Here is a 144,179-nt window from a genome sequence, read left to right on the forward strand (position 1 = left end):
CCATTCACCACCTTTCTTGCCTTCACGATCTCTTGTAAGCATGTTCAACTTCTACTAGATTCTTTTAAGATTTCATACTTGAGTAAAATTAAATGGTAGTTGTTTCTCGTTATCTGGCTTTTTCTCTATCATAGTGGTCTCTTATTCTTTCCAAGAGAATTTTCTTTATTTTTTGGCTTGTTTTAGTCATGGATTCCATTGTATTTAAATGTTGAATCAGCATTACATACCCTTTGGTTGTTGCATGATATATTTTATATATTGTTTAATTTGATCTGGTAATTTTTGAGGGTTTTTATATCTGTGTTAACATGACTCATTGGTCCATAGCGTAGCTTATTAATATCAGTTACAGAGAGTTGATTAACAATATTGTGTACAGCTATGTCCTTTCTGATGCTCTGTCTTCTGAAGTTGTTTTTTTTTTTTTCTGATACTGAGATACAAAAGATACTCAACTTTTTTTTTAATTGTAGTTCTAAGAGATGTACTTTGTATATCTTTGTGTCTGTTGTTAGTACATATGTAATAAAACTTTTTATGTGTTCTTATAATCTTTAGGTCTTTGTTATTATTTTAATCTGTAAGTATCATTTCATACTTTTTAAAAAGTTATTTATTTTATGTGAATAAGCATTTTACCTACATGGATGTTTGTGTACGTGTGTGTCTAGTGCCTAACTAGGAGAAGATGTCAGCTTCCCTGGGACTGAACTTTTAGACAGTTATGAGACACCATGGGTGTGTAGGGAATTGAATCTGGGTATTCTGGAAGAGCAGTCAGTGCTCTTAAACACTTTGCCATTTTTCTACCTCGTCATCCAGTCATTTTTAATGCTTCTTTTTATATCTGAAAAATCTGATAAATTTCCTTGCTCTCACAGCTATTCTAACTAGAATTCCTTTAGACCCTCTACCTTCTTTTGACTAGTATTAGCGTGAAAAGTATTTTCCATTCCTTTACTTTTGATTTATGATTCATATTTGTTTTTGAAGTGGGTTTCTTAGAAACTATATATTGTTGGATTTTGGAGCTTGTTTTCCTCTCTGTGTTGTTGTTTCTTGCCAGGTGCAGAGGTTCTTTTGGATTTCAGAGTGAGGTCATTCAGTGCACAGTGCAGGGGAATGCATAGTAGCAAGAGCATGATTGCAGTTGGGTTGTTGAATTAGTATTCAGGAAGGAGGTAACAGACAGGAAGTGGGGCTGGGCTATCAAACCTCAATTACACTTCCCATAAGGTACTTCCCCCTGGTGTGGAAGTTCCTTCTGTCTATGTATTGCTTTTATTGGTTAATGAATAAACAACTGCTTTGAGCCTATGGCAGGAAAGAACAGAACTAGGCAGGGAAAGTTAGGCTGTATGCTGGGAAAAAGAAGGGCAGGGTCAGAGAGAAGCCATGGAGCCACCACTGGAGACAGATGTGCTGAAACTTTGCTGTAGGGTCCAACCTCATAGTGATGCACATATTAGTGAAAATGGGTTAAATTAATATGTAAAAGTTATCCAATAAGAAGCTAGAGTGAATGGGCCAAGCAGTGATTCAATTAATACAGTTTCTTCTGTGTGATTACTTCAGCTCTAAGCTAGCCAAGCAGCAGGGAACCAACAAGTGACATCCTCCAACATGCCCCAGCAGGGTTTTATAGTTTGAGGCTTCTACAGCCTTCCAAAACAGTACTGCCACCTAAACACAAATGGTCAAACAAGCCTATGGAGCAATCAACTTTCAAACTACAACAGAAGGCACTTAGATGTCTTGGAAGCCCACTGCAAAATTCAAGATGCTAGGTTAGATGCGATGGCAGGATCAGATGTCACTGGTCACATGGTATCTACAATCAGGAAGAAAGACTGTTGCAATGCATGTTTTCTTTTTCATCTACTGTGGTGGTTTCATTTATTTGAAGGTTTGGCTCCCAATTGGCAGACTGTTTAGAAAGGATTAGGAGGTATTGTCCTGTTGGAGGAGGTGTGTCACTAGTGGTAGATTTTGAAGTTTCTCAAGTTCACTTCAGGCCCAGTTTTGCTCTCTCCTTCTCTCTCTCCCTCTCTGACTTCTGAATGCAGATCCGAATCTAAGCTCTCAGTTCCTGCTTCTATGCCATGCCTGCCTGCCTGCCACCACAATCGCCTATATGATGGTCATGGACTAACCCTCAGAAACTGTTAGCAGGTCCTCAATTAAATGCTTTGTTTTAAAAATTGCCTTGGTCAGAGTCTTTTCACAGGAACAGAGCAATAACTAAGATACATGCTCTGACAACTTTTGCATTTGAATGTTATGTTTAGACAATAGCATTAAGATATTAAATGATATATCTGGATTTATTACAATGATATTTCTTTTCCCATCTCTTGCATTTGTTATTTTTATCTTTCACACCATTTTTGTCTTTTGTGTTCTTAATTTAGTATTTATTTGGCTTCATTTTTTTCTCCTTAGGACATGCCAATTTTATATGTCTGCATTTACTTATGTTAATTTTTAAAATAGTTCTCACAGAGTTTGAAATATATATTTATAATTCATTCATGTTTGTTCTCAAATAATATTGCTTCACTGGCATTGCAAGTACTCCAGAATAAGATATTCTTGATTCCTTCACCCTGGCCTGAATAATGATGGCTATTGTTCAGCCAGGTAATCAAATGCTCTATCACTAAGCTGCACCTTACTCCTCTTCCTTCTATTACGTAGATTTTCCCTTCTCTGTTGAATTTCTTTATATCTTCAGTGTATACACTGTATGGGTTTTTATGTCTTGTTTTGTTTTGATTTTGTTTCTCTGCTTTTTATCCTTTTTGGTGTCTGCTGAGCATTGCAAGTATCTGATTTATCGGAGCATTATGTTTTGGGAAAGTCTTTGCCATATTAGCACAAATAGTGCTTTTGTGCTATTTTTGTGTGTTTTCCATGTATTCCCACTACTTTTACTTTTAGTTTGTAGTTTTCTCACAGTTCTTTGTCTTTCTGTTCATTTGCCTTCAATCTTTACCCTCTGTACTTTCAGAGTTGGAAGTGACTGTGACCACATTCTCAGGTTCACAGTTCTTCCTCAGCTGTATCATGCACCCTGTCCAGCCCATCAGATCCATTGCTCATTTTTGTCTCAAGTGTTTGCTCTATAGTGACCATCTCTCTGCTCATAATGTCTAGCCACTTCTGCACTGTCTAATTTTTCCACTAAAATTGCTAGTTTATTAATCCTATGTATTTTTAAATTTTTAAATCTGAATTGCTATATTCCTGCTCTGGTACCTGCACAGAGTCATATATATATATATATATATATATATATATATATATATATATATGTGTGTGTGTGTGTGTGTGTGTGTGTGTGTGTGTGTGCATGTATGTATATATCCATAGCTGGTCAAAACACAGAGAACAACTGATAAGGGTGCCCAGCACCGTGGATAAATCTACAACAGCAACTCACCAAGTGCAGTTGGAAGAGAACTAGATTTGAGTCACTGTCTTTATTTTGTTTAGACAACAATTAGAGTATTCAGTTTCTTTATCTGTAAAACCTGAATTAGCAGGGGTATGCTGAGGTCTACTCCTCAACATGACAATGGTTAAATTTTAGGAAATTTGAGACTTAGCTATAAAAGATTATTACTTAAAAAGTATGAATTGTATAAAACTTTGATTATATCATTAAAGGTAAAATACATTCCAAACTTGTGAATTCCAAATTACCTCACAAAGCTTCATTACCTATGTCTTTTAGTTTAGTTCAGTGACAATTACAGGTTAGAATAATAATACCAAATTCATACAAATTGGCAACTGTACTTAATTTAAACTTTTGGTGATTTCTGTAATTAGAAAATAGTGGTGACTATCCTTATCACAGATAAAATCTAGAAGTTTGTGTTCTTAATTATTATATTGTAAATAGCACAAAATTAGGATACTTACCTAGATTTTAAAAGTAATGATATCATTCAGCAAAATTAGCCTTCATTCATTGATGAGTGAGTGAATTTTACTACATACCTATGTTGTAAATTTTTATCCTAATCATTAACTTTAAAGAAGCTATCAGCTTTCCTTCATATCAGAACTCAACTAGTTCCTTAGTTGCAATGAAGGGCTTACTATGGATACATGACAAAGGTCAACGAGCACCTACTGTGAGAGTTTGCTGCGCTGCATAATCAACAAACATGTATTATGCTTTTTATTTATGTTTAACTGTGAGACACTACCTAGAACTTTGGACATATTAGTTACATATGGCTGTGCGGTGAAGGAGAAATGGGAAGGAAGATTATGACTTATCAGTAAAAGCTTTCCGACTATGTGTTTCCATGTAGGTTCTGAAGTAGGAATGTAAGCTGTGATAGTTTAAGACTGGAAGCTAAGATGACAGGAATCTGCTGACGTAATTTTGTCTTTCTTTGTTTAACTGACTTGCTTATTATCTTTAGTTTGAATATACTGGCTTTTGTCCATAGATCCTTGGACTTCAGAGGCATTCTGAAAAATCAGAATTTCCTGGGGTTGGAAGTCCTGGCTTCTTTTCCTGGAGCATACAGCCCAGCTGTGCCTACTCACTGGTCTTTGGGAAGCTCTGGAAATGAGGGATTTAGAATTGTTTTCAAATTCTGCTCTGCTACTTCCTCGTGGTATCACCTGGAACCACTTACTTGATCTCTTCCATTATTCTACTTATAAGAGGGAACAATGATCAAGGAGAAACAGAGCTGCAGTGTGTAGGATAACAGGTCATTTCCGGCAGTATTGAAAAGTGGGGGGACCCCTATGTTACATTGCCCTTTTTGTCTTTTTTTTTTTTTTGCTTTATACCTGTCACTACTTAAACAGTTTTATCTAAAAAGTTGATTTTCTCCTCATTTTTGTTCTGTGAATATAATTGTCCATATAGAAATAATAATTTCTTAAAACCATTTTCTTTATGTTTATTCTGTGAAAAAAAAACATAGCTTCTTCTTCTTTTAGGAAAAATAATGAACTATATTTTCAATTTAATGTTATCAATAGGAAGGTTTTAATTAACAAAAGACAAAATTTTCTTTTTTAAAAAACTAAATTCTATTTTTATTTTAAACCTGATGGAAGCTTTTTATGTCTCATATGGTTATTATGTGCTGGGCTTTTAAATCTGGAGTCAAATCTGTATAAAACATATTAAAGATACATTCAATCTTAAATTGTATTAAGTCATTTAGCCATCTGTTTTAGAGAGAGATACCAAGTGCTTAAAATTAAACTTGACAAATATTTCATAAAAAGTTAAGTGTGAAAAAGAGTGGTATTTAAAACGACTCAGAGGGCTTTCATTGATGCACTTTTTCCTTTAGCCACAAGATGGAGCCTTTGCATTCTGAATCTCCACCGAGAAGTCAAAATGTAAAATGGTCGACAAAAGACTTTAAAGTATTCCGTATCATTTCCTCCAAACACTCTCCACTATACCTTCTGGATTAGAAAGAATAAAGTTGACATGCAGGCAAGAGTGCATTTCTTTTTGAATTCCAAATGACAATTTATGTGTGTTTTGTAGCTGGGTCCCTTGCTCAGCTATTTCGTGCATCACTGAGAAAAGTCCCTCCCAACAACCAACATCTGCATTCCATTACATAATTCTCAAGACAGAAATGACACCCGATCTAGGGCTTGTGAAATACTAGTCACAATGAATGGTTCTCTCAATCCAGCTAGGTTCAAAACACAGAAGGCGAGAAAAGAGTTGAAAACAGGCATGGCACATGCATCTCTCAGCTGCCTCGGCTTGGCCTGTGAATTGCTTCTTAGTCTTCTGCTGTTTATTCTGAAAGACCTGTGTGGCTTGTGCACATTGTGTTTCATGAGATTTTAAGATTGGGGAGATAGATACCTTTCATTCAACTTCTTAGGCAAAGAAAGTATTCCTTATCTGCCGTCCCTTGATCATCTAACTGTTGGTGCATCTACAACCCCACCACACTCCACCACTTTGGTCAAAGGCTGTGGCAATGAAAAAGATCAACTGTCTTGAGATTTACTCTAATTTGGCTTTCAAGTAAGCAAGTTAATGTAGAACATTGCATTTGGAAAATAATCAGCCAGTACCTGCCACTGGGGCTTAGAATCTAACCCAACATTTGTTTTGGGTGTGGAGCTTTCAAGAAATTACTTAACACCGGGGAAACAAAAGTCCAGCATTTTTGTGTCTCCTCCTGACTTACAATTCAAGCTTGCCTTATGTGGGAGTTCCTTGCTCTATCTGACCAGCCTCTTACCCAAGGCTGCCTTCCCTACACCAGAAGACATGCTGTTTATGTGAAAATAAACTTCATTTACATTCAAGCAGAATCATGATCTCATGGTTTGAATTTTTTAATATTTATTTATTTATTTATACTAAATTTACAACCTCATGCAAATCTCAATTTCTTTTAAGCCTTTGTGTAGTCCTGGGATGGGGTTGAAAGGAAGTGAATCTGGGGTCCTGTCATTAGCATGGAGGCAGCTAGCTGACACCATCTCAAAGGGCTCACTTCTATAAGTAGCTCCTTGTCTAAAACAGCTACTTAGCGCCTCCCAAGGTCTCCAGAACAATTTCGTTTGACCTTTTGTTAAAGACGGCCTCCACTAAGCAACTGATTTTCCCGTTCCCAAGGGTGGAAGGTTGAGACAGGTTTTACTGCGTTGTATATTAAAATCGTGTAAACTCACCTGGGTCACAGGCAGCACGTGGAATCCTTAGTTATCTAAAAGTAGAGAACACAGCTACAATTCTTTAGCTCAAGGATTGAGTTACCTGGCTATTGTTATATCAACTCGAGGCATTTCCTGAACAGATGATTTAACAGTGAGGGATCCCCTGTGACTGGTACAATCAGCACAGAGGCCTCTGTGACACAGTGTGGGTGGGGATGCTAATCAAAGATACTTTGAGGTGGTTCGCATCTATGTGAGGTTAGTAATGCTAAGAGTGTCACCTTCTCTGGGTAACCCTATCAATGATAGGGATGGTTTCATGTCAAATTCCTTGAATGGACAAAGGGGATTTTCTGGTGCTCATTATGAGCCCACAATAATTCACTTGACTTTCACCACTTGGCTATGCCCATTGTCCTATGAGAGTCAAGAAGGAGCTACCATGCTGTGAAATGTATTTTGATGGGCAGCATAATGTTTATGAGAAAATAGACAAATCTTCTCACGATCATCTGCAGTGTTTTGGTTTGAGAGTGAGAGCACCATTCTGAGGGCTGCACCACTTTCATCAGGGTTTGGTGAAGACAAATGTGTCATACTAGAAACTTGCCTTTTCTTTTGTTGCCTAAAATAGTCTGCTTTGTGGTTTCTACATTTAAAAAGCTGCTCCTCGTATGTTCAAATGAGGAGGAGATGCATCTAGACCAGTGGTTCTCAACCTTTTTAATGCTGAGACCCGTTAATACAGTTCCTTACTTTGTGGTGACCCCCAACCATACAATTATTGTATTGCTACTCCATAAATGTAATTTTGCTTCTGTTATGTATTGTAATGTAAAGACTCTGCAGGATATCTGATATGTGATTCCCCCACCCCCAAGGGAGTCACAACCCACAGGTTTTGAACTTCTGAGCTAGGTAGTTCTACTCACCATTTACTAATTTAAGTAATTAACCAATTTTGGTCATTTACTTCTAAATATCGTGTCTGGCTAGAGTTATGTGTGACTAAGGGAGGTACAATCAACACCTGAGGAAGGTCTTCCCTCGCCAGGGATAGAGCAGAAGACAAAACAAAACAAAAAAACGGACCTCTGTTTTGAAGGCTTAAAGTTTTGCTGAACAAGTCAGTCCATACCTTGAATCAATTTATTATTCTGTCAAGTAAGATGATGCTAGGATCCAGCTTGAAGGGGAACAAGTTTGCCCAGCTGTATGGGTCAGTGGGTGAGGGAAATGGCAGACCACTGTGGCATCTATATCCAGAGAAGAGTGGCATGGTGGCCTGTCACTTGACTGAGGCATCTTTCAAATTCTGCTCAAAAATCTACCCACTGGTAGCTTTGAAATAATGAATTGTAGCCATTGACATCAATCCCAACAGGAGATGTCTCCTAACATCTGACTAAGTTTGTCAGAGGATAATTATTTACATTCTGATGAGTCCAGGCGGTCTGCTAATTAATTCTTTAGTGGGCCGCTTGCCATTCTTGTTGTTCCTAAATGGTGCATACTAAAGGGGGTGCATAAATGGCATTGGCACAGGGCCTATCATAATGATTATACACGGTGGAAGCTGGGTGCCAAGTGTTACTTGATTCTGTTTCCCTGAGGTCAAGGAGGGAAAGCCCATGCTGTGCCTTGTATTTACAATTTGCAGCAAAGAGTATGTGGAATGTGCTTCTCCACGACATAGTTCAGAACAGTTTTATTTTTGTCTATCGGAAAAATTAATGGGACTAGGTACCAGTATTACACACCTGTAAGTTGGAGTTAGGAACATTGGGCTGAGAACATTTATTAACATTTTTATCAGTAAACATAATCGCAATGCTAAAATTATCTCTGACATTCTAGGCAAGGACATAGGAAATAAAAAATGGACTAAGAAGGTCACACATTTTACTAATAATTAGAACACATGAGAAGTCAGGTCCACATGTTTTAAGCACATCTTGCTTAACATGTGACAATGGGAAAAGAAGGAATTGGAATCCCTGTCATACAGGACTAGTTAAAATCTGCTTATTCGAGGCACTGCAAAATCTACATAATAGTAAGTTAATCTTTAGTACAGATTAAATATGTTTTGTAATCTCTGCTATATAACTCAGATTTGGAAGTTTAGCATGCAATTTCACTTTCTATATACTGCCTTCCAACAGGATTCTGATATATTATTTTATGCTAAAGTGAATTGAGGATGCCAGTTATACGTAATATTTCATTTAGGACAGATACCCAATTAAGTTGACCTTGTCATTAAGAGAATTTTGGGTTTCACTGCTGAATTTAAAGCTTTGATAATCATTTTAATGGTGCTTCAAAATTACCAGAAATCCCTAGCAATCGGGATCACACATTCTCACATCTCCTCAGGCAAATAGAGAACAAGGCAGGCCACCTAGTCATGGTCCAGAGGTTTTTTTCCTTCTGTATCACAGAAGTATTTATGGCAGACATGATACCTCTAGGCTTCATGAGTAAGGATGATAAACTGAGAAGTGACAGCCAAGGAGAGAGGAAAAACACGCAGGCAAGCTTAAGGCCTCTGCCAGGGCATCCGCTAGCATCAGCTGCCCCATGGACCAGCAGAGTGAGAAACGGGGAGGCAGGAGCAGTAAGTATACAGACTCATTCAACCACAAGGCAGGCTTTAACATTTTCCTGGAATCTGAAGACCACTAAAGAACTCCTAGATCTCCCGGTTACAATTTTCTACAACTTGAGCCATATTTATATTTCACTAAGTTACTCATTATCTTCTCTTTCACTAGGATATCCCAGATGAGGTCCTGAACAGTGGGGTTCATGCTGAACCTGTTCTCCACAGGTCATATGCAATTCAGTATTCATTTTCTATGGCTTCTGCTGCATTCTGCTGAGTTGAAAAGTCCTCTCTAAAGGGATTTTGAGGTATGGCTGATTCCTAAGTATCCCCACGGCCTACAGAATGGATGGCTTTCTATGAATAAAACTGTAGTAGACTAAACATAGACCTGGCTTTTCTAAATCTCCTTCCATCATAACTCAAGAAAAATTTAACAGGCTACTTGAGGTTTCATCAACATTTAAACAAAAATCCATGTTTGAATAACCTGAAAAAGAATCAAGATGCAAAGCTGTTCATGGTATTTGTGAATGATCTGTGATGAGGGGACTGTCAAAAAAATCTCCACCCTTCCCACAGGGCAGGGAACCCTGACTGCTCTTTGGACTGGAGAAGGAGGGGGAGAGAAGTGGGGAGAGGAGGAGAGGAGTGGGGGGAGAGGAGGGTAATGGGAGGTGAGGAGGAGGCGGAAATTTTTTCAATTAAAAAAATCAAGTACAAAGGTAAATCTTTTGGTTTTGATAAATGATTAATTAAACTACTTGTATATGTGTATGCATATGAACATAAAAAAAATCTCCGTCAAGGTGGCATGGCTTTTTTGTTGCCACCTAGACAGCAGAACCTTTTTAAAATACTCTTCTAAACATTCTTTTAAATATGCAACTTTCATAGTATTTGCCTTCCCAATTCAAATGAAACTCTGCCTTAATGAGAACTTCTAACACTTATGTTCTTCCTGAGAGACAGATCAACAAGGTGCCAAGTGTGTGCACACACCATTTTTCCTTTCTTAACTGGCTTATTTCAGGCACTCATGTTCTTAAGGAAGCATCCTTCACCCATAGTAACCAGCAAAATCTTCTTCCAGTATACTGTGTGAAGAACTTATAACTCAGTTGTTACCAATTAGTGAGATAGTCATCGTTTTCTTCCTTAAATAATGACTTCTTCAATACCAGTGGTCTTCAGAAATCTTTTTATCCTAGGCTGCTCCGGCAGTATCTCCTCTGAGCATACATTGACACTGAAGACTATTTTGACAGGTTCTGTTCTTTAGGTCCTTATGTTGTGGGTTCAGGGTATTTAGTCCGTAGTCATTGGGTTCCATGTTTTTGGTCCTGTGGCAAAGAAGATCATGGTGATGGCAGTGATCGGAAGAAGAGGCTGTTCATCTTCTGCCAGGCAGGAAATGAAGAGAAGAGGAATACAGGAAGAGACTGTTTCAAGATACAGCCCCAAAGACCCCTTCAGTGACCTACTTTCCCAACTACATTCTACAGCTGACTTTCCAACAACTTCATGGTAGCCACCATATTATGAATTCATCAATGGATTGATCCATTGATTAAGTCAGAGTTCATAAGACCTAACTGTGTCTGGAAGCACCCTCACAGATACAGAGGTATGCTTTACAAACTTCCTCAGGGTGTCTCAATCCTGTTGTGCTTACAATCAAGATTATTCATTACTAACATAGTTAAAATAATAACACATTATATAAAATAGCATATTTTAGAGGAAAGACCCTGAGGTTCTTACAACAACTTTTTACCAAATGTTGCCTCAGAGATGTTCTAGCAGAGAGCATTGATGGAATTATTACTGTTATAAGAATATTAAAATTATTTTATCTCTAGTCTTAGAACATATGCAATTCAGTATTCATTTTCTATGGCTTTACTTAGCAGTCCTAAAGATAATGCTGAAAGCCACTTGAATCCCCTGAGGACATCTGGTTTAAATGCTAAATGTCCTTCATAGGTGACATGTTTTGAATGCATGGTTCCTTGCTGGTGGCACTATCTTCCTCCTTTTCAGAGATGGAGTCTACCTGCAAGGAGAAGCTTGTTGACCTATTTTTTGGCCCTGCATCTGCCCTATATCCCTATTTTTGCCATATAGTCACAATAAAGTCATTTGTAAATTAAAGCAAAGGATTTGCAAGTGGTTTTAATTCATAAATAACTTCATTGTGACTATATGGGTAAAATGGGGATACAGAGGCAGATGCATTTTCCTAAGGCTCATTAGCTAGGCATAAGGCAGATGCAGGGCCAGAAAATAGGTCAATAAGCCTCAGTCTTATGCAATAATTACTCAGTACCGTTAGCACGTGTAATATGCACAGTTAAAGCATACATTCTCTTTTGTGTATAATTTAGTCAAAGTTAATAGTTACACTGTTATGTATAAATCATATATGAAACAGATTATTCTCCATGTAACATTTCACTAAGAAATATACATTCACTAGGAATAATATGGATTTGTGTTTCCACTTTGTATTTATAGATATTACACAGACCATAGACCAACTTTTAAGTTAATGTTAATTGATGTCTAATATATGTCTATACCTTGGACATAAACTATATCCTCTCTCATCATCAAATAACATTTCAAAAATCTTACTTTTTGCCTCCTAGAAATTAAATTAAATTCTGCAGATAATATTTTTCAATAGTTAATTTCTTGAGAATTTGGCAAAAACCATAGTCTTTATCCCTGGGAAAAGTCACATATTTACACTCTAGGTTAAGCCACTCTAGGTTAAGCCTTTGTTCTTGGGATCATTACAGTATTAAAAGAAATCTTCTTTCGTACGTCTCAGTTCCTGGGATATTGCCTTGAGTAAGAGCTCTTACAAAGTGACATCTGTAAGGGATTCTGAACTGGGTTGGTGGCATCCTGCCTGAGATAAGAGACACTCCCATCTCTTTAGGGAGAGAAAAGACAGCCCTTAGTGAATTGGAAAGTAGGCAAACCCCATTAGATACCATGAAACCTATTCCTCAAACCACGGCAAAAAACAAAAACAAAAACAAACAAACATCCAAAACCACAGAGAAACCCTGTCTCGAAAAACCAAAAAACAAACAAAGAAACAAACAAACACCCCAAAACCATGGAGATAGATCTGTTTAAGATACCTAGTACTTCTTACTTCATGTGATTGAGGCAAAGTTTAATTTTCTCAGTTTATGAGTAAAAATATCTATCCTTGTTACCAAGACAGTTCAAAACTTAGATATTACTTCATTGATACGTGGTGAATAGTTTTCTGTTTTATTGACTTAAAAGTTTGTAGACAATACTGGAATTATTTGAGTCTTTATTATAAATTTCTTAATTTTTGTTTGATTTAGTCCTTTTAGTCAAATAACTCTATATAGTATTTTGTCCCACCCTGACACTGAGTGCTCCCTCATGTTCTCTCTACTGTTTATTCTGTTTATTTAATATTCATACATGCATATGATGTATTTGGATCAAATTAGTGCCCCATTCCCTTCCATCTAATTCTTTTCCTATGTCCCCCACCATTTTCCATCCAAACTCATGCTACCCCCACCGCATAATTTTACTGGGTCTGTCTAGTGCTGCCTATATGTGCATGGATGTGGCACCATCTAACGAAGTATGGGTAGCCTTTCATGGGCTACGACCCTGAAGAAAACTGACTCTCCCCTAGTTGCCAATGGATCCTCAGGTAGAGGTGAGACTTCATGAGCCCCTCCTTTATCTGTGCTGGGATTTTGGCGTGCTTTATCATGTGCTAATCTTAAGCATGAAGTCACAGTCACTGTGAGCTCGGGTTCAGCAAATACTGTTTTGCTACAACTATCTACTTCCTCTGGCTCTTGAAATCTTTCCACTATAATGACACCTGAGGGATGTGCTATGAATGTTTCATTTAGTGATGAGCATTGTGTAGCCACAGACTCTTATTTCCTATACATTGTCCAGTCATTGGTCTCTGTGTTAATCACCATCTGCTGAAGAAAGAAGCTTCTTGGGTGAGAATGGAGAGGTGTGAATATCTATGGGTATAAAGAAAAGAACTTAGGGGGGCAGTTTATTCCTAAATCCATTTAACGATACTAATACTAAGTTTTCCCCTGGAGGCTATACCTTACTCAACCATTGTTTTGTGGTTTAGTTAATAATACCTGAGTTCTGCCTTGTAGCGTGGGCCTTAAATCTAATTAGAAAGTAATTGGTTATTTCCACAACATTCATGCCATGATTGTACCAGTGGACATATCTTAGCACGATAGTCATTATTGTAGCTCTCAGGGTTCACATATGGGTGAAACCGTTTACTATTTTTCCCCAGATAACATTTTGCATAGAATCTTCCAGCACTATAATATAGTTAAAGATTAAGATTCCAGGTTGGTACAAGCTTGGCTTCTTCTAAATGTTCCATAATTAAAGTATGTGGTGTCTTAAGCAATAAGGTCTTATCATCAATTCTGAAGGGTAATCATGAGTATGTAAACAGCCTGTAATGTTTTGGGCTGGGGATTTATGATAGATCATTGACCAAATCTCTAAAGAAGTAGCCATATCTGACATTGGCCTTTTTATTTGATATCCCATGGTGTCTGGGTAGACACTGCCTCCTCATTATCAGGTAGAACTAAACAAACATATATATATATATATGTGTGTGTGTGTGTGTGTGTGTGTGTGTGTGTGTGTGTGTGTATTTTAGGAAATTTGATACTGGTAGGGTTTTATACAACATTCACAAAGGTCTTTACTGTTAAATATCCTTCTATATTCCTTCTTCTCATCCCCTACTCTATTTATCCCCTTTATAAATCTGCCCAATAAGGCTACCTTTAGCTACCCTATTTAATATTACCACCTTCCTCAAAGATTCCGTATCCTGTTGCCCTGTATTATTTATCATGGTGAACCATCAATAGCAGCCTGTTTATGCTTTTTATGCATATTTTCTGACTTCCCCTATAAATTATAATTTTTTGATAAAGAGTGATCTATTGTTTGCTGATATACTGGGTTCTTAGACTAATGCGCATTAAAAGCAATTGATGGATACAAAATTCATAAATAAATGATGAAAACTGTTTTCACTCCTTTTCTAGCAAGCATCTATATAGGAACTTTGACCTACAGGTCATATTAATGGTCACTCGGATGCGAAAGTGAATGAAAATGATATAATCTCTCGTCTGAAACTGCTCTCTGTATATATAGGTAGGTGATCCTAAAAGTAAATAAATAGAGTACAGCCATGTAAGTGTCATAAACCACTGAGATTGTGCAGGAAAGGAGGTTGGTGGTAGTACAGGAAGGCTTTGTGTAGGGTTGACATTAAGCAATAAGGATCAGAAGGGATAGTAAAAATGGGAGGAGAAAGCAGGTTTCCCTTCACAAGTGTGTGGATGATGGGGTTAGCACGGAAGGGGGTATTGCAGGATCTGTGTTTCCAGGCACATGGATGCAAATGGGAAAAAAAAGTGGTTGTCAGTCCTTTCTGTGCAAACACCTCTGCAGATCATTCTTGGCTAGCAGCATCAGATTCAGGGCACAATATTTCTCTCTTTGTGGTCTTCTTTGCATCTCTGCCAGGATGGATGATGCTTTTGCTCAGGGAGAGCCACCTCGTCCTCTGATTGTTTTATGCCAAGTTGGTGACGTGCCTGTGATTGTTTCCCAGCATTCCACAGTTGAAGTTTGCTTGTGTAGCCTTATGGTGTTTTTTTATGCCTGCCCTGCTTGCAGGCTGCATATGTTGTACCACTTTACACTTGGAGAGCTTCCAAAATGTGGGAGAGAGGCTAAGACCACAGTGGGGTAGACAGGCAAGAAATTCTGGACTCCACAATCAAAGAGTTGAAAACGCCATGAGAAGTCAGCTTTCGCTTTTGGATTCTTGCTAGTATTGCAGAAAAGTTTGCCTGGGAATACTAGTTTCCTGATATGTACAACTAAATGGGTTGGCATTAATTCTAAGTAACAAGCGACCTATTAAAAAGTGGACACAGAAAGTACAGCATGATAATGCTGGTTACCATTTTTGATAGTTTATTTGTATAAATGACAGATACTTTGCTTGAAACTGGAGTAAGTTAAACAATCTTAATTTTCTGGACTTACGTAGATAAACAAACTGTTGAGAAATTAAGACATTGCTCTTTTGTAACACATGATGTTAGGAAGAAATTTGTCTTTGCAAAGTCTATTGCTGAAATGGACTGTTTTCATTGACAATGACCTTCAAAATGATGCACATAGGACTCGGTTGAAGGGAAACCCTTGTAAAGGAATCACACTAGGGACTTACACAGTTCAACTCTTAAGAGTCACTTGCAGTGAATTAAAAATATAGGGCTATAGTGATGGGGGAATTATTGGAGAATGATGAAAAAGGAAATGCTCCATAGATATAGTAGGTGTTTTGACATATTGTGAAAATCCAAGACATGGTCTATTTTTTGGTTTTTCGAGACAGGGTTTCTCTGTAGCTTTGGTGCCTGTCCTGGAACTAGCTCTTGTAGACCAGGCTGGCCTCGAACTCACAGAGATCTGCCTGCCTCTGCCTCCCGAGTGCTGGGATTAAAGGCGTGTGCCACCACCGCCCGGCGACATGGTCTATTTTAATTGGATGGATTAAACACCTACCTGAGAATGGTACATGGCTTACGCTCAAAATTCTAAATGTGGGTAGTGACAACCAATAGTGCTATTGCTGTGTGATGTTTGCAGAAATTGAGGTGAAATAAACAGAGCATGAAGTAGAAGATGAGACCATTTCATTTTATTTGCTTTGTGCATGGAGAAGAGACAGCAAGGATATCTCTAAGTAGGAACAAAAGTAAACACATGCGTAGTTATGTAAAGACCAAGGAGAGAGCATATATGATCATATTGGAAGAGTCAGACTCAAAGCTTTGATAAAGCCCAGAATGTATTTGAAATCTTGAGTCCTGAGATGACAATCTGAGTTTTGTTCTTTTGGAAACAGAGAGTGACAGAACTCTAAACAGAGTGACACTATGGGGAAGTAATGCTTAGCCCAGAAATCACTGGACCCTGAGGACATGATCAAGATCTAAGACTAGAGAAGAGATTGAAATATACATAAAGGTCACCTAGGATCATAGATCCATAGTCAAGAATAAAGTAAAGAGTCTAGAGTAAATCTCTTAATACTTGAATTCAGCTCTCGCCACTAGGTGTGAGTTGTGACTTTGGGTAAATCAGTGAACTTCTTAGTGTGTTATTTCCTGTAGAGTCTGATTACTAACACTCCTCAAGACCACAGAGAAATGAATGTGAACAGGTTTTTTTTTTCAGTGTATATACACTCACAAACATACCCAAATGGCCCATGGCGTGCAAGGAGAGGGCAGAGAACAACTTACAGGAGCTGATCCTCTCCTTCCACCAAATGAGGCCGGGGGATCAAACTCAGGTTTCCAGACTTGTTTTTTAATGAGTGTTAACTATTTTCATTATTAAAGAAAAATGTCAGCTTGATTCTCCGAAGAGAACACCGGTAAGATTTCCTCACCAGCTCTAAAATAGTTATGATGAACACACCCATATTGTGGAAGTGTGGTCACTTTCATTTAAAGCCTTACTACGATGCTGTTCATTATTGAGCAGGCATTGGTGACTATCAATTGACGAAGTCATGGCCCAAGAGGCCAGGACACACACTAATTGTGAAAGCTTCTAATTTGGATAGACTTACTTGTTAAAGGTGGCAAAGTCAGTCCCTTTAGTCTCTGTGCTGAAGTAAGACACATTATTTGGGTTTCTTGTAGAATGACGACAACCCAAGGCATGAAGTATCAGCCTTTGTTTGGGGAAACTGGATACATTTCTGCTATTGCCAAAACAAACCCATTTGGACAAATAAAAGTTGACTTGGAAATTTTGGAATGAAAATTACAAACCAAACAGGATGTAACCTGATTAGGGAGGAAATGATTCATTGGATTAACGCAAGGGGCCAGTTCTATTTGTGAAAGACTTAAACAATTACTCGGTTTTTATCTCAATCTCAGTGTTGCTGGGACTGCTCAGCTCTTTTCTATGGGAGGTAAAAAATTAGAAACCAGTGTAGAAATAGCACAAATTTCCTGTGTGTGTGTGTGTGTGTGTGTGTGTGCGCATGCGTGCAAGCACACGTGCATGTATGTGCATGCATATATTCATACTAATTCTTATACTAGCTAGCTACCTTACTTAAAACTGTGGGCTTACAAATGATTTGTAAACTCTCGTGTTATTTTGGCAGAGGATAACCCTCCTGTCCATGAATAGAAGGTAATGGGAGCAAAGGTACCGGATGGAAGTTGCCAGAAAGTAGAGGGATAAAGTTAGAGATCCCTCTCCTTTTCCTGTTCTCGTGAAAGACAGGGTATGGAGTGGTAAGTGCTTATAGGATTTGCAGCCACATGATGGGGAGCAGCAGAGCTGTCACCTGCTTCACTATGCAGGGTGCCCAGCTTAACCCATCTTTCTTTGGCAACTGTGCCCCAGTGAGAAAAGCTAGCAGTCCATATGTTGAGTAGGCACCATGCCATTTTGACAGGCGTGAGTGTCGGCAAGGAAGGGACCATGTATGAGCATCAAATGTGTTTGTTGTGGGAAGGATTCTAGGCCAGGAATATTAAAATAACTGTCTGTCCTTCGCTCTAGCACATATGGTTAAGGAGATATGCTATGATGACTCACATTAACATTGGAAAAAAATATATATAGAATTTGCAGCCATGCTAAGTAAGTTTGTGGTGTTGATAAATTGGACTTGGAATCTTCACAAAGGAAGGCTGTAGAGAGACACACATAGTAATAATGGTTCCTTTCCTATGTATCAAGCAGAATTTATTAAATTCAAACATTATTACATTGCTTCTGGACTGATGGACAGGGTGAAGGACCCTATTAGACTTTTCTGAGAGGTCCTCAGGTATTTCCTAGCACAGTTTGAACAGTAAATGTGATAGGTTGGGCTCATTTAATATTTCAATTCTAAAGAAATTAAATTGATGTTAGCAATGTTAGTTCAACTATTTTCCTGCTACAGGGACCATTTGTTTAAAAATCATTAAAGGGCTTTAAATGACATTGTCCTGACATTTTGTATGATTAAATTAAGGGAATTAGTATAAAGTCATTTCATTGCTCCTTAGCTTTCTAAGTGAATACCATAACTCCCTATATGGGAAAAAGGAGTCACTGAGCCATCTTTTATAGTATTGGTGATTTGTGTATATGGGTCTGTTGGCTGTATAAACGTTTATTTATGAAATTTCTTCATTTCACAATGACCTGTCTCTTCATGTATTTCAAAAGACTTAGCTCCTTGGAAAGGCAGCCGTATGTAGAGTATAGGATACTCCATGGAAAAATCTAAAGACACCCATATAAGATTTGATAATAGTCCATAAGGTGTTTAAATGTAAACTCGCATGCACACATACACATCTCCCCCTCCAAACCCACACAAGCTTGGCATTTGTCACTTTTGTAAGTCTGGAGAGGCACATCTAACTTGTATCTAGCGTTAGGAAGTCGGCCTCCCAGGGAGCTGCCCTAGTAAGAATCTCAGTGTGTGTCAGAGAGGCATCTCATTAAAGAGTGTTTCTTAAAGATAAACAACCAGTGTAACATCTTATATAATTTTCTTACACACATCATATTTATTATTTATTGACTCACTAGATTATGACCTGTCGGGAAGGATTGTTTACCTAGTTTTATTATTGTTGATTGTTATTACTACTGTCTCAGAAAAATATATGTAGAACATTGCCTGGCACATATTCATAACTGAACAAATATTTCCTTGTATAAATTAATGGATGAACCAGTCTTTTCTATGAGATAGCTAAGAGACAGGTGCCTGGAGTCTATTCAGTCATGGTTCTTACAACAGAAATCACCTTGATCCCCATCAGCTACTCCAATCTCAAATACAAGAGATTCATTTTAATATAGGCAATTGAATCACTCTTATATAAAGTGTGAGCGAAACTTTAGGAAACTTTAATATTGATACTGATCTGTCACATACACACTAAGTTAAAATGAGTGTGCTTGCTTTGCAAACACAGCCTCATGGCAAACCTCCCAGCTTCCTCTTCCAACCAGATGGCCTCCCCTAAGCCCAACCCTACATAGAATTCTCAAGATGGAGTTGGCCCTGCCTCAGATCCGAATCAGGGTTTTGGGATGGGATGAGGAATGAGCACTTTGCACTAGCTTTGCAGGTGGGTCTTATGTAACACGAAGGTCTGAGAACCACAGAGATTGGAGCTGCCTGCTCTTCCATGAATTATTGACTTCTCACAAAAAAGTCTTGTGACACTCACAATCTTTGCAATAGTCAATAAAAGCCCCATAGTTTTGTGACGGCCCAAAGTTGGGTAAAGACTGATTTCATCACCATCTTCATGAGACTCAGTAAATAAAAGAGAAGTTTTACCACAATCTTGGACTGAACAATGAAGAAGGAACTGGGTGCTATTTTGGTTTTGTATTTCCAGCTCAACAAAAACAATAGAATAACATGTACTGCATCCACTTTCCCCTCCCCTTCCTGCTATGCTTTTAGGCACAGCCTCCACACCCACATGTTGGAGATTAGGGACAATGATTTCTTCAAGCAAAGAATTTCTGAAAAGATAACCCTACTGGGCATGCCATTTATAAAAGTTTCTTGGTCTTAGGTGATCTCTGAGAGGAGTTGAGGACAGGTATTTGACTGCTCCAACGTCCCCTTGACTGATGGCTTAAGAAAGCAGCAGTGTCTCAGCCACACTAGTGTTTGATGGAGTTCCTGACCGTAGACATCAAAATCTGGTTCATCAAGCAATGGTGTCAGACCAGAATCAGTGCTTAAGGGAGCCACCCTTGATCTGCTGGGTCCAACGATGAGTTCTTATCTTTGCTATGCAGAAAGTATCCGTGTAACAAGTGTTCTTTGGAGAAAAGTAGTAATTTTCTTGCTGAAATGACAGAGCTATAATCATTACTCTTTCTTTGGAGAAACTGCCGTTGACATGGTCCTGAAGTAAAAGATGAACTCTCATGATGGGTACAGAATGAATTCTTTGGTAAGAGGGAACTCAGATGGGAAGTGCTTTTGAGTAATGCAGCCTTCTCAAAAGAACATGAGCACCCAGGTCCCTCCTCCACAGTTCACTGGCTAAATGATCTGAGACAAGTCATTTCACTCATTTGAAACTAACATCTACTCTTGGGTCTTGTAACAAGCTTTAGAAAGAGCTTCTTACTTTGAGAAGTGATAACTGTATAAAGGTGTATTTCATCGTGGGTAAGTCTTTAAAGCTTTTTATAAACCTTGATGCCTGTTAAATATTTAAATGAAATAAATGTAGGCCTAAAGGAGGGAAGGGGGAGAAAGAAATCCAGACAGTTTTAGACACACCCAAAATGGGAGTGACATGAAGGCAGAGGGAACTCTTTGGGAGAAGGAGGAAGGCAGTGAGACAAGAGGGAGAGGGATAGAGAAGAGCAGATGATGGACAGATATGAACAGGGCACCATGATATGTGTGTATGAGAACATCCTAATGAAACTCATTAATCTTTACTCTACCTAAAACAATCGAAAACCACAAGATTTTTTTATTTTATTTTTTTAAAAACACAAGATTTTGTTCTGTATGTATGGGGTGGAATGGCTGATTTCTCAACAGCTTGATACAACAGTGTTTGTGCAGTACCTGTTACAATACAGAAAATGCCTGTTATTATGGAGGATAATTCAAAGATTAGATAATCTGGATTCCTACTAATTTAGTATCAAAATGGATAGCAAGGTGAGGGGGACTTTAATCATTCAGGTGATGATATGGGAAGTTCTTCTGTATATGTGTTGCTTTTGTTGGTTAATGAATAAAAAAACTGCTTTGAGCCTATAGCAGGGTAGAACAGAGCTGGGGAGGGGACCAAACTGAATGCTTGGAGAAAGAAGGCAGAGTCAGAGAGACACCACGGAGCAGCCAGAGGGGAAAGACACAAGCTGCCAGCTGGAACCTTGCCGGTAGGCCACGAGCCTCATGGTAAAATATAAAATAATGGAGATGGTTAATTCTAGATATAAGAGCTAGCCAAAAAGAAACTAGAACTAATAGGTCAAGAGGTGATTTAATTAATACAGTTTCTATGTGATTTTTTTCGGGTCTGAGCAGTCGGGAATGAATGAGTGGGCCCCCACAGCAATGTGAATCTTACTGGATCAAAATGAGGCACATTTTCATATTTCATTAGCTTACATGTGCCAAGCTCTTCTTATGCAATGAGTGCAATTTTAGTTCTTATACATTTATCATGAAAATAATCTTACAAAATAAGTTCTGCAATTAACTGTTTTACACATAAGGAAATAGAGACCCTTGGTTTGGTTAGCACTCAGTAGACCAAAAAAAAAAAAAAAAAAAAAAAAAAAAAAAAAAAAAAAAAAAAAACAGTGAGATGGTCAGAGGGGACAGGAAGGATTTGAGTTGAGAGCTCGTGACTCCAGTAATGTGGATGCTGCCACCACACTAAGTCAATGAATGCTAGGTTCTGATCTTTGGGTCTATTCGAAGCTCTGAAGGTAAGTCTTGGGACTGCCGAAAGCATTTCGAAAAGGAAGGAGTATACTCTGTCTGACATCAGAGAAGCACCCAAGCCCTGTAGAGAAAATGCTGCTCCCTTAAATTTGTAAGAAAAAAAATCTAGATTCATTCAGAACAGTGAACAATAACCACTGGCAGTTGAAATAAATACGACTCTGCGTTTTGCATGTGCTATTTGACTTTAAAATCTCGTAACTTGATGCAAATTGAATCACTCTTTATGTGAGTAATTTGTAATTAGTTAATAAGAATTATTTGATAATATTTATGCATAATTAGTTCTATTAAGGAAAAGCACAGAGGCCTGCAAAAAGCATAGATTATGTGTTCACTGAAGGAAGATAAAAATGACTTGCTCACTTAAAAATCCACATAGTTTGTCATCTAGAAATCCTTGATAGACATACCAGTTTCTATTTCCTCTTTTAATCTTCCTACCAGGACCTCAATTTTGTACAATTTCCAATGAAGAGAGCTAAGATGAATGAGTCCCCAGTTCCATGTGTGGGCTCGGCATCACCCGATTGTACTCTGTTGATTGGTGTAAGGGCAGACACGTGACTTGAGCAGGTTCAATTGGACCAAAAGAAAACTCTGTATCCCTTACTTCACGTGGTAGCTTTATCACTGGTTTCTGCTGGTTGTAATATCTACAGTGTGTATCCACACACATAATAGTGTCTTGAATGAAGCACATACTTACTGTGTGGTAGGAATTACAAAGCAAAGCGAATGATTTAAACTTCATGTTGCTTTCTTACAGCAACCACAGGAAGGAAGCATTCTTCCATCATTTCACAAACAGAAGTTGAGAGAATTCAAGTAATATTCTCAGTTCTCACAGCTCTGGGCTTATTGAACCAAGATTTTCACTAAAAACCCTCTTTCTGAAGGTTCCTCCACTCTTTTCTGTTATTCAAAATAAAATTATTTTCTTGATTGCAGTTTAACTTATTTTAGCTTCATTTTATTTCTTGTCAAAGTGTTTAAAACATTGTTAAATAAAATAGGTCAAAGGTTATAAATTTGAAACTATAAAACAAATCTGGTTTGCACCATATTTACTTTCGATAGTGTTTATATTTGTCCTAAGTAATTAGTAATGTTTAAAATTAGGACATTTCACATAAAAATAAAGGTTCACTATCCAAGTACTTAGAAGTAGAAGCAGGAGTTAGTAGTTTGAGGGCAACCTGAGCTACATAGGAAGTTCAAGGCAGGTCTGGACTACATGAAGCTATCTCAAAATAAAAGAAAAGTAAAATGATAAAATAGAAACCCAAAGCAAAAACAAGAAAAATAGGACATGGTAGCCTCAACTAAGTTTCTGGAAGCTATTGTGAATCCAACTATGCTCAACCGTGGAGAAAGAGGACGGGGAGAGTGCCTAGTGCCTGCAGTGCTTGCTACCGAAGCACAGGGGATGTGATTTGGGAGTGATTTTCAAGCTAAGCATGAAAGAATACACCTGTGTCCCCAATGCTGGAAAGTTGCAGACAGGCAATTCCCTGGCCGTCCAGTCTCATTGAATCAGTGAGCCCCAGGTGGGGTTAGAGAGTCTGTTAAGAACAAACAAGCAAATAATAAATAAGGTGGAGAGTGGAAGAGGAAAGAAGTTGGATGTTGTCAACCTTTGGCCTCCACATGCAGGTGCACTCATGAGCATGCTCGTGTACACACACAAACAGGCACATGTATATTCTACACACATGAACAGCAAAGCACTAATAGAAGTAGCTAAGTAGGAGCTGTGTCCTGTAGCAGCAAATATGACCCTGTTCCTCGGTGTGAGTATGGTCTGTCTCTGGGACTTTCCCATACACCCAAACCTGCAGATTCCTAAGTCCTTTATGTAAAAGTACCCACACTCTCCCACATCCTTTAAATCATCTCCAGCTTTTTTTGATGTTTTTTATTTATTTATTTTTTTATTCTTTTTTAATTAAAGTTTCCACCTGCTCCCCGTTTCCCATTTCCCTCCCCCTCCTCCCACATATTGCCCCCTCCCCCCACTTCCCTCCCCTATCCCCACTCCTCTTCTCCCCCCCCCCATTCCATTCCCCCTCCCTCTCGATACTGAAGAGCAGTCCAAATTCCCTGCCCTGCAGGAAGACCAAGGTCCTCCCACTTCTATCTAGGTCCAGGAAGGTGAGCATCCAAACAGGCTAAGCTCCCACAAAGCCAGTTCATGTATTAGGATCGAAACCTAGTGCCATTGTCCTTGGCTTCTCATCAGCCTTCATTGTCCGCCATGTTCAGAGAGTCCAGTTTCAACCCATGCTTATTCAGTCCTAGTCCAGCTGGCCTTGGTGGGTTCCCAATAGATCAGCTTTCTTATAGTACAAAGACTATGCAAACAGTTATAGCATTGCTTTGATCAGGGAATGACGACAAGAGAAAAAGTCTGTATATTCTGAAAACAGACAATTTTTTTCCTGAATATTTTCAACCTGCAGCTGGTTGAACATACAGATGTGAACCCTGTGAGCCCTCTGTGACTTAAATATCCCCATTTACTTCAGTCGTCAACCTTTTCTTTGACCGTTTTGGGTTATAATTTTGCTGTGGGTAGTAAAAGTAATTTTTAATATGGCTTATTTTACTTGGAGGAAAATAATAGAATTAGCATTCCACTTACTTTACCTGTTATAAACTCAACACCATTGCTAGCAAAAAATCAATTATTCTTCTTAAAATTGAACTAAAGTATTATCAGTAAATGTGGGTCTCAGAAAAGATTCTCTAGGGGGAGTACAGTGGTTTGGGATGTAGCTTATGATTTTAAAAAGGGTGGGGGGTGTTGTGGGTTGAGATGAATCCTGTCGTTTTTTCTGGCTAAACCATCAATGGTAGATACACTCCCCTAAAACACTGCATTTCTTTGACGTCAGATCAAGGGTTCAAGTCATTAGGTCCCTCGTTCAGTAAGCTAATGTTTAAGATCTTAGCACATGAATCATTCATGGAGGGAGGAAAGAGCCTGCGGAATGTCTTCCTCTGTGGCAGGCATATGGATGAGATGTGGTGTTGGAGGCTGTCCAAAACTCAGATTTCCAGAGAGCTTGGCAGGAACCTAGGGAGAGGGATTAAGAAGTAGGAGGCTGTTTTCAAGTTGAAAGCATCTGTGCCAGGAGAATAAACCCCCTCCACCCTCTGCCTCTAACGTGCCAAGGCTCTGCCATGGTCCCTTCTAGAAACCCAGGTGGGCCTCCTTTTCAGAAACACAAAATGCAGAAGTTCACATGCACAAAGAGAGACACAGGACTTTGTAGAAACCTGTCCATCACGGAATGGACAGTTATCCACCTCATCAGTAGCTGGACTTTTTTTTTTCTGCGACGTTTTGCAATAGCTGGAGTTAAGAAGAATAAGACGAGAGCGCGAACATAGAGTTGTTGCTGAGTGTTCGCAGCAGCCTCCTCCACAAACGCAGGCTGAAGCGACGCCAGAGCAAAATAAACAGTGTGCTGCCTCATCCGCACCAGATCCCAGCTACCAGCCCCCCCCCCCCCCACCACCATCAGGAGACGGATGGATACCCACTGAGGGGTCCAGCACAGAGTCCGGACACAGCTTCTTTCGAAATGAAACCCACCTGGGATTTGGAAAATAGGTTCTACTCGGATGCGAAGAGAGAAGTCACCTCTCCGAACAGCACCAGTTTGGCACTTTTGTTCCCTTCATTTTGGGGGAAGAACGTCAAATGAATAACAGATGTGGAAGGGAAAATCACAGCAGAGCTTCAGCAAGTGGAAAAATCCCCAGTACTGGAGAGCCTTCCCCGCAAGGCTGAACTTGTGTGCAGTCTTTGCGGCTGTGTTGCTCCTTTTGTTTGGGCTTTTGTTTGCCATAAGAAGCGACTACTATGCCAGTGCTTGCATATCTTGGCATCTAGAAAAATAAAGCAAAAAGGAAATTTCGGAAGAAAGTTATCTCTCGGTTAATAGCTACTACTGTAACATCCTCTGGAAAGAGCTCTTCCAGGGGAAGAGAAGTAACAGTGTTTACTTACGTTCAGTAAAAGGCCCTCCTGTCCCCATTAAACCCTTGAATTCTGCTTTACTAGGACGTTTATAGCCTGTTTTCTTAGAGTCAAAACAGTTATCTAGGAGTGTGGTGTGTGTGAGTGTGTGTGTGTGTGTTTGTGTGAAATGGTAAAGCTTTTAATGTCTAAGAGTTGAATGGAAACTCAAACTTCTGTTTTCAGATATGGTCACATGATGGAGAACACTTATTTTCTGAGGAGTAGGAACTTTGAAACAGACAGGGAGCAAGAGGTAGGTTAGGATGACTAATACTAATAATGACTACTACTCTTAGTCCAGCTGATGTTTATAATTTCTATGACTGTGTTGCTGAGTTACGCTTGCCAGAGAGTCAGCCATGACCTGTGTGTAATTTATTACATTTCAACTCTGATATTTTAGCTCAGACATAAACTGTCAATACTTGAAGACCAGAAATATTCTGGAGATCCACATGCTTGTTTAATTTTGAAGCTGCAGGGGGAAAGACTCATCAATGGACAAATAGTGTTCACTATCAAGCGATAAATATGGATGCTTTAAAAGGTACAGTCTATCTGTGGCCACAGGCACGCAGGTAATCGGGGGCTAACATGTAGCATGGAGGAGTCACCATACTTTTCAGATTCTGAGCCACTAGGCTCATGAACAGCTTACCATGGACTTGCTTTGATCCATAATTTACTTTGTGCCAAGTAGAGTTTTGAAAAAGAACTTAACGATAGTGTCTGCTTTTTCTTTCTCTTTAGCTTTTGCTGGTAGACAAGGCTTAGGCTGGTCTGTTGAATGAAAAGGTCATATGTATAGTCTCTAGCTTGATAACAGGCAGCTAGCCATTGAATGTATAAATTAGCCTTCGTAAGACCAAACTCATCAGATCTTAACTTGATCTGCTGACTTACAAACTCATAAAAATCTTACAACCTCAAGCCATTAAATTTGGGACTAGTTTTATCATGTATTTATTATTCTGCAGCAGGGAAAATATTTTAGTCCAAAGAAGACATTTATAATTAAGTCATAAAGAAAAATAGATGTCTATAGATATGTTCATTGTAATTGGTACATAAGGAATCTTTTAAGAGCGTATGTAGTGAAAAACAGCAATTTGATAATATCTGAATTGTAGTTATAGCTTTAAAATATATACTTAGTTAGAACATATACCTATGAAAGATTTACTCCTTTAGCATCCCTTATCAGATAGCGTGTTAGACTTGTAACATTGCATATCTTCAGTATGCATGCCATGTTTTCTCTGGTTGTTTTACAAATATCTTTACATTGTTAATAATTATTCCTTCCATGTGCATTTCTTCATTTTATGCGTGAGTTCTCAGCAACTGGATTAATGTCAAAACTGGAAAGTTTTCAAAATCCTTGGGATAAAACCAACAAGAAAGTAAGCTGAAAAATCTGTAGAGGTAAAATAAGGTTTTTTTTATATAACAAAATATGTCTATCAGAGAACTGTTGTGGTATGGATCTACCCTGATGAGATAGTACCGGCCTTATTGAAATAGCAGCCTTCCTCATAATTTTTACTCTGATAATGTACCACAAATTAACAGAGCCTTTTAAAAAGATGAACATGATGTAAAATGAGCCATATCTAAGTCTTCTTGCAAATGCAAATTTCCAGTCATGAGTTGCTTTAGAAGTGACTGGATAGTCTTGAGCTATATTGACTTAAATAAGTATCTTTAAAGTGAGGAAAATTTAGATCTTCTTGATTCTGGGAAACTGTGTTCTCATTCTGTTACAGCTGGCCTGGTTGCAAAGACCACAGACTTGTCAATTTGGGAAAGATTTTTTTGCTCCATCCAGTCCAACTCCATACAATTACACAGCTCCACTGAAAGTGAGCATGCAGTTTTTGAATAGTAATTCAAAATTTATAGAGGTAGTCTATTTATTCTTATTCATCAGAAGATTTTCCTTTTGTGTTCATTCATAATGTGGCTCTCCTGAATATTTACTCTACTTCCATATAAGCTGAGTCTGTTTTTCTTTTTCTTTTCCAAAAGTTAAAGTGATTTTGACAGCTATCACCCTCTGTATCTTTATTTTTTATCATGAAGTGATGTTTCCAAAATCTTCACAGTCAATGTTGCTCTGTTTCAAAATATCATACTTAAAACAATCTAAAGCAAAGATTCTGTCAGCGGTTCTCAAATTTCCTAATCCTGAGACCCTTTAATACAGCTTCTCATGTTGTGGTGACTCCCAAACGTTAAATTATTCTTTTTGTTTCTTTATAAATGTAATTTTGCTACTGTTAGGAATTATAAATATCTGTGTTTTCTGAAGGTCTTTTCTTTCTTGACCAAGGAAGGGGAAATAGTTCTTTGTCTATCCACTATGGGGAAATACATTATGAGATTGATGAGTTCATGAGGGTAGCCAATTACCGACTCTGTTCTGTAGCATCCCAAGTGCTGGGATTAAAGGAATGTGCCAACCCACCCCCAAGCCCTATCAAAATTTAGATCTATGTGTCCAAGTGCTTAGTTGAACTAGGCAATTACAAACCACCATGTTAATAATGAACATTTATGATATTCAGTGATAAGTATAAGTCTGTTCCTTCTGAACTATTCCCTAGCTCAATGAATGGCAAACCACTCAGTTACTGAATTGTCGTATTTTTCATTGTTATCTATTTTATTTTCTTCCTTCCCCTTCCACAACTAATTGCCACGCTTTGTAAATTCAACTTCCTAAACAACTTCCCATTTTTCTTTTCTTGTAGTAACAGAAACCTGAGTCACTCTTACCATCTCCTAAAATCGTTCCATCGGCCTTCATAATCTTTATATAAAGTAGAAGGTTCTGTCTGAGATGTAAATCAAATTATGTCAATCTTCGTGAAGACAATTGACTGAAATTTTATTGCTGCTGAGTTCACAAAGATTCCCATGCTTGTCACTGGGTTTTTTGTTCTTTCTTTTCTTTTCTTTTTTTTTTTTTTTTTTTTTGGCAACCTATGGCCTTGGGGAGGCACATCATCCTTTGGGTAGGATAATGCCAATGAAGCTCTATGTATGCATATATGTATATATGAATGGATGGATGTATCCACTGTTTTGTGTTAATGCCACGTGGATACATCACATGTGGTTCATTTGTTATTCTGTCATTCAGTTATCTCTTCAATTCTCTAGAAAATTTGAGTGTGTTTTGTTCTACCTTCCATTTATTAATTTATTCACTCATAAGCTTAGGTTATCCTGAAAGGCTCATCCATGTTGAGAGAGAGAGAGAGAGAGAGAGAGAGAGAGAGAGAGAGAGAGAGAGAGAGAGAGAGAGAGAAAGAGAACAGACCAAAACCTCCCAATACATAAAACCCTCAAATTCAGTCTTTTTTTTTTTTTTTTTCATTCTCAATAACTTCTTGCCCTGGCAGTTCTGTCCAAAGTTTCTACATTGCCACATAACATTACCATCTATAAATTTATATTTTAGAACAACACAATTGAGCTACAATGTAAATTATTCTTTCTCCCTTTTACATATTGGAGTTTTAAGAGATTTTCTACATTTTAAAATTTCCACTCAGTTTTATGCTCCATTTATGTCCTGTGTTCTCACTAACAATATAATGTCCCATTCTGCTTCCTTGCTGAATGTCATAGCAAAAATTTAGTGTGACTGAACATTTTCATATTCTTTGATTCTACTCTATCCCTGTTTTTTTTGTTTATTTATTTATTTATTTTTTGCCTACTCTTAATGCTTTCTTCTTTTTCTAAAACAAACCAACCATATAAAAACAATAAAAGGGGAGCTAGCTAGTTCCAGGACAGGAATCAAAAAGCTACAGAGAAACCCTGTCTCGAAAATCAAAAAAAAAAAAAAAAAAGAAACAAAAATAAAAAATAACTTATTTCCGCTTATCTCCCCTTGGTTTTACAGTCGTTACTGTTCCTCATCTTTTCATAGATTTTCAGACAACCTGCAACTGCTAGGGGGTCTTGATTGGCTTGTACATTGAGTTCTAGGACTTGGACATGGTCAAGGGGTTTCTTCATGTAGGGTACCTGTTTCTTCTTTAGTTTCACTGTTTCTTCTTTTCAATACTCTAATCTCTTCATATATATTTGTCCTGTGAGCTCAACATATTTGGTAAAGCTGTTACTGACTAAGGTAATGCAAAAAAAAAAAAAACTGTGAAAATAAAAACTCAAACACAAGTCAGTTTTCTATATGAATTGTGTTTCAATGTTGACTATAAAATGTTTATATGGCCAGTTCAGCCAATGCATTAGTCAGGGTTCTCTAGAGGAACAAAACCTATAATATGTATGCATACATACATACATATGAAATTTATTGATGGCTTACAGAATGTGGATTGGGTGGTCCAGCAATTGCTGTCTCCTGACTAAAAGGCCAAGAGTCCCTTAATTGTTTAGTCTACGAGGCTGTCTCTCTCAGCAGCTCCAATCTGGTCCTGGAGTCCTAGGGAATTTTTAGAGAGCTGCTGGTCTTCAGTTTACATTGAAATTCTGAGGAAGTGGGATTTAATACCAGTGAAGGAATGCCTCAGCAAAAGGATGGATCAATTTGCCAGTGAAAGTAGGGGCAAGCAAACAAAGAGCAAATGTTCTTTTATGTGGGTTACTACCAGGAGGTGTGGCCTGAATATATGATGGGTCTTCTCACCTCAAATGACTCATTCAAGAAAATTCCACACAGGTGCACTCAGATAGCTTGGTTTTAGTTGATTGCAGATATTGTTGACAGCCAAGATTAGCCATCACAGTAAGTAAAGTTATTATTGCTATCAGTAGTTTTTCATGGGAGGTTTTAAGTTTTTTCTCTATTGTATATTCTACATTTTGTCTAGCAGAAGAAACAACACATACATACATAATTATGAACATACATACATATATGTACATAACGAATAGTTATTGAATTCATTTTAAAGGAATTTAAGTGTAAAGTAGAATAAAAGTCACTTGAGATTTTAACCAGAGTTCATAACTTCAGAGAACAAGTAAATAAATTCAGTGGTAGAAGGAATTCAGGAACTGATACATGATTGTACAAATTAGTAAGGACTGCAGTGAAACCAAAAATGTGGGCTCTGCTTGGAGATGCTCAAATTCATTTGTGCAGATGAACATTTATGCCAAGGAGAATATGTCTGAGGGTAATATCGACTCCCCTTGTTTTCAAAACTAGTTTTAATAATAGGTTAATTAGAAGTGACTTTTGTCAAGAACCAGTCAAAACTGCAGCAGAATCTCAATTTTATAGAAAGTTTTAACAGGTCTTGGTCCAAATGGGGAATTAGTGAGATTTGTCTCTTCAATCAATTCTTGACTAAAGCAAATATAGCCCAAGGGAAAGGAGGCTCCAAAGAAAAAGGGAGAAGGCAGGCAGGCAAGCAAGCTTGCTGTGTGTCTCTTTTTTTTTTTTTTTTCTGCTCTGGAATGGTGAGCATAAAGAGTGTAAGTAGAGGAGAAATAAAAAAAATACCTCTGCCTCCCAGCCCTGCTGGATCCTTGTGCGCCTTAGCAGGAGGGAGTCCAAGCTTCCCTAGAGGGATTTTCAAAGCCTTCTTTAAGAGAATCCACTAAAAGAGTTGGTTTTTTTTTTTTTTCAGCTCAAAAGTAGACTTCATCATCCTCTAACACAGTGAGGAGAAATCAATTCAGAAAAGGAACACTGGACACACATTATGACAGTGCTATTGTCTGCCTGGCCCTTTGTATTTTGACGGACTCTGCTAGTTAATCTAAATAGTCTTTCTAAGTGGAGCTTCTTCCATCTAAGAAGCCTGATCACTTGAGGGAAGGTTTGATCTGAGTTCAGTCAAAGTCTATTTGGAAACCCCTCCTTTTTTACCATCATGCAGCTATCTAGAAAACAACATAGAGTATAATAAGCTCTGCCATATCTAAAAGTATAATATTGAAACATCCTCATCATAGGAATAACCACTATGGATATGATTTTTTTTCAGATTCATGACCACATTATTAATTTTTATACTGTTTCTCACAAATCAAAATGTACATAGATATTTTAACTATCTTGTGTCCATGAATCTAGTTCTTTCTTCTAGTATTTTCAGTGCATTTGCTTGATCTATCTAACCCTACCTTACTTTCATCACATCCCAGCCTCAGACAATAGATTACCCTCTGCTTTAGTCAACCATTCCTTGCCTGTGTGCTTTATTTACCATAATGAAAAGGGATATAGCACCCAAACCGTGGGACTCCTCTATTTTCCCTTTTCCACATTTCTTAGAGAATTCTCCATTTATATTATATGGGTCAATCAGTGTTTTGTACAAAAATCAGTCTGGGAAGTGTTACCACAATGCAGGCCCAGATTCATTTTCTAGGGGCATTTCCTGCTCAGAGACAAACTGGGAAGAATAGAAGCATGTAAGTTCAGTACCAAGTGCAACTGAGAGTTTACCCTGGAGAGTGGCTCATATTGGAAGCCATGTTTTATTTGCTGTTTTGCCATGCTTAATTCATGGCTTGCCTGTTATCATTATCTAAGCAGATTTAGCTTTGATTTTTCTTTATTATTTCCTGTTTTTCTCTGATGATTTAAGAACTGCTTCCAAAGCCTTATTTATATTTCTAAATTAACGGTTTGTGCTGGGGAGTAGGACCGAGCAATGCAAAGAAGAAAGGAAGCGCTCAAAAATGAGTCCACAAATGAATTTCTGAGTAATGTTTGCAGACAAAATTGTGCTGTGATTTTCTTTGCTCCTAGTTTCTCATCTGTAGATAACAATGCTGTATGCGTGTCTTTATGGTCTTTACTTTGTCTTTTATAGGCCCTGATAAGCAATTTGAAGCCTGAAAGTAAAGATCAACGTTTTGCATTTCCAAGGTAATATTAGGACTTCGTGGTTGTTTGCACAGCTCCACTTAAAGATCACAATCTCGAACACATTGATGAATAAAAATGTCTTCTTTGTACCCAAGGAGCCAAAGTAAACCTGTAAACACTGAACTGTAGAGTAAAACCAGAGGACACTGCACAATCCTGGCCTTTGTGTAAAAGTGTGTATGAGCATAAATTCATTCCTCTAAGGTAGGATGCTGTGCAAAGTAGTTTCACAGACACATGAAGAGAGACAGTTTATTGTAGAGATCTGCATGGTACCCAGCATCTTTGGTGTTCAAACATAGTAGAAATAATCATGTCTCTTAAAGATTCCTTAATCCTCAGAACCTGTCAATATGTCAAATCTTATGGAAATAAAGGCCTTGTGAATGTTAAAGACAAGGAGGTTGAGGTGAGAGATTATTTAAGTGACTTAAATAAAATATGAGTCCTTAAAGTCAAAGCTGAGGCCAGAGAGACATGACTCGAGACTCCACACACTTGTCATTGAATTTGAAGAAGAAAGAAGGTGGCCATGAGCCATGTCATGTGCTGACCTCCTAACACTGGAGAACCTCAGTTGATAGGAACAAGAACACACACATCTATACGCTTTCCTGACAGGAACTGAATTCAGCCCACAGCCCCAGTGAGTGAGAAATGGACCCTTCCCTAGGATCCTTGTGGTACAATTAATAAAAACCCAGAGACAGATAGATATTGGGGTTCAACCTGAAGGTAAGAAAAGCAAAATAGTCAGCCATTGGCTCTTTCCTATACCTCAGTCCAAACTGGTGATCCTGCCTGCAGGAATCCTCAGTATTAGACTGACTGAGAGTTGTCACCCTCCCTGTCTTATATTCCTCTCCAGTGCTGGAATTAAAGGCATGCACTTAGGTCACCACTCTAGGAAAGAAATACAACCTGAGGCTACCTAGAAAGTGAAAGAACTCTAACAAATTAAATTATTGTTGACTGTGATGTATTTTGTGGCAATAGAAAATAGATACATTAAAATGAATAATATTAAGAAGTTACTTGTATGAGTATGATGTTAAAATGCTATATTAGAGATTTATATATTCATATAATAAAATACTAAATCCCCAAATTAGATCTAGCTTGTAGTATTCTCTATTTAATTTAGGAAGCCTCATAACATATGTGTTCTCTGATGGTTTTCAATTTAGATGCCAGGACATCCAAGGATAGTGTTTTCGTGAAGGACAAGATAACTGCTTTATGCAGCTCTAAAGATTTTCCTTTGAATTGTTCTACTTTTTCATCTTCCCTATAATATACTTATTAAAATTAATAAATAATGCTCTTGATGCTTTCCTTGGCCACACATCATTTTTAAATCCATTTGTATTCGACAAATTAGAGAAAATAATCTGTTACCTATTTTATCTTTGTAACTATTAAGTTTTGTACCTAATTTACCTTTTATCATGACTAAGGAAAACTTTATCTATGATTATCTAGTTTTCAACTCCATCAAAGACCCAAGAAGGGTGAAACGTTGCCTAATGGCAGGGACATCTGGCGGCCTGGACAGTCACTCTAGGTTCTTCTGTGACATTGGGACATCCATTGTTGGCCTACAGGCCTAGTATTGTTGACAGATTTTTCTGAGAAGCAGGGATTTTTGAAGGACTGTCCTACCCTGTCTTAGAAAAATTTCACAGGTGTTTTTTATTGTTGTTTTATTTTGTTTGTTTTCATTCTGCTTATTCAGTTTGGACAGTATATCATGATCAGTTGAAGCAAGAGCAGTTTCTTTGCCCAAATGGCTAGCTTTTTCCATAAAGAAAACAAACAAAGTTTTTTCAATGTCCATCATCTTCTTTGAAGGAGATTGGTGCTACCAGGAGCAGATGTGTCTCATTTTAATGAAAAGTCTTAGGTTATTAAACATATTAAATGCCATATTCTGTAGGTCATTGAACTGTTTGAAGACCATCTATCCAAATATATCTGTTTAACACTGATAACATACCTACTATGAATATAAGTTTGATTATTATCGATAACTATTCATCTGTATTTTTAATTATATATTACATTTTAATATGAGTTGTATAAGCATAATACCCCAAGCAAGAGTAGAAATATAATATAATATAGTAAAAGTAACTTTAAATTTATGTTAATAAACCAAAATCCATATCAATATAAAATGTTTTGAGATTAATAGTTGCTTTTTGGATTACAGTAAATTCAATAACCTACCCTTCTATTCTTTCATTTCTATATAATATACCCCTTTTTCTTTTAGAAAGAGATCTTTGAATTTAACTCCTTTGTTTATCTTTTTGTACTATGACCAATCAATAACAATTTGTAACCAACCCTCCTTAAATGATAATAAACATCCATAACATATCTCTTGCATATATGGACATCATTCTCTAGATTTCTTTCTGTTGTTTGAGGACACAGGTAATTTTTGGAGAAACTTTGAGAAAAATCAGGATAATTTATAGGTCTTGCCTGGAATACTCTATGAGGCTGGATACTCTCAGTCAGCATCCTTGAAGATCCTAGATGCTGGATTACCTAGGCCATCCAGCTTCATTTATGTCTGGTCCATTTGCTCTGAAAAATACATAAACTTTTAAAGACAACATACATATCTGCATTAATGCAAGTATATACTATGCATTGTATATAAGTTAACCAAAGATAATTTTTTAAATGTGTTTTAGCAGGTAAAATACACATTAAATGTTGTGTAGTTCTTCTTGGTTTATTTCTTTATGTCTAGTCTGGATTTCGGGGGGTCTTTCTCAATCAAATTAGATTTTTCTTAGCCCAGAATGAAGCCACAGCCTCTTATTTCTTGTTGAAATAAAAGCATAAGCTCTCTTCCAAAGCAATACCCATTTTTTGACTTAACATTATAAAGTCAAAATATTTTTGAACTATACTTCTTGGTCTAATCTAGCAGCCTCACAATCCAGTGTGTTCTAGCAGCCAAAATATTTAAAGAGAACACAATAAGATACAGGATCTAGACTCTCTTGTGTATTTTTCATCTTTACATGGTTTTCTTCTTTTATTATTACTTTCTCCTTTTTTAGGACTTTATTATTTTAAGGTATATTTTTTATATATCCTTTCTCTTCTCTTTTCCAAGCCTATGTTTATTTTTAAACACACTGTGACACATTTAGAGGGTTTTTTTCCACCTGAATCTGCCTTTACGGCATATTTGTAAGCTTTTCTATGTATATGAGCAACACCCCAAATCTGCCACATTGAGCACATTGGTGGGGCTCATGCTAGTGGGGCTCAAGTCCACAGGAAATGGCTGGGAGATGTCTCTCTCTATACTATAGCCCATGTGAGACATGAGACTTGGGAGGCATGTTTGGTTTCATTTTAGAACCTTTTAAAAAGCTTTCTCAGGTTTTATGTGCAAATTCTTGCTGAAAATTTGGGTATCATCTATAGACAGATGTTTCTTTCTGCCCACTAGTTCCCAAATAACCAACATGGAGTCTTAAATGCTTGGACAAAAGCTCAGGCTTTTTACTAGCTAACTCTTACACTTAAATTAAGCCATATTTCTTATCCATGCTTTGTCATGTGGCTCGATACCTTCTCCTAGTACAGCATGCCTATCTTGCTTCTCTCTGTGTCTGCTTGCAATTCCTCTTTTTGCCCTTTTTCTTCCCATCATTCTCAGTTTGGCTCTTCCATTTAACTTTATTCTGTTCATCTGTTGGCCAGTCAGATTTTTTTTTTATTAAACCAATCGCAACAGCAAATATTCACACAGTATAAAGGATTATTCTACACAAAAGATCCAAACAAGTCACTTAAATTCATCCACTGACCTTCTTCCAGACAAGTAGTGTAAGAGGAGGGCCCACTTGTTCATCTCGACTGCCTGGCTAGCTTAGCCCCAAAATAAGGACACAGAAACTGTATTAATTAAATCACTGCTTGACCCATTAGTTCTAGCTTCTTTTTGGCTAACTCTTACATTAATTTAACCCATTTCTAGTAATCTGTGTATAGCCACGTGGCAGTGGCTTACCAGGTAAAATTCGCAGCATCTGTCTCTGGCAGCACTATGGCATCTCTCTCTTGTCCGACAAACAAAATGGTCAAAATAAAGAATCAAGACAGTCAACAAGCAGGCCCTCCTCCTACAATGTAGGAATTGGTTCCATGGAAGACAGCCTCAACCCTGGAAGACTTGGGTCAATCATGGGATGATGACATCTAGTCAATGTGAGGAAGAACCTACTAGGCCTAAGATCCATCTGGTCAAGTGACCCTTCTGTGCCATCTACATTAACCTCCTGTCAAAGTGACTAAAAAGATCTTGAATTCTGAACTCACTACAGGAATAAATGTCTATCAGTTTGAATGAGTATCAAGATCTAGATTATAGAGATTTACTGAAAATGCTTTGGGTATAGGGGAAATGCCTTATGTGGAAACAAAAACTGACCAGAAATTCTAGAGTTCCCAGGGTAGTTCAGGAATTATAAGGAGGGAGGAAAAAAAATGTGTCTTTGGAAATCTCTTCACCATCTTGCTCAAGAGACTAAAATTGCAACTTCCTGGAGGGGAAGTAGGCACTAAATTATTCCTCTGTTGATAAGAGTTCTTAGAGTTCTCTGAAAAACTAACTAAATATATGTATTTGACTAATAATAAGTAAGGCTACTGTTGATATCTCTGACATGAAGAACTAGGAATTTCTGTAAGGCCAGAGAGCATTGACTATGATTGTGGGCCCTAAAGGTTGCACTAAGTGCTTAGGGTCAGAGAAAGGGAGAGCAGGACCCATATCTGAGTACAGCAGCTGCAAAAGTCCAAGGGATAAACCAAGGAAACTCCAATCAGCCACCAAATGAGGAAGAACTGCAAAGTCAGCAAACCAATGAAGCCTCGGCGAATTAGGGCAGAGGGACAGAAATCTGACGGAAAGCCAGGCTGTCCTGACAGGCAATGATTCAGGCAGAACACATGGACTCTGACCTGACGAACATTATGGGAGACTATTGTCAAAAATATGCTGGTAAACGTCTACTTTCTGAGCATATTTATCTGTAGCAGTCTTCTTTGGTAGACACACTGGAGGAACAGCCCTCCCAAGGGTATTCACAGGAGCATTCTAGAGAGAGAAGAAGGCCTGCAAAGGGGAGAGCAGATATCGGGTGTTAAAAAGTGAGAAAGGGGTTTTAAAACCAACCAACATTTTCTGATCTGAAGTATACCCAGAAGTAATGGAGGATTGGGGTTCTCTGAAGTGCAAAATATATATTAGGAAATATTAACAAATCTCTAACGTGAAGATAAATGGAACACCAGAGGAAAGTACTCATTTGGCTCAAACATGTCCAAAAAGTTGAAATGTAGATACACAGGACCCCTGAATTTGTAAACGATTTCTCAGGGCTCTTTTTTTTTTTTTTTTGACTGGGCTTGTCCTACTTCAATATGTTGATTTTCATTTTATCTTCTAAATTTTATATTGGTATATTTTGTTATTATCTCATAGAAGCCTATTCTTTCCTAATGAGAGACAAAAAGGGAGTGGTACTGATCAGAAAGGAGGTGAGAAGAACTGGGAGAAGTAGCAGGAGGGGAAATGGTATTCAAATTATATTGTATGAGAAAAGATTCTATGTTTAACAAAAGGGGAAATGAAAAAAAAAACAAGTAGAAAAGTGATCTAGGGAAAAGCTAAAGCTGAGGGAGGCTATGAATGCTTTGCCTCCCATATATTTTCTTACTATAATTGTGTGTGCCTCTATTTTGTTTGCTATGGGGATGCAATGTTGAATTTGCTATTGACTTCTCATTCTTTACAAACTAAGATCTCCCTGCAGGATCTATTGATCATTTACATGGGGGATTTGTGTTTTATATACCAATTCTTTATAATAAACAAGGGACTGAGAAATGACCAATTGTAAAGTGCTTGCCTGACGTATGAGGTCCTGAATTTAATTCCCAACACTGAAAATCTTTAAAAGAGTAAAGCGGTGGATGCATACTGACAAAGCACATCCAGTTTCAGAAAGTATACTTTCTAAATGATTGTAGCATGCAAGAAGAACATGACAAAAACCACCCATGAAGCTTCTGTGAATGTATATGAAGCTCGCAGTGCTATGACAATCTACATACACAATAATAAAAATATAAGGATCTTTGTGCATGTGTTAGTACACATGTGTTTGCATGCATGCATGTACATATATTTTGCACATTGTCTTCCATGGCACAGGATGGTGCCAAAATAACTTAAATCCTTAGGAAGATTTAATATTTAATGTCTATTTATAAAACCTACATTTCTGAATTCAGTAGTTAAAACAATAACATATAGACACAATGTTGAAGCTGGACTCAACCAAATCCACCTCACATTTTTCAATAACAATTGATCATAGTCTCCGAATAGGAAAAGACTGACTGATAGTTCTGTTTAGCTTGACATTTCTCTAGGACCAGGACTAGATACAATATACCCCATAAGTTCTCTGTTTTGGATGTCGCCACTGAGTTAAAAATCCCACATATTTTCAAGTCTTTCCTCTCTCTCACTCAATATGCCGAGTTAATGATGGGAAGAATAAGATGGAAACTTAGAGAACTTTGTCTTGATTTTAGCCTCACTTTTTAACACTTTTGAGAACAATTGAACAATTCCCTTAATGACTTTAGGCTCCAATTTAGCCAACAAATGGACTGATAGGAATACATAATTTCAGAGTTCTTTTCAGCTTTGACCACTGTTCTTCTGCATGGAGATCTTATCTATCTCTTGCAGTTCTCTCTTTGTCTACCTCTTCCTGTGCTGTCTACCCCTTCCCCGTGACCTCGTTTTGACTTCTTTTATGGACATCTTTCATTTATTAAGCCTTTATTTTTAGTAACTGAGAAGTTCATACTCTTTGTTTTGAACATGGTCACTCTCCTCCTCCATCTCCTCTAGATCTATACCCATCTAACTTTGTGTCATTTCAGTTTTAAAAACATATGTAGTCTAGTACATATCCATATACTCTTGGGTGTTGAGCCATCTACCAGAGCATGTTCAACTTATCAGGAGCCATACCCTTAAGGAAAACTAACTCTTATTCTCCTAGCTGCTATCAGCTATGAACAGTTCCTCAGCTAGGTTTGGGACTTGATGTACCTACCCTCCTTCATGGTGGGATTTGGTCTGGCTTGAGCATGCATGGGTCTTACATATGCTATCACAACTACCTTGGAGTTCATATTTGTAGCTGTTCTGATGCATAAAGAAAATATTTGCTCACCTGTCGTCATCCAACATCTCAAGCTTACCCTCTTTCCATCTTCTCTTTTTCATTTACACTTGAGTCATGAGAATAATGGTGTGATCGGTATATCCATTTAGGACTGAGCACTCTGAAGTCTATTATCTGCACCCTCACTCACTGTGGGCCTCTGCACTCATTGCCATCTCTTGCAGAATCTTCTCTGATGAGGTCTGAGGGATGCACTAGTCTTACCTATCTTTCCAGATATGTTTCCAGAACAGACATAGTTATGGTGATATCATTTTCTTGCTCACAAACCTGAAATGTCTCACTTTTTCCTTAGAATCAAACTAAGTGGTGTGGGTAGAGTGAAAACAGTCCCATTATCTCCTCTGTCACTCAGCCACAGTTCTGGAGATGCCATGAGCATCTTGCCTTCCTTGCACTATTTCTTTCATTTCTAGTCTGTGCTCCATGACTCAAAATGCTTCCTGTAATTGGAGTTTGTTTACTTTCTGTTTTTACCCCCTTCTTCCTTCTAACTTCTATTTCTTCCTGGGAAATAAATAACCCAGTGTACTGGATGCATTTGACAAAGTTGCCTTCACATTAAATCCTCATTACATTGGTTTATTATTTTTGTTATTTTTCAGGCCATAGCACTAACTTGTGTTTCTTCTTTTCTGTAGTGTATAGAATAACAAGCTTCTTATATTGTTTGCAGGCTTTAAAAACAAAATTTAAATTTTGTTTCATTGCATTTCACATTTTACAAGTTTAAGTTGTATTTTGAAAGTTTATTCTGAAAAACATTCAGCACTAGAGAATTCCTGTTGAGTTTCTTCATGCCCTTAAGTACTGACACTTTTGAATGTTTCCTTATGTATCTTCTGTCCAGAGGTTGATAATTTTATTAATTAATTAGTTAATTAATTAATTAGGTGCCTGTCCTGGAAATACCTCTTGTAGACCAGGCTGGTCTTGAACTCAGAGAAGTCTACCTGTCTCTGCCTCCCGAGTGCTGGGATTAAAAGCATGCACCACCATTGCCCAGCCAGAGGTTGAGAATTTTAATGTGTATCAAATTCTCTAGTCATTTTTATTTGGTAATAATTGATTAGATGAATTGATATCTAATACTTTAATTTGATTAAAAGTGCTGACTTAGGTTATTGCCTTCAATGTTTTGATACTTTTCTACTTAGCGCATTTAAAAATGAGCATGACTCCATTTAGAAAGGCATTGTAATCGTCTTTGTCTTGTTAATGGTTTTCAGCTTTAATTCTACCTTGGCTGACATGAATATTGTCACTTCTGTTGTCTTTTTTGTTTGTGTTTTACAGATATATCTCGACTGATCATTTATTTATAACCCATTCCAAATCATACTGTTTTAAGTTTGTCTCTTGTAAACAGCATATTGTTGAATGTTGTTTTTTACTCCAACCTAAGTCTTTGCCTTTTAATTGGGGAGTTCAACACATTTACATACATTGTCATAACTGATATGTTTGGTCCTACTTCTGTCAACTTGTTTTATAGATTCTATTTTCCGTGTTTCTTTGCCACTTTTTATGTTTTCGCTCTTGATATTTGGACCATATTTTGTTTGCTTTTGTCTTTTGAAGGGATTTAAAAGAGAGAACTTCTGTTTTGAATCCTACCAATTATATCTTTATCTTACACACACTTAAACCAATGTATTTAGAGTTATATTTAAGAACAAAATAATACCTTTGCTTTCGTCTTCATGTGCCAGATTTTTGATGTTCCTTCCACCCCATGCCAACTACTTGTTCATGATTTTCCTTTTTTTCTCTCTTTCATTTTCATTACTAGTGTTTAATGAGGAATTGAAAAGGGTCTGCTTCTGGCCTGTCATTAATTCTTTCTTCCTGATAACTCCTTTCTCATATGTAACACAACAGGACATTAAAGTAAAAGTCACTCATATTCTAGTTAATGCAATGTGGCACTAGTGTCCTAACTAGTTTTCAATATATCAGCCTTTTTCTCACTGTTTCATTGCTTTTCATGTTCATTTAACTCTCTTTTAAATATCAATGCCTCAGAAAGACTTTCCTGAACTAACTGAACACAATCACATCTCCATACCCATATTGTTCTTGTTCTCAGTTCTCTGTCTTTGTTTGTGGATTTTGTTGTGTTAAACATTTATTCATGTTGTTGGTTGTTTTTACTCTTTTGGTTCTTTGCTCTTTGAGGACCCACCACCTCGATCCCCCCCAAAAAATATGGAGCCTTATTCCTACTTATGAATGCCCAGCCTTAGCTTGGTGCATTTCTAGCCAGCTTTTCTTGACTTAAATTTTCCCATATATCTTTTGCCTCTGGGCTTTTATCTTTTCCTGTTTCTGTATATTATTCTTTCTTGCTTGCTGCATTGTGTAGCTGCGTGACTGACCCTTAATGTCCTTCACCTTTTCTTGCTCTTCGATCCCCCACTTTTCAGATCTCTCCTCCCCTTTTATTCTCTGTGCCTGCCAGCCCTACCTATCCTTTCTCCTGCCTTGCTATTGGCCATTCAGCTTTTAATTAGCCCAGTCTGGTATTTTAGACAGGCAAAATAGCATAGCTTCACAGAGTTAAACAAATGTAACATAAAAGAATGCAACACATCTTTGCATCATGTTTCAAATGTTCCACCTCATAAACAAATGTAACATATCTTCAAACTAATATTCTACAACACACTGGGCTATTTGCTTGTTTGATTTCTATGAATTTTATTAGACTATAGGACCGCAAGTGTTAGAATGATGTCTGCTTTATAAATGAATTCCAAGCCTAGGATAGTGAATTCTTGGCTATAATTGTTGAACTACATGAATGAGTCAAGAACTAAGCACAGTCACATGAAAGAATTAGGCAATTAAAAATAAATAAAAATAAGATAAACCACAGCAGCTCATGTTCCCCTCTACCACACTATCTAAACAGGGTGCTCTATGCCATCCTCACCTCGGTGTATTTCTTGGAATATATATAGTTCACAAGCACAATTTAGAATTGTGTTTGATAGCTGTGACATCACGATACACATCATTACTTCTAGGCATAGGCTGCTTATCTCATTGTCCTCTGTTGCTGCGCATGTTTTCTGGAGCTACCCTAGGGGAACTAAGACATTTGTTCAACAATGACGTCTCTTTCTTTGCCATGCAGCAAGTTGATACTCTTATAGCAGAATTCTCATTTTTTGGCATACTACTCTGATGTTAAGTTCAGTGAGAACATGGTTTTTTTTTTGTTTGTTTGTTTTGTTTTGGTTTGGTTTCATGGTAAGTTTATTATGGGCATAGCAGCAATGTTATGGTCAACCGACATAGTTCAGACCCACTAAGAAGGGAGATTCCTGCATTAAAACAACAACAACCAGCTTTCATGTTATTCAACATTGCTGGGAAACAGATACCATGCCAGCTTTCCCACCTGCTACATCTATCTGTGGGCTAACTACAGTTATCACCATCTTCATTTATTTATAGGAAGGTCAACTACAGTTTTCTCCCTGTGTACAAGTTTGGTTTAGACACGATGGTTAGATTGAAGGACAAAAGCTTAATTATTAAAAGTGTATAAGAGGTGATGGTAATGTAAAGTGAGATGTTTGAGTGAGCTGTTCTAGATTTTTCTTGAAACACACTTTACAAAATTATTCTTATTATGTACCTGCAAGCATTGTGTGTGTGTGTGTCTAAGGTCAGAGGTCACCTTTGCTACATTGGCTCTCCTTTGTTTACATTTACGTGGGTTTTGGGAGTTGAACTCAGGTCAACAGGCTTGCACAGCAAGCACTTTTATTCCTTAATTTTCTTACTAATCTGAAACCATTAATTAATTCCCACCAAACAAGCATGTTATTCACAATATTTAAGTAAAATGAGGCTGGGGAGTTTATCAGTGGGTAAGAGAGCTTGCTGTGGGAGCAAAAGCACTTTCACTAAAATCCCCAGGACTCAGCCGGGCGGTGGTGGCGCACGCCTTTAATCCCAGCACTTGGGAGGCAGAGGCAGGCGGATCTCTGTGAGTTTGAGACCAGCCTGGTCTACAAGAGCTAGTTCCAGGAAAGGCTCCAAAGCTACAGAGAAACCCTGTCTCGAAAAACCAAAAAAAAAAAAAAAAAAAAAACCTAACTAAATAAATAAATAAAAAAAATTAAATCCCCAGGACCCACACAAAATCATGGCATAGCTGTGTGTGTCTGGAACCCCAGCATTATGGAGCTGAGACAGGAAGATTCTAGATGACTTGGCAGCCAACCACCTGAAACAATGATCTTCAGGTTCAGAAAAAAAAAAAAAAAAAAAAAAACCTCAAAAAGTAAGGCAGAGGGCAATAGAAGATGACATTCAGAATCCTCCTCTGGTCTTTATTAAAGGAGAGGGGGAAACAATCTCTTTGATTTATAACAGTAAATGGAATCCATGAATGATTAAATAAAGTTGACTGGTAGGCAGCGTACGGAAAGATTCCAGTCTTTTCCTATAGGTCACTGTGCGCTGCTGTCTTTGGCATCTGCAGTGTCTCCCTTCATATCTGCATCCTACCGTCCACTGAACAGTTTCTAATATTCCTGGATCAGGGGCTTGTACAATGAGAGTCGACCATGGACATTGTGAGGGGTACCTAGTGGTTTCCAATACCTCTGAACACATTCTGTGTCTGCTTCCTCCTGGCAAAGTCACCTGTTTTCTCTTAGAAGATAGAATGTTTTGGGTACAGGTTCTTACTATGTAGTTCTGGCTAACCTTAAATTCACAGAGATCTGCCTGCCTCTGTTCAACTGAATTCTACAATTAGGGGTGTGAGCCTCTGCTCTGGGCTAGCATAGACAAGTGATTATAGGAATTTGTACTTCTTTAGTGAATCTGTGAAGAGAGAACCCTGCACTCATTTCCATCTCTCTACCTGGAATTGGGCAAATGAAAGTTCTTCTAGATAGCTATGCTAAGCAGCCATTGGCAGTAGTTGCCACTTAGATACAGAACAACCATCCTTTATTTAATCATTTATCTTTACAGGGCCTGGGTTTGAACTCAGGAACTACCATACCACTGAGCTACGGTGTCATTGCCACGTCAGAGTACCACTTTCGAGCAGACTGACCCTGTAAAGTGCTGAAGGAAAACATATTGTGAAAGCTGAGACTTTTGTAGACATTCAGGACACTTTTAGCATCTTTCTCTCTTGAATAACACTTTCTCCCCCATTTCACTGACATAGGGATGCATTTAACAGTGTGATGTGCCGTATTCTCATAGGGGAATGCAGAGAAGACAAAGGAAGACCAAAATGGATTCATTTGGTCTTTTTTGTAGAATAAGCCAGTTTAGTGGTCAAATTATGTTACTGTAAAGTTAGTATACATTGTCATCCATATTGAGGCGAATTTATGGAGAAATTTCTTTCAAGTGGGATGGTATAAATCCAGAAAAATTATGACAATCTGGTCAAGTTCATTTTCAAGGGCAGATGGGGGAGCAGAGACCCAGAGAGAACCATAAGTCACATGATCAGTCCTTACCAGAACCAGCACCAGATCTGACCTTTTGTCTCCCCATATGACAGATGGGGATTCTGAAGTCCTCTGCTGCTTACGGACCCTTTCCAGAGGACACATCACTCAAAACAACTATAAAATGCTGGAGCACTTACCCACTGCGGGGCTTATCTTCTAATCTAAACTCTTGGTTCTCAGAGTGAGGGACATTTAGACCCTAGTGTCGGGTGTTATCTGCCACACTCAATGCTTGTTTTTTCTGGGAGGGAATTAGGTCGTATGAAATCACACAGATCAGTTTTCATCCTTTGCTTCAACTTTGAGTTTTGTTGACCTGCTATTTCTTCCTTTCGAAATGAAAAACGTCCAAAGCGTGATGATTAATGCTACCAAGTCTGTTTATGTGATGTTTCTTGTGTCATAGACTTGAAGGTATTTCCATATATTTTGTGATTCATGCAGTCTAGAAGCAGAAAGGTGAAATCTCATGATTAATGACTAAGCTTGCCATTTTCATTCTTTGCTATACTCAGTCTTTTTTGTTTTCCTTTCATTTCAAATGTTTTGATAGTTGACTTAATGACTTAAAAGGTTCTAAGTGAGAATTTGGGGTTTTAAGATGCTCCTAGGAAATTTTCTTGTTAATTCCCTTAAAGAAGGTCCTGCCTCTGATAAAAAAAAAAAAATCTTTTCTTATTTCCCAAAAGGAATGTTGCACTATAAAAGAGAGAGAGAAAGAGAGAGAGAGAGAGAGAAAGAGAGAGAGAGAGAGAGAGAGAGAGAGAGAGAGAGAGAGAGAGAGAGAGAGAGAGAGAGAGAGAGAGAGAGAGAGAGAGAGAAATGTTCTTTTCTGTTTGGGAGCAGATAAAAATGCAAGACACTTTAAAGGTAGGTTATATAGCTCTCCAAGAATAGTCTAGAGCAAGCCATGGTGCTGTGTGCTATTTGAGAATAAGAGACTTTTAAAGGAATATTCTAGGTTTTCAAGATGTCATGAAGCTCACCCTGACTTAGCTTCTCTCTCCATTGCACTTGTCCCCACTGCCTATGTGGGCCGAGAGAGGGATGTCTCATGTTTGGACACAGGTTTTTGCTTTCCGAATTCTGACAATGAACAAATGCTATATCTTCACTTAGGCCACTTAATTCTGTAAATTACTTTGTCATTATTGAGGAAGAAAAACATTAACTTCACTAGGTCGAGGAGTATTCCTTTCCTTGGCAAAATCTTGAAAGTAATGTACTTCCATCAGAAAAAATTTTATTATCTGTAAAACAATAAATAAATATTTAAGAAAAAAACAAAAGTCTCACAAGTTTCTGTGTTAATTTGGAAGCTGAATTAAAGATTTTAAATTAGTAACTTTATAACATGCTAACAGTTATGTAATTCTATAAAAGCAGTAGGGAAGTGAAATGGTAGATATATTACTTAGCTTGATTTAATAATCCTACTTTGCAACCATTTTTAAAAACATTACAGTGTACCTCACACTTCGTAAGATTATGACATCAATCAAACTGTGTATTAATAGATAAAATTTTGTATCTTCTTAGTACATATACGCATATACATTCTTACTGTATGTATTTTCTTACATTGATATATGTACATATACATCATATTATATAAAATCTATTAATGTATATATAAATGTAGGTGTGTATGTATGTGTATGTGTGGTAGGAAGATAAAGATTTTAACAAATATGGTAGCAGAAATAGTTTATTGTTTCCTTGAGAACTTGCCTTAGGGCATAAGGGCATACATAATTTAGTTTGGTTTGTGTGGGCTGCTTTGATGTCCAACCAATATTGGTACCAACTTCTCAATCTGGCAAGCCATGTTTCAGACCATTGAACACTGGTTATTAGATAGATTAGCAGAAAAATATTCTGTTATTATGAAAACCTAGCCAAATCAAACTGAAGTTGGACAAATACAGAAACTAAGTCCCTTGAACATTACAAAGAACCATAGAAAACACCCTGATCATATTACTTTTGTCTGTCCAAATAACTACAAGGTGTAGTTCAGAACCCAGGCCATAAACCAAGTGGTGCAAAACTGCTTTAAATAACTGGATCTTTCTGTAGTGTGTTAGACCTTCAAGAACCCAAGTTTTGTCAAGATATCTGTGTAAACATGCGTGCAAGAAGAACAACAAACAAATAAAAGGAAGCAATAATATCCCACCTGCTTATTTTTAAGCAACACAGTTGTAAACCTTTTATGCTAGTGGGATGAGACATTTCAATTTGAGTCTAAAACAATATGTTAGATAACAAGAAGCAAGAAAATGAAACTGACTTTCTGACCATGTGCTATGCACTTGCTTGGCTGAGTCACCAGCCTCCTCCCCATGAATCAGAAGTTAATTTAAAATAAAAGCTTCCAGTCAACCCCACTTTAGGGTGATGAATCCAGAAAGAAAGTGCTGGGGAAAGGCTGGTGAGTTCTTAAAGGATTATTTATATCATGTGATTCCTGTATCATCAATAATAGAGCATGCTGACATTAAATGATAAAATGAAGTAGGTATTGTTCAGGAGCACGGGAGCCACACACACTGTTTGTGATTATCCATAATTTATAGCAGGAAAATTCAGACACTATTTAAAAAATGATTTTTTTTCAAGACCACGATAAGATTTTTCTACATGTAAAATATGATTGGATAAACCGTGTTGTGGAATGTTTGGGGGAATCACCGGTCCTAATAACAAGCTACAAATATCTTCTTAAGAAGTCTGAATAGAGTTATTTTGACTCTTGGTGGACCAAGTCCATTTTTGTTTGGGGCATGTAGGAGCAACTACAACATTAAGATAGAAGATTGGAGAAAGAATTGAGGGAAATTTTCCTTAAAGGTGAAAGGACTGAAATTATGTCAAATAAAAATCAAGAAATAAAAGTATCAGATTCACATAAGATGTGGCAAAATTTCAATGTCATATGACAAACAACTTCCTGGGATAAATTCTAATTCTTCATATAACACCAAGAGGCCAAAACTCAAAGCCAGCTTTAAGAAGTTTGTCTTGGGCTTCATTCAACCCAATAAAATGATACCTAACCAAGATGTCAACGTTTCCCTTTTGCCCGTGTGCTGAATAGACTCCTTGAAAGTGGAAATGTGTACCTTGGGGAATGCAATCTCACATACTTAACTATGTGTGAGTTTCTTTCTTGAATTATGGCTCACCTTGTTTGATCAGGTATCCTTGCCAAATTGTGTTAAAGCAAAGAAGCGGCTTCACTGGGGACATCAAGATATTTTGAAAGAGCCAGGGCTAATCTTCCTTGATGTTTTCAAAGCAGATAGCAAGGAACCCAGAGAGCTTGTCAACACTTCCTCTCCCTCTGACTACCCGTATAGCAAGTACTGTTAATAGTGATTTAAATGCTTTAGTTGTCAGTCATTGCCCTTTCTTTGTAAATGTTACCCATTTCATAAATAAATCAAAACGGGCAGACCTGCGGTTTTCAGAAACTTGAATGCTTTTGTTAAAATTGTATGAAGCAAATTCACAAACACATGATTTATATTATCTCAGTGCACCACTGGAGATGATAGAATATACTATTTAAATTAACTTCCCTCCCAACAAATGAAATCAATTCTCTCCTTAGGTTACTTTTCAGCTGCCTTTTGTCTTGTTGCGGAATCTTTTCTATTTCTCTCACTCATTCATCCATTGTGCCCTTTCCTTGATCTGATAGCATTAAACATATAATTAAGTCATAAAGGAGGGAACTGATGAGTACAGCAGATGGTAATTGCTTCCTACATTGGAATGAAATGATATGCATTGCTACAATTTACAGCTCTCGCCTCATATTTTATTCAGGAACCTTTTATCTCTTTTCCTGCAGAATTATTCTGCAATAAATTTAGACATCTTATCAATAGCTTGGTGATAGGAGCAGAAACAGAGAAAAACTGAACTTTGTGCATCTTAATGTTTAAAATAATTTTCTGCAATAATTGAATTATCTGGCAGTGAGCATTCACATAGAGAACCTCAATATTATTGTCCTTTTCTTTGGGTCAAAGTCTATGATGAAAGGGAAAGAGTGACCCTTTAAATAGACAAATTATTGTCTGAAAAAGTTTCAAACTAAATGAGAAGTCATTGGTTTGGCTTTTTTTTTTTCCTTAAAAAAGTACACAGGGGTGTTGTCTTGCCAAGTGCATAACAAAGAGTGTAAAGTTGCAGCAGGGATCTCTAGACAACTCACCGCAGCCTTTTGGAGAAATTTGGGGCATTCTGGTCTGGCTGTGTTTACATCTGTGGAGTTACATCCCACGGGATCCACATTACGAAGTGCTGAGCACCAGCAAACCCACTCCTGAAGGTCATTCTGCTGTCTCCTAGGACCTGAGGGTAATTGCTACACTTCAGGTCAGTTCAGTAAAAACAGTAAAAGCCTTCCTTGGCATGGTCATGTGATTTGAGACATCGTTAAAGAATGTGAGTTTGAATGAGTTCAGGTCTATAGGAGATAAGTAGCCTGTCTCAGTAGTGCATGGAAACTGGATCCTTGGGCTGATTCATCTGTATCCGAAGCAAAGTTGTTAGAGGTTTGGAAGTTTTAAGTATGTATTAGTCCGTGCAAAATACAGCTCTACCGCAAGTTGATTTTTCTGTATTTTTTTCTATATCCTTCAATGCATTTTATACACCCAAGCCATGTGCACCTGTCTCCAACATGCCAGTTCTCTTCAGAACATGGCCATACACTCAACACTAATGGTAAGAGGAAAACAATCATTTGTCCAGTGTCTCAGATGTTGCTTGTTGCGGCACACCACCGCTGTCTGTGCTCTATGCGCCACCGCACAGTTTGTGAACTGGGCAAGGAGCTGGAGATTAAAAAAAAAAAAAAAGAGGGATAATTGGATGATGGGATAATAGATTGGTACTTGTTGGTGCTTGTGAGTTATTGTTTTGAGACAAATATATTGGTATCGATTCTTATATATTGATACAAAGTTAAATTATATTAACTATTGTATGCATGCATGCTTCTACCTCACTCATGGTTCCAACCACCACCTATATGATTAAAACTATGATTTTGAAAAGGAAAAGGAAAAAAAAACAAATTTCATCTAGATGTTCTGGCTTGCCTTGCCATTGAATGCAGGAGTCTGGAATCTAAGGAGAAGTCTGGGCATGAGAAAGATTTGGGTGTGAGTATGTGGAATGTAGTATATATATCAATACATACATTTTTATGTATTGATATATATATATATTGTATTGCTATTGTATATTTACCATATTGCAATGTATATTTGTACATTGTTTATATTTGGAGGTCATTATCCTCATTTTTTGTACAGTTGTTTATTGTCTTAGTCTTTAAGTTAAATTGGTATTAAGAATTATATAGATCAATAGTATTCTAAGTTTGTCATTTATAATTAGACTAATCAGGTTCTTTAGATACATAGAGATTATACTCAGTATAGATAGATAATCTTCAACCTTTTCAAAGAGCTGTAAAAAATGGCCTTTAATCTAACTCAGAGTTTCGTGGTAGTGAGGCACAATTGCTCCTGCCAACATCGATCTATTTCCGAGAGAATGTTCAGCACCAAAGCCACTCCACCTGGAGCCTTTCTTCTTGGCAAAACTGGCCTTTGGGCAAAGAAATGCCCATACCTCAACCACTGACAGAGATACAGAGTATCCGTAAATGGAAAAAACAGGACTGTCATAGCCTGCTAAGACAGGGTAAGATAGTTTTGATAAGTTTCTTGCCTATGTCAGTTATGTTAGGCCTTAGTCAAAGTTGGTTGCTTCAATGTGGCAAACGTGACCTTGGGTGATTGCCCAGGTAGCTAGTTGTCTCTATGATTTGTTACATGTTTTGGAAGTTGTTTAATTGCACTTCCTAATTACTCAGGTAACATTATTTCCCTTCTCAAATCTTCGATGGGGTTAAAGACTATATAAATGTAGTTACTTTCCACTCATGACTTGGCCAAGTTATTTATTATATAAGACTTAAGCTAGTTAGAATAGGATATTTGTACTTATTGTATATAATTTCATAGTAGGTTTAGAACTCTCTTACTTAAACAAAAGGGGGAGGTGTTGCGGGAGCTCCTTCCACTCCTTCAGCCAATAGCTGCTGAGATACCAGCCCATTGGGGTGTGGTCTCTCTTCCTTTAAAACAGAGGCCACTTCCCTCTACTCTCTCTCTGGTTTCCGGCTCCGCTTCTGGCGACTAGGCTCCTTTCCTGATTTTGTAGAGGGCTGTTGTCTGGGACGGTGATCTGTAAGTTTTCCCCTTTAAATAAATAACCATTCTATTAATCATAATTCCAAACTGGTGTGGGATTGTTTGTGACTTACGCCTTCAGAAACACGCAAAGACTCACAGAAACACAGGTCATCCTAGATGCCAGAGTCCTTGAAACAGTAATGCCCCAAGATTGCCCCTTTGTTGTGTCCACGGGCAGCTTATATAGGGATAGCCACGCCCCAGCCAAATGCACCAGAAACCATTCCCCTGCCATCAGGAACTCCTGAGGGTCTCATGGTCAGAGCAGCTGTAGGCACTCAGATCAGGGGAAAACAAGTTGTTTGCAAGAAATTCAGGATCTGGGGGTTCATAGCTCCCAACATCTTGTAATGTCCCCAGCAGAATAGTGAAAGATTCCATTTTTTCATGTCCTCTAGTCCTTCTCTAGTTCATCTGCCTCCCACTATCCTAGAAGCATCACTCCCAAGAGGGTGAATTATTTCCTTATACCAGAAATAAACTAATTTTGAATAATATGCTAGAATCCATCTCTCTGAAACATATACATAAAACGGGAGAGCTTGCTTAATTTTTACCATATTTTGTATTTTAGGTGTGGTACAATTTAGTGTATTTATATTCACCATCTTATCAAAGAAATACTTACTGCACACCAACTATATTCTCAAGAAGAGATATGCTTCATGGAGAAGTAAAAAATAAACACAATATCTAGTTCCACAGTTCATCTTAGACAGAAAATTGAAAGGGGGATAGTAAAGAGATGAAAGTCTAAAGAGACATGTCTAAGTTACTCTAAGTACTTCCAGAACTTGTGATCTTGGAGTTAGGTTACAGAGAGAAATAGAATTAACCAGGCAATTTCAGGAAGGCTTTTATGTACGGTAACAACACTTCTGAAAGTAGGTAGTTGGTTGTGAGCAAGAGAAGAAATGAATGAGGTTAGGGAACTAGTCAGCCACTGTGGTAGCAGTTTGAATGCTTTGGGGGAAATAATTTCAGTTCAGAATTCTAGAAATCGTTTTGTATCTACTGTGCCCGCTATGACAGAACAAGGACTTTGAAAGTTTCAACGCATCTATTAAGATTCAAGCAGTGTATCAGAAACTTTTAAATATACATTAGTCTTGTTATGTACAAGGACTTTATAAAATACATATGACTGGGGAGGTCAGATGCCCTGGCAAAGTACCTGCAGGTAGAGGGTAGCAAAACCAGTTGTAGTCAAACTCTTCTGGTCTGTTTTCTCAATCCATGTGTCTTCCATTTCATCCACTCAGGAGTAGGCTCCCTTTTCACAAGATACCAAGGCCAGTGTGTGGTGAGCTCCATTTATACCTGAATCCATTAAGGGACTCAAAAGGACTGTATCTTGCACACATATTCAAATCTGAGGTGTCTTGAAGCTTAAATTATCACTAATAGAAAGAAATCTTAGATATCCAAGTACTTGGATCTTCTTTAGAAGAATGATGTAATAGGTAATGGGTGGATACTATCAAGAAAGCAAAAGAAATATAGAAATTTGTGGGTTGGCTCAACTGATACTCCCTTTTGCTAGTGTCCTCTGTCATAGTACGGCTTTCACTTTGAATAGAGCCTTTCTTAATTGTTTTTGTATACTCGCCATTGCAAAGTGAAGCTGTCACTATTGTAGTTGAAAATGATTTGAGGGGAACTTTTCAGAGCAAACATTTCCCAGTGTAAATCCCTCTAAGTTCAGCTGTATCTGAGGAGAAAGCAAAAAAAAAAAATTAAACAAAAAAACAAATAAATAGATAATAACAAAAGGTAACAACAGGCAAAGATTCTGGAATAACGCTACAAAGCAGCTGAAGTCTCCATTGTACCTTCTGCTCGACGGAAGGTAGATAACATTTTAAAACAAAATATTGGGAGTGTTTCTAATCAATTCTCCTACTCTGGAAAACATTCATGGGTAACCTTCATGGCCAGAAAAAAATGCATCCACAATTTATTCTTGATCTTTGTTGATTTTGACTTTTCAAATTCATTAAAAGCTTTTGTTAATCAAAAAGATTATAAAATAAATGGATTATAAATTCTTTACTATACCTCACAATACTAAGACTAGAGGGACTATGTAAGTCTTTAAGAATGTATTATTTCACTTTAATTTCTTATATGAATAACAAAGCAATATTCAGACTGTCTAAAATTGTCTGTTTCTCAAGTGTACTTCAAGTTTTTAAATGATTAAAACTATGATTTTGAAAAGGAAAAGGAAAAAAAAACAAATTTCATCTAGATGTTCTGGCTTCCCTTGCCATTGAATGCAGGAGTCTGGAATCTAAGGAGAAGTCTGGGCATGAGAAAGATTTGGGTGTGAGTATGTGGAATGTAGTCTATAGGTGGTGGTTGGAACCATGAGTGTGGGTGAAGTTGTTTATGGAGCGTTTGTAAAATGATAAGAAAACCAAATTTAGAACTCCTAGAAATGGCAGCATTTAAAGTGAGGAGAGGAAGAGACAAGCTGGAGATGATGAAAAGCTGGATGAGGGGATGGGTGAAGACACAGAAATCCATGAAAAACCAGAGATGGGAAATATTGGGCAGCTACCAGCAAAGGTTGTGGAAGAATGTCTCCCTTGGCATGTGACCTTTAAAGATGAAGGCTTTGTGTGGCAGTAGGTCTGCCCTTACTTTAGTAAGCAGCCTTCCAGGCAATGTCCTCTAGGTTTTTGTCAGTAACGGGAGCTCCAATAAATATTTGCTGTTTGAGTAGAAGATCTCTTCCACTTCTAGTGCAAGTATGAAATCTCTCAAATGACAGTGTGTCAATCCACCATGTACACTACTATTAAATATGTTAATATCTGGTTGTTTTCTCTAATTTTTTTATCTTATATTAACTCTTTCTTCAAACAATGTTAGTGCTTTTTAAATATTGCCTTATAGAGTTGCTACATTCAGTTATGAATATTTAACTCATACCAAAGGTCATATATATATAACTGATTCTACTTCCTGTTTTTATCTACCCTACAGAGATTCCACTAACTCTGTCTCCTGCTTGCTGGGTGGTTCCTTTCCCTATGACTGGTCAACTCAAGAACTTTCACTTGCTACAGAACGTGTTGTATTTCTTAAGCTTGAACTTGGAGAAGTCACATAAATTCTTTTCTTTTTGCCCTGTGTCCCCTAGCTTCAAGTTGAGCTTACGTCATTTCAGCTTTCCCTTCTCTTTTCCAGGTTTCCAGAGTCTCACTAAATTTCAAAAATTGAAGTATGTAATGGTTTGAACAAAAATGATGACACCCATAGGCTCATAAGAAGTGGCAATATTAGGTCTTGCCAGAATAGGTGTGGTCTTGTTGGAGGAAGTGTGTCACTAGGTGTGGGCTTTGATGTTTCAGATGCTCATGCCAGACCCGGTGTCATTCTCTCTGCTCTGCTTCCTGCCATGATGATACTATACTAAATTGTAAGCCAACCTTAATTAAATATTTTCCTTTATAAGAATTTCTGTGGTCATGGTGTATCTCCACATCCATAGAAATCCAACTTAAGAGAAAGTGCATTTTAGGATTAGGCAATTTCAGACATTCCTTTTTAAATTTACTGACATTTCTCCTATATGTCTTCATTTTCCACACTCTCAAGCCATCGTATGTTCCCTTTCTCATGTCTGTGCCCCCATGAGTTAACCCTAGTAGTAATTGTTAAGTGAATACATTGTCCTCAACTAGAACAATTTAGATTTTGAAGTTTACCAATCGTAGTAAAAAGCAAGGATAGCCATTTCTAAAATTCTTGGGACTCAGAAATTTCTCTTTAGGATTCCCACAAATGTTCATTTCTACTTCCTTTTCAAGTAGACTTACTGGTCACAAAAGTGTTATCTGTTTTCTTATGTTGCCTTTTGAATTACTTATATTGTACTATTTCCATTTGTTTTTATGGCAAATCTACAATGTTTGAACTACATTGTATGCTTTAGAGTCATTTAAAAACTGCTTTAGAAGTGAACCATTCCATTTATAACACCATTTCTAAGGGGAAATGTGTGCTGGGCTCCTAACAACTGATTAGCAAATTAAATTTTGGAATCCAACATGCTTGTTAGCAAGGAAGTGCCTGTAATTAGGAAGGTAAATCTGTTGGGAGAAAATCAAATAGGTGAGCCAAATTTCAGAAGCTTGTGTTGTGATAAGAAGTTAGTGTATATTCTTGTAATGTGTTACTCCTTCAAAGTGCATCCACACATACGGGTTCATCTGAGAGGCACAACCCTGAAATCAATGTCAGGCAAAACCTTTTATTTTTATTTAAATTTATTATTAAATTTTGCAGGGCAGCAATATGAGTTAAGGTGTTTAAGTAATATTCTTATGTTCAGGCTATATGAGGCTGACAGAACCAGGTCTCCCACCTCTATGTCCTTTCTAGAATAGCTACCCTGTTTGCTGGTATTTACATAAGACTTTAATTAAGGAACTGAAGGTTTTGTTGCTGTTGATGAAAATGTTTGAAAGCTACTAACTAAATGGGCATGGTCAGTATGGCTTTCTAGAAAGAAGGTTAGAAGTCAAGCTAAGGAATCGCTTTCTTGAACTGGCTATGCAATAAGCAAAGCTATTGAGCAGTCTCAATTCTAAACTGGAAATGTGAATAAGTACACACTAAATTTACTGGATGAGCTCAGGGCTCAGCTGGATTTCATTTGATTTAATCCTCCTTAAAATCAACTTTGGTAGTGTTAGCTACTTTGGATCAGAGAAATGGGCTCAGAAGGGTTATGTGACTTGAGCATGGTTATCTAAGTTTGTGAAAAATGTTGCAGTGATTTGTGTGTTGATTCACTTAGTTCCATTGTCTGGGATCTTAACTACTACACACACAGTGGTTGTGAGCCACTATGTTATGGCTGGAAATTGAACTCGGGAGCTTTGGAAGAGCAGGCAGTGCTCTTAACCACTGAGCCATCTGAATTGCTCCTCACCGCTCTGGAAATGCATTTTTATACTATGGAAAGATAAACCGGCAGGGTACTTTCTGACTCACCCAGACAGACAGTTGAATGATGACAGAAGACAAGGTACCTACATAGAAACCTACGTCAATAGTGTCCTCTTGAGTTTGGTGGTCTGCAGTTGCAGTTTTCATGGAGGCTTAGGGAGAACCCTCCAACTTCAAAATTATAAATATTAATAACACCGATCTGATACTCTGTGTAAATTTTTACATAAAATTTGCTTGATCTGAATACTTTTGGTTAATTTATTTAAATTGGTGTATACTGGATTTGATTATGATGGAGAGAAAGAAGAACCACCATTTTAGAATAAAATTTTTATTAACTTTTTGAAATTCACCTAGGAAGTGGGAAGCTAAATTGGGGAACTGCTTCCATCAAACTTTCTGTATCTGTATCTGTGAGGCATCTTCTTAATTGCTAATTGATGAAGGCTATTAATAGGAAACAAGAGGTGAGCAAGACACTTGCTTCTCTTCACTTAACTCCAAGACAGCAATAAATATATAGTCCCCAGGCATTCATGAGAGAAAGCCTCATGGCTGTCACCTGCAGAGGAAGGACTCTGCAAGTAGAAATAATAAAGCTTTTTGTGATAATGGACCCAACCCTGCCAGTTTGGCTTCCACTCTTGGAATATGTTCATCCTCTCTAAGGCAAAAACCCAGAAGGCCATGGAATAAATAAGCCACATTTAAATCTGGAACTTGTAGGGGAGATTTGATTCTCTCTCAGGTCTAGTGCTTAGTTTTTCTGCTTTATCTGCATAGGATCTGGAAACAAGTTACTTGTGGTTCCTCCCAAACCGCATCATCTGGCAATGAGCAGAGAGGCAGAAGGAGGGACGCTGCAGTGAAAGTTCCCATTGAGAAATGGCAACAAAGAGAAGCTCAGGGCATGTGGACTGTCATCATTACTTTGCTAATAAGTAAGTCCATATAGATATGTTTACCCTGTCAGGAAGAGCGCCTCAAGAAGTTCCGGATATGCCCTCTGAAATGTTCTGTGTCCTTACGAATTGTTTTGCTTTATCCCTGATGCCCTTACAGTTTCACATATTTTATGATCCCAGATAAACATGATGTTGGATAGTATCAATTACTTTCTTCTTTGATATTTAATTTTTGTTTTTAAAAGTACTTACAGCTGTGTGTAAATATCTATGTGAATATGTACGTGTGAGTATACTTGCCTTTGGAGTTAAGAAGAAGGCATTGGCTCCCCTGGATATTTGTGAGCTGACAGACATGGGTGTTGAGAATTGTACTGCAAGACTTCTTAACCACTGATCCGTTTCTCTAGTCTTTTGGCTGTTTCTAAATACTTTTTGAATTTTTGAAATTTATGTCTTGGCAATGCTGAAGCATGCATGGGCAGCTCGTATATGTTGAACTTGTCCATATATTGGGTTTCGTGGTCTAAGTTAATGAGGACGACTGACTAGGTCTCTTCCTCAAGGTGGCATCAGATCACATTACAGATGGTTGCGAGCCACTATGTGGTGGCTGGGAATTGAACTCGGGAGCTTTGGTAGAGCAGGCAGTGCTCTTAACCACCGAGCCATCTCCCCAGCCCTTTCTAAATATTTAATTTTGTAAAAATAGACGACTGTAACTCTCACCACCATTAGAAAAGCTTTTTTGTGCCATGGATACTTGTTAATAAAGAGAGTCAGCCAAAGATAGTACATGCAGTGTATGAAAAAGTTCTATCTCAGTAACAACAACACTAATGATGATGATGATGATAATAAGAATAATAATAATAAATGAAAGAGCCAGAGCTTAGGAAAGATTATTGTGAAACCCTGTTTTCTGCATGTGACAAGGACATTATATTCACGAATCCACAGTAGCTGTGATTGCCAGCACATGACTTGCCCAAGATCAAGTCCTACTCAACACTCAACATGGGACATAAACAAGGCGTATAAGACTCCATTCCTAGCTGAGGAGCTAGTGGAAGTTGATAGATAGCTACTGAGAGAAAGAGGGTTAAGGTACATTGGCTCTGATCCAGTAGATGGCGCGCTACACCAAGGCACATACAGACAGCACATTTTGGACTGAGTAGGTAATAGGAGATGAAGGAAGAATAGAAGAAGAAGGAAGGAGGAAGGAGGAAAGGAAGAAGAGGAGGAGGAAGGAGGAGGAGAGAAGAAAGAAGAAGAAAGAGGAGCAGGAAGAGGGAATAAATGAGGGAATCTAGGAGGAGTCAATGGAGGAATTGGGGAATGAAAATGACTTAAATGCATTGTGTTCATGAATGAAACTGCCAAAATACAAATCACAATTAATAAAAATAAAGTAAAAACAGATGGTGTATGTTGTGTGGTCTTGGTGTGCTAGGTGATAAATTATTCTGTCTTATTCTTCAAGTTTTGTGTTTTTCCTTAACAACTAAAAGACAAAACCCAATTGTTTTTATTTCTGTTAAAGCTGTTTTTCATCTCATTTCACTTTTGTTAATGCAAGTCTCCAAATTCTGACTGAGACTTTTTACTATTTTCACTCAGTTCAATGTGTCTTGGAACCAACGAAAGTCCCTTACCCCTTAATTACATATTGCTTTGCCTGCTCATATCTGTCTCCTCTCTCATCCCCTTTCATATTCTCCTTGCTTCCTCTGACTTGTATGAGATCTGATGGCCAATTCTTGCAAGGCTCAGATGCTTAACTCAAAGGCATCTCCAGGGCGTTGATGCTCAGAAACTTTCTCTAACTTTTTGTGTCACCAGTCAGTCAGAGGTTTAGAAATAAACATGACATTTAGTTGTTCAGGGCTCATGACTACTTTCTTTCATCATCCCATAAAGCTCAGGTTGGTATTTGAACTTCTTGTCATACCTTGTACTTACTCATACAACAAATAGTTGTAACAAGTAACAGTAAGATGTATTCTGGTAATTTTTATTTTTAAAAAGCCCTACAATCTTGGAAGGCATATAGCCTAACCTCCACAGTTAGTTTTAGTATTTTCCATAGGATAATAGTGGTTTCTAGTTACTCAACCTTCTGTGTCTATTTTCTTGACACCTACATATGACTTCAAAGTGAATGCCAAATATTTTATATTTGTTGTTGCAGAAGATCCCTATTTCTCGTAAGAATTTCTGTTTTAATTAGAGTCAGAATGTTAGCTGTTATAATAAAAAAAAAATCTAAAGTTTCATTGCCTTAGAGTTTCCTCACTTGCTGCTCTATATTCCTACTGACCAGATGTTCCTACTGACCAGATGTTCCTACTGACCAGATGTTCCTACTGACCAGATGTTCCGCTGATCTATTACAGAAAGATCTCCAGCAGAGCTGTCTTGTCCGTGTGTCCTTATCTTCCACAGACAACATTCTCCATGTCTGAGCTGACTTCCACGGTAAGTTATGCTATGTAAAGTAGAAGTACTTATTAAGTATTGGTCTGTAGAAGTCTTAGATGCGTGGCGTGAGATTTCACTGGTATGGTAGCATTTATCGTGTTTAAATCCAGGCTCTCTAAATATGGGCTCCACAAAAACTGATAATAATTCTTGCCTTTGTATCTACTCATCTTGTAGTAACAATTGGATCAATTAGTATAAATTATATTGTATTTCTCTCCACAAAAAGATATTACAATAGAAATAAGCATGGGAACTTCAAATAGGATGAGGAAGAATGAAAGGGGAGCATGGGATGAGGGTGGGTCTTGCTTGCTTGACTCCTTAACCACACTCTTGACTGCTTTCAACAGACTTTGGCTATGACATTTTAGTGGAGGCGTTGGGATCGGCCAAAGGCATTTTCCTTAATGTCAGGGGAGAGCACCGACTTTGACTTTAGATATCATTATTCAAGTCTCTGCTAGGACAAGTTAATCTTTCTGAGTCTCAAACTTACCATAAGACACATTGGGAAACTAGAGTGCCTAGAGTACAGGCCACTGTGATGCTTTGGGAGGTTAAAATGGCTTAGAATTTAAAAATGGGCTTAGAATAATTCCCCTCTTCTTCCTCTCTCTCTCCTTCTGCGTATCTCTCTCTCTGCATGTCTGTCTCTCTCTGTGCATCTCTCTCTCTCTTCCCCACATTTAGTTTTTCTTACTTTGGGGACAAGGTCTTCCTATATAGCACCAGCTGTTCTGAAATTTGCTATATAGACCAGGCTGGCTTTGAACTCATGCTACGCCTTCTTCCTCTGCCTCCTGAGCACTTGGGATTAAGGTGTATGTCACCACGCCTGCCATATGTTCCCAGTAAGTATTAGTCACATTTTGAAACTAGTATAACTTCGGGGTTGTAAGGAGGATCCTGAGACATACCTCCGGGGTTCTAATCTTCACTCGACTCATTACGCGTCATTTTACCAACAGACTCTTAATTTCTTCAGCCAGTTTCTTTTAACATAATGCATTGAATTTGTCCTTAGAAATTTTCACACATGCATGCAGTGTATTTTGATCATATCCATCCCTAAATGACAATCATGCAACAGTACCAAATGGATACATGAACAGATGTTGAAAGTATAGCCCTGCTGCAAGGTAAGTAGTTAAGACAACACTCCTTTCGACTTCTGATTTTGTAGTCTTGCTTTACACGTTACCCAGAACATGAGATGGTCCATTAAGAGTGCTTGTGTCTTACTTTGCTTATCATTCTTACTCTACTTGTAGGTACATGTCAATCAAATGATGAGAATTTACAATGGGAGCAGAAACTAGAATCAATACATCTCAAAGTTGAAATAACAACCACTTCCAATTAGAACTGGGTGACTCTTACTAAGACCAAAATTTTAGAAAGAGGTGAACTGATATCGTTGGAGAGAGGAGATCGGGGAGCTTAGAGTTTTCAGCCCTCACATTGCCCAGGAGATATAACAAAGTAAAACAATATCTTATAACCTCCAAAAAAGCTGCACAGTTGTTTGTAACACCAGCAATTCAGTGACTTGGGGTTGCTTGCATTTGTGCTTCATAGTTTCTCACAGTAGAAAATCCAAAGGGAGAAAAGAGATGACACCACCCACATTTTGTCTGGAGTGGATATGTATTTTTCCACTTGTCAGAGTGTGGGAATCTCTCTGTTGGTGTAGTTACAACTTTCAAAAATCACCTAGATCAGTGCGAGCAAAGAAGGAAAGTTGAAAGTGCCAATACCCAGATGATGCAGCATCTGCTGTATTTGTGGGATGTTCTGAGAAGAACTTAAGGTTTTTTCAGTCTTTGCCTGAATGAAAGTGCACTGTTCAGTCATTTCAAAAATCCCTTTCTATGCTGATGGTTGTCTGACCCCGGTACGCATGTGCTTGCTACCTGCACCGAGCATGCAAATGCCTAGAACTTGAAGGAAAGCAGGCAGCCATATTCCTTCCTGCAGCCTGTAACCCTTCACATTTAAGCACAACAGGAAGAAGGCAACATGACCCAATTGGGTGTCCATCACCTTCCATGCCTAGGGGTGTCTTTGCATCACATCATGGACAGAAGGACTGGATATAAATGCAGGTAAGGAATGGGAGGTGAGAGGAAAGTGGGCTCCTGTTTGGTTCATGTCAGTGTGCAGCAAGATACCCCCTTCACACGTCTCACATTTTATAAACAAGGGAATAATATTGCAAACAATCTTCTTCCTGCATCTTGTTTGTATCTACATTAAAAAAATGTTATTTTACTTATTTTACATTTCTAAATCACTTTGCTTAGGTAAAATTTAGCTTCCAAATTGTACGTATTAAATGTGTAATTTTACAAATTCTGACATATATATTTATTCAAAGATATCACCAAATATGTCATCTTCAAGAAAAACACTGACATATAAGGACAAAATCACACTAAAATTTAAAAGACTAAAAGGCATATGCTATGATAATTCTACATCAGTAATATGATACTAATATGGATATTTATATCTGACAAATAGAATTTAGAAAAAAAGTGCTACTATAGCTTTTCTTAAAGTCAATTCTTGATAATAAATTAACAAATTCATTATAAAAATATAAATATTTGGCATACAATACCAGAACCACAAAATATGTGCAGGAATACAGGATACAACTACAAGAAATAGATAAATCCTCAATTACAGTTAGATATTTCAGTGCCTTCATTTCAATAATTTATAAAATTGATAGACAGAAAGATGAATATAAAAAGACATTAAACTACTAATTCATGTAATAATTCATGTTTTTTCCACAAATGATAATTATGAAACTCTTCACACCTTTGGGTTACCTAGTTTTTTCAAGTGAATATAGAAGACTAATAAAAATATACCATAATATAAATATAGCACAAATATCAATAAATTTAAATACTGGGGCTGGAGAATTGGCTTAGTGGTTATGTACGCTTGATGTTCTTACAGAGGATGGTGTTCAGTTCCCAGCACTTGCATAGGGGAACTCACATCTCATTGTAACTCCAGCTTAGGTGATCTGACGCCCTCTTCTGGTCTCCAAGGGCACCACTAACATGAACCCACAGGCATACACATAATAAAAAATAAAAACATCTTTCAAAGCTGTTTTAAAAGTCAGAGAACACTAAAATGTGTAGGAGGGTTTCTAAGTGGAGCATGACAAATTTATAGTATTAATCACACATAGTAGAAAAATAGAGTTTTGATTCAGTGCCTTCAAACTCAACTATTGGTATTAGATCAAGAAGACTGAATCAAACTCGTACTAAGCAGAACTAATAAGTACCAGATAGATAGATATAAACAGAAACGGAAAAGCAATAGATAAAAATCAATGATGCATAAAGTGTTCCTTTGAGAATATCAATAATATTGATCAAACTTTGAAAAAATTTAAAAGTTTCTAGGCCTACCTCTCTATCAGTTAATGAAAATACATACGGTTAGTGACATTCCCTGAAGAGAATACCAAATACAGATGCTACGATAAATAGGAAGTTTTAAAAATGTATCACAAAAATGCCTTCTGGAAAGTTATAGGAAGGGCATGTTTTTCTCAACTCAAAATCTATGAAACAAGCATTGAGTTTATGTGAAAACTCAAATCCCAAGGAAAGAACATACCAGGCCAGTGTGCATAATCAGTAAAAGTGCAAATATTCTTTTATTTATTTATTTATTTTTATTTTTCGAGACAGGGTTTCTCCATAGCTTTTGGTTCCTGTCCTGGAACTATCTCTTGTAGACCAGGCTGGCCTCGAACTCACAGAGATCCACCTGCCTCTGCCTCCAGAGTGCTGGGATTAAAGGCTTGTGCCACCACCGCCCGGCTGCAAATATTCTTATCAGAGTCTTAACAAATTAAATCCAATCATACATGTGTGTGTTTCAATATATATAAAATGCAAGGATGGTTTAATATTTGACATCAATCTGAAATGACATGAGTTGCTAACTTTGATCAGAATCTGTAAAGAAGAATATGGCCACAGGAACTCAAGAATCCAGCTGAGAGCTCCCAGGATCCCAAATCTGCTGAGATTGGACCTCTTGAGAATTAGAAGTGTAGCTCCATTGTACTTCAGCCATCTCTCACTGAAGGCAGCACGACTTGATGGGAAACACTATCAACAAAAGCTTCCTTTGGCTCTCTTACACACGACACTGCTGAGTTACCTGAAGACACTAAAAACAGAAATTGGGAGTTGTATTGCCAAGAGCAGGTTTTAAAGTTGCCAGAATTAAAATTACCCAAACTTACTCTAGAGCAAATGAGACAACTAATGGATACGGCAGAGATGTGGCTTAGATGTTTTGTTATCAGAAAATGATTTTAAAATGGACAGTGTCCCAAGAGGTGACAAACTATGTGAGAAACCTCAGTTGAGAATGAGGAAATCTAAAAAAAAAAAAAAAAATGAAATCTCAATAATATACAGCACAAAAACAGGGTGGCTGAACAGTAGAATAGAGAAATTAGAAAAATATAGTTAAATTACATAATAAAGCAATAGAAGAAGAAAATTCCGCATGTATATGTGTTTATGGAGCTTTTCCTTTTCGTTTGCTTTCTGTTTTGTTTTATTTTGCTCTATTTTTCATGTGTCTGTTTTTGAAAGAGAGAGAAAGAAAGCCTGAAGTTAGAAGGGTGGGGAGTTGGGCAGGGTCTGGGAAGAGATGAGGAAGAGGAAATCATGATCAGAATAAATTCTATAAAAAAAATTTTGAATAAAAAAAAAGAAGAAAATTCAGAGATTTCATGGTCAGCAGTTCTTCTCTTTATATATGTTACATAAAACTCTTTGGTCTGAAAGGGACTGACATAGGATGAACATTTATGTTTTCCAGAAGGAATGAAGATTTTTAGAAATGATCATTTCTGGAAAATACCACAAAAAATACCCTCCAATTTAACATACAAAATATTCAAATGAAATGCATTCTTTTATGAGATTGATAGTATGTATAGATAAAATAATTATGGCTAAAGTTTGGCTTGAGTATATGAGCAGAGATGGGTCCAGGCTGCTCATGATTTACGTGGAGTACTGTTTTGCACTGTTGGCCCCGACTGGGCTGTAACAAGCTGAGGATGCACACTGCCACCGACTAAACATCTGCATGCTACAGAGTGCGTTTACAGTCCTCCATGCCTGGCATATCCATTCACCTGCTGGGATAAGGCAGGGCTTCGCTCTACTACTCCGGCCACATTGTCTCAACCAGCCTTCTGTAAACATTTCTCATTGGCATGAATGATTGCTCAGTTTACTGTAGGAGCTCAGAATATTAACTGAACCATCTTTTCTAATTCAGGGCACCTTGCAGCTTTTTCACTCATCTGAGAAAATTTCAGTGGCTTTAAGGATTTAAGTACATAAAAATCTAAGTGAGTGTTTACTGATAATAAGTCATAAAGAAAATAGCTTAAAGTCTAAAATTTTTGAAGTGGTTGAAGATTGTGTGTCTATGCAGAATACAATCTCTATGTATCTAAAGAACCTGATTAGTCTAGCTATAGATATGAGTATGACAAACATAGATGACTATTGACCTATAATTTTTAATACTTATATAGTTTAAAGACTAAGACTTTATATTACAATATTAAACAATCTTTAAACAACTGCAGCAAATGAGGACAATGAACTCAAAATATAAACAATATATGTAAGTATCTTGATCAGAGGTAAAAATGTATAGTTCATTATGATAAACATATCCTAAAATTGTATCAATATACAAAATGTCTTAGGCAGAGATGGAAAAATGCATGCATACCATATGACAAAATAACTTTGCATAGGTATACAAATATTGTAAACAGAAATAGTAGCATGTTCAAAATAGCGAATATAATTTTAATTTGTATAAATATACAAGAATCTATACTAATGTAAATGTCGGTAAATGATTGCTCACAAGTATCTACTCTATTACTCACTATTATTATTAGTGTGAGCAAGCTCACACTAAACTACCTATTGTCCCATCTGTTTCCTTTTCGCTTATCAAAAATATTTTCCTTATTCGTTCTTTGAAAATCAGGGAGACTGATGGGCAGCTAAGATTTGTTTCTGTTATTCTTGTTTTATTTGAAAGTTGAAGTTAGGAGGAGGAGATAGCTTTCCAATTAGCACTTCTGCATTCACTGTTGGCTTCACCACCAAAGAGATGCCTGTCTTAGTTATCATGACCAGTGTGACTGCTGTGAGATGGGATGGGAACGCAAGACAGTGATTCAATAAACACTAGTATGATGAATTCATGGTAGACACTCAAATAATGGCTTGGAAAAAAACTCATTTAAAATTATTTCCACTCCAATACTGATGTGTATGAGTCTTAAGCTAACTAATAAACAGTAGAAGATTGGTACAAAAATAAGGTTCAATTGTGTTCTGAGCCATAAGAAAAGACAGCACAGCTTGGTCATGTGGCCTGTCTTGGTGCTGTTTTGCATCTCTGCCAAAATTGTTTAGCCATAATAAGCTCAACCATGCTTCCTATATATAATTAGATAGTAAATTGTTACCAATCAAAGTCTGTGCAGTTATAATTCAAATTAGTATAGTTTAGTATTCAAATTGAGTTTTCAGTGAATACGACGAATCCCCAACATTTCCTTACAATGGAGTGAGTTCCAAGCTCCCTCAGATTATTGATTTATGACTATTTGTCTTTGTGTTGTTTTTAAGGATTCCTTTCCACATAACCATAAGTCAGAATCAAATGGTCATATTAAGTATACAGGAAGAGGAAGATTGAATAAACACAGAATCCAGGGCTCTTTCTTCTTCTTACATCCAGCAGTGCAGTATTAAAGTCAACCCCAACTATTCGGACTTTCTTTCAATCATATTGATTCTCCTATGAAGAGAAAATGAGAATTATGTTTGACTTTCGGTAGTGTGTACTTTTTAACATTATAGGAAGCCTCTGTACTATTTGTCAATATTAATCTTAAAGTTCTCTATTCCCAGCATATTGTGTGCATGACATCATCTCAAAAATGAAACCACGCATCTCATCAATTGCTTCTATCCTAATTAGCAGGAATCATTAAATTATAGGAATTCATTATGTTTGTGAATTAATTCTAAAACATTTCTGAGCTGGAAATTGATCTCCATGAAATAGCAAGAAGTTTGCTTTGTCACAAACTCATTGGAGAGTAAAAGGAACAAAGTCTCAGCGTTTTAGCAGATAATGAGACAGGAAAGAGACTTTATTTTTGCTTTGAATATCTTTCGCTCGCAATCACATTGGGTGTGCTAGTTGAGACTATGTAAAATGGGAGACAGCAGGAAAAAATCACAGCCTAATTAGATTAATGAGAGAAGAACATGTCTCTTTAACACTTACTATTTCTGATCTCAACATGAACTTCCAACTTTGTTCACATTCTCCCTCTTCTGGCCCGTATCAGTCAGCAATCCCTTTTGACAAATTGACCTTTAGCACCGTGACTTATCCCTCACTTTTTATCCTCTTTATATCTGTATTATTAAGACTTACAGTTTTTAATAATAAATAGCAATGATATCTGCTTTTGCATGCTAATTCATTTGGTATTTCTCCTACTTAAAAGGATATTTTCTCTCTTTTCTATGACAAATGCAAGGTAATGACAGACTAGCATCTGCCAATTTGTCCTTTTTATTCTAGGGAAGTACAAAACAGAGAGCCACCTTGTTTTGCGACAAGGCTCGTTTATGTCTCGCTGCTTATTTCTGCATAGGAATTCGAGCTGCACTTGTCCGTAACAATTTCCAGAGTAATCTTTAAAAACCTGTGATTCCCTCTCTTATTAGTTTTAATAGAGTCACTGCTCCCTAAGCTTACTTGGAAAATTATTACCTATCACAAAGACAGAAGGCAAACATATGAGATATTGACAGCAGTAGAAAGTGAGTCCCTAATGATGGTTATTAAGAACGAAAGTTACTTTAAAAAAATACAGCCCACCAAATACTAAATTCCTCTTGAAGACATAACATGAGTTCTCAAATGTAGGAGCAGCAGAGAAGCAGAGAGGTAGAAGATTTGCTTTGGTGGATAGTAAATTGTGGACTAGAAAGGAATGCTTAAATCTTAGTATCCAAACTAACCCAGAGCACGTGCCAATCATTGGTGTTTTGTCATAAATATTTTATTATAGAGCAAAAATATAAAGATAAAATTCTTCCTGAGTGCCCAAATAGGAGTAAAACTGTTGTCTTACCTCAGACCAATGCTGTCCTCTGCTTTTTCATCATGTCTGGCAAATTTTACTTAACGCTTAGATCTACTGTAAAATCTGTCTGGAATAATCTACATTTAAACCTGTTTACTATGCAGATTTTTGGTCTCATATTTCAGATCTGTGAGGCTAGACTATGCATCCTCATCAGATGCTGGTATTGGCACAAATAGAACATCATGTAATCAATTTATTGATCTGTTTTAAAGTATGTACAAGAAAATATAAGCTGATTTCAGTACAATTGACCAAATGATGTAATAGATCATTGTAGAGAACCTGATTAGAAATAGAAAGTAAAAAAAAGAAATCATGAGACTTGGGGAAGAGAATAAATAGGGGCTAGGGCCTGATTAGAATCTGGTGCCTTTATAGGGGCATTTGATTTTGAAAACCCTATAGAACTTTAAGTATCCTTAAAGTTCATCTTTGGAAAAAATAAATAAAAGTATTGTTTAGCGAGCTGTTACAACCCTAGTAGATTACTTTGCTACATAAGGTGCAAGGAACTTAAATGGGTTAAAAAGGTGCTATCCAAAGCTAAGAAATCTAGTTAAAATAGTAAAGCTGAATAATCAATGATGTGGTATATTAGCAATGTCTGACGACACTGTGGTGACCTTAGTGTAAGGAGACCAGGAGAGGGGAGGGACCTTAAAGATCTGTGGTCACGACAACGATGTTTCATTGTAGCATTGGCTTTCCCACTGTTCCATGGCTCATTGGTAAAGATGCCAAATATTTCTCACATGTTACTCAATTATTTTTAAAGCACCAGTTCAAAGAGAAATCTTCTCAATGTCAACATTGCTTTTGAGAGAGATGGATAGAGGAGAGACCATTTCAGTTTGAAGGCTATCGTCTAAATTTACGGCTGCATTGTGGTCAAACAACTATTGACGCCTGAGAGTTTCCAATTGCTGGTAATAGACTGGAAAAAAAGATAATGTGTTTGATCGATCAGCATGAACAAATTTCATTTAGGGGATCAATAACAGTTTATACTTGACAAAGCTGAGGGACCACATTTATTTTTTCCTTTGATTGAATAAATGTTTTCAATGGGACTGCAGAGGTAAGGCAGTCCTAAGCATTTCCTGACTGGAGGCACAGCCCCAGCCACAGAGTTATTGCAAGCAATGTGTATTTAAAACTAATAGACAGAAAAGTGGATAGCCAGAGGCTGGGGCCGTTGAGTGAAAGTAATGTACAGTTTATTAAAACACAACACATGGCAAGAAAAAGGTTTCATTTTCTCGGTGTCAAGGAATAAAAAAAAAATAGGAAAGAGACCTCACATTTCGTGAGCCAAGCTTTCTCTGCCATGTTTTATTTCTCTCTCTCTCTCTCTCTCTCTCTCTTTATTAAGATTAAACTCTTCACTGGGTGAAATAAATTATAAAAAATTAAGAGATTGCTGGAAAAGCATCCACATGCATGTGATTTGTAACAGCAGGGTGAGTATTCTCCTGGGGCTGGCCACACTGTTTTCTTCACACGCTTGTATACATAGTTGGCCAACTCTTTGGCCCCAAACCATCCTCACATAAAACATAGCACATAGTCCAGTAAAGGCACTTTGAATGAATAAACTGTTGAATTATTGCCTACTGATAATGGCTCTGCCAAGTGGCCTTATATAGCCTTGCATTTGAACTTAATCCCAAGGCCTGAGTTTTGCGGCTGCAGTGGTTGTACAAAACTAAACTGTTCTTCACTCCATAGATGGCAGAGTGACGTCATAAGTCACATGTAACTCAGCTGATCATCTGTGAAGATTAGTTTCCCCCCATTCTTTCTGTCTAAAATTGAGGTGGAGCAGACTGGGAGGTCTGATCAAAATTTAGTTTTCATTCACATTGCAGCTAAATGTGCCTTCTATTTTAAAATACAGGCTTTGGGGTATGGAAAGCTTGCCACCAAGGCTGATAACTTAATTTGATCCCTCAGACTCATACAGTGAAAAGAGACAATGGACTATTATAAATCGCCTTCTAACTTCCGCCTGCATGCTATAAATTCACACACAAACACACAAGATAAAGACCTACATAAAATTTAGTAGCCTGGTGGTGGAAACACAAGCCTTTGATTCCAGCACTTGAGAGACAGACAGATATCTGAGTTCAAAGCCAGCCTTGTCTACAGAACCAGTACCAGGACAGTCAGGGCTACACAGAGAAACCCTGTCTTGAAAAAGAAAAAAAATAGACTTTCAGCTGATAAGGCAGGATTGTTTTTATCAACCCTTAGGATTCCTTTTAAAGAACATTCATTTCACTCAGTTGTCCATGTTGACACTGGAAACACCACATGTATCTGCGTCTGGTAGTTCTCACCTAAAATCTCAGCATCTGGACAACAGAGGCAGGAGGATCACTACAAGGTCCAGGCCAAACTAATTTACACAGTATATTCCAAAACAGACAAGACTATATGACAATCCCTATCTCAGAAAGAAAGGAAGGGAGGGAGAGAGGGAAGGAGAAAGAGAGAGAGGTGTAAGGAGAGAAAGGAGAAAGGAGAGAGGGAACATATTCTAGACCTTTCCATGCATTGCTTCTTTCATTGATGAGTTTCTCCAGAGGTCTTGGATGATCTCAACCACAGAAAGAGTAACCCTAAAAGCACATTGACACATCTTAAAAGAACTGGGACTGAATAAGCATGGGTTGAAACTGGACTCTCTGAACAAGGCGGACAATGAAGGCTGATGAGAAGCCAAGGACAATGGCACTAGGTTTCGATCCTAATACATGAACTGGCTTTGTGGGAGCGTAGCCTGTTTGGATGCTCACCTTCCTGGACCTAGATAGAAGTGGGAGGACCTTGGTCTTCATGTAGAGCAGGGAATTTGGACTGCTCTTCAGTATCGAGAGGGAGGGGGAGTGGACTAGGGGGAGGAGAAGTGGAGTGGGGATAGGGGGAGGGGAGCGGGGGGAGGGGGCAATATGTGGGAGGAGGGGGAGGGAAATGGGAAACGGGGAGCAGTTGGAAATTTTAAGTAAAAAAGAATAAAAAAAAAAAGAACATAGCAATCAAGGTATTTTACTCAGGGGTTTAGGATATGGCTTAAGGTGCAAACAAAGCAGTTTCCTAGCGTGTGCAGAGCCCACCTTTGACCTCCAGCCCTGCAGATATCAATAATAATGTTAAAATATATCTTATGAATGCTTCTTTCAATTCCAGTTTCACTTAGGAAATAGAAGGATGAGGTCTCAGCAGAATTCGCTTTCACTGAACAGTGCCTCCATTTTCCTCCCAATGGGGCTGGAGTTATATCGTCCTGCAATTAAGTTTCTGATGATCCAGAGGATGAGCTTGCCTTGCAGTGTGGGAGAAAAGCGGGTCATCTGTGCAGCTTCTGCTTCCAGCTGCCACAGCCAAACCCACATTCCTGGCCCGTGCCTTGGAGTGAGAGCTGAGGTGGTGAGAAGCGGAGCCCGAGGACATGCACGGTGCCAGGTCTATTTTAGGCACTGGTGCTCTGAATTGTTTAAAATGCATATTGTTTGTGTACATCACACAGAGGAAAATGCCAGCTCTGAATGCCCGGGGCTGCTTGTATGTCAGATGATTAAGTCTTCAAGTCCTGCGGCGGAGGGGTCATTATCAATGGTACTTCCAGGTCAGGGTGTACGCAGCAGTTGGAGGCAAGGGTTGACCTTTGAATGGCACTCCAGGCTAACACAGCTTCCTAGGGCATAAATAATGATTTTTAAATTGTTTATTTGACTTCCATTTGTTTAAAGATGCAAATGTATTATAACATATGTCATTTCCCGATATTCTTTTGGGAAGGTTACAGCAGTTTGCACTGCTTTTCTAGAACTTTTTAAACAAAATACTCGATGAAGAAAGGGGACGGCAAAAATTAATAACGCGGGTTAGTGCATTGTCTTTTAAAAGGCTCCGTAATTTAGAACGGCCTCTCTGCAACTGCTTCCTTCATTTAAGGGTCAGCAGCATTGACAACACCTGCCTGCTTGCCCTTCTCACACGCTCGCTAGAACTTCAAATGGGCTGCTCATACTTTAAAAATCTTCATGCTACTCATGTACTGCTTGACCTCAAAATAAAGGTTTTTTTTGTTTTTATTTGTCTTTTAATTTAAAAATAGCTTATCATCATGTATTCAGAGTTCTAAGTTCAGGAGCTTCGCTATAGCGTTTCCACGCTTGCGTACGACAGGTGTCGACCTTGCTGACGCCTCTCTTACTCTTTCAGATAACAAGTATTTCAGTTATGTTTACCTGGTACTGAGTTGACGTCTAACATCACTAGGCTCCTTTAGCATACGCACTGATTGCAGAGTAAAATAATGAAGCTGGAAAAATAATATTCATGGTTTCATTTGGCTTCACTCTATCTACCCAATAGCTGCTGTCAAAAGTTCTTTTTTTAAAAAATCATCTGGAACTTCTCATTATGAAAATAAAGCTGAGAAGGTACTGGGAATATAGTCCTGAGAGATAATGAATCAGTAATAATTAATCATATCAAAGTTACTTGATATTAATGATAATTTGAAGATATACAAGGGATGCATTTGTTTTAGTAAAAATTCACATTTGACCTTTCAAGTGGCTTGAAGTTTCTGAACAATTGGATTAAAATATGGCTTTAGGTAACAATAACCATCATAATAAATATGGTGTCAAATAATAATTATGGTGTTGAATAAGAAGATGACCAATGCATAATGATGCCAATACATTGGGAACCTACACTTTGATCCTATAATGCCAGGGAGGTTTCCTAGTGCAATTTTTGATGTTTTTTTAGGCAGCTTTGTTGTAAGGGATGATCCAAGGAGCCAGACTAGTTTCATGTTCTCACTTTCTTGAACTTAACACCCAAATAAACACAACTGACCTACCCCTGGCAGGAACGGGAGCAACACAGAGTAACCTCGTAGAAGGCCACAGAGGGTCCAGCACTGATGGTCAACAGTATTGAATGCCGTTCAGAAACCATGCCCCACTTCAAAGAAGAGAGGAAAACAGTAAAGATATAGCTTTGTAAACAAGGAGGCAGTTTTTGGTGTGGTTCTTGTTCTCTAAAATGACGTGGGTGTCATTATTTGTTCCAGCCATAGCAAAGCCCACTGTGTGTGATAGCTTACATGGCAAATTGCAGAAAAAAACACAATTAGTTTTTTTAAAAAATAAGAGATTTTGAGTGATAGTACCATGAGCTGTCTGACAAAATGGATGGGGCTGTGGCAAAGGTCCCAGCCTGCTCCTAGTGTTGTTACAACCACAGAAAGAAGTGACAGGATCAGAAAGCTGATCCACTGAAACCTTCTGTTGAACCTCCACTTCCCGTGTATATCCAGACCTAAACGTCGCTGTGCCTAAAAGTAAGAGATCCTATCAAATATGTTTACAGAGACATCACTTACAAGGATTACAGCCAAGAAGTGGTAAATACTGTAAACATCTTTCCTTTAGATTTTAATTCATAATTCTGTTTTTCTTTGAATAAAATAAACTTTGAGAACTAAAATCCTCAGTGGTTAAGTGATGCCAGCATGGGAGACTGGAAATAGCATGCTGGACCACTAATATTTGTTCCTTTAATGGTGCTAAGGATTCCATGCCCATCTCTGAGATGCACTGACTTCCAGCAGTCACTATTAGCATTGTTAAGCAGGTTGGATGTGCAACTCCTCACCTCCACGTTGTCACAGTGGAGATTTTTGTGTTCTCTTCTTCTTTTCCTGCTCTCTCCGATGTTTCTTAACCCCTGTCCCTTAGACTAATAAATTAAGTTCCCAGTATGTGGACGTGCTGTCTGCTCCTGAGCCTGTAATGGATGCTTTCTCATTAATCAGAGAGCAAAGATCCTGACAGGGGTGTCCTCATTTCTCTAGATGCCAGATGTCACAGCACCGTCAAGGCTCACGCTAAGTCTTCAGTCTACCTCCGGGCATCCACCAGAAAAGCCCAAGAATCAAAGAAACAGTGTTAAAAATAAGTCCATGAGGGCAGGTGCAATCTGTGTTTATGCCATTTAAGAAGATTGAACTCTTTTATTTAGAGCAATGAAAATTATATATCATTATTCTTTACTCTCGTGTTTCGAAGAAAGTTAAGAAATTTTCTGAGAGGTTGAGAAGTACAATTAGTATTTGTTATAATGCCATCAGTTTAGTGACTTGTCGAATTCAACTTATATCCCCAGACTATCATGAAGATATGTTTACTCTCTGATTTCACAATAAACAATAACAAGCAATTTATTTGTTTTAGTCTTATTTAACTGGGTGGCTTTAGCATTCTTGAGGTAAAATTATTTTTACTTGATATGAAGAGTTTGCTATGTGAATGAAAATTTTGGTCACCTAAACCACTATGAATGTCAATTCACTGCCTTCACAAGCCCAGGGTTGGCTGCTGAGGTGACTCGTGTCTGCTCATCTTCAGAATGGTCAGAAATGATTGGTTCTACCATTAGCATGTGGCTAAACTTTTTGAGGGATTTCGTGGTGGAGAATTACATATTTTTTTATACTGAATTCTGAAAAAAAATCTCAGAAATTTAAAATATGGAAAATATTATAACTTTAAGAGCTTTCTAAGTGAGCAACCAACATAAAACATTGCTGGGACAACTTCAGATTAAGGTGCGGGTAGTGCAGACTCCAGGAAAAGGGGGAGGTGTCTTGGAGATAGGAAGATAGGGTAGGGAGAGAGAGGAGAGCTGTGGTCACAAGTTCAATGAGTAAGGTTTGCTTGTAGCAGGGTTGCCCTGTTGCAAAAGCACGCTGGCTGGTGCTCCTGCCTGAGCTACTGGTTCAACGCTCTTGCCAATAATAAATACTGATAAGTTATTGGGCATGGAATACTTAAAATGAATCCTGTGCTTAATACTCTAAGAAAAACAAGTTTGGGAGCAAAATGAATTGTAAACTGACAGTTTCTACCTTTGGTTCTATATAATATAATATGTAATGCCCTGAACACTCACTTGCTAGGAGGTAATGTTTTCTTTAAATACTATATAGAATTCACTGGACTTTTCCAGGATTTGAATATATAGGTTAGAGGTCTTTGTAAATGATGATCAACCTAGTGATTTTTATTAGATAAATTATATTCCTTATATTATATTCTTTATATTCATCAAACAATATGAAGAATAAACTATTACAGAGAGAAAAAATAACTCATGGTCAAATATGTTTCAAGTCATAATAAAACGTTTGCCTTTTTGTCATGCTTTTTGTAGAGTAAAAAGTACTGAAATGTTCAATATGACTCAATCACAGAATGCAGAACAAAGATCAGTTGCTATTATGGACATAATTACCATTTAAAAATCAGGAGAAATGAGAATGACATATTTTTAATATGATAGTCCATCAGTTAAGGTGGAATATATAAGGTGGAATATAATCTTTTAATTATGGCAAAAGTTTGTGTTTATTCATAATTTGGATGCCAGGTAATGACGGTGCATGCCTTTAATCCCAGCACTCAGGAGGCAGAGGCAGGCAGATCTCTGAGTTTGAGATCAGCCTGATCTACAGAGTGAGTTCTGGTACGGCCGGGACTACTCAGAGAAATTCTGCCAAAAAAAAAAAAAAAAAAAAAAATCAAACAAAAAAAAAAACAGAAAAAGAATTTGGAAATACTAGTTTAAATTGGAGTAAGCAAGCACTTTTAACTCTGGCAGAGAGACGGAGCAATTGTTTCTCTAGTGTGTAGTGTGATTCCTGCGATCCACTCTGCTCATGGCAACTTAATGTTTTCTCGTGGCACTAATATGTGAGTATCTGATAGACTGCTGTTCTCTGTGAGGACCACATCAGAATTAAGATAAAGGGCCTAAAGCTTTGTTGGAAATTCCTATGGAGGTGATAACGGAGACTAACCTCATGCAACAGCTTCAACCATTTAAATTGCTGTTTTCCGGCTCTCTGCTCCTCCCTGTTCTAGAGACAGCCGCTTCTTTTCGTGCAGTGCCAGCCTCATTCCAGAGACACGATGGTGAAGGTCGGAGTGAACGGATTTGGCCGCATTGGACGCCTGGTTACCAGGGCTGCCTTCACTTCTGGCAAAGTGGAGGTTGTTGCCATCAATGACCCTTTCATCGACCTCAACTACATGGTCTACATGTTCCAGTATGACTCCACCCATGGCAAGTTCAAAGGCACAGTTAAGGCTGAGAATGGGAAGCTTGTCATCAACGGGAAGGCCATCACCATCTTCCAGGAACGAGATCCTGCCAACATCAAATGGGGGGATGCTGGCGCCGAGTATGTTGTGGAGTCGACCGGTGTCTTCACCACCATGGAGAAGGCTGGGGCCCACTTGAAGGGTGGGGCCAAAAGGGTTATCATCTCCGCCCCTTCTGCCGATGCCCCCATGTTTGTGATGGGTGTGAACCATGACAAGTATGACAATTCCCTCAAGATTGTCAGCAACGCTTCCTGCACCACCAACTGCTTAGCCCCCTTGGCCAAGGTCATCCATGACAACTTTGGCATCGTGGAAGGACTCATGACCACAGTCCATGCCATCACGGCCACCCAGAAGACTGTGGATGGCCCCTCTGGGAAGCTGTGGCGAGACGGCCGTGGCGCTGCCCAGAACATCATCCCTGCGTCCACTGGCGCTGCCAAGGCTGTGGGCAAAGTCATCCCAGAGCTGAACGGGAAGCTCACGGGCATGGCCTTCCGTGTTCCTACCCCCAACGTGTCCGTCGTCGATCTGACATGCCGCCTGGAGAAAGCTGCCAAGTATGACGACATCAAGAAGGTGGTGAAGCAGGCATCCGAGGGCCCACTAAAGGGCATCCTGGGCTACACTGAGGACCAGGTTGTCTCCTGTGACTTTAACAGTGACTCCCACTCTTCCACCTTCGATGCTGGGGCTGGCATTGCTCTCAATGACAACTTTGTAAAGCTCATTTCCTGGTACGACAATGAATTTGGCTACAGCAACAGAGTGGTGGACCTCATGGCCTACATGGCCTCCAAGGAGTAAGAAGCCCACCCTGGACCACCCATCCCAGCAAGGACACAGCAAGAGAGGCCCTCGGCTGCTGAGCAGTCCCTGTCCTAACTAACCCTTGACACTGAGCATCTCCCTCACAGTTTCCATCCCAGACCCCCAGAATAGCAGGAGGGGCTTAGGGAGCCCTACTCTCTTGAATACCATCAATAAAGTTCATTGCACCCCTCTTAAAAAAAAAATAAATAAATTGCTGTTTTCCAAGACCTCTATTTAGCTCAAAGGATGGTGCACTACTTAACTGCAAAGCATTTGCGTTCCACTGACTGCGATATAAGAAAACAGACTTCGTAAGCTCCTGATTCCCTTAGGAAGCATTCCTCCTCAGGCCTTGATCTTCGGACTGCTGTGCCTAGACGGATGTGACATCATGCGCTTGGCTGCAAACAGGGCAGCTCTGTAAAGTCGGGCTCAGTAACTGAAGTGTTGCTTTAAGCCCCACAGTGCCAGGAAATTAGAAGCAGCTTTCAGCTGCGTGGGCATCCTCTGATTCTCCACCTAAGTTGTTTTGACTTGATTAAATGATCAGCGAGTCATCAGGCTTGAGTGGGAGTCTATAAAAAGACAGAGAGGGGGACTCGATGGGAACTCGGGGTACTTCTTAAGTCTGTTATTATGTGAAATGGAGAGAGATGAAAATGAGGCGTTTTGGTCTTGGGGGAAGTAGGCTGGAGAGATCCAAGCTGTAGCCTTGGCTCTGTGTGCCACTGGAAAAGCCACTTATTCCCTGACTTTGAAGTCTTGTTCATAAACCAAGAGGTCAAGCGGTGTGCACTTCCCGAATGCTCCTATCACTGGAAGCTTTCCTTTCAGTTCATTTTGTGTAACTCCTTATTTATTTCACCTTCACTATTTGAATCATCTTTAGTTTCCAGTATCTTGTTCTCTACTGTGTCTTCCATGTTCCTGTAGATTGCACATGGGTGTCCAGTTCCTTAATTCATTCAAATTCCTGAGAGAACAAAGAGAAACCTTTCATGTGGTTCTGCAAACTCTTCAGGACTTAGTCTTCACTTGCACGTCCAGCGTCCAGTCTCACTGTTATTCACTCTCTATATTATACTGAGCTCCTGCCCCAGCAATGAGAAGCCGAAATGTGTGAAATTGAATCTTCTATGGCCTTATTCCTCATTTTGCCTTGTGTAAATATAAAAGATATATATATGAGTTTATGATTCTGGACTATGTCCTATGATCACATGTCATTAAATACTCTATTCATGCATTTTTCCTTCATAGGTAGCTATGGGTTATGTCCTCTATACTCATTGACATCGACTTAGGGGAACTAATATTATAAAACATAATCTTCTCAAAGGTGGTCATGTCCTTTTTCTCAGCAGTGTATGTTACACACTAGATGAAATTGAAACAGAGTATGCACTCATTAAAATTTCCTTAACCACAATGCTTCTCAGCTATGGTTGTAGTCACTGTGTCCTTTGACAGACTTTTCCCCTAAATTTTACATTAAAATTTGTATTGAGAACCTCTGAAAGACTTTTAGAAGTAGATGATGTCAATAAAATGAAGTCGTGTTAAACTTTAAGCTCTATTTCTTTAGATTGAATGAGGAGAAAGTTATTTCAATCTTGAATGTTCCATTTAATTCATTCATTTTTAGAGAACAGGCCTCAAAGTTGATCTATTTTCATTTTGTTTTCCTTTCATGATATCAAAAGGTGAGGTTTAGACCTTTGCTTCTTCTGTCACATGCATGGTTTATTGTCAGGAAGTGTACTGCTATTTGTAATCTCTGTACTCTTTGCAAGCTTCCTCATCAGAGAAACAGAGGTGGCGATTCTTACCTATTTTGAAAGGAGAAAGTACATCCAGTGCTTTCCAAGTGGTCTGTTACCCATACTATGCCATATAAATACATGTTGTTTCTACTCTGTATTTTCCAGCTCAGGGTGCCATAGCAAAATTTATTTCTCACCGTTTTGGAGAGTGAGAAATAAAGGGGAGGGCACAAGTGTAGCCGGGCTCTGATGAGGGCTGTCTTCCTAGCTGGGTGGCAGCTGCCTCCCTGCTGTTGCCTCAAAGCAGAGAACAAGCCAGCGAGCTTTCTCCGTGTGACTCTTCCACCTGTACAATATCATTTATCTTGGCTAATTCTGCCATAGTCAGAATCGTCATGGGCTGGGAATCGACACATACATTTGGGGAGGGAACATGTCAGTATTTGGTAACATACCAAGTAACAACCATGCATTTGCCCATAGCATACTAATTTCCAGCAGATAGCCATGCCTTACCCTATACATGTACTTTAGTGAGCTTTCTGAATTAATGTCTATAATTATAAACACTTATTCGATATATATAAATATACACATATACATGCATATATATATATACTATTTTGTATTTATTTTTATTCCTTATACTTATGAAATATTCACATCCCCAGATTCCTATCAACTATGCTTAAAGTTTAATTAGGTTCTCATTTTTGGCAAAGAAAGGGAAAATTCTCTACCGTTTTGCTAATGTTATGAATTAGCAGGAGATATTCAGAAATAGAGTTGCCCACATGTTGTTTGAAAATTGTTTACAGCAAATAATGAACAAAGCAAATCAGATTGCCAACGGCCTAGCTGTTGAGAAAGTGTAGCACATTATTAATTAAAATACCAGTCGGCTTGTGCAGCCCCACTAGCCTGTGGGTATCAAATGTATGCCACTTGATTGAATCAGGGAGTGGCAGCACACACATTTTTTATTTTGTGCTCGAAGGGATAACAAAAATGTAAAGCTGTTTTTCTGCTCCTTCATTTGAAAAAAAAATATCATTTTGGAATGAAGGCCTACCAGCTGCAGCAGACAGGCAGAAATAATATAAAATCTACATTATACCCTTGAACTGTGGTTTTAAACAAGGATCTACAAACTCAGACACTCTCGTGGCATTGTGTTATAGGCAGACCTTTGTCTATGGCCAAGGAAACAGTTTCCATGGAGATGCAGGCTTTTGACAATGGTCACTGTTTTGGCGAAGAAAATTAATCCAAGCAGGAGATCAGTTTATAGTTATAAGATTTTTTTTCCTATGTGAAAGGAGGGGAAGAAAGAGTTGGGAAGTAGCATTGAAGAAAAACAAATCTGCCTTTGGGGTATTCTTTTTAAGATGCTGAGGTCAGGGAAATGTTTAAGAAACCACCAAATATGTTTCTAATTTCAATGCTGATGGGAATTCTCAGGTGAAAGAAAAAACTAGTAAGGAGAATATGATCTTTTACAACACACGTAAACATTTAGTTCACCCCTAGGATAAGTCAGGAATTAATGCTGAGAGTGATTTTTGTTTAATTCAAACAGTATGGTTTAATTAAACTAGGGTTGGGCTCTGTTTAGCTTTGCCTTGTTCCAAGCTCTTCACTGGGATCACGTTTTATTTCATACATTCTCTTCAGTCCAACATTTGGGCAAATAGTTGACATAATGGTTTCCCAAAAATGCTTGTAAAATGTCTACGAGGCTCTACAGAGCAATGAAGACTATAAGCTGAAAGGACTTTCCCTCTACCCAATTGGCATTCCCTCTAGGTCCAATTTAGACAACAGTGAAAGCATCATTAACACTTTGTGTTCGTCCGTGAGCCCCATCAGAACTGTGAGAACTGCTTTCAGAAATAAACGTTACTATAGGGTAAAGTCATGGTTGACAGGAAATAAAATTTAGCAGGTCTACCTGTAAGTTCCTAGTCCTGGCGCCGCTGGGTTTACCACTGACTTCTCTCTGGGTAGAATGTGCCATGTCCAGCTGTTAGGCTGTATTCATAGCTTGAAATTTGTATGACAGTTACTTGGAAATCAAATTAACCTCTGTCTCTTGCAAGCAGATTTCTGGGTTTTCCTTCCCACAGCTTTAGAATTCAAATATGAATGAAGCCAACTGACTGGAGAACGAATTTATCCCGTTCTCCCTGATTCGTCCTAAGTCGGCCCTACTCTAATACATGATGCTGGCCCAAGTGCTACTTGGTGGGACTTTGTTTTAGCATAGAACGCTTTGCCTGAGTAAGAAAAACTCTTCCATTACCTGGATCGGGAATGAGCTGGTATATCCCTTTGACTTCAGGGTGATCATGAGCTATTCAGCCACAGTTCCACCTCACTTCCAAATACAAAATACCAATATCCCATTAAGTCTATTTCCCATTTCCCATGAGACAACAAAATACATTCCTTCTCTTTCCTCTTGCCTTTCACTCCTTCCCTTCCCTTCTCCCCTTCTTTTCCTCTCCCTTCCTTTCCTCCCATTTATTAAGTACACATCAAATCTGTTTCTCTTTGCTTTGTCTTTTACTCCTAGTGTTTAGTATGAGATTATGACATCATTTTCAAGTCTTTGCCTCAACACCATGCCACCAGAGCCCCTTCTTCTCCTTATACTTTCCTTCCTCTTGCTTTATGTAGAAAGCAGATTATTTTCTTCCAAATGCCTATTCTTCAATCATTCCTTCAATCAATCAGTCAGTCAGTACCTTAGGAATCAAGGACACATAAACAGGAACATAAATTGATCAGCAATATATGAGTAATTGTATTATTTTTTCCCCTCATTTCTCCCAGGCTTTCTGTTATTTGCAATGCCATGAGGCAGCAGGCAGTTTTAAAACTATGCTGGCCTTTCTTTTTTTCTGCTTCTCTCTCTCTTATGGGAATGTAAACCATCATTGCCATAGAGCGACTGGCCGTGACCTTCTGTGTTAGCAATTCTGTTCCCTGAAAACTAAAAATAGGCCTAATCTTCTCAACATGTGAGGATCCAAAAGGGGCTCTTTGATTAAGAGCTGTCTCTGCAGACTGGCATCACTGTCCTTGGGGCAGCCAGGGACAGGGGCGGGTGTGGTGAGGGGAGGCAGAGCAGCCTTGCCATTTTTTATGGATGACTTCTTGTTTTGTCCCCAGAGTCCAGCTGTTTCCTGACTTCTGTGCTCAATTGAGAAGACCACTTCTGTAGGCAAATACTGTGAAAAATAGGCCAGCAAACACAGGCTATGTGATTCTTTGATTTGGGAATTTAATTCAACTTTTTCATTGTTTAAGTCGGTTTTCGTAAATTGTGTCCAGACACATTTCACGGGCCACAGTAAACAAATCTCGGCCTCAACCTCCACACCCCTGCCAAAGACTGTAGGCATCACACATTAAACTCTTCCTCCTCTTTTTTTTTTTCTTATTTCTTTTCTTTTCCATATCACCGGTTGCCTTTGCAGCGGTGAATGAGATTCCACTTGCTAGTACTACTGATAGCCTCAACACCTGCACGTATTTGAAATCTGAATTTGAGTACACATTGGGTCAAACCCTGACCCCATGTAGGTACACAGCCAAGTTATTGGATTTCTTGATGATGAATACAAAGCAGTCAGTCCACCTGTCTGGGTGCAGAATGGCTTTGCATAAAAATGAAGGAAGAGTGTACATGCGTGAGGAAGGTAGCCCTGTGTTCTTTCATCCTTTGGTTAAATGAAGGGATGAGGTTTGGGTAACAGGGCATTTTCTAGGACATATGACACACCTCCAAAGCAAGACTGTTTGTGTTGAGTCGGATCTCTCTATACCATAGAATCTAGAATATAGTATAGTATAGCTTATACTATAGAGTGTATAGCATTATTAACTTTGATTTCAATGGTTGAGATTTCTCCATCTTAGTTAACTGACTTGAGCAGGAATTCCCATGCAGAATAAATCCTTATGGTAAAGAGATAAATTAAATGTATCACAATTTTGTTTGAAATATGAGTGATGAATATTATCTTGCCTATAGTCATCCTTATGAGTCCTTCTCACTGGAAAACAATGCTCCCTTTAACCTATAAGCCACGAGCTGATTATATTTACCTCTTCTTTACAAGGCTTCTTTTTTTTTGCCATATTCAAGGTTTTCTATGATTTTGTAGTAATGATCTGATTTTAAATGAAAATACACTTAAGCAATAGTACTATTTCGAGTGTTATTTTTATATGAAAATATACCTAATAATTAGCTCGAGTGTAAAAGATGATATGAAGTTTAAGATTACAGCTATATTCAAGTACATTTGCTCTCACTGTGCTACAGTAATGTTAATCTGCCGAGACCGATTTAGGGCAAGTTACTCCCTTTTGATCAAAAGGGCAGAATTTACTTCTGCCTATGGGTGGAGACCTAACCTTATAAGATACCCAAAATTTAAATTTTAAGTCAACTTGGCCTGTGAATTTCTGCAGAGATGAAAGCTGATTCATCCTAAGTCATGCTTAATGGATAGAAAGAATAATTTCCCCAGAAACCCATCCTCTGTATAGTTGACAAGAGTTTATCATAAGATTGTTTTCAGTCTCTCCATCCTCCTGTTTCTTTCTTTCTCTCCCTTTTTCCAAATACTGTCCAGAGCCATAAAACCATAGTATGTTTTTTTTAATACTTTAAAAATTTTTATTCTTTCTCTGAAGCTAACTCCCTTTTGCCATGTAGCTATTTATTAAACCACAATATTTGTTCTTAAAAAGTTGAAAGAGAGAGAGACAGAGAGAGAGAGGGAGAGAGAGAGAATGAGACTGGGATTACAGGACATTTGGAGGGCGATGCAGAAACTTAGTGCAGTTCCTGGAAACTTAATTCCAGGAAACTCCCTGGAATCTATGAGTGTGATCCTAGCAAAACTCCAAATAAAGGGGGAGAAGGAGCCTGACCTGGTCATCTTCTACAACTCGGCAAGGCTCCTGGTGGTGGGACTGGAACACCAGTCCCACCACAAAATCTTTCTCCTACCATTTGCACAGCCTGTAAGATGAGTTGGGGTCATGGTGGTGCAGAACTTGTGGAAGTGGCCAACCAATGACTGGTCCAACTTGAGGTCAATGCCTCAGGAGGGAACCCAAGTCTGACAGTGCATGGATGGCCAGGAATCAGAGGCTGGATAGAACCAAACACAATTGAAGAATTAAAAAAGTCAATGAATTCATTCCTAATAATATTCTTCTATACTGATAGATTGGCTTCTTGACCAATCATCATCAAAGAGGTTTTATCCCTCAACTGTGGGAGCAGATGCACCCACAGTCAAACATAAGACTGCCAGAATCAACTAAGTAGAACTCGTAGGCGCTTACAGAGACTGAAAGGTCTATCATGAAGCCTGTATGAGTCTGAACTAGGTCCTTTGCATGCATGTTACGCTCGCATAGTTTGGTATTCTTGTGGGACTCCTGGCAGTAGGAGAGCAGGTGTCTTGGACTCTTTAGCCTGCTTGTAGGACCTTTTTCTGCTATTGGGTTGCCTCATCCAGCTTGATATGAGTGTTTGTGCCTAGTCTGCTTGTAACTTGTTAGGCCATGTTCGGTTAACACCCCTGAATGGCCTGTTTCTTTCTGAAGGGAATCAGAGGAGGAGTAGATCTAAGGAAGAGGAGAGATAGAAGGTCCTGGGAGGAATGGAGGGAGGAGAATCTTAAGTTGGGATGTACTGTGCAAAAGAAAAAGAATGACAATGGCATGCCTTCTTCTCCTCCTGCAGGCGGTAACTGAGATTGACAGCTTGCTTGCCTTGGGATTTTTCTCTTAAATTCTAACAAAATCTGTTTTTGAACTTCATTCTAAGTCTGTTCTTAAATTATTTTATTAACAAGTCTAAGCCTGGAAAAGTGGCCCAATAGGGCACCTCCAAAATTAGCAAAATCTCTCTCTCTCTCCCTCCGTCCCTCCTCCCTCTCCCCCTCTGTGTGTGTGTGTGTGTGTGTGTGTTAAAGAGAAACAACAGGGGTGGCATGCTTCTAGCTTGGAATATGAATGGCAGTTCCTTTATAGTGTCACTGAATGTCACTGGAGATGCTGTCATCTGCAGGTGGCATGAAATCACTATCTCTCTACTATGGATTCCTGTTCAGCTAATAAGGTTAGAAATTTTCAAAACTTGGTTATATCACAGAACACTTTTCTCTCTATTTCACAACACAATCACAACCTCCTTTGCATCTTGAAACTGTTTTTGCTGGATGTTACTCCCTTTTTGACTCTTCTGAAATCCAACAGTGCGCATAGTCAGTCTTCAGCTTTCCAGAGGTGTTGGGTATGCTCTCCCAGGTGCCAACAAGACAATCCATCTGTCACTTTTCAATGCTTGGTTCACAGTGCACATGGAGGTGAGCTTTGCTGCTTAGCTGTTATCTTCATCAAAGGAAATTTTAAGAAAATAGGTCAAATGGTCAAACATGGACAGATTGACATGTCTTTCTACTTATCTATATTACTATTCAGAGTGTTTAAAACAGTTCCCCCTTTTCATGCTTGGGTGCCGTATCTGATTGTCTCTCTTGACCCAGCACCTTTTCTTCACTGTGTGCTGAGGACCTTGGAATGTAGGTGTGTACTAGATATTTCAGTTAAACTCCATACCCTTCCATGTTGGTTTTGACCAACAGGAGGCAGCTGTGTGGGACTAGGAATGTGGGAAAGGGAAATTCGATCTCCCTCACCTTTCTTTCCTCCATTCTGAGGTGTGACTTTAAGAATGCACTTGTTTATACAAGATCATGCTCTCTCTCTCTCTCTCTCTCTCTCTCTCTCTCTCTCTCTCTCTCTCTCTGCATATTTTATTTATATTCATTTCTCACAGTTTAAGACAGCATAGATGCAAATGAAGTAAACATGGGAGGTTGAGGAAACAAGAAGGCATGGAGGAAGGAAATGGGGATGGGAGAAGAAGGGTGGGTGGAAGGAAGGATGAGAATAAAGGAGAGAGGTAAGCATGGAAGAAGGAATAACATTGCACAAGATCAGCAAGGCAGACTTGAAAACTTGGCTCCTCCAGGCGCTCTGCCACACACGTCAGCCTTGGTTATGATGTCATAGAGAACCTCTGTGTCTTTCTTTTTCATACACACTAAAAAATAATCACTATATAAAACCCAATGAAAATTGATAAAGCAAAAGACAGACTTCCAAAATGGCTATGAAAAGCTAAACTAATAAGAGACGTATTCTATCTAAATCTGCTATTCCTTATAATGAAACCTTTGGGCTCTCTAGATTATTTCTCATCTTTTACCAAAGAAAAGGATGAAAAAAATTAGAAAAAAATGAACAAAGGATACAAAACAACTCCTGCACTGATTTTACTCTAAACTCAAAACTGCTAGAGCATAGCAGTATGTATTGATGTTTCATTTGGATTTTAATAAATAAAGCTGGCCTGAAGATCAAAATGCAAAATACAGACTAGTCGACCATACACGCCAGGCACACACCTTTATTCCCAGCAGCCACACTAGTTAACCAGAGAGGCCAGGCTGATGAGGTGCCCTTTAATCCTAGCACCAGAGAGGAATATAAGGTGGGGTGAGACAGGAAATCTCCCTTTCAGTCTGAAAATTTCATGGAGATAAGAGTTCTTTAGTGTCTTGGCTATTTTGCTTTTCTGATCTTCAGGTTAAACCCCAATATCTGTCTCTAGATTTTTATTATTTGCGCTGCAGTAGTATTCCAAGTGGCTGAACAAGTAAAGGCTCAGGAATACACTGCCTCCCAAAGTACTGTTAGTGGGTATTTATTAAACCCTCACAGGATGGAGGTGATGAAGAATGAACTCCTTCCTCATCTACTCAAATTATAACCCAAAGAGCACATGAAATATAATATTTGTGTCTTCTATGAATTCATATTGCATGAATGATTAACGACAAGGCCCAATCATTAATATTGGTAGAATAACTATACCTTTTTTTCCTCCAGCCTATTTTTTCTCTGGGATGTTTTTGTTGATATATTCTAACAATTTTACAACATAGAATAAATAATCCCAATATCAAAGTCCACCAAGGAAGGAGGCTTTTCTTGCAACATACAACATTACATGAGACTATTATTTTTCCTAGGATATTTAGTTTCATCAAAATAAACTTTCTGTATTAATACCATGATCCACATCATTGGCCCAAATTCTTCCTCTAACAAATGGCTAGTTAGCCAAGAAAATAGATACAGTGTTGCTTATTGACGAATCAGAAATCTTAAAATTCAAGTAACTGGTGTCTCTCAAATTAATATAAGGCTGGAAGTTATTTACTTAATTGATGTTCACCCCATTTTTTTTTTTCCGAGAGTCTGATGCACACTTACGATTGACAGGGAATTGGTAAAAGGCCTGTTTAAAAGGCTGAATGTTCATGGACTTCTACAGCATGACTTATTATAACAAAGAAAGACAATTACATGCTTTTACACTCATAACGTACCTAAGCTGCCATGTACTCCAGTCGTCTACACGGGGCCAGAGCTCTTGGAATTTGAGGCTTTCTCCTGAGAGCCTGTGATGAATGCTGATCCAGATGAGCAAAAATTTAGCCCAAGCACTTCATATGATTAGGATAAGCTGAAAAAAAAATGTCCAAAATTAAGTAAAAGCTTAGCGAAGAGGAAAAAATCTAAGTACTATGGCTTCTGCTCTGCAGACAAGCTTCACTCAGTCTTTGCTCTCATTTGTGGGGCTTGTTAGATACAAAATATGTTAGAAATGACCAGTGAGTCTTCTTTAAAGTTTTAATTTTACATTAAGTGATTTGTAATCGGAACCGTGCTTTGAAACTCAGTCATACTTTCAGCGGAATCCCTCTGCTATTTTTCTTGAAACGGGAGACAGGGACTCCGTAACATTAATATATATATATATGTATTTTTCTAATACCATAAGCCTCCAATTTACTCATTAGAGAGACTGATGTCCTCAGACAGCCCCTGTTTGGTGATATGCTGACAAAGGGCGACAGTAATAGACAATCTACAGTGATCTGCATATCCTTGGCTTCTGGGCACATACTCATTCTAGTCCTTACATATATTTTAGTATGTAAGTGCTGGATTTGTAGTAGGGACTTTAAGGTCTATTTTTTACCAAACCTCAACCAATAACAACAAAATATCAGTTGAAAACGTATCAACTGTTGAACTGAAGGGTTACACACATAGAAGGAGCAAAACTAAAAGCCCGCTCAACATTTATGGAATTTCTCTTTAGGGTTCCTGGTTCTCTCATTCATTCTTTTTTTAAAAAAAATTATTTATTTATTATGTATACAATATTCTGTCTGTGTGTCTGCCTCATTCATTCTTAAAGTGACTTAATTTCCCATATTGGTGATGAGTGATTGTGCTAAATACCTAAAGGGATAAAGTATAAATAGATATGGAAAAAACTTAGATACTGTTTGCTATTGGGTCTTTTACAGTTATGTTTTGTTCCACTCTGGTGAAATCAAATAGATCATGAACCAACATGTAAAGAATCGCTAAGTACCCAGAATTCATCTCCACAAAATTCTCCTGACTGGTACTCTATCCTTCATTTCCCAACTGTTCCTTAATCACACTGGTGAGAAGAACTCTGTGGAAATGTTTTCAGAAGTCTCTTATGTTGTTGATTGCTCTGATGCTCTTCAGATGTAGACTATTTTGATGTGACTATATAAACAAAAGCAGAAGGAAAAATAAATGAGGCAATGAAGCAAAAGAAAAGAGGAGGAAAAGGAGGAAAAAGAGGAGAGAGGAGGAGGAGAAAAGACAAGGCGCGGTAGGAAGAGAAGTAGCCACTTCCACCTGGACTCTGGGAGGTTCTCAGAGTCAGAAGAAGTCATTGAGACTTAATAAGTCTTGTCAAATTAGGATGAAGAAGGTGAATGAAGGAGTGAGTTCAACCATCATGTTCTACATCATGAAGTTCATGGCTCACTTTCCAGTCTTCCCTTTAAGGTTCTCCTTTGCTGACTCACATTGATGTATATATTCTATCACTATTGTCTTTTACTATGCTTTCTCAGCCTGCACCTCAATTTTCTTCTGTGGAATATCATCTACTTTCTCGGGCTTACAGCCAATATCATTTGCTAATCAATATGCAGTTGTAGTGAGTCTTTTCTTACTTCCTCCTGCCTTTATTTCTTTATTGATCTTGATCCTTTCTTTAAATCCAACCACATTCGATAAACAATGCTTTTGGATTATCTATGTGACTGTAGAATGAATTCCATAGTCTCATTCCAGAATTGCTTCTTACATATTACTTGTGTTTTTATTTAACCATATGCAATTGAATTCTGACCCGTTTTCATCCTTATTTTATTTAGGCATTCAGAGTAACAGTAGACAACAAATTAAGGTTAAATGGCAGTCTCATCAATGAACTTGTCAGCTATTGCCATTTTGGATTTGATTATCAGCAAAGAAATCAATGCATAATTTTATGAACTTACTGCAAATTGATTGGAAATCCTGTTAATGTAGGAAATAAACCAGATTAGAAGAGTGCATTGGTTACTTTTCTATTACTTCAATAAAATATCATGAGAAAAGGATTTATTTGGGCTTAGGATTCCAGAAGGATAAGAGTTCATCACGAAGGTTGGAAAACATGGTAGAGGCAGGCATGGCAGAAAAGCTGAGAGCCAACGTCTATAATCACAATCAGTAAACAGAGAACAAACTGAGATGGCCTGAATCTCTGAACTCTCAAAGCCTGCCTTCAGTTACGTACTTTCTCTGTCAAGGTTATACTACCTAAACCTATCCAAACAGCGCCATCAATTAGGGACCAAGTATTCAAGGGTCTAAGGTTATGAAGAATATTTGTCATTCAAACAACTACAAAGATCGTCATTATTTTCCTCAATTCACTTCACACATGTAGAAAGAATAAAAGGAAAAACAATATAAATAAGCATGATGGAGAAATATGAGTTTTGAAGATTGTTGTATCTTTCTCCATGAAATAGTTGATGTGGAAAGCGACAAAACCATACATTGTCTCACCTTCCCAATGAGTCAGAGGATGGACAAGAATATTCATTAGCAAATGTATATGGTCAAGGTCACTTGTGCCCCTTCTCTTCCAACCATAAATGTTCATGAAGAAGGTTCAAGAAAGGGAGGACTTTATTTACATGCCAATAAGATAAGAGCTGAGGTGGAGAATGGGGGAAGAGCAGAATTCCTTACAGATGGTCTCTCATTGTCTTTGTTATCCCCAAATTTGGCTGTTTGTAAAGAAAGTGATTTTGAGAGAGAATCATTAACAAAGAAAATAAGTCGTTGTTTACAGAGTATGGTAAAATAGGTGGAAAAGCTTTGGTGACCATGCAATCCACCTATTAGCATGGCACAACTAGAAACTTTCTGTTAAAGTCCAAGAATATAAATGGAAGTAAATGGCAGCATTATTGCATGAATAAATGAGTTAGTCAATCAATCACTGACAAGGCATACTCTGTAATCAAAAGATTTTTCATGTTAAGATTAATTCCATGTAATACCATTCTAAATATTACATAAGCCCCTTTGACATTGACTTATACTTCCTAAGACAGAAAAAGCACTTTTACAGGCCAGAGAATGGTAGACAGTCAGGAACAATTCTCTTAGATTACATGGTCTGGGTGGCCACAGGCACAGGACTGGGAATGCTTTAAAAGTCATTGTCTAAAATTGTAGTGACTAGCTATGGGTGTTATTTAAATAATGCTAGTAGCTGACAACAGCAAGATTACCAGGAAGAATCAAAACCCCTTTAAACTTAGCATCTTACACAGGGAACTTATACAAAGTAATCACGCAATATGAACAGGTAGCCTTCTCAACATATAAGGAGTAACAACACACCTTAACTGTAAATGCGCTGTTTGTAACATCTCATATTTGACTAGGAAGCCAGTAAAATAAGTACCAAATCAAGATAACAACCAGCCACAGGCCACTTGAAGTCAGTTCATTTCATTCACCTGCCCTCTGCCAGGTATACTCAAGACAGACAGCCTTATCTTCCAAATAACAGAATAGTCTTCTCCCTGGAGCAAAGCAAGAAGGTCAACCAATAAAATGATCAGAGCTACTTTCAATTCACAGTGGTGTTATTCCTCTGAATTAAAGGATGAGAAACCCATAAAAATAATTTTTGCATTCCGTCACTAAATTCCTGCAAAATTATTGGCATGGGACTGTGTCTAGTTCACCTCTGGCTACAGCCTTCCGCATATGGGAAAATTCTCATGGAGAACATACTAAGAATTCTACTATACAAACAATTTTCTGATCGTTTCTTGATTCATCTGTTAACTTATATTTTACATAGATTTTTTTCCACAACTGAAAACTTGGAAAAAGGATAAGTTCTCATGATTCATACTGTTTCAACAGAGAAACTTAGTTCTGTATTTTGACCAGAGTAGATTTATTCCCTGGGAGACTGTTGACAAGTACAATTGTAGTTTATTACCAGATGTGAATTATAAAATTTTGTTATGGAATAATCAGAAGGCTATGGATTTATATAAAGATAATCTCTCTAATAATTTTCAAAATTAAAGATAGTCTAAATATGGAAGATGTAGAGAAACCATCTTTGCTTGGTCTGCATTCACTGGTTTATGCAGGAGAGTGGGCTCCTGAGAGTTAGGACTAATTCTTAGGATGGTCGAGTAAGATGAAAGGCTGCACCTTATGGCGAGAGAAAGCATTCCACTCTTCTTATCACCAAACATGGGTTGTTTTAAACACAGAGAGCCCAGTACCTGCCACCGCCCATTCAGTTCACCCTGGATTCTGAGCACAGTGCCTGGATTGAGTCGCTTGTAACTTTTGTCTTCTACTCAGATGACTCAATCTTAGAGTAGTAGGGGTTTTAACCTCTCTACCTTCGGCATCATCTTATAAATAATTTCTGAAGTCAATGGCAACGGGAAGCTGGAAGGACTCAACCATATATTAGAGCATTACTTATTTATTAGAATTTACTTATTTCATGGGTGAAGACACTCCAGGGAAGAAGCAAGAAACATCTTCCACCTTTAATCTGGAGAAGGAATAAAGCCTGGATCCGATTCCAAGTTCTCAGTCAATGCTGTTTGTTTTCTCAGAAATGCATCTCTGAATTCACACTATATGAAGGAATCATAAAGCTCTTTCTACAAAGAAATGGGGGAATCTACATTGCTGCATTATGGTCTCAAGTTTTTAAGATGGCAGGAAAAAAAGGGGAAAAAATTAAAGGAAGATTTGAGCTGGGGATGTGGCTCAGTCTGCACAGCACTTGTCTGGCAGGCACGAAACCCTGCATATTGTGCAGGTCCCAATCCCAACACTCCACAAGTGGAGGCAGGAGGATCAGAAGTTCAACGTCATTTTATCCAATTGGAAGCCAGCCTGTGTTGCCTGAGACTCTGTCTCAAAACAAAATAAAAACAAAAACCTTAAGGTGGCAGAAGCTTTTCCCCTAAGGGTGGTTATCATTACTGGCATGTGGAAAAGATGCACTGGAGTTCCATCCTAAGCAACTGAACAGGTGTTCAGGCCACAGTCCTTCTACTCTAGGAATATCCCAGTTCATCTGCTAGTTTTTGCATTTTTCAAATAGTTAGACGCACTCCTCTGGGAAAGGAAATGACCGGCATTCAGTATTAGAATGTGTACTAAATAATTTTTTCATTATTGTAAGATAAGGAGATGATGTTTATAAGCACATTTGTCTTGGTGTGACAAAGTTAAGGAGTCAAACTTGCTTTGTGTTTTGATAATATGACCAAGATGGTCATTCTTCCACTGAACATGAGTAGCGTATGCCATGTTGAACTTCAGCCCTTACCAACATTGGCTTCATGGACTTAAATACCATTCCTAGGAACAGAGAGGAGCATGACAGTAGGAGCTGGATCATAACTCTCATTCCTCTCAGGAGGCAGCCTGTTGCACACATCCCTGTCAGAGTTAGGATTCTGTGTATCTGAAGAGGCCTTAGAAAAGTAGATTTGAGTCATGTTCTCCTATAAGACTGTGGTTCCTCCTTTACTACTAGTCCTTAAGTGTTTTTCTAAGCGCATGGCTGCCTGCATCAGAATCACCTGAAAATCGAGTTCCTGGGCTCTAATCGAGATGCGTGGAATCAATCTTCAGGTATAATTTTGGTGTGTGCTGAAGCCTGAGAGCTATTCAATCTAGACATGGGACCAGGTATCCCTTCCTGGCATTAGCATTCAGCTGAACTGAGTCCTTCCGTGGGAAACCCATTGTTATCCATCAAGATTCCTTGGCACATTGGCCACTGTTCTTCTGTAAGTCAAGAGCATGCATGTTACTAGCCATAAGCCCCCTACTCTAAAAGATGGAATGGTCTACAATTGCAAGGTTTATGTAGTCTCTTGGGAAGGACTGTGATGGGGAAGTCTTAGCACTATGGCTGATGTGCCACTGAGGATTATCTAAAGTCAAAAAGCTGGGGTGAGGCATGCAGCAAAGGTCAATGGCCCTTGTGGGCATTTGTTTGTTTGTTTTGTACTTATTTGATTCCCTGTTCCTATTGGACATCTGGCAACAGAGAGGATGATCATTCCAGAAGCATTGACCACTGAGGGAAGGGAGGATGAACACAAATAAATAAACATTGATGACAACTTGAGAAACTCTAAGATATATATATATTTGTGACCATCAAAGTCATCATTTCTTGACAACTTCTGCTTATGGGAACATGTGAATCATGCTATTGCTTTTGTACTTATAGATAAAATTACGTAACTATTTTAATGTTACAGGCTTATTTGTCAAATTCAGAAATTCAGTATAAAATGAAGCCTGTCCAATGATGAGGGTAATGGAAGTAACCCCACAGCAGAGCCATTTCTTAGCTAACTACACAGACCTTTTACCTAGATTTCTTGGGTTTGAATTTTAACTCCAACACCTACTAGCTGTGTGACATGGAGAAAGATGCTGAATCTGTGTCTCAGATATCCCCATGATGATGAGGAGGAGGAGGGGCATAGAGGCAGATTTCTGCCTCATAAGCTTCTTAAAAAGAGTAAATGATTCAGATTTACAAGGTAAATAGTACCTAGCCCTTACAAATGCTAGGCAAGTATCTCTTCAATAATTTAAATGAGGTTAATATAAGCCTTTGTTTCTATGTGCTAGCGATGCCGTCAACTGTTTCACAAGCATCTCATCATTCAACCTTCTCAGCAGTTTATACAAATCAAATTAAACGAAGTTAGTTAAAAATCAAATAATTCAGCAGAGAAATCCTCAATTTCTGTATTGACTAATGTAACCAAAAATTTCAGTTTTTGTTTGCATGCAGATTTCTGTCCTTATTTTTCTAGATTATTGTATGGTTAGAGTAAGGAAGCAGAAATATAAGGGACAAAGCAGCACAGGAGAGAATGAAATAGTTTTAGCTCTTATCTCTACATTCTCTTATTAGCGTCATTTGGGCCTTGATATTTTCCTACTTGTTTTAATATGGTTGGGTATATATCAACATAGGAATCCACATTTGCATTCAAGTACTTGGAAGTTAGAATTATAATTCCACTGGGATTTGTGGGTTTTTTACTATTATGTTTAATCTCTGCATGAAGTGATTTGACAGATTTAGAATTTCAATATAAATGGACAAAGTCACTGTTGGTCTTTGCTGACAATAGCCAACGGAAGTTAGGCTTCCAAGAGAGCAACTGACTGAAGGCCATGATTCACTAGCTGTTGCTTCCTAGGCCAGGATCCCTTGAGAAGCTGAGATGCGGCCCCTTGAATACCGATCTGGGAAAAGAATATCTGGACTTCACTCAGAGTAGAACGCATGCTTCCGTGGGCGCAGCGCTTGTCACATGCTCGTCGTCCCCGTCTTTATAGTGGGTGGACAACTTGGTTTGCATCTCTCTGAACTTCAAAAAGACCTTTGTACGCAGAACTGTTACAAAGAGGCCCACGGCTATGGGAGCGTTTATTTATGTTACTATGGCACAATGGAAGTCACTTGGGTTCTTGACTGTGTTCTTGTGACTCATGGGTGTTTTTTCCAATGTGTTTGACCTCTGATCCTTCCCATATTCGCCCATCTCCACTAACTTAGCTTCCAAACCACAGCTGTGCCTGTTGACCAGGAATAAAGAATGAGAGTCACTGTTTCCATCCCGTCTTCAAAGAAGGTAAAAATAGTTCCCCATTGCCTCCACACAACCAGATTTTAATGGAGTTTTGGAAATGAAAGTTGTCATTTCTTGTTTGAAAAATATTTTGGCAGGTCAGAAAGTTGGAAAGTTAGAGACATCACCAAGATCAGCTGAACTGTGTATTGTGTGGTAACACGGAGCATTATCAGAGATACTGCACACAAATCATAATAAACGCTGATAAGCACCAAATGTGTTTAATCATCTTAAGAAACATGTAATTATCAGGGTGTAAAATATTAAATGTCTAAGTCAACAAAACCTGTAGTGTTAACAAAAGAGGACATTGATTTATGAAAGTTACACGTTACAGACCTCCAGAGGGCGCTATTGCACTTACACAGAAATTTAATTACATAAGCATCATCTTGAAATTTTAAAAAACGGGGATTTTGAGTATGTATAATTTGTTTCTACACAAAATAAAGAAGAAAACAATAACCATGACAATAATCTGACCTCCAAACTATTAACTGGGGTTTATCTCATTTAACAAACTTTTATTATAACCTAAAGATCAGCTACCTAATAAAAGAACGGCAAAAACAAGAACTCTTTCCAAATGCTAGTCACAGTAAATTTCATTTGAACTTTACATTAGTCATAGACATTAAATTGATTGTAGGTTCAAGTATACAGAGATTTAAAATCCTTTAAATAATTTTTTTCAGCATCAGGAAATAAAATCAGAGCATGAAATCAAGTTTTAAAAAAAATGCAGATTTTGAAAACACAAAAATTTTGCATAAGCAAAATGACTTTACAATTTCGTATCGAATATTTCAAATTTACTCTTTTCGTCTAAGTGATATTACTTTGGCAGTTACTGAGCCAGTGGCAATGGTGACTGAACTGCAAACTGGTTCTTTGCGTCATTTCAAAGTCGTATGACATTGATGGGAGAGATGTTGAAAGATCTTTAGATCATGTGACATGTCTGGAAACTCATACCCTGCGAGGGAATGTTTAGATACTGGTTTCAAATAATACAACTTTTAAGAGAAGACATGATTAAAATAGACTCACATTATTTCTTATGAAATCACCAACAGATTTGTTTGATTTGGGCTGTGACAGCTATTACGAATTCTTGTCACAGCTCCAGAATTGTTTGAATCAGAACGGTATTTTTAGAATCATTAGTTGCTACTAGAATTTCATATGGAAATGCTCTAGAAATAGGATAAAGAAGAAGAAAAAGACTGTGTTGCTTCATAATGTTAATTTCCGTGTTTGCAACTTCTATAACTTAAAATCATCCTCGTGTTATATTCCGGAAACTGTGAGTGATTTTCCTCTGAGATATAAAAATGGACTAACACTCAACTCTTGATAATATTAATAAAACACATTATATAACAAAGGCATTAAGACAGAAAGTGATTAAATGTAAGGAAGCGTCTCCAGATTTGTAGCATTTCTTGTTTTGAAGTGGGGGAAACACAACCTAGGTGAGAAATGTGTGGAAGAACTGATGAGCCATACTTACATTGAAATGGTTTAAGTTCCAGGTCAGGAAGTTAAGCAACATGTTCACTCAAATGTGAGAATCCTGCTAGAGAACATGGAGACTGTGTGTACCTCCCAGCACGGAGGCATATGTCACTCCTTAGCTTTGCTCTCCAGAAGCACAAGCTAGGGTAGAAGCCATTTCCTTCCCTTTGCCTGGAGGGAGGAGGGTATTAATATTCTCTGTGGCTCTATGAGAACATAGTAACCAGTACAGGAGCAAAGCAACGGTATGAGCCTGGACCCGGACAGACCTATCATGTCTTTAGTTTGAGCTAAACTGGATGGCATGGGGGAAGGGAAATCTTTACTTAAAGAAGGTAAATAGAATTTTCTTCAAGACTTAGTCACTTCAAGTTTGAAATGTTTTCATGAGGACCTATCAGTCATTCAGTAAATGGAATCATGAGGTCGTGGAAGCTGCAGCAAGCGTTTGAGCACTTGCTCTAGAGAGAGACTAGGAGCAAGGTCGAAGTTGTATGACAGAGGCCATGGCTAAGCACTCTTATTGGTCATTTCATAGTTAAAAAGTGCATATGTCATTTCCTTTTGGAAATAATAGTAGCTTATTGTGGACCTCCAGAAAGGTTAGAATTGCCGGTAAGGCATCCTATTTTGCCATTTGAGACTGTAAATAACAGCCAAGAATAAAATAGCAGAATTTTTAAAAGTATTCATAACTTTGGAAAATTTACACAGGCCTCAACTTCTGCACTTCTTATTTAGGAGGATGTATGGCCACATATTTCACTTATTCTAAATGTAGAATATTTGAATATTTGAAAATTCACACATTTGAAAGACCTTTGGAAGGATAAAGGGTATTACAGCCCTAACAGAGTTTGTGTTTCTACCTCACATAAGATCTTGGGTCTCTCAGCTTTGAATCACTCTTTTCACAGGCAAAGACAAATTAAGACTATGAAATCTAGTTGTTTATTTCCATATATAACCCAAGGTTTCATGAAGGATACCTTGTTCATATCTCCTCCAGAGGCTTAACCTGACTGATGAGGTTCAGTGGTTTTTGCCTCTGCTCCATGGAAGCATTTGAGTGGGCTGCCAAAGGAAGCTGGAAGACACACTGTGTATTGCAAACAAGTGACTTCATGTGTAGTCTGCCAGACATTCTGAATGCTTTTGATGGTGTGATTGATAATGTCTCAGATGAGAAACTTTGTCTAAACCTCCAAATAAGTGGCCAGTGTGTCATTTTGGGTTATTCTGTGGATTCTTCTGAAATGTAACAGGGACAGACAGAGTACAAATAATAGTGGGGTATTTTTTTTCTTTTTAAATCCACATTATTCTGAAACAAATTAAGTTATCTCCATCTAGAAGAGAATCAGTTCAAGAAACAAAGCTTTGATTGACACCATGAAATGGACTCGTGTGTTTAGCCTGTTTGTTGCTTTGGAGAAAATACAAGAAATCATCAAGACCATCTACAGAGGTAGCAGAGAAAGGAGTGCATATTAGCTTAATTCTGAGCCTAAATGTTACCCATTTAAAGAGGACGTTATGTTATGAAAGATAGAGGGCCCATGAGAGGAAGCTGATTGACATGAAACTGAATGTCCAAGTTCAAGCTGACTTTGCACACTGTAGAATGGAAACAGGATCTTTCCTTCTATGAGTTTGTCTCAATCCATCTGCTCATTTGAGCCTGGAGTCACTCTAAATACCCTTCAAATATCCATTTAGTTTTTTTAGTGCTCTGATTCTGGCCTAAGAGTGTGAATTCTAAAACAATCTCTTTGACTCTAAAGAAATAGCAAATGTTATGGTTACCTGGAGTAATCAGAGTGTTAAAGGGTTTTTCAAAAAAACTAAGTTTTTCCAAAAGACTAAGTAGTTTATGATAGGCGTGGTATTATATGTTTGAAACTCCAGCATTCAGGTTCTTAAGGGAAGAGGATTGACGTTTGAGTCTAGTCTGAACCATACAGCAAGACTGTCTCAACTATTAAAAATGATAATAAAAGCAAAAGAGACTAAGGATTTGCAAGTTTTCCACAGGACACCTTTAACATTTTTATAAAATACCCAAGACTTTTGTGATTCTCATGTGCATATTTTATAAAAATTTTTCAAGCTCTGCTTTCTGTTTTGCCCATACTTAACTACTTTCCCCATACTTAACTGCTTTCCCAACTGCACTTGAAGTGGCATCGACTGAGAAGTTTTATACACTAATTTAAATATTAAGGCACTATGTTATTAAGCTAGGGATATAATGGATTGATTTTATATTTTAGCAAAGCAAACTCCTCCACTTTGGCATGCTGCTTTTATTGAGAGAAATCCATACTAAACAATGATTTAAATGTTCATAAAAGTTGCTGACAGAAAAGGTCCCTGTCTTTTCTGCTATACCCAGGGTCTATAAATCTGAACCTACATCTCTATATACATAGATTTATGCAATTGGTAAAAATCACGCAATCATATTTTAAATCCTACCCATTTGTGGGGATTAGTCTATTCTACTAATACAGAGAGGCATGGGTCTAGTAATTTTGCTAGTCCTTTACTCAAGACTGTATCCACAGGGAAATCCCACAGCAGCTCATCAGCCTGTAAACATTAGTAGTCAGAACACATCCTTTAGTTCAGGAAGGGAAGAGTTCCTGACTCTGCCTGTTCCTCTGTTTCTGGTAGAGAGACCCTATTTTAATTTTTGTGTTTGTTTTGTTTTTTGTTTGAGGTTTTCCAAGCAATTCATAGTCATAATAAGATGATTAGCACAGATTTGTAGCTTTTCATATAAAGGAAACCATTAACTCTGTAAACATTCTTTTCTAAGGATCTTAGCATGTGAGATCTCAAACGCGGCATGAGGACAGGTGAGAGACAGCAATCTGATGGAGTATGGGGGACAGAAGGCTAGGCACCCCACTGGCTGTCTGCTGTTCGCCAGTGTTCTCTGAATTCGCTTCTAAAATGACTGACAGAATCAGTTACTTAAACTTTCATTTAAAACGAAACTATAGCAGCTTTGTTTGTCATAGCCAGAACCTGGAAACAACCTAAATGTTCTTTGATCGAACAATGGATAAGGAAAATGTGGTACATTTAAACACTGGAGTACTTCACAGCAGGAAAAAAATAACGACATCTTAAAATTTGCAGGAAAATGGATGGAGTTAGAAAACATTACTTTAAGTGAGGTAATCCAGACACAGAAAGACAATTATCACATGTACTCACTCATAGGTGGTCTTTTAAACATAAAGCAAAGAAAACCAGCCTACAAACCACAATCCCAGAGAACTTAGACAACAATGAGGACTCTAAGAGAGACTTACATAGATCTAATCTACATGGGAAGTAGAAAGTAGAAAAAGACAAGCGTGGGAGCATGGGGACCTTGGGGAAGGGTTAAAAGGGGGAGGGGAAAGGTATATAGGGAAGGAGAGAAAATGTAGAGCTCAATAAAAATCAATAAAAAAGAAAAATAAACACCTACCACAAAAATATAAAAAAATAAAAAGAAACTATACTGAGACTTGTTCGAAACCAAATGAGCCCCACAGTCAATCACTAGCTAAACCAATGCATGCTTAAAATTAAAGAACATGAATCAAACACCTTTTGTACAAAATAACGCCGATTCTATGTTCAACTCCGTTGTCACATCATTTTCTCACTTTTTCATCATTCAAAATGAAGTGAAAGTATTGAGAAGTGATCGGTGTGACTCAGAATCTGTTACAGCTAGTGAACTCTCTTCCACACAGCCTTGGCACAGTCTCCCATCATGCTTAGAGGGTTTGTGTTTGAGGCTGACTTATCTCTTTTTATGAGTCCTCCACTATTCAGTGTCCTACTTGATAGATTTCTACTCAGAACCTGGAGGAAAACACAGTTTCTTCTAAGTTGAAATAGCTATGCATTCTGTGACTACAGGCCCACTAAGCCTCTTATTCACTATTACCCAATACATGCTTTAAATGCACTAACTCCTATTCTCCAAAATCCTAGCACTTTATAGTAATATAGACTCCATAAAATGATAACTTAGTTATTCCCAAAAGAGACCCTTGGAGTTAACAATCATATATCTGTGCAACTGCCATTACATTAAAGTCCTGCTCCCCAACTGACCCTGGTGATTCCAGTCACACTGACATAATGTGTCAAAGTATTTGGGATTCGCAAGTTCCAAGTCAATATAGCCACCCAAATAAGTATTTACTCACTGAGAAGTGAATTTGCCCATTCCCGTGAAATATTCTTCCAGCACCATGCAGAAGAGGAAACTGAGATCAAGATGCAAAACTTTCTCATGAGCATAGCCAGGACATAGAAGGAAGGCGTGGAACTGTACACAGAGCTCTACACTGACGTCTCTGCTATTCTACTTTGCCTCTAAAATAGGATCCATTCTCTATTTGAAATCACATGGTCCAACAATTTGGTTTATAGGGAAGAACAAAAATAAGGGAGATGATTGACTCAGAACAACATAATGATGAAGCCAGTACGTAGGTTCCAGTTTTCTCAGTCTTAAATTCTTTGCATGTTGACTTGCTACACAAGGACCAGGACCATGCTCATGACATTACTGAAATGTCTGTTTCATGCCTTTCTTAATCCTCAAACACAAATTAGTAAAACTAGATGTTGTTAGTAACAATCATACAATGTTTTTGGAAAATTCCAAACTCTTTTACCTTACCCTAATCATCCCTGCCCCTGCCTCCATGATTCTTGCAGCTCACATTCTCTTCCGATGACTTTTCTTCCATCAGAGTCAGAGATTTTGGTTTGCCAAATTCACTTGCCATTATTACCTTTCTTGAAGTCCTTACAACTAGGCACCACAATATTTTTTCCTTTGTCATTTTCTCCTATTTCTCTATTTCCTCCTTCATGATGTAGTATGTTGACTTTCATAGTTTTCAAATATATGATTTTAAAAAACCTACAATGCCCACTTTCTTACTCTGATTTTCAACTATCCTTCCCAATATTTTCCTTTAGATGTCTCAATTTCTGTTTTTCCACAACCACCTATTGGGATCGTAGGGTCCATAGACACACATGACCACTGTGTTCTTTTTGTGTATTTTGATTAAAATTAAAATATAGACAGTTTATAGAAAGCATATAAATCTAAAGTGTTGATCTGATTTTACAATAATTTCATTGTATTTCTTATTGATTTCATATGAGTTTTATCAAAAAATTTTCCTCTCATAAAGAAATAAGCAAAACTTTCCTGCCCAGATGGGAAATATGATCCAAGATCATCATCTAGTGTGCAACTACATGATGTTATTTCTAAAGTTAACAAAAATATGCCAATCAGTGTGTGTCTATTGCCAACTCTGTAATTTGACTATCAAAATTATCATTTTATATGCACGGACAGGCTAGTTTTGTGCCTATCTCAAACTGGGAACTCATGTGTAAGATTAAAAGGTCAGTCTGAAACACGTAGCAGTTTGACATTAAATGGATAAGGAGGAATTACACTCTTAGTCAGTTTGACTGTCATAATTCCAGGGTAAGTATGCTAGAAAATATATTTGAGAGAATCTTCCAGTGAATTAGATTATTGTTCGTATGAGATTCTATCAAAGACTAAATCTATTTTCTGCTGCTATTTAATATTTTCTACTTCTTTTTTTTTCTGTGAAATTCAGTGACACACAGATATAACTTTGTGACAAAAAATAACCACACCATTGAAAGCCTTGTTTTCTTTTTCTATCGATTTTCTCCTGTTTCCACTCAGTTTATTTATTGTTATAGGGAGGAAAGTTTATGAACTGGACGGCTCTACCTGTAAATTAGTGCCTTTTACTTTTGCATGCCTGTGATAGTGCGAGGTGCATGAATAGAACAAGACACAGCTTCTGCTCTCAAGCGTCAGAGTCTAACAAATATGTACCCACTTTACAATATTGCTGTGTTTGTACTAGTATTATTGCTACTATTCTTCATTTTTAATGATTATTATACCTAGTCTCAGAAAAGGGCATTTATAGCATTTTTATGATAATACATATTACTCAAAAAGAGAAATAATCTTCACTGATATAAGCAAGCTTTTCTTTACAATGATGTGGAAACACTTGCCAAGTTTTGCCTTGAACTTCTACCCCCTTGTAATCAGGAACTAATTAATTAATTAGCTAATATTTGTAAAGTGCATGGAAGATGAGCAATAGCATGAAATGCTAAGTATTTTAAAGGCATGTTTTGCCTCATAGACTGGATAAGCTTGCCTCTTAGGGTTTGGAAAGGATAATTTAACAAATTGCATTCCATCTCAGTGAAAAAGCTAGGCATATAATGGAGGTAGGGGTGCACAGAAGCAGAATTAAAATGGAAAGGTGTAACTGTGATCAGAGGAGAACGGTCATGCCCATGTTTCTCCACTTACCTTCATCAGAAGGCAGAATGGGTGTGCACATTCTTACATAACCGCTGAAATCAGAATGATTATTATACTATCATATTATATTATTATTATATTATAATATTATTATTATAAAATAGAATAAGAATGTAATTTCTCACTTATGAAATTGATAAAATAAGTTAGTATTTCCCAAACTATATGTCGTTTTTATAATGCTCTTGAAAGTTCGAGGCCAAAATATCCATTTCCGTATTATTTTCTACCACTGTGTTGCCCACGTTTGTAAGATAATTATCACCTACCTTCTTTCCTCGTGGCCTAACATTGTGCCAGTGCCTGAGAGAGGCAGTAAGGCCAATGTCCTGAGCTGATCAGTGCAGAAAACCAAACTTTAACAGATGCATTCTAGGTAAGTTTTCTGTTCTACTGATTTTTAGATACCCAGGAAACTTAACTAACACTTGGGACATCTTATTTGATAGGGATTTTACCTTTCCTGTTTGAAGGTTGTTGGAACCTTTCCCTGATTGTCATAATTTTGTTTGTTTGGTGAGGTCAGGGTTTCTAGGTGTAGCCTTGGTTATCCTGTAACTTACTCTATAGCTGATTTCAAGCTCACAGAGATCCACCTGCCTCTGCTGCCTGGGTGCTGGGATTAAAGGCTTGCATCACCACTTCCCAGCTGTTATTTTTAAAGCCAATAAAAGGCTTATGGCAGAAGAGGGAAACAGCCGCCATGCGCAGAGAATGACTTAGGCACCATTACCACACCTCAACTGTTATTTCCTGTGTTCAGCTAAGATTCCTGGTGTGTTTTTTCTTCTGAATATGGGAGGATGTGACCAGATACCCTGAAGGCGTTTGCCTTGTGATTGCTCAGAAGAACTATATGCCTTTCCTTCTCCCCTTGGGGCATAAATGATAGCTTCTCACACCACATAATCTTAATTCTCTCTCTGTCACTCGAGATGCATTCAATATTATTGTTCAACAATTCTACCTCATCTCAACACTGAAGGTGGGTTTTCTTATACTCTCTGTAGTGAATAGAAAGTCAGTTAGATGAAGCTTCTGAACATTTATCTACTTATAGGGTTTTGGGAATGAAAGATTTCTCCTATGAAGCATTACCAGAGTTTTGACACTATCTAATAGTTATGCTACAGAGATTCCATCTCTTTATGTAAAAAAATAACAAAAACAAAATAAAAAATGGTCACCAGTGCTAGATGACTGTCTCATCTAATTTAATTCAAACACTTTCTGGGCTAATCCAAAGAGATGGGATTACCGTGAGAGGGGTTGTGGTGGTGTTGGGAACTCTGCTGGCTTTTATTTCCTTCCAGTCTTCTCCACAGCCATGTTCAAGGATGTTGATCAAGACTTCAAAGTAGCATAGCTCACATATGACTTCACAAGGCCTGAGTTGAATCCATCCAAGGGACTCATCTTCAGTCATAGAATGATTTAGGTTGTTGGGACTATGAGTAGGACATAAACCAAAAGAAGAAGAGGGTGGTTCAGGAAAATCGCTCAGTGGGCAAAGTGAGGACCTGATTTTGTGTGTTTAGAACCCACAGGACATTGGAGCAGCCACATGCGTCTGGAACCCCAGCACTCCTACTCTGTGATGTGAGATAGAGAGAGAGAGAAATCACCAGAAACTCCCAACCAATTAGCCGAGCTGAGGAAGTAGTAAGCAAGAAATCCTGTCTCCAATAAGGTATAAAAGAGGGCAAATACCCTAGGTTGTTACCTACTAAATCCTGCACATGCAACATGGCATCAACTGATTCCTTCTCTCCATCTCTGCCTTCCTACACACAAACACACACACACACACACACACACACAGAGAGAGAGAGAGAGAGAGAGAGGAGAGAAAGAGAGAGAGACGTGGAGGGAGAGAGACAGACAGAAGAAAAGAACACATGGGGAAAGCAATGTCAGACCCTTGAGTAGTTCAAATTTCTACTCTATATGGGAGTGTAGGAAAGCAAGGAGCAAGCTGTGGAAGATTAGCCATCATCAAACAAGACAAGGGCCGAGCTTTGCAATAGGAGGCTAGGCTGAGCTGTAATTCAGTGGGATTGGGTTTTCTTAGCATGTGTCAGAGCCTAGGTTCAATACCAGCCCTGTAAACAAAACCAAACTCCAGGGTTCTTGTTGGACCGTGTTGATTTAAGCTCAACTGTAAAATGTTTGCCCCACATGCATGAAGTTCTGGGTTAAATTCCTAGTTGACTACAATAAAAACCAACCTCAAAATTAATGAGCAAGTCTGTAAAAGAAAAACAAAGTCAGTGATGAGCTCAGCGGGTTAATGGATACACTACACAATCCTGAGACCCAAGTTCAAGACCTGGGCCCATGAAAAGAGCCAGCTCCATGAACTTGTCCCCTGACTTCCATACACCTGTTTTGGCACTTGAGGGTCTTCATATGTATGTTATGCCTGCATGTATACACTATTTAAATAATAAATGAGTAAATAATTTTTCAAAAGGAAGATATATTTCCTTAGTTATAGGTATTGTATCTGGCATTTGTGTGTGTCCTGCTGGCATAAATGTTCAAGTCCGAGGCAGAGGTTCTCTTCTATTGAGGATTCCCTTTGTCCTCATGGTACATAGTGGTACCTATGTATTTGCGACTTCCCAGTTTTACTCCATACCTATAGCTTTTTGTGGAGTGATTGACCTTTTGTAAAACTCTTATCTTTGTAAGACTTAATGAGAAGTTCCTCATTTGAAACTTAGCTCTGCGTAACGTCAGTCACTGATGCTCACCTAGAAGCTCGTCCATGCTAGCTTGTTTGTAAAGACCTGTGTCATAGTGTATTGCTTCCCAGGGAACAGGAATATATAAAAGTCGATTTCTTAGCCCGGGGATGGATTTTCACATAGGCAAGACTTATGAAACTCTTATAATGGAACTAAAACCTGTTCTGTTACTAGAACGCATTTTGAGGGAAATGGATATTTCCATGGTGTTACGGAAGAAATTGAGTCCTCAAGTTAGTTTGCCTTAGTTCAGATCCAGGTTCTCCCACTTACTAGTACCATGATTTTGAGCTGTTATATGTCTGGCCTCTCATTGTCTATATCCATAAAATTAATATAATAATAAATGTTTTCCTTGCTATGAGGATAGAGTGAATCAAATCATTTGCATATTTGGGAGCATGACAGTTTTGTCTTCGTATCATCATAGGTAGACCATAAGGTATATAGGTGAAGGACCCTGCCACTAACATTAGACATCTATGTTCAAGTCCATGCTTGGTCACATATGCAATTGAAAAGTGCTATGCAATCTCTCTACCTCTGAGGTTTCTCATTAATGAGATGTGTTATAAGAATTAAATTTTGTATGCAAATGACTTTACCTAGGTAAATGTTATTGAAGTTTTTTCCCTTGGTTCCCATATAGCTAGATGATTTCTTCAACAAGCTATGTTCGGCCATAGTCTAATGACATATAGGTAGCCTTTGCTGCCTTTTATATTAAACAGTTTTCAGATTGAGTAAAGTATTTTGAGTATTATAGTAACACCAAGTGTTAATATGTATAGAATGTGTTCTTACCTCTCCATCTTCAGTTTCACTTGGTTAAAAAAGAAATCATTAGAGCAGGTTATTTTTCATTCCGTGCAGACTCGTGCTGGTTGTGAAGTGAGGTTTCCCAGGTAAAGATTTATCCCTGTTTTCACAGAGCTCATCTGTCTGCAAAGTCTTGGCATCAGAGCCCCTTAGCTTGTTTCTGAGAGGCTCCTAGGAAATGTGATTACACTCAGTCTTCATCTTGAAGTTCTCTATGCAAATGCAGGAGGCTCTTGCCTTGAGAAAAACCTTTAAAAGTTGCACAGTTCCCCAGAAGCAGAGGTTGGGAGGAGGCATGCTTTGTGTCATACACATTAATTCAGTTGGCACATTACAATGTTAAACTAAATGACATTATTACAAAGCTGTGCTAAGAAGTGTTGACAGGTCCATATGGTAATTTTACAATGTATAATGAACACACAGACTCCTTTCTTGCAGAAATTTATAGTTCAAATCTATACCCAGGATATCCAGTTTTATTTCCAGAAACTTAAATTGACTTATTACGATGTAGTGAATGTATAAATTAGTTCCAGTAGTTAAACTGAAACATTTCCCTACAGACTCAATTAGATTCATTAATCTGCTGTGTAGACCTGTAAACGGCCCATTGTTCTCTTCCCCCCAAAATGTCAAAAACTATTTCTCTAACTATAAAATATTTCCTACAAAAACTGTTTTAAATGGTCAGAATTATTGTATATTAGAAACCCAGCACTACAAATTATCTTATTGCTCAGGCACCTTTTTTTTTTCCAAAGAAAAATAGGGTTCAGCCCTTGGCAAGTAATTTAATGGGGTTAGGGACTAGATTCAGGGCTCTGTCACACCGAAAATGCTCTGAAATTAAGACAAGATCATCTTTACCCTTGTCCTCCTGAATAAATCAGCAGGCATGGGGCGTATTGTGTGTAGTCCTAGCTCGGCAGTCTTTTCATTTTAAGACTCTTGTGCGTGTGCCTCCCTTCTGCCCGAAAGGTGCAAGCGTATCAGTCCATTCTGACATTGTGAGGGCAGAATAAAATCACAGGGCCTGTTAATGAATTCCATTTCAAATGAAACACACCTGTGTCCTTCTGGCTTCCAAATACCACCCTCCATGTGGAATCTGGGGAGACTCTGTCACTGCAGAGCTTCCAATCCAAATCTTACTTTTTAAGCTACTATAAAGAAATTTAAAAACAAGCTTGTTTAACTGATTGATGAAGGTGGCTGTTTTTACTTACTGCGTGATTTTTGTTTTTTTTTTGCTTCTGTGATTTATTAAACATTGTTGTTTGAAAAATCTTTGCCACTGTCACCTTTGACATTTTTTTTTAGTGGCTTGGAGCCAATAATCTTTTCAGCGTTGCATTTAATGCTAACGTGGGTTATGTTTTTTTACGTGTGGGTCACCATGAAACTTCTCCCTTTAGAGAGGAGAGGGGTCCCAGAGTCAGTGTCAGAAAGACGGACGCTAACCCAGGTAGGCTGTTACTGGTATGATCGGAAACTGAAATGCTTAAATTTGGATGTAACAGAAAATTGTAGCTCTCTTTGAAAAGAAGAAAAGAGCAGTATATATGATTGTGGTGATGTCGCCCAAAGGAAATAATGGAAACAAGCATTCCCTAGAAATCATTTGGAAACACAAGTTCTACCATCATGTCTCTGTTTGCCTCCATCTCTTCTCTTAGTAATTCCTTCATTCGGGTGCATTATCTCTACACTAGTGGATGGAAAATGAGATGCTGAAAACTCTCAGCTTTCATGTTATATACAAGGTCCTCTCCCTGTTCTATCCCATGTGTAGCAGAAAGAGATGTTCATGCCCTACACTGTTTCTGTTCATACTGCTTTGTTCCTCTGGGACAATCCGCAGTGGCTAGAAATGGGCAGCAGGTTGTTAGAGGAAGAAGGGACAGATCAGAATAAAAATCCATTACTCTAAATAACATCGAAGAAAAGGTACAAAAAGAGAGGCAGTTTCCATGAATGGGTGGTGTGGTTAGAGCATGGGCTGATTATACTCATATAACAAATACCATTGGCCATACTTTTTAATGACCTTCATTATTATCTTCCAGCCAAGATGGTGTAGACAGCTGGAGGGGTAGGTGCTCCAAAAGCAGAGATGTTGGACTTTTCCTCCAGGATGATATTTCCAGTGAGAAATATAATGTGTTGGAATAATCAGCTTCCTGTTCACAGTTCCATGTTCATCTGCTCACAGGACATGCACAATTTTCCTGCCAATGTACAGCCTAACATTTCCTTCCCCCACCCTTCCCTTTCATTAATGTGGAGGTGGGGAAGGGGTGTGCCAGATTCTTCTTAAAACATATTTCCCCCTAATTTTTCAACTTATCACCTCCTCTCTTGGAAACCCAGCTCTCATGACAAATGGAGGAGTTCTTGCCTGTGCAAATCTGCTCAATGCTAATATCTGCACCTGTACTTATGGGCGGCAGCAAGGCAGCCTCACATGCACGATCGGGATGCATTTCCCACATGCGGAAAGGACAGGAGACCTGATATCAGCAAAACCAGCTCAAGTGCTTCCCTGACCTTTTGGATTGGTAAGTGCTTCTGTTCAGGCAGCTTTCCCCATGGCTCAGCACACTGAGCTTCAATTCAAGTATTCAGGGACTAGCTCCCATGTGCCAGGTGCTGCGTATGAAACAAAATACGGAATATATTGTCTCTGCTGTCCAAAACACTGCCATCTTCATGGAGTGACCAGAAGGTCTCACCTATGAATGTGGTATATAAAACTTTGAGGGCATAGTTAATAAACCTGATGCCAATAATCCGAAGATGGTTCTTCCAAATGAATTTAAAAGATGAAATGGATGTGATATCAGGAATGTAGGACAAATCATAGTCACTGGTATTGTCCTACACAGACTTTTTTAGAAAGAGAATCATCTAGAATGAAAATAGGAAAATTTACCAGGCAAACTCAGAGGGTGACGAGACTCAGGGACCCCCCCTCTATCCTCATCAGAAAGAGAAATGAGGGAGGAGATTATGCAGGAGGAAAGAGCACAGAATAAGCCAGAACTGGGCCTTGGAACAAAGGGGGGAAACGCTGAAGAGCGGCTTATTCTCCATAAAAAAAAATTCTAGAGGCCCTATCGTTTTCCAGAAACTACCACATGGCACCTGCCCTTTACACTTCATGCATGAATAAATTGTCTCTAGGAGTAGAAGACTTGTTCAAGATGTCAAATCTAGCAAATAGCACAGCAAGGAATTGAACCCACTGTCCTGGATAAAGAGAATGAGAAAAATTCACCAAGACAATTAGAAGTGGCCATGGGCAAGTGTTTCTGAACTTCCTGTCATGGTACTTTAGTGTCCTCACTCTGTCTTCTGTAGAGTCTGCCCTTCTAGACAACTCTAGATAGCACACTGAGCTCAGTAGTTCCCATCAATGTGGTGTGATCTAGAGTCTCCTGGGAAGAGGGAGATTCAATCAAGGAATTGCTTCCATCAAACTGACCTGCAGTCACATGTGGGAAGCATCCTCTTAATTGCTAATTGACTTGAGAGGGCCCAGCCCACCATCAGCAACACCATTCCTAGGCGGGCAGGTCTGTGTTTGTGGGAAAGAGAGCTGAGCATGGGGAAGCAAGCCAGTGAGGAGCATTCTTCCAGTTTCTGCTTCAGGTTCCTGCCTTCATTTCTCTCAATGATTAACTGTAACATGAAATGAAACCTTTCTTTCTCAACTTATCTTGGTCATGGTATATATCACAGCAACAGAAAGCATATAAGGACATACGTTATGATAAACGAACCTTCAGCTGCAGGAATTTGTTTATATTTTCAGTAGGTTTAGCAGTTAGTATAAGGGAGTTACAAGACCTCTCTGTTCATCTCTAGTTACCTCTCAGTCTCTGTTCTTAGATTTAGATGTTCCTGATCATATTACTAACTGACAGTCCTTTGATAATCTGTGTGCAAGTTCTCTAAAAGAAAATAGTGATAAGTGCATAATTGTCACCACTCTATGAACCAAAGCTTTGGGGTGAGTTCTCACAGACTGCACACCTTGAACAAAAATCTGTAGTATATAGATGATTGCATTGTTATTTGGGTGATGATTTCATCAATATTTGAAAAGACTCCATTCCCACATCTAAGAAGAAAAGCAAAAAGATGTTACAGATTTGGACTCTGAAATCAATGACACATCGATCTCGACTCACTCAAAGAAACCCTGAAAAACGTTTTACTTTATGAAAATATGAGGTACGTTGTCTAAACAAAGTGCTGTTACATATAATATTTTTCAGTTCAGGAACTATCCATGATAGTTCTTGATCATAACAGTGATTAAAAACATGAATTGGGCAATCATGGACTCATTTTTTTACCTTGACCACTAGTTATCATTATGGCTTTAATAAATTATTCAAATTTTCTATGCCTCTTTTTCTTCATGTGTAGAATTGCTGTCAATAGTTAATAAGGTTTATGTAAAGATCAAATTAAATAATATTTGTAAAATGTAATCATATAATAAGTGATATATTGGTCTTAACAATAATTTGATAATGTGTTAAGATGAATAGATGCCCATGTAGAAAAGTAAATACAAGAGAATTAAACAGAAGGAGTTATAAGTAAAATAATCATATTTTAAAACTTCGGGTTTGTTGTAGGTTTTTCTTTACAAGAAAAATAAATAAAACAAAATGTCCTTCTTTTTATCCAATCATAGAATCATGAGCTAAGAGAAAGATATAGTGCTATGTAGTATCTAATACAGTTTGTCAGTGGACTTCTTCCAACAAGTCCATGAGTTAAAGGACAAACCCTCTATTTAGCAGTCCTGAAGCATGTTGAATGGAGGCACCCACAAAGTGTATTGTGTGACCTTAATCCCTGTGTCCTCCTTTTTGCTTTCTGGCTATAAATTAAAAGGATCACTTCATCAAAGGCTCTTATTAGGATAGGTCACCTCACCACTGACCAACAAAATGAAAACCCATCATAGGCAAGGACCTGAAAAACAAGTGACTGGAATAAACCTTTTTCTTGGTAAATTAACGATTTCAATGATTTCATTCTAGGAATAGAATGGTGATGAACACAGCAGCCTACTTAATTTTAACCTGTGTTCCTTCAGTAACTACCTTTGCCATAAATGTTTCTATAGGACATCTTATATAATCTTTCTAAAATTAGTGTGACTGGTAATGACCATATATGAAGATGAAACTAAATCTCCATGCTGTACAGTTGGTTGAGACAAGATTTTTATGCATAAATGGTGGTAGCACATTGTGAAACTGTGTATAAACATGAAAGTGCAAGGTTCATAAAACAGATTAATCACAGTTTATTGTGTGGTGTGTTTTTTAAAATGTCATTGATGACCTTTTGGTCCTGAAGACGAGCAGTGAAGACAAGCAGTACCACTTGAGTTTGGGGGACATATTCAAAATAATTTCTTTTGATATATGAGAACATTTGCATATCCAAAGCCTGCTTCTCTACAGGGCTGTGTTTTTGTGAATGATCAGCTCACTAATTAGCCAATTATCATTGCAAATAGAGAACAGGACAAAAATCACAAACTGTTAGTAACTTAAAATAGCAATCTACATCATTACATATGAAAGAAGAGGCTAAGCAGCATAAGAGGCTGGGTATCAGAACGAAGCTGTTTTTAAACCTTTGCTGAGATTAAAAATAACATTTTTAAAATATGGTGTCACTTCTGAGTAATGAGTGTAAATTTCCACATCTGCATGACTAATACCAAACAATGTGTGTTCTATCTGTAAGATAATATAAAATAGCTTTGAAACATTTTGCAATCTTTCTTACAAATAATCCCAAAGTATGCAAAATCTACTTATCGTTCTCATTATTACTGCTAACTGCTGGTATTAACTGCAGCTAATTTATCAGTTTCTCCAAATGATGAAGGAGGAACAGTTCTAGCATCTGGAGTCTGGTAGTTAGGGAGACTCGCCATAATTAATACAGTAAAGCCATCTTCAAAGCTAACCTAGAAGATCATTCATATACAAACCAGAGTGTCAAAACATCACCAGTTAGATGTCAGTACACACACACACACACACAAATAAAGCTAACGTACAAAACCCCCAAATCCTTTTCACCGTTCTGTAGTCAGTCTCTTGTTGAGAATGTTTCCCACAGGCTCCAGTGTTGGGTATTTGAACACTAGGTCCCCAGTTAGTGGTATTCTTTGGAGAATTTTAGGAGGCATGGCCTTATTAGAGAAAGCATGTCGCTGATGGAAGGCTTTGAGTACTTAAAGCCTTGCCTAACTTTCTGTGCACTCTCTGTGCTTTGTACTTGTTTTTGAATACGTGAACTCTTAGCTCCACCATGCCTGCAGTTAGCTGCCACGGTGGACTCTTATCCCTCTGTAACTGCAAGCCCAAATAAACCCTTCCATCTATAAATTGTAGCAGTCATAAGATTTATCACAGCAACTGAAAAGCAACCAGTATATATTCTAGACTTAACAGCTATCACAAACCTCAATAGAGTGTTATGTGCATGCAAAGAAAGTATATTTCTAAGTAAAACTTTTCAGTATTCAATATAATACACTTCTTCAAAGATGATGACTTAAAATCCCTATCTGTTTGATGGACATATGTTTCACTAAGAGAACTGTCATGTCTAAAAGTACTCCACTGGGTTCAGGACGCCAGGACATGTTAATGTTTGGGTGAAATGACAAAGGTAAATTCTTAAGTTGTACACAAGAGAGACCTAGACTCTGACATTTGGGAGCTCCACAGTGTTAGAGTGTGTCTGCAAACTCAAGATCCAACAATGCCTCAACTCTCAAGGAAAACATTTAACTTGCCATGGATTTCTTTGAATTGACCATATTTTTTGTAACTTCTGGGCAAATATTTCTTGCAAACACAGGCACGAAAAGGATTACACATTTAAATTATTAGACCACTAATTAAATAACATAACCATTGAGGTTTGTTTTGTTTTGTTTTGTTTTTTTGTTTGGTTTTGGTTTTGGTTTTTTGAGACAGGGTCTTTCTGTAGCTTTGGTGCCTGTCCCGGAAATAGCTCTTGTAGACCAGGCTGGCCTCGAACTCCCAGAGATCCGCCTGCCTCTGCCTCCCGAGTGCTGGGATTAAAGGCGTGCGCCACCACCGCCTGGCTAGCCCATTGAGGTTTTTTATATGTGCTCTTTTCTATTTTCTTTTCATGTTACACAGTTTCTAATCTTGGTGCTTGCCTTGAACTCTGTAAACTATAGTATTTGGGTACAAATTTTATCTTTTGCACTTTTCTTGATGACAGACTCCAATTTATTCATCCCTTTGTCACAACCCAGAGTCATGCCTTGTATAGTGTCTATATACTTGATGATTTATTTGTTGAACAAAACGATTTACAGTTTGCATATCTCAGTGGTAGGGTGACTATTCTTTACCACAAGCAACTGGAAGCTGTGGAGCTGTTCTTGTTCAAAGCAAGCACTGAACGCCTGGGTCCATCAGCATGCTCCTCCAGTAGCTCCACCCACAAAAGATGCCAAGGGAAGCATCACTGTTCCCGTGGCTTCAGGCAGGTGTGAAAGATGCTGAAAACCCTGTTGAACTTCCTCCAGTTTGTGATCCGCAATGACAAATGCCTCCAAACCTCTTTTTGAACATTTCCTGCAAGCTGGTATTGCCTTCTATGGAACACCCCGCAAATGCATGAGGGCTCCTTCCCTATGTCAAATTCTTTTGTGACCCAAATTTCAGCTGCTGAAATACTGACTGATACAGTAGAAACTTGTTTCCTCATTTTTATTATTCAAATCTGGAAAAAAAAAGTCTAAAGGTTTAAACCTTTGCTGAGTGTGAACTGTATTAAAAGAGCATGAAACCCTGCAGCCCCAGATTCCTAGAGTGCACTAGGATTATTGTCATAGTGGATGGAAATGACAAAGTGTCTGTCCCTAAGGCAGTATCCGAGTCCACTCTGAACTGCAGTCCGGAGAATGGTTGACTTCTTATACGCAATTATTTTTAAACATATACTAATTGCAAAACGTAAGGTGTTTCATCATGGCATTTCTATATGTGGATATGACGTATGTTTAGAACAATCACTCATCGACTATTCCTCTTTTCCCAGACTTCCCCTTTCTTTTTTTGGAAGTTGATGTTTTACTTTCAAATTCTCCTTTATTTTATTTCCTGGATATTCCAAATGTGAAAAGCATGAGAGTTTTGTCTTTTCTGAACTGTCTCATTCTACTCAACATAATGATCTCCATTCCGTAGCTATTATTAAAGGCTATTATAATTGATATTTAAATTCAAAGCTTCTTGTGTTTTTATGTAATTTTTAAATCATCATAATTTCTACAAAGAAATTACAGATTTTTTTATTGTGATGCTTTAGGAATTACCATATAAGTCTATGACCAACTAAAAATTTTAAAAAATGTTTATACTTGCTTGATTTGTGTGTATGTGTGTGTATATGCACTCAGATCATGCATGTGTTTGTGTATGTACATGCCACGGTGCCCATGTAGAGATCAGATGCCAACACTGGAATTTGGGTTTCTCCTTCTATCCGTGAGTTCCAGGGATAGAACTCAGGTCACAATGCTTGCGCAGCAAGCCCCTTTATTCATTGCACCATCTCATCTGAAATGTCAGCAACGCTGAAATTTTAGCACATAAACAGTTTACCAGTTTTTAATTTTTATCTCTGTTGAATTTTATAGTTTTCATTGTACAAGACATTTCTGAAAATCACCCATAAATATTCTATGATTTTTAGGAAAATAAATATCTGTAAAGTAATACCAACTCAATTAATATTTTAAAATGTCATAGTCTCATAGTTTCATATATAGGTAGTTTTATTGTATGTAGAACTCCAGTTTATTGCCCTGTAGTCATGATAAGTAACTCAAAGTTTTATGTAGATAGCAGAATACTCTGTGTGAATTTTGAATTGCCTAAAATTATGCTGGGGCCAAGATGTTCGGGGAAATGTTAAATTAGAAGTGGTGAAAGCTGACGTCCTTATGTCTCCCTAATCCTGAGTGACCTTTCACTAAGAAGCATGGTAGCTGTGGGTGTTTCATACATGCACTTACAGAAATGCCATAATTACATCGCAATTTTAAAAGTTCTCCTTCTTCATTTATTATGATAATTCATATGTTCACTTGGAAGAGGAAAATTTTCATGGGGTCCTACCCTCATACAAAGGATAACAGGCAACAAATGCTTGCTGGGAGAAGAAGATGAGTCTTCTTCATGATTATCTTTGCATTGTTGAAAGTAAATACACACAAACAACCAAAGCATATTCAGCATGTTATCAGTCTATCTATCTATCTATCTATCTATCTATCTATCTATCTATCTGTATCTGTCCGTGTGTACATATATATGATAGACATACATATATATTAGATAATAATCAAAGAAAAGGAAGCTATCAACTTGTGAGGAGAAAGTTATGGGGGGATCAAGGGAGGATAGCTGGCAGGGAATAGAGAGAGGAAAAAGAAAGGAGAGAGTGATATATTTATATTTCAATAAAAATATATTTAAGGGTTGGAGAGTGGGCTCAGTGGCAAAAAGCACTTGTTCTTGCAGAAGGCCCAGCTTTGATTCCAAGCATCCGTGCTTACAACCATATGTGGCTCTAGTCCCAGGGGATCTGAAGCCCTCATCTAACCTTCTCAGGCATCAGACACACGCATGGTGCACATACATAATGGCACACAAAAAATTCATATACATAAAATAATAGAATAAATAAGTCTAAAAAATGCTTAAAGGTTTTTTAAGACAGAAAACAAACAAAAATTGAAAGATGTACAAAACTAACAACTGACCATGTGTTTAAAAAGTGACCAAAAATGGAACATATTTTAAAAAGACAATTGGGTTTGTAGTCATTTACCAATTTGGTGAATTTCTTAATTGAATTTTAAAAATAAAACAATCTTATAGTTTCAAGAGAGCCATACTAGGTCACAAAATAATGCTTATTTCTATATTCAGTAAGAAAACATGTTGAGATATTGTGCTCACATGAATTGGAGATATTGGTTCTTAATGTACTCCTCTTCTCATAGTGGCTTGAAAATTAATTAAAATCAGGTAATTTTGACCTTAAAAATTAAGTTGGAAATAATCACAATTTTTCTATTTATTTAAGTTCTTAAATAATGGAAATATTTGCCACTTAGGGTATTGCGGTCTAGAGATTTCTTTTCGCAAAAAAAAATATATATATATATATATATATATATATAAATAAATAACTATGAGTTCAAATTACTTAATTTACATAAAGTTATATAGGTATTTAATCTGATCTCATCAGTTTTCACAATTTCTTACTTCACTGATACTATTGTTTTTATATAAATTGTTGAACTTGTCAAGAGGTTATGTAGTATTATCTTAAATATCATAGTGTTTCTAAAATCTCTAGCATTCCATCCTTGCTTCCTGACACAGATGACTTCTGTCTTTTGCCTTTGTTTATGTTTTCTTGATTAGTTGGGAAAGTATCACTTTTATTTTTTGTTTTAGATATTTATCATTTTTTTTCATGGACTTTTGTTCGACTCATCTGTCTGTTATTTTATTGCCACTGTTACTGTTTCTGGTCCCCTTCATTGTGGTTTTATATGGGAACTGATCCAGAATCACAATATAATAGTTCAACACTTGTGATATAAATGTTATGCATCTTAATATATATAGGTTTGTGTGTATGTGTATGTAGATATATGCATATGCCATTATATAAAAGTATATGTATATACATGTGCATATATTACTTATATACAGTGTAAAGTCAAATGTTATCATTCTAAAGGATATTGTCAGTATTATAGAAGCATTGTGAGAGAACCCCTTCACATCTGGCCATTCTCAACATGAGCCAGAGAAGTAGTGAAGATCTTGGAGCATGCTTACAAAATAAGAGTATTAATTCCATATATGAGGAATCAATTCTTTCCTAAAGATCTCACTTCTTTTTTATTGATTTTTATTGAGCTCTTTATTTTTCTCTGCTCCCCTTCCTGCCTCTCCCCTCCCCTTCAGCCCTCTTCCAAGGTCCCCATGCAAGATCTCACTTCTAAAACTACCACAGCGGGAAATAAGTTTCAACAAGGGTTAGGGAAACATCAATGTGCAGCCTCTAGTAGGAAATTTAAAAAAGGAGAAGGAAATGGAGGGAGGAAAGGAGAGAGGAGAAAAGAAAGTAAAGAGGGAGGAAAGAAGGGAAGGAGAACCATCAGCAAGTTATATGATTTAAAGGCAATCATCATTTTCAAGGAAGAAAGGACCAGATGCTTTTAGTTTTTAAAAAGACAGATATTAAAATTGTTTTTTAAACATGTGCTTGATGGATTGGAAGCTTTTGTGCACTGAAATACACTAATATTTGTTCTTTGTGTTAGTGGACAGAGTAGGCGATGGTCATATTAATTCAATCTAAGGACAGTTCAAGCTTCTAGACTCCACAATATTTATTCTACTTAATCTTAGTTGCTTGCAGTAAAAGTTTATAAGACCAAGTGGGTGGAAAGAGAAGATTGTTTTCTTGGAATAAATGAATAGATGAGACAACCTGGAAAAGTCAGAATATCCTGAAAACACAGAGGTCCTGGAGATTTGGTGCTGGGCCAGGGAAACAGGAGGATACACTGCAGGTCATTATTTCTCCCAGTGGTATGCTGAATAGTTTCTCAAAGGAAAAACAAACTCCAATACACTCAGAGGAACTTTGAGTCACTGGACATTTTTGCCTGTTGCTGCCTACTTAGTCCAGGAAGAAAGTGATCATTCATGAGTCAGACCCCTTAGCTTTGCCTCTTGCACTTAAACATGACAATGGGATATTGTAGAAAGGAATTTGCATCAAATGATCTGGAAAATATTTGAAATAAACCAGAACTTGGTTGGTTCTATTTGTCCTTGGTGAGTGGGCAAAAGATAGAATTTTCTCAGTAAACTGTTCTGTGGAACAAGCCCACTGTTACTGGAAACTGCAGGCAAGGGAACTGGGGACTAATGGAATAGCGCAGGTTAGGCTTGATATGGTCTTGACCACTCAGTGAGGTGGTATGTGCATCCACATAGGTGAAATGGGCCAAGCCTTCTTTATGTTTTATTTGTGTTACTTAGCTTTTACATTGATGGAAATTTGATTACAATAATATTAAAATTTGATTACAATAATATTTACAACTTAACTTGTAAATGCTGCAAATATTTATGATTAGAAAATAATCAATTGGTCTTCCCTTCATCAAGCTAAGGCCTGCAAGCAGATACAGGCATCAATCTTACATGCTTACAAAATATGCATGAAGTGCATAATGCTAAGAGAAAGAACAAAATACTACAAAAATCACAGTGAAAGAGAAATTTATTTGGTTAGGGAACCATATTAGGTACCACTGGGAAGTTAGAGATAACTAAAAGAACGCAGGTAAGGATACCAGGCATTTTACACAAAAGGAATCAATGCTGTGTGTGTGTGTGTGTGTGTGTGTGTGTGACAGAGACAGAGAAAGAGAGAGAGAGAGAGAGAGAGAGAGAGAGAGAGAGAGAGAGAGAGAGAGAGAGAGATTGGCAAACTAATAGTTGAAGAGAAAATGGTAAAATAATAAAGACAAAAACCTTCAGGACAAGTTAAAACAGAATGTACATTTATATCTACTTACATATGAGGATACAGAAGACAAAAATAAAAACAGATATGAAGACAGAAGGCAGGAACTAAGTCAATTTTTGAAGTGTTAAGAGCAGGTCATCAAGGGCTGGGGTTCGGGTCATCGTTGGAAGCCTTGCCATCCATCACATGGTCCTGGGTTTGATAAAATTATGTCAGTCATCCAATGAAATCCAATGGGTCTAACTTTTTATACAACTACTAAGTTTCAAAGCATACAGAGCAAAGTTGACAGAACTAAATATGGAAATGGACATATACAGCAAGTCCATAGGAATGTTTTACCAGATGTCTTCTGATATCATATCACAGAGCACAGGAAAAATAAATAGAGCAATAGGAAGATCTAAATATCTTCAAGACTTAGCCTATTTATAAATATAATTTATAAATGTATCTTACAGTGGCATATTGACAGGTTTCTGTTCCACCCAGTCCTGCAGTCATTCAGTTCCAAAGAAACACACAGAGGCCTACATAATTATAAACTGGTTGGCCTATTAGCTCAGGCTTCTTATTAACTAAAAATTATATCTTAAATTAACTGATAATTTCGTGTCTGTGTTAGCCACAGAGTTTGGTACCTTTTATCAGTGAGGTATTCTCATCTTACTTCATCTGGTTCTAGGTGACGACTGTAGACCGAGCCTTTTCTCTTCCCAGAATTCTCCTATTCTGGTTACCCCACCTATACTTCCTGCCTACTACTAGCCAATCAGCATGTTATTAAACCAATACAAGTGACAAATCTTTACAGGGTACATATAAAAATAAAGGGCAAGAGGAGCAGACACGTTTTTAAATTGACAATATATGGAGCCATGACTCAAAATTTTAACAGCTTGTCAGAAAGCTATTTTTGCTTTGTTTCAATAATTTTCGACTGATTGATTATAAATTGTTATTTTAAATAAGATGTTGATGTTTGATTATTATCTGAGAAAACTGTATGGCAGGAAAAACTGGGTACACAAATAGGCCTGCAACTTTGGGACTTGTGAGCTATTACTGTATTGTTTATTGTGTCTGCTCCTGAAGGGAGCATGTCACTGCTGTCCCGAAGAATGAACATTTGTCAAACAGTCCATCTGGAGAATGATGACATCCTAAAGCTGAGAGACCTCAAATCTGTTCACTCACAGAACAAACAGAATTCTTGGTCGTGATCTAAAAATAAGGCATTTTATTTGTTGGTGGGTTATGGTTTGAATGCAAACTGTCCCCACAGGCTAATTTGTTGAGCAGCTTGATTATTATCTGATTGGTTTGTCTAAGGAAGTTATGTAATCTTTGGGACATGTAGCCTAGCAAGAAGAACTGGGTCTCTAGGGACAGACTTCGAAGCACACATCTGTTTCTGGTTCAGACTCAATATATCCACTTCCTGATATACTGCATTGAAGCAGTTGCCACCACAGTCTTATGCCACCATGCCTCCTCTGCTATGATGGACTGATGTCCCCTGAAACAATAAGTCAAAATAAACCTTTCTTTCCATAAACTGACCCACACCAGAAAATAACAGAGTCCAAGATGAGTACTAACTCTCTCAGCACAATGAATTCTGACTTTTAATAGCAAGAAGTCTGAAATGGTGAATTCTGGTTCTTTCAAGGCAGTTTGTGGTACTTTATTACGGCAGCTTTAGGAGGATTTTAGAGTTGGCTGTTTGACAATACTAACAGAATCAATCCATGCAGAGTAAGGCTTATTGATTTCTCATCTGACCAATTTTCATGCCATAGCAAGTTTGGTTTCCATCCTTTTGTGTACCCTGACATGTCTCTTGTTGATATTCAGATCCACTCTTCGTGGCCAGATAGAATGTAAGGTATTATTTCAATTTTTCTAAAATTCATTTAAATTTTTCTGTGTCCTAATATGTGTTCAGTTTCATAGAACATTCCATAGTCTGCTGAGAAGTGGTATAGTTTTTAGTATTTGGGTGTAATATTCTCTTTATGTCTGTTTGATTTCTGTTGTTAGTTAACACTGGGGTTTTTGTATCTAGTTTTTGTTTAAATGACCTTTCTTTTGGTGAGAACAGGGTTTGGAAATCACAGCCTTTAACTGTATTGTGGTTACTCTGTCAATCTATGATTTTTAGATCGAATAGTGTTTGTTTTATGAAATTCAGTGCCCTGTGTTTGGTACATAAATTTTTAGGATTATAATTTTCTCCTTATGGATTTTTGCTTTAATGAGTTTGAAATGAGCCTCCCCACTTCTTCTAGCTAGCTTTAGTTTGGTCTCTTTTGTCAGATATTAAAATAGCTTGCCTGTTTGTTTATTTGTTCCACTTGCTGGTATTAGCTCTTCTGAATTTTTTTTAAAATCTTAAAGTGGTGTACATTATTGTTAGTGAACAGTGTTTCTTGGAGGAAGCAAAAAAAATTAATCCCGTTTTCTGATACAATCATACAGGTCAAGTACATATTCACTGCTGGTAAGCACCCAAACCAATGTTACCGCTATGGAAATCAGTGTGGAGATTCCTCAAAAAGCTGTAAATTCTACTAATCCATCCTTGGGCATAGACCCAAAAGTCTCTATATCTTACTACGGAGATATTTGCTCTTCCATGCTCATTGCTAATTTATTCATAATAGATAAATAATAGAAACAATGTAGATATCATCACATAGTGAATTGATAATAGAAATGTGGCATGCTTATAGAATGGAGTGTTATTTAACTCCTTATGATTATAGAATCCTCAGGTAAATGGGTGGAATTGGAAATAATCATCTTGCTCTAACTCAGATCAAAAGATAAATATAGCCTGTTTTTCCTTTCATGTACAGATGTTAGCTTTGCATCTTCACGTATGTGCATTTTACTTGGAACTCTAGTCAAGGGCCTTTCAACGTGGGAGAAATAGACTGCAGATATATAAAGGAAGAAAGGGTAAGAAACGGGACAAGAAGGATTAAATAGAGTGGGAGATGGGATGACAGGTTAGAACAAGTATAGGGAGAGATAATTAACATTAAAGACCTTTTGGAAAAAGCCTTGTGGAAACCTAGTACTGTAGAAACCTCCTAAAACACACGCACATAACTCGAATGGTATTTTTCTATAAGAGGAGGAAAATAACCCAACTAGATACTTAATGCTAGCTAATAAAAATTCCACTACTGGAATGGGTTATTTTTTGAGTTGTTAGTCAATGTGATTCATAGAAACCATCCCTAAAATGTTTCAAGCTTTTGCCAATGTTTTTAGTCTTACTCTTCAGAATGTGGTGGTCATGCCCTGATGCTAAAAACAGAATACAGTTTTATCATAGACTATGGCAAAATCAACAAAATTCTGACCTTGAAGGTTGATTTCTACTGGCTAGTGTTCACAGTGGTGCAAGGTCCTATGCAAGCTAATGGAGGAGAAATCATTAATCTCACCCAGCTGTGAATAATAACAAGCAACCTCATAAGCCCGCTAGTTATGTGGCAAGTATGTTATGGAAGCCGTCAGCCATTTTCTAATTAGATATGTCACCATCCATGAGATGGAACTCATACCTAGCACTGCTAATGAGGTCAAAAACTGGATTCGCTGAACATAGCGGACAGACAATGAGGACTGCTGAGAAGTCAAGAACAATGGCACTGGGTTTTGATCCTACTGCACGTACTGGCTTTGTGGGAGCCTAGGCAGTTTGGATGCTCACCTTACTAGACCTGGATTGAGGTGGGTGGTCCTTGGACTTCCCACAGGGCAGGGAACCCTGATTGCTCTTAGGGCTGACGAGGGAGGGGGACTTGGATGGGGAAGGGGGAGGGAAATGGGAGGCGGTGGCGGGGAGGAGGCAGAAATCTTTAATAAAGAAATAAATTAATTAAAAAAAGATGTGTAAATGCCAGATATAAAGGTCTAAGAAAGAATTTAAGGTATTTAAATACAAGTTGTCAAGGTCTAAGAAAATAAATTAAGGTATATGAAAAAAAACCAACTGTGGCTGGATAGGTCTCAGGACCTAGTTGGAAAACCTAAAACTATTATTCTGCTAAGTGGACATAATATGACTAAAATGACTCCTGATGGCATGTCAATATGCTTGTGAATGTCTGCATATCTCAGCCCTTATAATAGAAAGTTTCCTCTTGCAGTAGCTGGCGATTAACAAAGAGACGCAAAACTGGTCGTTAACACAGAGACTAAGGAATTGTGGTCTGCTCAGTCCTAAATAGGATGTACATATCACACACTTTCCTCCAAGACAGAGAGATTTTTGTAGAAAAGGGGATAGAAAAATTGTAAGAGCCAAAAGAGGTGGATAACTTCAAGGAAAGTGTGTTTACTGACTTAACAGGGGAGTTGTACATAGTATTTAAGAGTTGTTGTGGCAGTTTGCAGAGACCTATAGGAGCTCAAGCTAAATCAAATCTCAGCATGGAGTTAGAGGACGGTAATGAAATCCCACCCCTTAGTTCAAAGGATATGGGCATTTGACAGCTTCTGGGATAAGGAGCTGACTTTCTTTTGTGATGTAACCCCTGGTAGTTCAGTCATATTCCATTGCAGGGCCCACTCTCCAGAGGAGGTAGGCAACACAAACTGAACTGGAAGGAAAAAGAAAGAAAACGAAAACTGGAAAGCTGGGTGGATTGGTAGGGGTGAGGATGACATTGGTTCTGGGCAGACTTTGGGGAGAAGGGAAGATATGTTCAAAGTGTATTGTATGAAATTCTCCAAGAATTATAAATTACTATTTTTTAACGATTCCCAGTCTGGGCTGAGTGAGGTAACCCAGACCCAGAAAGATAAACACCATATGTATTCAATCGTAAGTTGGTATAAGATGAAAAAAAAAAAAAAAGATAAAGCAGGCTATAGTCCACAACCCCTGAGAAGGTAGATAACAAGAAGGCCCCCCAAGACAGACATGCATGAATGACCCTGGGAAGGGGAAATAAATAAGAGCTCCTGAGTAAACTGAGAATGTATGTGCGAGGTGAAGGGAGGAATAAAGGGGAGAGAGGGATGAGAGGAAAGGGATGGTTGAGTTGGGGGAGGTACAGAGAGGAAGAGCAAGGAAAGAGCTATCTTGATAGAGGGAGCCAATATGGGATTAGGGAGAAACCTGGTGCTAGGGAAACTTCCAGGAATCTACAAGGATGACCCCAGCTAATGTCCCAGGCTTTGTAGACTGCCCATGGGAGGCTTTACCCAGTCTGAGGAGTGGATGGGGTTCAGGTGGAGGAAGGCTGGGAGGGGGAGGGATGGGGAACTGTGTTTGGTTTATAAAATGAAAAAAAAAAAAAACCTTTTAAACAAAAATATTTTTAACAAAGATTTCCAGTCTGAATATGAATCCCAGAATATTTTGATGCATTATGTTTTGCAAAAGGTCAGATACTGGCACATATAGTAAGTACTTCAAAGTATTCCTTCCTTCCTGCTGGATTCATCAAAAATGCTTATTCATTCATGTCTTCACTTTTCTTTGGTGGTCCATATATATTTTGTGGCACATGTCATAGTGCCTACTCTTCAATGCTCACAGTTTCTTACTGACCAAAGATGTTTATAGTCATGTGACCGACATGAGTACGTGGCTTACACTCATAGAAACAAGCTACTCATGTTTACTCATGCTGATTGTAAATGCATCCTTGGATTTGCATCTAGGAGTGGTGATATGTCTCAGTGGGTAAAGGTGATGGCTGCCAAACCTAATGACCTGAGTTTGATCCCAGAAATCCACATGGTAGAAGAGAATTGACTCCTGTAGTTTTTCCTCTGACTACCACACAGTATCCTGACAGTTACATTCTCCCCAACAGAATTAATAAATAAATGTAAACAAAATGATACTCAACTCTACTTCAAAACATTTTTAATATCATTGGAGAGGTGGGAAAGTCATTATCGTATGTGTCTACATCGCAGCAATCAATATTAGCATCACAAAATTTTCTCTAATTAGGTCCTGATTAAGACAGCAAATCCCACATCTAGACCCAGAATTTCGATCTATACCTTCACTAAAACTTAATACTTTAAAAGAAAAACTTTTAAGTATATACTCACTACATTTTGAGAGGCCTAAACATTCGCTAATCCTCTATTCTGGGCATAGATTTCTGTCAAGACTTCATGCTTGAAAATTAGTCTAACTAAATTACTTTGAGGTTATTCTACTCTTTTTGAAGAAAAGACTCAAAGATAACATTTCCCTTATATGGAATTGAAATGGAAAATTAACAAGTAAAGCTATAGAAAATTCTGTTCAGAAGCATGAACACTTGCTATCTGTAAATGACATTGAACCAGCCCCACAACCTCAGGAGATGAACAGTAATGAAAAGCAGGTTTTCCACAAATCCTTTTATTAAAATGATTTTGCTTTAATCTCCTTCCCCTAAATTATTAGGGTAGAATTTTGCAAGCCCTCCTTCACTTAAGAAGGGCTGTCTATGGGGATGCTGAGGACCATGAGAGCTGTGAGCTGCATCCTTTGTTTTCAGGCTATTTGTTGTTCTCCAGTCGCTGAGAAGTGGAGGGAACTTCAGTTGCATTCTCTAGTGAGTATGATGTACTCTGAGTGGGAAATCATTAAAGCTGAAAACATCAATGGCAAAGATAAACAGGATTAGAGGCTAATATTTCAGAGTTAAAGGGTAGAGTGAAAGGCAAATGAGCCAGGGACTCAGTGTGGCTTTTGAAATTTCCAATACCTTGGCTATGCTTTGCAACATATTTGTCATAAAATTTGCCTTTTGACATGAACAAACCAAAAGCGAGTCTGGCTTTGAAGTTTATACCTTTCTTTTAACATTTTCTTATAGGAAGCTTTCATTCCTTAACAGGACAATAGTGCTTATTTGGGGACAGTCTCCTGACACAGGTCAGGACCAGGCTTTGGTACATGGCTCTTTGACCTCATGATATCCGCTCCTTTCTCTACCTCTGTGTTCTTCACAGCTTGTGAGTGATACAGGCTCTTGATGGTGCTATTGTGTGCTAAACTGAGAAAGCAACAAGCTATAGAGGTTTGATATTAGCCCTTTGATTCTGGGTATATGACTTACTTAGGAAGTTCTAGGTGATAATTAGCAAGGTATAAGAACAGTATCTGCAAAAATGGAACTTCTAGGAATGGGGAAGAGGGGTGAAGGGAAGGATCATGGGTAAGAAAATATGACAGAGAAGTGGCAGAGCCCACAGAAGTGGATCGGTCCACCTTGACTAAAGCTCAGAGAGTTCAGGCCTATTCTTGCTCCTTCAAGGTTATGACAGAAAGTTTGACCCAGGGTGTGGCAGCCTACAGGATGCTTGGTCCAAGGTGTGGTCACTGTATGTCCTGCCTAAACAACCGAATACTTATCTCAGGATATAGTTACTTGAAGGTTCAGGTATTGAAGAGGTAATTGCTTTGTTCTTTGTTTGTATCATGGTAAAGAAGTCTTGCCTTCTTCCCCCCTTTTGGATCAGGGTATATAAAGCCTATGAAAAATAAATGTGGTCAAATTCAGTATTCACTGGGTCACTTTCCTGACTCTATTCTGTGTCTCTGTTTATTTCTTTTATATCTCTGTTTTTAATGCCTACCATTTCTAATCCACACACCCCTACCCTAGAATGTACGAGCCTGTAGAGGCTGGACCCCAATAGAGAAGTTGAAGATGAAAAAAGTACCCTGTGGATATCACAGTGAAACCCCTGTGTGTGCTACATGCTAGCAAAAAAGAAACTGAAAATGTAGTAAACAAGAAAAATGAAGACAAGACATTGTTTTTTCTGAAATATAGTTATATAGTAGTCATCACATGAAATACATAAATATCATAAGCTTATGCTTTGCCCAAAGGTGTTAGTCAATGAAAAATAAGAGCCATCAGTTATACCTCACTGTAAAATGTCATAGCTGAGGTTGGAAAAGAAAATAATAGAACAAAAAACTTTACTCTTAATTATTATGTAATAGGAAAGTGATAACGAAGTTCTGCAGCCTAGCTGAGTGTGCACAGAGGAAGGATGTGCTCAAAGCAGGGCTCCAGACAGGAGGGAAGGAGGAGGCATGTAACAGTGGGGGAAATTTGGAATGTTTGAAATCTGTGTGGAGTTCAGAGTGGGGATCTCTACAAGGTGGATTCTAAATTATTTGGTAATCACATTATGTTGTGCATTCTTTCCCTTCATAAATCCGATGTCTCTGTGTTAAGCACTTCTAAAAAGTAAGAACATAATCCCAACCCACTGTGCATAGTACCTAGAATAATGTCACACTTGCACAGAAAATATGTGCTCTACAGATGAAAACAATCAGTTAGACCCTGCCAGCTCAGGAGATACCCTGGTAAACCTCACAGGAGATATAAGCACCTATGAAGAACAGTACTGCTCCCAAAAAAACATGTGACTTAGAATTTTAGAATCTTGTGACCAATTATAGAATATATAGAGGTATTGAATGAATATGTTTCTTTAATTAATTAAGTCATCTGACTTACCTGCTTTAGAAACAATGTGGCCAAGTGTCATTTGTCATGGTTTAAAATAACCATAAAAGGAATCAATGAAAAACAAGTGATCTAAGGTTAAATATAAAATGTAACAATAATAGTAATAATAATAATGCTTACTCTTCACCTAAAAATCTTTGCTACTAAAAAAATTAAGGTTTCAATTAAGAAGAAAAAGACTCAAGGAAGACATTCAACCTTGACCACTTGTTTCCATAAGCAAATCCACTTGTGCATACAGAGACATGTTTTCCACTCACATACATGTGCACACACACACATACTCATGTGCATACACACATAAATAAATAAATATAAAAGGAAGCTATAAATTGGCTCATTGTGTGAGATGCCAGTTTGAATAACTAAATTTGAGCTTTATCTGTATAATAAATATTTACATTATTTTCTCTTAAGGCTAACCAGATATTAAAATTACATGTAATACATGTATCTCTCGAAAAAGAGTAAGCTATTCTGTCTACTTTCTCTGAAAGCTCTGGTTGCTAAGGGCCCATTTTCTAATGATCTTGCTATAATTTTTTTTCAGGACAGTTGTATTCCAAGAAACCATATGAAACAATTTCCTAAACTTGTTTTTCTTAATGTGTTCTACTAATCAACTGTTACAAACAAGCATTTCTTACCCACTTATTTTTGCCATCTGGTTTGGAAAAAAATATGCTCAAACATCACCAATGAATTATTTCAAATTTATTCTTGTAATAGTCAACGTATTTCTAACTTTTGGGTTTTTCTCTCTCCCTCTCTTTCATCTCTGTTACTCCATCTCTCTTTTTATTTCTTTCTCCCTAAACACACATACACACACAGTGACACACACACACAGCCTATTAACCAATTATCAATTTTTATGAATCCTTCTTGGATTTTTATCAGGTTCATTTTAGACACCACTAGGCTCCTATGTATGAATGTCACAGTCTTCTAGTTAGTCTCCTTCTTACCCTTCTTACTCTATAACCAAACATTTATTTTCTACATGGTAGTCAAAATTATTCTTTCCGAATATAAGATAAAAACCATTGTGTTGCTGCAAACTCTCGACCCCTTAAGAGCCACAGTCCTGACAGTCTTCTAGAGAATGTTCTCTCTCTGCCTTTTTCTGATTTTCAACTGAAATTGTGATCATGGAGCCCAGAACTTGTGTTGGTTGCTCTACTATCCAAGTTACACCTGTCTTAATGTATGTATAATATTTGTGAAATATTTGAATGCACCTTAGTAAATTCTTACAAATTCTTTTTTTAATCTTTATCCTTTTCTCATATATTACACCCTGCCTACAGTTTTCTCTCCCTCCTCTCACTCCAGTCTCTTTCTCCCAGCTCCCTTCTCCTCCAGTCCAACTCCTTTTTGCTTCCTCTCACAAAAGAGCAGGACTCCCAGGGATATCAACCAAATATGGTGTAACAAGCGACAATACGATGAGGCACATATCATTATATCAAGCCTGGATGAGGAAACCTGATTGGAGGAAAAGGTCCCACAAGCAGGTAAAAAAGTTAGAGATACCCCCCACACACACACTCTCATTGTTAGAAATCCACAGCACATACACAGAGGACCTAGGTCAGACTAAGTCTTGCAACCATTGAATTCAGTAGTCTCTTGGTGTGGGAGGTCCTTCTGTCTATGTGTTGCTTTTATTGGTTAATGAATAAAGAAACTGCCCTGGACTGTTGATAGGGCAGAGCTTAGGTAGGTGGGGAAAACTAAATGGCACGCTGGGAGAAATGAGGCAGAGTCAGAGAGAAGCTATGGAGCTGCCAGAGACAGATGTGCTGAAACTTTAGCTGGTAAGCCACAGCCACATGGCCGTACACAGATTAATAGAAATGGGTTAAATTCAGATGTAAGAGATAGTCAATAAAAAGCTAGAGCTAATGGGCCAAGCAGTGATTTAATTGATACAGTTCGGTGTGATTATTTCAGGTCTAAACTAGCCGGGTGGTTGGGAGCCAACAATCTCCCTTCACCAATAGTCTCTCCTATTAATGTTTCTATTACTTTATCCATTAGGTTAAGCTGGTTTTCTAAGGAAATATTGATGCATAAATAGTGCCTTGTCAAAACACACTATCAGGTTTGTGAGATGGCTTGCAGGTAACGATGCTTGCTACCATACCTGACAACCTAAGTTCAACACCCTGGGACCAACATGGTGGAAGGTGGGAACCAGCTCCCTCTAAGTTGCCATCCTACCACACATGAGCTATGGCATGCATGTAGCATGTCCTCCTCATAAAATGGATCATTTTAGCAAATAAAAAAATTTTTCAATGTATAATAAATTTGTATGCTTTTTTGTGGTTTATAATATCAGTGAACAATTCATGCTAAGGCACAATACTTCTCATAGGTAAGTCTAAAATTACATCTGAGAACATGGACTTTAGGATCAAATAGACTAGATTTAAGCCTCACCACCCTGATTACTAACTGTACCATTTTGAACTACCTTCACACCTGTAAAATGGAACAATAAGTATATGTAAAGCAAGTGCTTCAAATTAAATTTGTATGGCGAACAATGAAGGCTGATGAGAAGCCAAGGACAATGGCACTAGGTTTTGATCCTAATACATGAACTGGCTTTGTGGGAGCTTAGCCTGTTTAGACGCTCACCTTCCTGGACGTAGATAGAAGACCTTCGTCTTCCCGCAGGGCAGGGAATTTGGACTGCTCTTCAGTATCGAGAGGGAGGGGGAATGGTGTGGGCGGAGGAGAAAAGGAGTGGGGATAGGGGGAGGGGGATGGGGAGAGGGGGCAATATTTGGGAGGAGGGGAGGGAAATGGGAAACGGGGAGCAGGTGGAAATCTTAATTAAAAAAAATTAAAATTAAAAAAAAAATAAATGAGTAGATTGTAAATTGATGCTATTAAGGGACATAGGAAAGCTACCTAGAACAATAAGAATGTTAAATGAACACATGTAGAGGTTTTGTAAGTCAAAGAGAAGGCTAAGGAGAAAGCACTTAAGTTGAGCATCTCTGGAGGACTCATGGTAACCAACAGGAACAATGAAGTAGACTGAAATCTCACTGGGACATCACACACTTGTGTTCTGAAGTGTTACATATTAATTTTTAAGGAAGTTTACATTGAAAATATTATCTACTGTGACCAGACTATATACTCTGGCTATCATAAACTGGAAAGGAAAATCATTATGGGTTTCTTGAACCCTGATTAAAATAGCTATAGACCAGCTACTCTGAGTCCAGTTACTACAATTCCTCTGCACTCTATGTCTCAGGCAATTCTGTTTTGTTTCTTTGCATCTTCACATTCATTTTAACAGTGCCTCCTATGAGGATGTTTTGTCTTAATAATTTAAAATGTATTCTAGGGCCTGGAGAGATGGGTCTATGATTAAAAGTACTTGCTGCTTTCAGAGAACTCCAGCACAGTTCCTAGCATCCACATCAGAATGCTCACAACCACCTCTAGCTCCAGATCTAGGGAGTCCAATTGCCTTATTCTAGTCTCACAGATACTCACTCATGTGCACATGCCTACAGGCATACGTGTGTGCACACACAACACACACATCATTATCATCATCATCATCATCAACAACAACATCAATAACAGCATAAATAAATAAATATTTACATGCATTCTATCCGTGTTGGCTATAATAATGAAGTTATGTCACCCTCACAGAAGTTTTATGACTACGAGGGTCTTAAACTAGATACTAGTTTAAAAATTACCTTCTTTGCAAGGCCAATTCATTTACCTATTCACATATTAAGTATTTTTTACCTACTCATACAAAGAGGATTTAGGACAATTTCTTGATAGAGTAGGCCCATGGTTTTAGATATACCTTACAATATTCACCAATTTCCAACCTTTTAAGAGTACAAACCAGACACTTGCATGAAATGCATTGCAAAAGAGAGAATGGTCCCTCATCAGTAAGAAACTGGAGCGTGCCACAGGCTAGTTCTTTGACCTGCACAGGCACAGTCTTCTTTAACACACAAGCACCATTAGACATTGTCCAAGAATTTCCTTGTGCTCCACATGACATGGAATAGGCTCCCTAACTCTGACTGGAAATTTTAAAAAGAAGTCTCATGTCACCTTGGTTAGGAGGGGAACTCGGATGACAATCACGAGGGTAAATAAGACAGATCTTTGATTTGCCATTTACATCAATCATTAATTACCTGTAGTTCAAAGCAGAACAATTTGTACACTGAAATAACTGGGGTCCTAAGAGCAGTCAGAGAATTAGTTGAGAGGACTGGAGCTCTGATGGCTTTTCCAGATCTGAAGAATGCTTTTACCATATTTTTTTCCGGAGAAGAAAATACTAAGCTTTTCTTTGGTATTTGTAATAAAACCGTCAGGGTGGGTGACATTAATCCCCATTGGTTATGACACTTTTCTGATCGGAGCTACACATCCAATGACATACTGGTGAAGAACAGTCATCCGTTGCTTGCACATCTTTTTTGGGAGCAGGTCCCATACAACGTCATCAGACTATCAGGACCCCAGCACAGCTACATGGAATTTTATAGAAGGACATTTACTCTGGAACTGACATCAAAAAATACAGCTCTATCAATGTCACCTCTACGTCAGCAAACAGATTAAATGCTTCTAATATCCAGCATAATGGCATTCTGTGTGGTCTAGATCATATTTGTGATAGTATATTTGAGACAGCTGTAAACCTTGGAAGAATATGCCTGCCTAAAAGAATAGTTTTTTTTTTTTTTTCTTTCTGGTCCTAAACACATTACAGTTGCCAGTGTAAATCACCTGTCAGTCTATGGCAAATATACCAGTGTTTTAATCTGGAAAAAAAATGGGGGAGAAATAAAATACAGATAATCTTTTTGGCCATTTCTTTGGCACCATCACACACCGGAGAGTGACAGGTCCTTCACTTGAGTGACAGGTGTCCTTTGAAATGCCTGTGAATCAGGATCTGTACGGACTGTTGAAATGCATATTTCCATCCTTATCATAAAGGAATGGATGGCCAGATAGGTGCTGTTAACATTGCAAATAGCTCCAGAATTATTCATTGTCAGCTCCGGGCAAAGAATAGGGGGAAAGTTTTATTATTCACCACACACAATAGCGGGATGCTTAATGATTCTCAGTTACCTTGGCAGAATTGTCTGTCGACTTCAGGCACTAGCAGTGGGTGACACAGGTCTGGCCAAGTGTTAGAGCAAGATCATACATTCTGGTCCCATTTTAATTTCTAATACATTAATCTTTCCCTCCCAGATGCACAATGAATATTCCATAGACTCTTGTTTGTCAGAAGCTGTCTGGCTTTCATCTATTCAGGTGGTTTCATTGACTGTGAAAGCGAGCTTCAAAGGCCCGATCAGTCAGTGACAACTGTCTCACAATAGCATTGAGTAATGCTTCCCCTTTCTCTTTTCAGGCATCTGATAGACAACTTTGACACCTGATCTCGGGGGACCCCACGGAGTCACTCAGAGTTCTTAAGAGACTTCCTTTACTTTATCACTCCAGAAAGAATTGTCGCAGGTGAATGTATCGCACTTTCTCAGGAGCTGAACCTGACCCTTGAATCCATCTCATTTGCACTGCAGGTTTCAGGATGAATTAAAATGGATTAAGTTGGCTTAATGCTGTTCTACAAGCCAGCGGAAAGCACGGTGCCATTCATTTCTAATTTTAATCCTTTGTCTTAGCCTGTTAATTACTATTGTTTTAAGTTCATTATCCTGGCATGCACATTGTTGCTAGTTGGATGCTAATGCTTGTAAGCAGTGTCCCGACTTTTGCAGGTACTGACCCTTCAGTTGTCAAAGGAGTCCGTGTCACTGCTGAACATCCGATTGTATAATCTACAATTCTCTTTTTAAATTTTTATTCTTCCCTTGTCTCTAATTAATTAAGCAGCAACCCCACTGAAGCATCTTTTGCACAGACTCCAAAGTATTTCAAAGGAGAAGGAAGGACCAGAAGCTGGCTATGCGGTCGCTGACAACTTCAGGTTAGAGCCATTCTGTCTTAGCACAGGTTTTGTCTACTATGCTTTCAAAATATGGCCATGAATAGCAGTCTGAGATCTTATTTCCTACGCTACCATAGTATTTTCAGCATTTCTCTTCAGTGCAGCTGGGATGCTACAATGCCACAACTGAGAATAAAGGAAAAAGACACTGGCTGAAAAGTGACATGAAAAGGTGAGGCAGTCAGGGTTTAAGAATCTCACGTCTGCCGGGCGGTGGTGGCGCACGCCTTTAATCCCAGCATTCGGGAGGCAGAGGTAGGCAGATCGCAGTGAGTTCGAGACCAGCCTGGTCTACAAGAGCTAGTTCCAGGACAGGCTCCAAAACTACAGAGAAACCCTGTCTCAAAAAACCAAAAAAAAAAAAAAAAAAAAAAAAAGAATCTCACGTCTGGCACAGATTTAAGTTTCTCATATAATTTCCCATTTCAGTCAGAGAATTGCTTGCGCAGTGTCCTCATGAAGTTCAGTCAAACTCTTGAGCACTTTCTGCAAAGGAAACGGCACAGCTCCATAAAAGCGAAGTTCTGAACATAAAAAAGTTCATCTTTATTTAGCTGTATCACTTCCTATGGTCCTAATTCTGTGCTCTGTGTTCTCAAGAAATGGGAGGGGGGAGAGGGAGAGAGAGAGAAGGGGGAGAAAGGAGGGAGGGAGAGAGAGAGAGAGAGAGAGAGAGAGAGAGAGAGAGAGAGAGAGAGAGAGAGAGAGAGAGCTCTACTGCCTTTCTTCGATTACACTGTGATTATTTGAGGCATATGCCTTATAAGCCACATCAGTTTATTCAATGTACAATTCTTTGACAGAAATAAATTGAGGGAAACACTTGGTAAAGGAACTTTGGGAAAGAAATATTTTCTTACCTCTGTGAAGGCTAATAAGTTCAACCAAAGCAAAAAATTTCAACCATTGGTTGTGCTGATCTGTGTGGGTCACTGGCACAACTGTTTTGCTTCAGAATCACTCTAGAAGAAGGATCTTGAATTGGGGGACTCTTGATTCTCTCCTCCCTTCCCTGCCCAAATCCTGCACTTCCAGTTTCTCTAATTTCTTCTGCAGAAAGAATTCTCTCTTTCTATAAGATTGGTTTAACAATAACCCAACCATATCATTTTCTACTTAAAAGTACCCTCTGCCTTAATCGTACCTTCTCTATTTTCCCACTTTCCTCCTTTCTTTCGTATACAGATTTACAGACAAAGCCTGCTTATTCTAGAAAATAGTAGACGGCTCCATTACGGTCGCAGGACTTGTGTTTTCAGTGAGTTCCATGTTTCCCAAATCGACCATTTCATCTTTGTTTATCACTTACTCATTTGCCCAGGAGCATTCAAGTGGACTAGCTGTCTGTTCCTCTAAATCCTTGTTTCTCTTCATTTAAGCAGCAGAATGATATCAAGCATCGCAAACTGCCCTATCCTAGTCTTATTTGGTGGTTTCTGTCCCCCTTTCTGATTTCTATATTCTGAAGTTTCTTATTCTTGGGCTTCAGCTCCTTGTTTAAATCTATATTCATATTTTTAAGTGATCTCGTCTGATCTTCTGGGCACATCATCACTTTCTTCAGTGTCCCTATAATACAAGGGTTTTTTTTTTTTGATCTATTTTGTACCTCACATAGACCCTCTCTCACTCAAGATCTCTACCTACTTTTATAGCATGGATTTAGCATTTTACATGTTCAAAACAAAATATTTTACTTTATTCCCAATGACATTTGCTTAGATAATCGAACCAACTCCTCCCTTTTCCAGTTCTATAACTAAAGGTAGTAAAGAGGACATATCTGAATTTTCCTCAAAAGCAGCAAGTGTTTCACAATACAATAAAGAAGTATCATTCTTAACTGTAGTGGAAATTGAAATTGAGAAAGGCAAATGAATACAGTGGCTGTTGTACTGCGAGAAAAGTTGTCAACCTATAGAATGGGAGAAAACCTTGGCCAAGTATGCACTTGACAGGGTATTAGACAGAACTCAAAATGCATAAATAACTCAAAAATTAAACATAAAAAAAAACCATCCAATCAATAGATGTGCCAAGTGAATGGAACATTTCTCAAAAGAAAAAAAATGCAAATGATCAAAAGACAGTTGAAAAAAGTGTTCACCATTCTCACGTAAGAGAAAGCTGAAAATTAAACTGCATTACAATTTCGTTTGACCTCTGTAAGAATGGCCAACATCTACTCTGTCTTAGGAGGCCCTGCCTGAGGCCCTAGTTCAAGTTCATTCACAACTGTGGACACTTGTACTTTCCTCCCCGTTTTTACTGTGGTAAGTTAGTGGTTTAAGAGAGTTCAGGAAATTGCGCAGGGGCACTCGATCATTTAGTGGAGGAAGCATGACTCTGCCATTTACCATTCTGATTTTAAAACCTCCTCTCCAACTCATTAGATCTGCTTTTTAAAGATTTATTCATTTTTATTTTAGGTGTAGGAGTGTTTTTGTGTGGTTGTATGTAAGTGCCTGTGTCCCACATAAGTCAGAAGAGGGCACAGATCTAGAACTGGAGTTAAAGACAGTTGTAAGCCACCCATCATGTGGGTGCTGGAAACCCAACTTGGGCTGCTCAATGGCAGTGAGTGCTCTTAACTGTTGAACTCTCTCCAACCCACCTCCAACTCATGATACCTTAGTGAACAGTATTACAAAGCTTTCTTATAAGCATCAACCAAGGGTATGAGAAGTTCCCCAGCCAAACCCTGAAGCTTTGCACAAAACTCTTTCAAATTTGCCATTATTTATATACGAGTGTGGATGTGCCCACGCCAGCACTTCTGTTTGTGGGAGTGTGCTGAATTCACAGGGCCTGAGGTTTCCTTGGCAGGCTGCCATCCATTCTCACCTTCTAAGGCTTGTGGCTACAACAGTTGGCACTCCATTTCCTTGCCTGCTCTTTGTAAACATTTCTTCCATCTGATTAGTAATTTAAAATCTCCCTGCCGTGTTTGTTGATCTCCACCTGTTTGTTGCTTTTCCTGTGTTTAGAGGTTGAAATGCTATGTTGGTGCAAACTTAATAAAGCTTAACAAGACACACACCCATTGGAACTACCCAGATGGCAGAGCGTGGGCTCAGAGTCACATGGCTTAATTTCATCGAGTCCATCTCTGCACTAAGGAATTCCACATACGAAGTAAAAGTCCACTTGTCTGAATTGGTTAATAATGATTTCAGTAAAAATGTCTTTTCCCTAGCTGACTGCAATCCCAGTGTATAACTGGTTTCTATTAAGTCTCAGAATAAGTTTCATTACTGCTAAGAGGGGCTTTGAAAATATTTTAAAAGACAATATATATCACAGACTAGGGAGAGAAACTACTTGTGACTCCTGGGTGAGTGTGGGCCATTGGGAACCTGCAAGGTTGGGAATCCATATTCTGAACCCAAATACCAGAGATTACATATTAGCCTCTGCAATTTACTGAATTCAATGCTCCGAACACATTACTAGCAATAAAAGAAATGCTAAAATCGATATGAAAGCAATCGACCACAAGTGGAAAGGTTTTATTGGACAGATGCAGACTTTTCAAAACACAAGTAATATTTGTTTGTCTGTCGTCAAAGTTATCTATTTCACTATTGAATTTCCACACACGACAATGCCTAGGAGTCACCCCACTGTTCTCACAAGCAGACCAAGCTACACAATTGTCACATATATTTAGAAGGCCTCTGTATTTATTTATTTATTTATTTATTTATTTATTTATTTATTTATATCTGCATTATATTTATTTTTATACTTAGGGTCTGTCCCATGTAGGCTTCCTGGTTGTGGGTTCAGTCTGTGTGAATTCCTACAAGCCCAGGTTAGTTGCTTCTGTGTGTGTTTTGTGTGCGTGTGTGTGTGTGAGAGAGATGCCCTTGACTACTCTTGCTCCTACAATCCTTCCTCCCTCTCTTCAGCAGGATTCCTGGAGCTCTCCCTAATGTTTGGCTGTGGGTCTCTTCATCTGTTTCCATCAGCTGCTGAATGAAGCTTCTCTGATAACAACTAGACTATTTGTCACCAACCTAGGCGTAGAGCAGAATATCATTAGGCATCATTACATTGACATTTTTTTCTTCAGTCATGTTTGGTTCTACCCTAGGACCCATCCAGTTTCTGGGTCCTAGAACTCCAGGGAGTGTCAGGGTTGGGTTCACTCTCAGGCTGGACCAGTCATTGCTTAGCTACTTCCACAATCTCTCACCACCCTTACTCCAGCACATCCCATTGGCAACACAGGCTATAGGTCAAAGGTTGTGTGACTGGTTGTGTGTCAGTCCCTCCACTGGAAGTCTTGATTGGTTATAGGAGATGGCCAGGAACACCTAATTCTTTTTCCACATGTTCCCATTTTCTCCCTAACCTGAACCTGATTCTGACCTTGTATACTCCAGTTTAGAGAAGAGTGCTACAAACTATCCATTTCTCAGGCCAGATTGATAGAGTCATCCTAAAAACAACTTCTTTACCTGACATCATGTTGACAAGGTATTTCCTTTCTTCCTTCTACATGTCTCCATCTCTAAACTATCATTAGGAATTTCAGTTTCCCTTTTATGCGATCTGAGCTTGCAGTATCTCCAAGTATCTTGTTTTAAACAATTGTTCTCTAGCTGATGGTACTGTTTTGGAACCTTGAGAGGATAACACCCAATTAGCAGAAGTATATCACAAGCAGTAGGCTTTGAAATATTATATTCTAGGTCCTGGTTGTATCTGTTCTCACTCTAGGTGAGAACTGCCATGATAAACGAATTTTTTAGAACCATGAGTAAAAATGAATTTCTTCATTTAAATGCTAAAAGTTGTTTCTTTTGTTTGTTTTGGTTTTTGAAGCAGGCATTCATGTCTTCCAGGCTAACCTACAACTCACTATGTAATACCCAGAACAGCTTTGAACTGCTCATCCTCCTGCCTCCACCTCCCAAATGCTGGGATGTCAGCTGTATACCACCATGCTTAACATATGTGGTACTGGGGCTCAAACTTGGTGTTTTGAGCATGGGAGAAGGGTACTATACCAATCAAGCTACTTGCCTAACTCCCTAAAATCCTTGTACACTTTTATTTCTTTTAATCTACGTTAATGCCAGAGTTTCTTCTGTCTATAACTGGTTAGACTAACACAAAGTTCATAAAAACAACATGGAAAGACACTAAATATTTGTAATTCCTTCTTACCTTTGGTCTTGCTGGTCTATTTCACTGATCCCAAGCTATGTCAGCTGTATGGAGCCCTTTCTTTGTCTGCGTTGTCTTGTGTCTCCACCATGAAGCTTCCCACTTCTCTTCCAGGAAAGCTCCTGCTGATTGTTCCGTGTTCCTTCTATGTTTTGTCCTTTGAGGGGCTTGTGTTTGTGCTTCAACTCTGTGTAGCTCTGTAGCTCTCCTTAGAATATTTCTTATCTTTGTAAATATCTCATTTATATGTTGACGGCTAGATTCTTGGGGATGTGAATTGAAGGTTGTTTGTCAGTCATAGAATTTCAAATGATGCAGAATGCTCAATTAATATTTGTGGACTGTACAGGTGGATAAAATTATAAGCATCAGGTGAGCATCATGCCACTCATCCTTTTAAATGTCAGCTTTGGAATCATGTGATTCTTAAGGGAATTTTGTTCCTAATCCTAAGGAATGGAATATTAATAGTTTTACCTTGCATACCCAGTGTCTCTGCTTTCTAGGCCTCATTTATTTTATGTAGTAATGTGACCTTTTTCCAATAATTCCACTGAGAAAATGTACAGAAAAACAAGAACAAGTAAATTTCCCAGAGAACATCAGACTTCCTTTAATAATGGGAGTTGAAAAATTTAGGACTTTCAATCTTGCAAAGGGAGCTGTTCAGCTGAGAAATTTGGTCTACAGTAGGTTAATGTACTGCCTGCTTCATCAAAATATGAGAGGCAGAAGAAAGAGCAGCTCACAATTCACCCAAAATCAGCTGACGTCTCCTAAAGATTGCTCTAATGATGTCTTGGTTTAAAATTCATTTTCATCCATTCCAGTCAACAGAGCTTGCTAATGAAAACTTTAGCAAGCACATTCAAAGGTACAAGTCATCTACAACATAGGCTTTAGCCGTTATTTTCATAGGCAAGCTGTAATAAAAGCACAGAATTTTAGGGTCCTCCCCCTCAGGAGTGAGTGGAAGTCATGAGCCAAGGCAGACTACAAACATCCTCTTGTCCCCAGAAAGATGCTGGCATGCATCTGTTCCAGTCCATTAGCCTTTCCATCCCAACTTTGTGGGCAGGCGCAAGCTTGCTGCTCTCTGTGGATGTAGATCTAAGGAGGTGAGCACAGGTATCTTTTAATTTGTTAAGATGAATATTCCAGCACTTTTTGCGGAAAAAAAAATCACTGAACCCAACTTGAGCTAATAAACTAATGACTGCTGTCCCTAATGACTGAAGCACAAAGGGGGTCTTAACTAAGTGAGCCAATTATTACATCGCCATGTATTTTTAATTCCTTCCTGTTAAATCATGCATTGGGTGTTATATAGAAGCTTTATGCTTATTAAAAAATAACCAGTATGTATGAGCTTATGAAAGGAAACTTCACTCAGATTTTTTAAAAAGCAAATGAAAACCTTCAAATCTAACTGGTGCCATATGGTATACTCAGAAACACTTGTGAAAGGAAAGTTAAACCTTGAATATATTAATGATCTTACTGAAAGGGGGAAAAAGCCTCTTTTCCATCTTTGCATTTGAAAAGACTTTTGAATCAGGCATTAGGAACACATTTTTGAAGAAGCAACTGAATTTGGTAGCATCTATCTAATATTATGCTTATAAATAGTACATGGTTTTGAAAAACACAAAAGCTTAACATTCTGCCTTAAAACTGCTCGAGAGGCTTAAAAATATCTGCAGCTTATTTTCTACTTCTATGTTTTCATTGTGTCTTACTCATTCTTTCACCTCACCTTTAGGCAAAGACAAGAACCCAACTCACCAGGTTACTGTATATACACTTACATGACTCTAGAAGCGGGAGCTTCCATTGTCTTGGAACTCACTAGTTTTCCCTCCTCATAAAGTCTCTTTACAGAATGAGAAGGAGTGTCTCATTCTGCCTCACCATGAAGGTGTAACACAGCAAATCCTTCTTTGGCAGACATCAAGAACTTTCTAGGTGATAAGCCAGGATAGCATTGAGTAATATACTTAATTTGGATGTAAACAAAATTGTTGCTTCTCAACCAGAAGCAGCAAAGTATTTAGTTAATTTAGTTAACACTTCATAATATGCATGAGCCCCAAAAAGGATCTTTTTATTTTTAAGGTATGAATAGCTTAATATACTCGAAAAAAAGAATAAAGATCAGTATATGATAAAATATGAATTGTCAAAGAAATTAATATAGTAACATTTATGAGTATAAAAAGATTCTTAATAATTATACTAGTCATTTTGAAGGAACAATTGACATTAAACTTACATATCTAAACTGAGAATGTGATTTAAACATCTTGGTATAAACTGAAACTGGATGTGGTTATAAAAATAAAAATTCTCGAATATTTAGCCACCTGGTTATTCACAGAGCTTTCTCATGGAAGCACAAACATACTTGCAGGTGGATCTGCTCTCCTGATGAACATCCATAATCTTATTATTTGGAATTATGGCTCCACCCTAGCTTATATTGAAAAAAAAATACCGAAATAAATACAAATCTATGTAGAAAAAATGACAATAAAAGGAAACCTTAGAACAAATATGCATTACTAATTGCCAAAAGCTTTGAATTCAGGGGGTAGACAGCAAGTTAAAAATACTCATGGCAGAGACCATGAGGGATGAGAAGATCAAGGCTGCAGAGCTTGCTTCTCATCAAAGATTCCCCAATGCATCATCCAATTCTTATCACTGAATTATCAACGAGCAGAATAAGGAACTCCAGCAATAATAAGGGATCTCAAGCAAAATAGAGAAAGGCGAGAATTCCTGGGGAAAGAGACTGGGTAAGTCTCATATAAGGTAAACAAAGGAATGGAAAAACAAGCAAACAGGGCCCACTAAGCATGTAATAGGATGGCAAAAGGCTATTTGACAGTATGGAGTGATGGTATCTTTGATTATAGGGAAGGTACAGTTCACCATTGCTAAACAGATTCCCCAGGAACATAGAGTGTCCACTCTGCTTACAAAAATAAGAGGTGATGCTCCTTATATTGCAGCTCATAACAACTTATATGTGCAGAAATGGTGAAATGGTGTGTCTGTTCAAAATTCCACTTGTTTTCTGATTCAAACATACATTCCAAGTTCTGCTGACTGTCCAATCCTTTATAGCTATATCTGGTGGTAAGTTCAAAGTTGTCTAAAGTTTATCATTGTCTAATTTCTTGCATGTTAAAGAATAACTCCACTTGCAGAATGCTCAGCCCTAAATAGAATATTGTACTGTATCTACTCCATTCAGGGTTCAGGGAAGGTCAGAGGTGTATAAGAGCCAGAGGCAGTGAATGACTATCTGGAAATGGGGGCTTCTGAACTCAGCAGGGAAGCTGCACATGTGAGCTCACAGTGAGTGTTACAGTGTGCACATGACTTGCATTATACCCAACGCAGACCAAATCTCAGCACTGAAGGGAGGAACTGGGTATGAAGTCCCACTCATAGCTGAGGAGCTATTGGTATTTCAGCTACTGAGAGAGAGAAATTCAGTTTTCTCTAAGAATGTAGCTCCTTGAAGTCAACCATATTCCTTTGAGGATCATACACTGAAGACTTATTTGTTCCAAACAAATTGGTCTTGTTGTTGGGAATGGGGGGGAGGGGGCACAAGCTTGGGCAGATAGAAAAGAAGAGTAAATCTGGTAAGGGTTGGAAGACGGAGGCTGACTATGATCAAAACATATATGAGATTCTCATAGAACTAAAACTTGCAAGCAATTTTTTTAAAAAAGCATCAGTCTTCATATTTCCTACTCAAGACACTGTTTTTGCTGTGTTATAAAATGCAGAGTGTGCTAGGTAGTTGTGAAAGCAATCAAAATCCGTCATTTTCAATCATGCTTTTAAAACATCATTTTGTTAACATTTAATGCACTTTCTAATTTTCAAGCTATCTTATTATATTTCTAAGTAGGATAACCTAGCATTATACATTTTTCACTTGCTAGAATATATCAAAAATTTCTATAACATCATGTGCTCTTTGTAATCTTGGACGTTAATGACTGCACAGCATTAAAATTTATAGATCGGTTATAGTCAACCTCATTAAATTGGCTATTTAAATTGTTTTCTCTCTTTTAAAAGTAAAATCTTTGTTATTTGTGTATATGATACAATTTGATTTTGTGTAATAAAGATATAGTATATTTTAAAACATAAAATTTGAAGTCAACGTTATAAATTATATTTAGTCAATTACTTATTACAATTTTACAAGCAATATATGAAACTCAGACAAAAGAAGCAATGCAGGTGTTTAATTAAATGTTATAGTTTTCCTTTGTTTTCTGTCTCATGTTCTTAGTTCTCACAGACCTCCTTCACAGTTTCAGTAAGGACGTATGTGCAAATGAAGAAAAATACTTTTCCACATAAATAAAATATTATCTTTAGTATTGTTTTATAATACATTTTTATAATACATTTATATTCTTCACAGGAAATCTTATTTTTTAATTGTAAGTTTTCTCTTTAACTTTTCATAATTTTAAAGTATCTCACATTTCCTCAACTAATCATTTATGTATTACATAATATTTTATTTTTTATGTACTATAGATGAAGTAAAATTTCAGACATCTGTATGGTGCATACAGTTATCATCCCTCCTTTCAACTTCTCTTTCATAAGGCAAGTCCTCTTTTTTTAATTTCTTGCAATTTAAAAACATTAATATAAAGTTACTTTTAAAAACTAATTTCCAGTAATGCCTTATTACCTGGAGTGTAAGTATTCATCACACAAAGAAATAAATCAT

This window comes from Chionomys nivalis, chromosome 22 (assembly GCF_950005125.1).
Source record: "Chionomys nivalis chromosome 22, mChiNiv1.1, whole genome shotgun sequence".
NCBI classification, from domain to species: Eukaryota; Metazoa; Chordata; class Mammalia; order Rodentia; family Cricetidae; genus Chionomys; species Chionomys nivalis.